The sequence below is a fragment of the Merops nubicus genome, unplaced genomic scaffold, assembly GCF_000691845.1.
Source record: "Merops nubicus isolate BGI_N331 unplaced genomic scaffold, ASM69184v1 scaffold807, whole genome shotgun sequence".
NCBI classification, from domain to species: Eukaryota; Metazoa; Chordata; class Aves; order Coraciiformes; family Meropidae; genus Merops; species Merops nubicus.
In genome coordinates, this window is record NW_008620739.1 from 1 (window position 1) to 116,289 (window position 116,289).

At 36.2% G+C, this 116,289-nt stretch overlaps 1 protein-coding gene across 1 annotated transcript; it reads right to left on the minus strand.

The window, feature by feature from the left end:
* Positions 1 to 18,055: 18,055 nt before the first annotated feature.
* On the minus strand, positions 18,056 to 110,207 carry ASCC3 (activating signal cointegrator 1 complex subunit 3). The gene is made up of 28 exons (XM_008944182.1): positions 110,112 to 110,207; positions 109,506 to 109,625; positions 105,099 to 105,263; positions 104,153 to 104,239; positions 101,748 to 101,924; positions 99,431 to 99,656; positions 96,087 to 96,241; positions 92,573 to 92,671; positions 91,928 to 92,096; positions 89,755 to 89,975; positions 88,252 to 88,337; positions 86,593 to 86,759; positions 86,309 to 86,454; positions 86,080 to 86,200; positions 83,971 to 84,113; positions 73,912 to 74,049; positions 73,688 to 73,808; positions 70,171 to 70,303; positions 67,811 to 67,936; positions 58,915 to 59,026; positions 58,494 to 58,628; positions 40,295 to 40,519; positions 27,017 to 27,168; positions 26,354 to 26,504; positions 20,414 to 20,620; positions 20,325 to 20,327; positions 18,308 to 18,483; positions 18,056 to 18,206 (listed from the first exon to the last, which is right to left on the minus strand). Exons 1-28 carry the CDS (start codon positions 110,205 to 110,207, stop codon positions 18,056 to 18,058), a joined length of 4,008 nt encoding a protein of 1,335 aa, XP_008942430.1.
* Between the last annotated feature and the right edge of the window lie 6,082 nt (positions 110,208 to 116,289).

The following is a 116,289-nucleotide window of genomic DNA, read 5'->3' on the forward strand; positions in this document are numbered from 1 at the left end:
GGAGCCGGGGCTGCCTCAGGCTTCCCCCAGCCCCTCGCTGTCGCCCCAATCTTCCTTCCCGAGGCCTGGCTTTAATTACCAGAGAAGCTGTTTCATTACTCGGAGGGGGGGTGGGGGGGAGAATCTGTCAGCAGAAGTGTGTTTAAATTTCAGCACCCCAAAGAATAATGCTTAAAATAGTGGGATCCGTTCCACAGTCTGTTCTTAGTATCAACCTGGTAGTTAAGAGGTCACAAGCCGACTTGTATCGCTGCTTTGTTTCAGCGGAGGAAAACAGCTTAAACCACTTTGAGGGCACACTTTGCTGCGAAGCAACACATCCCCTTTCAGATGAAATCCCCAGCGAGAGGAACCGCCTCCCTCTGCTGCTCTGAAACTCTGCCGTCGGCCTCCCACCACCTCAGAGAACAGGCTTGATTGGACCAAAAGGGAGAGATGCAGGGTGTGAGGCAGACTGACAGTTTCAAATCTGGTGCCCCTTGCACTTGGTGTGTATTGTAATCATCAGGATGCTGATAGTTCTGTTGTGAGGCAAGGTGGGAAGTGTTCCCTGCGTGGATTTTAACAGGAGTTTTACTTGTTTTGGTCTCTCACCTGTTTGCAGGTACGAGTCTGGCCACGGTTGTGAGTGTTGCGTGCTGAGGCGGGAGCAACCCCTCTGCTGCTTAACAGTTCCTGAATTATTTGGGTGCTTGGCAAGCCCGTGGATACTCTTCTCTGCATTCCCCACGTGGTGAATAGATGCCTTATTGAAACTGCAGTGCAAACTGATTTTTGAACTGTTTTCTTCAGAAGTGATAAGGAGGAGCTGATGTCTCTGAGGAAAACACTATGGGATCAATTGCTCACATTGGAAGGGGACCCAGGGAAACAGTACCAGACTTCTAACCCTGAATCTCGTTTTAACTGATTTCAGACTATGCTAAAGCTGTTGCTGAGGGGTGTGGGCGTTTCCCAAGGCTCGGCATGTGCCCGTGATTAATATTTTTTTTCTTTAAGTTTTGCCTGACTGTTGAAATGTTTTCTCTAAACCCTGAATTCTGACTGTTATTCACTGATGGTGGGACTCTCTTTACATAATGCAGTGGCTGGATGTTACCAGCTGAAGCTAGAGCTCATTAAAAGGACAGTTTCTCCACAGTGCCTCTCCTGAGGAGTGTCCACTACTTGCAGCTGGAGGGAGGAAGCTTCAGGGCTTGCTTGATCTGTGTAATTCCTGTCAGATGTAGCTGGAGATGAACAAGGAATTGCGATTGCTTTGGTCTGGCAATAGCTTGGTGATGTTAACAGACTTTTTTGAAATGTGCCAAAATCTCAGGACATACTGGAGTCTGGTTTTAATTTTGGCTTCGTCACCAAATGTTCCTCATGTATAGCTCAACCCAACCACTTGTTAGAGCAGCCATACTGGTGGGAGAGCAGAAGACTGGGTGTTAGGTCCCTGAGTGCATTAATAAGCCTTAATTGCCCTGACCAACCTCACCTGGCAGCTCCATCCACATCTTCTGCCCTCGGTGTTGCTGGAGCTGGGCTGTATGGATTCCAGCAGCACTGCAGCCATGCTTGTTTCTGGCTAGGGACCCTGTTGATCTGGACCCTGACCTTTGGACTGGCTTCCCAGCTTCACCGTGGACCTGCCTGCTGGTCTGGGCTCTGGCCTGAGTGCTGCTGCCATCCCTATGCCAGCCCCGCTCTTCTCGCTCAGGTGGTGTGGGGTTAACCCTGGCTAGCAAGGCCCCTCCCCTAATGGCCTGGCTGGTGGCTCTCTGTCCTGTCCCCACAGCCTAGCCCTCTGTTTACTGATGCTGGACTGCTTCTATTTGTTGTAGGGCTCCAATGACCCTTCTGCTTTCCCCCCAGGGCAAAGGGGAGAAGATGTTTGTCTATGTTCTTTTGCTTTTCCAAGGGCAGTGCCTGTCCCAGAAGCTGTTGTGCTCTGGGGATCTTATTAAGAGCTGCGTTAGGTGCCTTAGAAAATGCAGGACTGTTGCATGGTACAGAACTTTCTCTGATTTCCTGGCAGGAGCAAAGCTTTTGAGCTGGGGCATATGAAAAAAGGGTCAGAAGTTTGGTAAGATGGTGGACTCCCCTAAGCTTGGGTGTAGTTCAGCTGCTAAAGGGTGGAACAGATTGGGAAGGCTCAGGCTCCCTGCACCCGGAGCTTGCTTGCCGCTTCCCCACACAGGATGGTTATGTAGGAAGCTCTGACTGTCTTGGAGGGCTGGGGGACTCTGCAGGGGCACAAAAATCTATCTACCCAGATCAGTTTACAAGGCTAGGACCATACAATACAAGCTCTTGGAGGCTAGGGCTGTGTTTATCTCCATATAGTGTTGATCACAATAGGATCCTATTTCTGTTTAGGGCTTCCAGATGCAATGCTAGTCAATGTCTATAATAAACAATAATATTAATAATGAGTATTAACATGCCAAGCTGCAAATCACTGACATAGTTTTCTAATATTGCTGGTTACTTTCCAGTATTGTCCTCCAGTCTTACTGCAGTACATTGTATACAAAAGAATTGAAACCCAATAATCGACGTGTCAAGAGTTTGAAGGCATGATCGCATTTTTTTTCTCCTGAAATCCATCTATTGAAACTGACTTCACAACAAGTGGGTTCATGGGCCTAATAAACCCAGTGTGCACACCCAGTTCTGTATACCAGGATGTTAGTAATTAGGCTGGTAATGAGGCTGCTGTTGCATAGAACAGCTAGTATGAAAATGTTGAAAGTTAAGCATAATGGGAGAATAATGTAGTGAAAATGTAAACAGTAGACATCAGATATGACATTTATTTTCACTCATGGGAAGGCAGCTGAAAGGAAGAATTTAGCTATAATTTTTCTCTGCTTTACTGAACCTATAAAAAGTCCACAGTGATTTCGTTCTTCTGACCACAGTAATGTAGCTTTACATTTGAAAAGAAATATAGCTTTAAATTTAGATTTTAATTTCATGTCTGATTGCAGACATAGTAGAAACTTTACCCTAAAATAACATAATAACATTTCTTCTATAGCCAACTCCTTTTGTGCTACTGAAAGAAATAATAATGAGAAAGTATTCCAGCAGGAGGAGCTGGTTTAGAAGCAAATGGATTCCATGGCAACTCCTGACTCTACATGACACCTAATAACTAGCATTTATGTTGGAAATTGTCTGTGTTATCTTGTACCCCAGATCTCATCTTCTTATAGGGTTTTCCCCTCATTTTAAAGTGTAAAACCATAGGGTTAGTGGTGGTTTGCTGATTTGTTTGTTTTGTTTGTTTTTACATACAGATTCAAGAATTAGCATGAAGCTAAATGAGTTTGTCTGCCTCAAATGTATGCTTAGGCAAGCTGGTTTCAAATGAATGCAATTTCTTATTTTTTTTTTTTTTTTTTTTTTTTTTTTTTAGGTATTTTAGAAATAAAAGATTTGCTGAGAAATGTGTTGATCTGTCAATGGAAGAGTTGTATAGGATCAGACCACTGGAGCTGCTTGTTTTTTAACATCGTAAGATATCCATATTTGACAATTTGAAACATGACACAAGAAGATCCAACTGAACCAGGACAGTATCTTGGTTCTCACAGTGCTGAATGCACCAGGCAAATCTTGTCATGGGCAGCTGGAGAGTAACCCAGTCCTACGGATGTCCTGTCTGCAGTCAGTCAGCCAGTTTGACTGATTTATGAACTGAAGAATGTAGATTTATATCCTCCTGTGCCATGATCCTATCCAATGCATGTGTGGGGCCTGACAACTGTTGCTGTTTGAGTGTGGAATATTTGAACTTGCTATTTTATACCTAAATTGAAAGGAATCTGTTCTTAAACCGTCATGTGATAAGAGACTTTTGCCTGCAACAGTTTTAGTAGTACTGCATGACCAAGAGAGCATTAGCTGAAATGTAGGAGGTGAAGTTTTCTGTAGACATTGCATGGCCTGGTTGTTTTCTCAGCTAGCTGTTGTTTACCTGGTTGCCTGGGGGCCTCAGATGGTAGAAGAGCGTAGTCTAGGCTTGGGAAAAAATGCCTATTTCCTGTGGCCAAATGAAAGCTGACTCAGGTTTGTGTAGCTCTTCCCTCTTCAGCATGAGTTAAAGAATGAGGAAAGTGTGGCTGAAAAAAAATCCTGGTTTTGTGATTCTTTGGCTGGAGAAAAGTGCAATCAGAGATGGTGTTCTAAGGTGCAAGTGAAAATTGGCCAAAATGAGTAAGGTGGAAGTCTCTGGGGCAGTGTAATCTTATTGCTAGGTGTTACTGACAGCATATGTGTTCACATATTGATACCTCTTGAAGATGCCCAGCACCATTTAACTTTTCACCCAAGGGAAGGAATGCTTTTTCAGACTTTGGAACACAGTTTGAAGATAAAGGCATAGAAATGGAAAAGGCAATGGAAAATACAGAAAGTTCAGAGGAAGGTCATCTGGGTAGCAGTGCCTGCAAGAAAATACTTTTAAAACTTGTTTAGTTGTATGTGTTTATTTTTATCCAGGAGAGAAAAGAAGGTACATCACAGAAAGAAGAAAGAAAGGTATAAATAAAATAAAAGCAATGCTAGACAGACTGGGAGACTGAAATGGAGATGAGGGCTGAAGAGTGAGCATAATTATGGGAAAGGAAGAAGAATTAGGAAAAACAGAAAAATCAAACAAGGAATTACTCAATTTATCCTTTTTTTTCATGCATCTTACTACATTGCCATTTCTCATAGCCTGAAGTTTTGTGGTTTGGAGAAGAGGTGGCAGAAAAATGTTGCATTGGTGGTCTGAGCTGGATGGGGATTCTTATATGGAAAGATAGGTGGCAGATAAAAGAATGAAATAATGGTCATGGACAAAGTGGTTTGTTGTTGTCTTTTTTTTTTTTTTTTTTAAAAAAATTGTTTCATTCTCTATTTTAATTGGAGGAGAATGAAGAGGTATAATAAAGAAAAGGAGCAATGGAAGTTAATTTTAAAGGAGATTGTCTTCTCCAGTTACGCATAAACCTGATGTATAGACAGGGATCTGATTCCAATTAGTAGTCTCATTGCTCTTCCAAAAGATCAAAATGACACTTTTCTTCTGAACATTAGTTTTGGTGGGTTCTTGCCTTCCTTCAGTAGCAGTGGCAATGGTAACTGCTGTCTTCAATGGCTTGTTATGTTTGTGTTAATAAGCAATGTGGTCATGTTACTATAATACTTATGTGTAAGATTTTATCTATATACACAAATAACGTTGTACCTTGAACATATATATTCTTCCTTCCCTGAGAAATATTAACATAACTGACTATATTTTATTGCTATCACATGTTGTATTTCCAAATGTAAGGATATGGACCAGCTTTTAATGCAGATGACTTATTTGTAACATCAAGTTGGTGTGATGGAAGATGAGAGTTACAAGTGCAGGTGTCTAAAGTGTAAGGAAGAGCATGTACTGTTTATAAAATGAAGAATATGGAACTTTTAAAGGTTATAGATAGGAAAGGATTTTTAAGTAACAATAATCTCACCCCTAGATGCACTCAGAGTGGAATTCAGTGTGAGGTGCTGAAATTCCCCTATCTGGTGAATACAGAAACTCAGGTATCTTGAATGAGACTGGATAACTGCATATGAAGAAAGGCGTTGAGCACAAAGGTGGAACACTTTTGTACCTTATTGACTTATTTGGTACCATGCCAGGACTACAGGAGAGGTGCTTATCTGTTCAGGTTGGGCAACTTGGAACCTTCCCCTGAAAGTAGAGTCTTGCTGTCTTTCAGAATGAGATAGGATGTGTGCTTTCTTATTTAAAAATTAGCTGCATTCCACTATTCCATCTGCTCCCATACAAAATTCCCTCCTTCAGTTCTTTCTTCCCTTTTCTGACCTCATTTCCCCCTGTGGTGCCCTAGTCACCAGGTAAACGGCAGAGGCATGCTTTTGTGGAAGCTGCGCCATCATGCCAAATTAATTTGGTGTAATGAAAGCAGAGGAGACTCTATAGTCAATCCAAGCAGGGCTGTTGCCTCATAGCAGCCCTGTCTGCATGACTCAAAGCTCTGTACCTCCTTAGAGGTGGGATTCTTATTCTGTTTTTGTCATTAGGGATATTTTTTTCATCTAATTTCATCCTGTTAACAATTTTTCATGGTCATGAGTTCTCAGTCTGTTCCTGTAGAGTCAATGGTTCCTAAGAATTAAATAACTTTAGGACATTACCCACCCATCCAACTCAAGAAAATACAATTTATCCCTGAATTAGAAATGTTATAAAATCTGCAGCTGTTAATCTTCGAGTCCTAAATCTGAGTGAAGGCTTAGATAATACTAATGCTACTGCCTATTCACCAAATTCTTTGAAAGTAATAGTAGAAACTTAATTTGATCTGCTGATAATATATGTTGGGAATGCATTTCATCCTCCATTCTCTGAAGCAAAAGGGCAATGCATCAACAGAAAAGAAACTCTAGCGTATTTTTTTTTGTCCCTTAATGTTGGGATTTCTTTCCAGGTTCTGTTCATTTCCTTAGCAGCACCCATAATTCCCAAAAGATTTTTACTGGTTTGATTAAATTAATCCAACTGTTCCCCAAGACTTTCAGACAGATCAGTAGGTACTACATGTTTTTCAAATGAAGAAACAAAGTGTTTGGCATTCTTGTCAGTGCCCTTTCAGTGAGGTTTTCCCTTTTTCTGTTTCATGTTAACAAATAATAGAATATTCTAGCAATTAAACTTGAACATTGATTTAAAAAGAAAAAAGAACAACTACTTACTAAAGATTTTGGTCCTTTAAGGTCAGCATTCCCTGAGGACTCTGATCCTGGGAAGATTTTGGACAAAGTTCAGATTAGCTGAGGTGCATTTAAGTTTGAAATGGAATTTTAAGGTCCTGTTGCCAAAACAGTGAACAGAGCATCTCTCTGGGCCCACTCTCTTGCCAGTGAAGGAAGCTGAAGCATGACCTGGAAGGCTGATGTGTTCATCCCCTGCTGTGGGATGTGTGGGGCAGAGGAGTGGATGGAAACCTTCACATCCTCTAGTGCAGCTTGGGTGCCTCTGTTAATTTAGGAGTCACAGCGCAATACCCAGGAGCTAGCACCTGACTGAGCACCTCCTACAAACCAGACAGAAAATGAACTACGTGTCTAGGGTCAACCTTTCTCAGAATGTTCCTGGTCTCAGAGTATAGATGCAGATCTTTTGGTTTCAGCAACAAAAGGGAAGAGGTGTCATTGCACATTCTGTGTCTGTTTTCCTGGGAGGACTAGATCATATCTATGCGCCAAAGAGGATGCACAACAACCTTCTTTTCTGTACAAAAAAAGTTAAGCAAACAAACAAAACCCCCCATTTTCCTGACTTTTGTGTTGCAACAGTATGATTGTGCTTCGTTCAGTTTGCATAAACCAAATGTAATTTCTACTCTTAAGCACCTAAAGAGTTCGAATGTCACTGTGTTACGTCTTACGGGTTTATGAATGTACCTACTTCCAGAAGACTGGTATAATTTCTTTGCTATATAGGGCTGAAGTAAATGAATTCATTGATTAAGTCGATTCCTTTTAACATTATGACTATTTTCATTCATAATTTAGTTATTTTTTTTTAAAAAATGTTTTAGCAGTCTTTTACCCATTTATCATTTTTGAAAAAATACAACAGATTTGTATATTCATTTAGAATGACATGATCTGGATAGAACTTTGATTAATTCTAGATATGCTTAGAACAGGTAAAAGCAAAGAATTTCATTCAGCCAGGATGATAATTTTACTCTGAGTTGCTTTCTCTCAAAGGAAACACAGTCCTTATCCTAAGGAAGTCTTTGTTTCAACTGAAGGTCTTGTCTTGGGGTGCAAGCAAGAATATTTCATTCTCATTATTTCCCCCTAACTTTCATTCTCCCCTCTCCCTTACCAGCTTCTGTTGGTAGTAATTTTCCAGTGCAACTCACTGAAAAGCAGTGTTCTACAAACTGGATGTCTAAGTCAAGTCTTCAGGGTTACAGTGCTATTTCCTCTTGTCTTGTGCTTCCGGTGTCAAGGAGTTTTAGGAAACCCCAAAATATTGTTGAATAAGCTGTTATCAGTTCTCATAGGTATTGTAGGCTTATGGGATGAGAATGCAGTAATCAGATGATGAATATAACTGCAAGAAAAATATCCCACCTGTTCAGCAAATTTGGATTTGTTTTCTCCAAGCGTTAAGTTCATGGCCAGACTATTGATGAGACTGAGCAGGATGAGAACGCTATTCCAGGACTCCTTGGGTATATGAAGTGCTGGGGTTTAAACCCCCAGCCCTGAATGAGGTTTTGCATAAGGATGGTGTCCACAACCAGACAAGAAAGACCCTCCTGAGTGGTTTTCACCCAGGGTCTGGCTGGGATTGGGTGGGAACTGATTAGGAGATCACCACCAGCTGCTGTCACCTTCCACATTAACTTGAAGGTGGGGCAAGAAGCCACCTCTATAAGAGCTGACTCTGCTTGCGGTGGGGTTGGTTTGCTTATGTAGTGCATGTGCTGTGTGGGGATTCTGGTTATCAAAAGGGGGTCCCTGACTTTTCATGATAAATAGAGTTCCCAGAATGGTGGGATGAGATCATGAGTCCCTCTCTGGGAAACTACTACATAATTGGACTAATTGTCTGGCTGACTCCATCTCCCACGGCATGGTTCCTTGGCCAGCTTGCTCCCTCCTTCGCATCCTTCACAGTGAGTGAGTGCATTCTTCTTTCCAGTTGTCTGGCACTTTGGATCTCTGGTGTATGATGTGAGAGTGGAGGGAGAAATGTGGCCGCTGGTCTGCCTGTTAGTGATAATATCAGTCTATGTTGGGCAAGTGATCAGCAGAAGAGTATATTTTAGGCTGTGAAACCAAAACCTGGGGACCATCATCAGTGTTAGGTCAGAAATCCCCTACTACTGCTGTTTAGGTGCAAGATATTAATGTGGGACAAAAAAAAAGTTTTATGAAAGCTAACTATTTGTGAGTGACCATGTCTGTGTTTAGTTTGTCAGCAGGAGGCAAAAATTGTTAGCAACAGTTTCAGAAACTTCAGCTAGCTGTGAATTTTTCTGAGGTACTGGGTAGCATCACAGAAAGCAGAACTGGGACTACCTATAACTGCAAAGTCTTAGTCCTTTGTGAATGTGTTTTGCTCAGCCTTTTGGTGAGAAGTCTTTGTGATGTGGGAAGCGTTTGCCTTCTGATGTGCTCACTATTGTATGTGAGGTATGAAGACTCAGCTCTTTTGGGAAGAGCAGAGCATGTATTTTCCTAATATCTGTAAGGATGGTTTGCTGAAAGATGTTGTCAATGTCTATGTGTAGGAGTGTTAAGTAAAAGGCAGAACTTCTACTCGAGTAAACGACTGTCACACAGGTGGATATGGCCTACAACTATTTTACTTGGGTCGCTTCTGAGCCTTTCATTGCCAAAAAGAACTGAGAAATCTCCACATCCCTCTTTTCCCAGATTAGCTCATTCCTTCTTTGAACCAAGTCACTTAGAATTAAAATCTAAAATTAAACTGGCACTTGCCTTAATCATGCAGCTAAAGGTGCTGTGTATTTTGCACCTGTCTTATTTGCTTAGTATATTCTTGGAGTAACATTGCATTGTATTTTGAGTTCAGCACAGTAGAGCCTTATGTGGTTATTGGCAGATCTCAGCTTGCAGGAACCTAACTGTGGACCAGGACTTCTGCTGTGCTATGTGTCCTGTGAACAGGCAATGAAATTCCCCTAAAGGCCCTCTCCCAGATAGCTTAGTCCAAGAATAACGCAAGAGACTGTGTTGGGTTGGGGCAGGGCAGAGCCACGCCAAAGAAACAGCAAGATCCTGAAATTTGGGTAAACTTATATAGTCATGTAGTCTCTCTTGGTACAGAGCTGAACTATTTTATGTTGTATTTTTGAGAGAGGAAAAGAAGGACAAGTATTGCTTTAATGTGGGTGAATGAATGAAGGGGTCTTTTTATGGAGATGATAGAATCCTCTTGGTGTTTTTTTCAAGCTTCCTCTTTAGTTACTGCAGTTGTTTGAGAAAATAAGATAAGGCTTAATTGCAGATGTATTCACAGCTACAAAGATGACATTTTATCAGAACCTAATATTACTGTGCTACTACAACGAGTAATTAGTCATAGAATCATAGCATCCTTAATTAGTTGGATTTGCTGACAAATACACGATGGGAACTCACCATGTGTTATTGGTGTCTGAAACGATTTTATCCTGCTAGCTAAAACAAAGTACTGCTGTCAAGTACAGAAGCCAAATTTTCCCATGTTAGCACTACATGCTAGAAACTGAGTTATTTCTATTCCAAGGTGCAAATTTGTTAGTGTGTGAAGAATGCTGTTCATCACAATTATGTAGAGCTTTACAGTGTAGTTATGAAGTGATGGTGATATTTCTAGACTTCCTTTTCCACTGTCTAGCCCTACAACTATTTGTACATGTATCATGTTATCAAGCGTGTGATTTTTTTTAAAAAAATGCTCAGTTTGTTTCTGCTGTCATTAAAATTAGTGGAAATCTTATTACTGAGAAGGACGGATAATATTCAGCACAGAACACTTTTCAGTCTTTATTTCATTGGTTCTCTAGCACTTGAACATGTCTGTCTTTACTTTCCTCCCTTCACATGTTCTTATTTCTATTCTAAAATCCAGAATCAACCTCTCTCCCCATCCTCCTTAGTGGTCACTTATGATATTTTCAATGAGGTCTCCATCTTGTCAATGTGGAATGAAATGTCACCAATTCTGTGTATGGATCATCTGCAAAGAGAGATACAAGCCTTCTATTTTGGGTGCATGTTTTTTTTGAAAGTCTCGGTAGAACAAGACTAAGCTGGAGGAGGAAAGCAGCAGTAAAGCCTAACGCATAGACTTAGTGAAGGTTTTACATTCTCTACTTATGAAGAGAAATTTGAGCAGAGAAGGTGGTTGTGATTTTCTAGGGATAGAGATGGGGGCTTACTGACTTGGGAAAGTCCTGGATTCAAATCACGCTGATGTAGTATGGAGTTCATTAGAAGATCTGAGTACAAGACATATTGTAAACATATCTAATTGCAGGGTGGTATAATCACTGTGGAGAATCCTTTTCTACAGAGCTCGCTTCTTCTGTAGGAATATGCTGTATGAATTATTTACAGAGACTCATTTAGTCCAAGCAGTACAACTACTTTTCAGAGGAATTCCTTTAATATTGAAGTTCCCTTCACACACTTCAAGCAAGCAGCTTAACCTCTTACTTCTACCAGTGTGCCCTCAAGCCTGTGGCATAGTCTGGGGCTGTTGTGACCCAAGTGCAGGACCTGGTACTTGCCCTTGTTCAACCTCATACAGCTGGCCTCGGCCCATCAATCCAGCCTGTCCAGATCCCTCTGTAGAGCCTTCCTACCTTTGAGAAGATCAACACTCCTATCTAACTTGATGTCATCTGCGAATGTACTGAGAGTACACTTGATCTCCTTGTTCAGATCATGAATAATGATATTAAAGAGAACTGGCCCCAGTACTGAGCGCTGGGGGACACCGCTTGTGCTTGGGCGCTGACTGGATTTAAAGCCATTCACCATCACTCTCTGGGCATGGTCATCCAGTCAATTTTTTATTCAGTGAAGTGTACGCCCACCCAAGCCATGAGCAGCCAGTTTCTCCAGGAGAATGCTGTGGAGAACAGTGTCAAAGGCTTTATAAAGATGAGGTAAACAACATCCACAGCTGTTTCCTCGTCTACTAAGCAGGTCATCTTGTCACAGAAGATCAGGTTAGTCAAGCAAGACCTGCCTTTCATAAACCCATGCTGACTGAGGCTGACCACCTGGTTGTCCTGTACATGCTGCTTGGTGGCATTCAAGATGATTTACTCCATAACCTTCCCTGGCACTGAGATCAGACTGACCATCCTGTAGTTATGTGGATCCTCCTTCTGGCCCTTCTTGCAGATGGGGGTCACATTTTAAAGCCTGTAGTCAACTGGAAACTCCCCAGTTAGCCGGGACTGATGATAGATGATGGAAAGTGGCTTGGTGAGCACTTCTTCCAGCTCCTTGGGACCCTTGGGTGGATTCCATCTGGCCCCACAGACTTATGTGTCTAAGTGGTGTAGTAGGTCACTGACTGTTTCTGCTTGGATTATGGGGGCTTCATTTTGCTCCTTATCTCTGTCTTCCAGTCTGGGGGGCTGGGCACTCAGAGAGGCTGAAGCAGGATGATTCTTCCTTCTTGTAAAATAGCTTGGAAGACAGAATTTTGAACACTTATTGTTCTTCTGGCTTATGAAATACTATGGACTTCATTATGTAATTAAGCTTGAGTATGTAAGTGTCCACCCCATGATACTGGTATACCTGCAGAAGTGACACAGGACCTACAGAAGACTTGCTGTCTCCTGGAGTAAGAACTGAAATGTTTTTGGGTAGTTTAAAGTGCATTTCATGCACTTAAGCAATTAAATTGTTTACCTGTGACTAAATAAGTTTGGTTACCTGAATGTAGATATCAGTTACCATTTCAGACTCCTTGGGTTACCTGAGGCATCCACAGAGAGAGACAGAGTCAACAGCATCACGTTTCACATCTGAAAGCCCTTTGCAGATGGTGCATGTTCTTCTGGTTCTTAATGTAGGGGCGAGGTGAAGTATTTGATGTGCTGGGGTTTAAACCCCCAGCCCTGAATCAAGGTTGACATAAGGATGATGTCCACAACCAGGCAGGAAAGACCCTCCTGACTGGTTTTCACCCAGGGCCTGGCCAGCCTTGGGTGTGAACCAGTTGTGAGATCACCACCAGGTGCCCCTGCCTTCAGCATTAACATCAGGTGTCCTGCTTTGAAGTTAGGATAAAAACTGGCTCTGCCTGCTGTAGTTTAGGGTGAGCTTATTTATGTGGTGCATACACTCTCTAGGATTTCCATTTACTGGAAGGTTCCCCCCAACTGCCTGTTGTGGGCAGCACTCCCACAGTGGTGTCAGGACATCAGTATGCCTGGGAGCAGAGGGAGGAATACATCCATAATAATGGCACTGTTTTATGGTCATGGCTATACAACTGGAGTAGGGCTGGTTGCCTGGTTCCTCAGTTGATTTGCTTCTGTCTTCAATTTATCTTGTACTGTGAGTGAATATATCAAGCTTTTTATTCCTCCAGTGGGTGGTCACCCCATAACCTTCATACGTGATTTGGAATTGGAGGGAGGGATCTTGCTTGTGTGCTTTCTGTTGGGGATAATATTCCTATTGGGGTATGTGGTCAGCAAAAGAGGTATTGTGGGTTAAATGGCACTAGAGATCTGCATGTATGCAGCAAAGGCAAGGCCAGAGCTGTGCAATTTAGCTGGAAGAAAGGAGACTTAAAACAAACAAAAGTTTATACAAAAATCACTTACACAGATTTACCATTTCATATGAGGTGTAAAGCACACTTGGATGCATGGGTGGCTTCTGTTTACACTCATGGCTTGGCTTTCTGGTTACACAATTATATAGACTTTTTTTTTTCCTACTCTCAACATTAGTTCAGACTTTTATGGCGATCTTTAGGATGAGGAGAAAGTATATATGCTTTGCTTGTATTACCTTACTTTGTCCTGCTTTAGCACTTACTACATACACTGGACTGGAATAGTGTCCACATCACAGAGAGATGAGCTTAAAAAATAATTTCTGTGATTTGCTGCCTCTAATAGGGATACCTGTCTGTGAGCAGCTGTGATTGTAGGGCTCACAAGTTGTGGAAAGAGCTACGGGGAAGCCTACCTTCAACAGAAAGGGTGGAGGCAACACAAGAGGGTGATGATTTGCGAACCAGCTGCAGTAAATAAGTCTCCTCATAGAGACGTGAAGCCTGTTGGACAAGTTCATCAATCTCTCTTAAAAATCAAAGCCTCTTTTTCTTGAGTGAGTAAAGAACATAGAATTTGGATTCAGGCTGTGATGTACAATTGCAGATGCACATGAGATACCTTCTTTTTATAAGTACCCCCTCATAACCAGAAAACTGGAAATAGAGAATTTACCTTTGTTTAAATACAGCCTATTCAGTAAATGTTCAAGTCTTATACTAGGCTCTGGTATGGAGGTTGATGAGAGACTTCCTGAAGTTTCCTTCAGGATGAGCATCTAGAGATGGTCTCTAGAAGCAAACTAATAATGATGAGGAAGAATTCTAGGTCAGCAGCATAAACCCCTGAATTCACCTATGTGAAAATGGGGCCTTCAAAGATTTGATTTACAAGAGAGAAAGGTCTGCAGTAATGAAGATGGCTTCATGGTACCACTGGGATACATATGAGGACAGGCTGAGAGTTGGGGTGGTTCATCCTAGAGAACAGAAGGCTCCAGGGAGACCTTACTGTGGCCTTCCGGTGTCTGAAGGGGGCCTTAAAAGAAAGCTGGGGAGGGACTTCTTACAAGGGCTTATAGTGGTAGGATGAGGGGTAATGCCTTCAGACTGGGAAGAGGGTAGACTTAGATTAGAAATTTGGAAAAAGCTCTTTATTATGAGGGTAGGTGAGACACTGGAGCAGGTTGCCCGGAGAGGCTGTGGGTGCTCTATCAATGGATGTGTTCAAGACCAGGGTCAGATGTGGCCTTGTGCAACCTGGCTTAGTGGGAGGTGTCCCTGCCCATGGCAGGCTGGAACTAGATCTTTAAGGTCCCTTCTAGTCCGAGTACCGAATCATAGAATGGTTTGGACTGGAACTGAAATCTTATGTAAAGTTCTAAGAGCTCCTTAAGAAGAGACAGGGGATGGTTGTACATGCCCAAACCTCCTGCAGCTCCTGCTAATTGCTGTTGAGATGCCATTACCAAGATTAGGTGAGGGTAAGGTGGAAAGAACAGACTTAAATACCTCTTGCTGCACAAGATATCTGTGTGTGTTTTGTTGCTCTTTCCAAGTTTTGGAAGGAGCATCATACCTGAGCAGGCAGGCAACTAACCGCAGCTGCTCCTAGAAGGGGGCAGGGAGGAAAACAGCACCAAAACATGCTTGCAAACTCAAATGAAACCTTAACATTAAAAAGTTCTCTGTGCCGGTAATTTGCTCAGTTATCCATAATGCTGATAACTGCATCACCAAAGTATTATGATGATAATTACATCACTAATGTATTCAGTCCTCTTTTTTTAATTCTATTTGATTTTCATACTTTTGTTCTCAGTTACAGCTGTTCTCACTTTCCACCATTAGATAACACTGAATTGAAGATATTGATTGTTCCTTCTAAGCAGCTGTTTCAAATGCATCACAATTCCTTCTCTTGGATTTTTCAGATAAACACTGATTCTAATCAATTTGCTTAAATTCATTCTATGTTACTTCAGACTTTCTCTTAATGAACCCAATATTTTGTAAAGAAAAAAAAGTTTCAAATACGTTATTTGGAAATTTCACCAAACTATTTCTAAAAAACAATTAACGTGCTAGGAAATGAAGTACAGTATTTCCAAACTAAAGTACAGATGGTACAAATGACATTGCAGAAACTCTTTAAATGATTAATACAGAATACTAAAGCTATTGTCTGCTACTCTGCAGTTGGACTATTTGGTGATGTGCATTTACAAAGCAACAAGAGTGAGCGTCACTGTGTTGGTATGTTGTTTGACTGTGGCATAGCTCTTTCTCCTAATTAATTAAAATTGTTGAGGGACAATATATTACTGCAGCCAAGAATTCTCCCAAAGAAAGGACTTAAATTCTGTGAAAATTTACTGGCAGATTACAGAAAACAATTCTCTTAGAAATGCGTGTAGGACTAAGTAAATGTGTGTATAACCAAACTTTTGCCTACCAATTTGAGGAAAATCTGTTTCCTGTGTGACACAACACCATGTTACTGATACAGTCTAAGTGGCAAAGGCAGCACCTGTATCATCTAAGCAGGTTCTAAATATGGTGACAACTTTTTCTACGATAGTCACAATTCCTTAGGCAATAAGTTGATCTATAATAATGAAATATATTTTTTTCTAATATCAGGTGATTTGAAGATCTCTGAAAACACTAAAATGCAGAACTATTTAAAAAAACTTTGCTCACAATTTAGAGATTACATATGTGTATATATATATAAAAATAATGATGTTTAACTATTGACCCACTCAAATCAGGCAGCCTTCTCTTTGCTGCAATGTAGTGCTGCCAGCGGGTCAAGGGAGATGGTCAGCACTGGTGATGCCACACCTACAGTAGTGTGTTTGGTTTGGGGCTCCCCAGTAGAAGAGAAACATGGACATACTGGACAGAGTCTATCAAAGGGCCACCAAGAAGATTAAGGTTCTGGAGAATTTCTTCTTTGAGGAAAGGCTGAAAGAGCTGGGACTGTTCAGCCTGGAGCAGAAGGCTCAGGGTGAATCTTATTGATGGATACAAATACCTGAAAGGGAAGCATAAAGAGAACACCACCAGGCTCTTCTCAGTGGTGCCCAGTGACAGGACAAGAGGCAAATGGGCACAAACAGAACCACAGGAGGGAGGGTCCCTCTCAACAGCAGGAAACATCTTTATACTGTGAGGGTGACTGAGTCCTGGCACAGGTTGCCCAGGGAGCTGGTGAATTTTCCACCCTTGGGAGATATTCAAAAGCTGTACAGTCAGTCATGGTCCTGGGCAACGAGCTCTAGGTGTCCCTGCTTGAGGAGAGGGATTAGACCAGATGACTTCCAAAGGTGCCTTCCAAACTCAGCCTTTCTGTGATTTTATGTGGGTACAGCACTGCCAGTGTAATTTTTTTTTTTTTTTTTTTTTTTCAGGAAGCTTCCAGGACACAGCTCTGCTGTGTTCTTTTATCTGGTGAAACACAACAGAAACCATAGTAAAACGACTCCTCAGAGAGGCAATGTTTACCAGCTAAATGCAAAGCTGAACAAGTTGAAGTATTAATGTTCCGTTTGAGGTCTAATCTGAGTGAAGACAATGGTGGTTTTGCAGTACGCTGCCTCCAGGTACTCGCTCAGCATCTTGAATCCCCTTAAGGTTGAGAAGAGGACTGACGTCAGGGTGTGTAGATGTAGAAGAGTAGTCTTCTCCCTTTGGATTTGTCTTGCAGGTGGAAGTGTCTCCATGCTACTATCACTGAGCTGGGCATCTCTTAGACACTACCTACTGTCTGGCAGAACTTATCCTTGCTCACCAAGCTGTCATTTGTAAGTCCTGTTTTTGGAGACTCGATCTCCCTTATGTACAAAATGCAGTTGCCCACTTTAGCACTAAACCCTAGAACAGGAGACCTGATTTTATATGCCTTAGTCTTCTGAGATTTAGAGAAAAACACTAGATAAATGGTAAATATGTAGTATGTGCGTATGGGGTGTGCATATATGTATATACATGTATATATGTGTGTACACACACGTAGAGAGTAAAGATTAATTATGATCCATATAGACTGCATCATTGCCATACTGGAAATATTTTATACTATTTAGCATGCCTTTATAACCAGCTTTTACTGCATATATAATTTATATTAATTTGTGAAATTTTTCCTTTAAACGATCACCTTCAAAATCTGGTATGCATAAGAAGAGGATTTTGTTACTATTATCTTGTATTTTACACTGAAAAATCTAATGTGAAACATTGTTATGGACATGTTTTTATTAAACATGAAATCACACATCCATCAATACTTTCAGCAGGTCTTGAATCAAACTTTGTAATTTTCCCTATAAATTAAAAAAAAAAAAGACTATTTGAACTACATCAATATACAGGCTACAGAACACTTTTCAAAATGAAGACCATAGCCCTAAATTTGCACAAATTACAATATCTTTTAGTCTTTTATTTTGATGTGTCAAAATTTAATTAACAATAGGACTTCTGAAAGAAGAAAGATGAAACAAGAAAAGATAAATCCTCAAAAAGGAGTAAGGCCACTGTGGCTAACTCTGTGTTATACCAGAGTCAATACAGTAGTCACCTTCAGTTTCCTATTTGTCTTGAGGTTTGAAGTTGGTTCCACTAAGGCAAACGCATTTTTGGATGTTCAGAATGACCAGATGTCTTAGCTGCAAGAAGACCAGCTCTTGTGAATGGACTCTTCAGCTCCCCTTACTTCAGAGCCAGGTGACTCATGGCATCAGGTGCCTCTGCTGTGACATCATGTGCTGAAGCACTCGCTGGTATGACGTTCAGGTAAAGATCGTACTGCTGGTCCATGCCAAGGTAACTGTCGCTCATGAGATACAGTGTGTAGATACACCTAAAATGTAAAAAAGCAAAATCATGAGTTTGGAACTTGGGGCATGACTCATTGAAAAAGATAATTGTTAAAAGAACTTAATTTATAGAAATTTGTCATACTTTCCAGGAGTTTCTGGAGTGTAAAAAGCAACAGAAACAGTATTTCGATTTCTGACGTATCCAGTTCTTTTCAGGGCGATGAGTTCTTTTTTATCAACTTCTCCCAATATCAAAAACCATCCTTCATCTTTAACTTTGGGGAACCGAGGAGCCACAGCTTTACTGTCTTGCTTTCCCTGTTGGGGAAAAGAAATAGCTTAGTAAAACCAGCAATCACCTTTCCAAAATGCCATTCTTCCTTGAAGGAAGAACACCTCAAAACCATGTTGTCATGTATCATTACATAAGACTACAATTTAGCTAGACTGCAGTATTTTTTTAACCATTTCTTTCCAGATGAAGGTTTAAAAAAACCAAAATCACAGTCCACAGAGAAAAACCCAGAATATGAGATACTATTCCACTTATTTTGTAAGCTATTAAAACTCAAATGGAAATACTGTTCCTTCCTGTAATTTCATTTAATATATTCCAAATGCTATTCTCTGCAGAAGGGTTAATTGTAAACCTAGTGTCTTTAAAGCTAAACAATATTGTTCAAGATTAACATAAAGACAAAACCAGCACTTCAAATCTTTATTTTAAGCTGATATAGCAAAAGGAAAGATTATTTCAGTGATTCTTTAAGACATTGACTTTACTGGTGAAAGCTGAAGATATAACAACGCGCACTCAAATTGGCATTCGTGTTGTGTTCTGTAGATGGAAAGGTTTTACTGAAGATTTATACAGAAGAAAAAGCACCACCATAGCACTGAAGCTCAGAAATGGTTTGATCCAGCTGTTCCTTACAAGAGAGGGATCAAATCCTAGGAGAGGTTTATAAAGCAGTGGTCACTGCATGAAATGCTCCTGCTTCCTCATTTTCTCTGGCTTCTGGTTAGGAAAAGTCTGTCAGTAACTGGCACAGAATGGCTTACAGAGGAGATGTGAACCTTCTTCCTGCCTACAAATGTGACAGTCTTCCCTTGAAGCTATGGTGAACCTACTGAAATCATGACAAGAAGTCTTTTGGAAAAGAAGAACACTTCTCATATAGAATTCCTTAACTAATCTAAATTAGTTTCAGGATTTACAATGGAACATATGTATCTCCATTATTATTTTTATCAAAATGAAGTTGCCTTAAGAGTCTCAGAACTAGCACCTAAAACTGTTCTCTGCTTATAGCCTGAAATCTTCTTAGTATCCTAACAAAAATTCTAGTAATCATCATTCTTAGGTGTTTGAAATTTAGAGAAATTCATTAGCAAAATTATAATCATGGTGATCCATATGCCACTCATGGTATGAAATGACATAAAATGCATCTATAAGAGATAGCTGCAGTGCTGGATATGAATGTAGGAGATTAACTCTTTAACTCTTCCAGGATGTACAAATGGGTGCAGTGAATTCCTCCTGTTGTGGGCAGAGCAGCTGGAAACCTGTGCAGCTGCTGGTGTTTCTGGCTTGGCACATGAAGGCGGCTTGCTGAGGGCCCAGCAAGGGAACCATCCCAAGATGAAATGGGATGTGCTTTAACTGGGCAAAGGGGTGGGACTGAAAATTAGGTATGAAAAAAGAATTGTACATAGAAGTTGTTCAGATAAGTTTCACATGTGAAATATGAGGAAAATACCCTCAGTAAAGGCCTGAGGATGTGTTACAAGTAGAAGCATATTTATAGGTCTGGTATGCAGTTTGGAGGTACACAGGACTATGGTATGGAAGCCTATGAACTGTTTTGGGGAAGCAGAATATGCAAGGATACAAGCGGTAGGAGTTCAGGGCTGGCGAGTACTTAAATACTACCTTTGAATTTCTCATTCTACTGTCACTGCTTATAGTATCCAATCAAATGAACTTTGTGAATTTCTGGTTAGTAAAAAATGGGAATTTTTTTCAATGGTCAAGGATTTTACTGTAAGAGTTTATTAGTATCCTATTGCAACATGAAAAAGCATTTGCTTCATTATTAACATAGAAAAAAGCTTTGAAAATGTTTATAATTTACATAATAGTGAAACCATAAAACCTTCTGTTATGCTGTATAAAGCATTATTGATACTGCAAATGGATTATTGGAACTTGTGCACTTCAGAAGGAAATGATAAAATAATCTACCTGATACCCCATCTGGGATCTCTGCAGATTTATCTGGAGCACATACTCTTGATCAGCATGTAGCTTGATCCACCTTTTGTCATCTCGTGGGTCTGTTGTCAAGGAAGGAACAGGCACCTCGCTCTGTGCCTGAACGGAGTCATCCCAACTGCCCCTGATGCTCAGGCTGACGTTCAGGATTGGCAAACGGCACAAGAAATTCCAAGCCTGTAGAAAAAACAGATCCCTGCGGATTACAAGTCAATCTATACAATCATTGTCACTGTATCAATAACAATTCGATGTGCCGTCTACGTATTTATCCTGTATTAATAATATTTTATTATGCATTGGAATATCATGTATAATCGTATGACTCTCCGTCATAAGCATAAAATACTTTTCATTAACCTCTTACTCTACTTTATTCTAAGCAAATAAAACAAGCATGAAACTCCTCAAGCACATTACACATGCCTCACTAAGATTACTGATGTCTGAACACGAGAAAAATTCCTTACTGCTCCCGATTAAAGTATTTTTTCCCTATAAGCCACTTAAAAACTAGTATAATTAAGTTTTAAATTAAACTTCCTTAGCATAATCCATAAAGAACAAGTCATTGCGGTGCTAATTAGCAATGGGCAAACCTCAGAGAGTTCAGAGGATCAGTTCAGATAATTAACCAAAAGTTCAACTGCATATCCAAAGTTATCTCTGTGGTTGTTTTTTTTAGGTTTTCCTGCATCGATCTTCACAAACCTTCCTTCTTACAGTCCTCTTGAGGAATCTTAAGTCTCTGTGGTTTCTCATGAACTGCAACAGGCCCTCAGTGTTCTCTCATCCTGGTACAGAGAACCGTTGTTGGAGGCATACAATTTCTGTAGCTGAACACGATGCTCCCTTCAACCTTAAACAGGCATCCTGAAAGTGCAGCCCTACATACCTCCCATTTTGGTGTCTCAGACAAGGAAAAGCAGTTCTGAGAAGCTGTGACAAAAATGGAGGGGAGTAATGCAGGCTTTCATTTAGTAAAAAGAAAATCAGCATGTTCACTCAATGAAATCTGTTAGGAAGAAGAAATGGAAGAATGGGGTGTGGAATGGAGGCAGTCATTTGTGGCCTTACTGTGGTTGGAAAAGATAGATGAGGCTGGCACTGGAAGAAAAAATCCAAAAGACCAAGAACCACCCTTTGCCCTGCCCTCTTTCCCCAAAACAAAACAGGATTCAGCACTTCACCCCTTTTTTCCAATGACATATATGAAAAAACTAGAGGATACGAAGGAGAAGAAGAATATTGATTTTGGTAAAGAGCCAGCAGATGTCAAATTGGAAACTTGTGGGAATGAAGAGGGCAGCATTGGCGCCTGGGCAATATTGGCTTGGAAGAAAAATGTTTATATCCAGAAAAAGTCCTAAAGTATATTTTATTTTTCATGTATTGGTTTGCCCATCTTGTGTTTCAGCAAAATCTATTTTCATTCAGGCTGTGCTTGATGTGTCTATGATTACTTTTTCTTTGCTAGAGCCCTAGTAAAAGCACAATTTGCTTTTTGGAAGCGTTGTTGCTGTGATTCATACTGACAGTAATGGTATATGTTAATACATAATTAGAGATACAGCAGACCTAAGGCTTCACTGCCACAGAAAAGGTGGTGCCACCCTCCTCTTCAGCACCCTCCCCACCAGCTAACTGTCCCCGTCTCTATCCCCAGTATCTTGGCACTACCATGCTGCGATTGTATAGCTAGATGGATCAGCTTGCTAATCATTTTGGTGACAGCATGAACTTGATGAGCTTAAAGCTGACTGTGGAGGCATATTCTCTAATCGTGAGTACTCTGAATAAGCATGAACCTTCAGTGCCACTGCAAGAAGTGGTAAAGAAGTGGTCCGGCCTCCTCCCCTGCTGGCAGAGGCAATCACGTAGCCTCTTGGCTAGAGGCCATTTTGACTGTCAGGGAGAGGGTTGACATGATTCCTCCTCCCCTCGTCCCCAGATGCTGGTTCCCACCTCCTTGCCTGAACCAGCCACAGCGTTTGCACAACGAGCCAGGTCAGGAGAAGTGAAAATGGCATGGGGGGGATAGGGGGGTAAGGACTGCCTATTTTGGCTGCAGCGCAGACTTATGCTGGATTAAAATGGCTGCATTACCAGAGCCTGCCTGAACCAAAGGAGAAGAGTGACTTAGGCTAAGAACTAATCTTTCTGTCTCCTCTCTTCTGCATGCTGCGTGAGGAGCTGTGCCTGTTCCAGGGAGAAGGTGGGGAGGGCAGCTGCATGTGAGCACTCGGGAGCTGCAGCATAAAATCCGGGGACACCCAGGAATTGTACTGATGGTCTTAACAGTGCCTTACCCAAGAAAGACCAGGAAAATGATAAAAACATCGAACAGCTGGAATGCTAAGGGAAAGGATATCCCTTTTTGTCCCAGCTCTGAAAGGGAAAAAGAAAGGGCAGCACATTGAAGAAGGAGAAAAAGCATGACAGACATTCTTAATAAATTAGTTGTTGCCAGGACTTTGCTGCATTTAACACACAAGACACTAAAACGACTTCCAGCAGATCATACTAGATGAGACATCTTGAATAGTAACACCTTAAGCAAATGATTTTATGTTTAATGTAAAGATTTTGAAGGTGAAGCTTACGGTAGGAACTGTACAGACCTACTGTGTGAGACTGTGCACCAAAGCAGAGCACTTCTGCTGAGTCCAGGAGAAGCACCCTGATGTCCAGCAACCCCATGATCACCCCTTTGGTTGTAATTTAGGCATCGTTTACCCAGAACACTTTTATGTGTACTATCTCGGAGGACAAGACCTATTATGATTATGTTAGAACCAAGTTTAATTTCAGCAGAGATCATAACTTATTAATTCCTTCAGTGCCATTCCCCGTAGCTCTGCTGAAGTCTATGACTTGGTCTGGTTCATGCTGTACAACCCAAACATACTCTATTATTTATCAAAGGCTGTCACGTCCTTATTCAGCTTTGACAGTGCAAACAAACCAAAGTAACTCTGACTTTCTAATTAGATGAAAAAATAGTTGTAATGAGTTGTTTTCTAGGCCTTTGTGTATTTGAAAATTAAAGGCGAAGTTAGTCCTGCTTGATCACTGACACAGTATGGACAGCAGGCTGCCTTTTTATCATCCATGCAATGTGGAGAAAATGAAGAAATGCTTTTCTTACTGAGGAAAAAAAAAAAAAAAGTAGTAGTAGCAGCTGACAATGAAAAGGTAAGATTATAGGAACACAGATACTTCCAGAGCAAAATCAGCTAATACTACTACAGCAAGGACAATATTTTATTTCAGCCTTCAGATTTCTTTCTTCTCTTTCAATAGTATAAATATCAGCTTAGTATTTTGAAAGATGCCTAAATACCTAAGTGACTTAGAAACTGAAAAAGATTTGTTATGATTCAGAATGAATCATTGAAGCAAACAAGGAGCTTAGGCCAAAGATCAGGGTTACAGTCTAAATAGTTTTTCATTTTAGCCTGCCAGCTTTTAAAGCCCCACTGCCTTTCAGTACGGTTTAGGATTATAACTAACTTTTGGAAAATTAAACTTAGATTTCCACATCACTAATTTATTTATTGACAATGTTACTGTTTTTTTTCTGTATAGGATGACACAAGCACATATTATCTCCTTTTAGATACATTACCATGCCCAATGTGTGCATGTACAAATATACTATATATAAACTTACCCACTAAACCTATAGATTCAAATCATAATCATATGAGAAATTTTTCATGAACCTTTGATAACATCATTAGCATTTTTGCCAATAATCTGTCTCCCCAAGATTTAGCCTAATATTCCAAATCTACAAGCAGTTTCAAGATCTGCTATTTAAAAAATAATTACCTATCTGCTTAAAAGACATTATCTTCTTTCCAAATGTGAAAGTTTTACCTTTTCCAGTCTGTATCAAATTTATGTAAAGCTCAAGCTGGTTCTACCAATTTCATGCTAGTAGCAGTTTTAAGATATAGGTTCAATATATTGTGAGTGAGAAGTAGAAGATTTCTTAGCAAAAGAATGGGTTTGGCAGTTTAGTGGTTTATTTACCTCTTTATTTGACTTTGTTCAGGTCTGGTGCCATTACAGGCTTAAACTCTGGGCTCTTATTTTCTGTTTTTATAGAAAACATCTCATCAAGATGCATTCCTTATTGAAAATTTTTTCTCTTGGTTGGACCCTATCTAAGTGTGCATTGAAAGACTTTACGTATCAAGACACTCAACTGGCAGTATCAATATGAAATTTAACTCTGTGCAAGGTATTACAATAGGGTTTTTTACTTTTTTTCCCGAAAAACTGCCATAAAGAATATAAAATATTGGCATAAAGATTTCACATTTTCCATGACCTGCATAATACAGTCACGGCTTTGCTAGACCAAACTCAGCCATTCCCAACTTGCAGAAATGAATCTTTCTTTTTGTATGATGTTAAGATAGACGTTTTCCCCTCTTATATGCATCTTTATTTACAAACAGACATACAGAGACACAGAGTCATTCCAGCATGAATCTACACACCACATACACACCCGCTATTTTTGAAGAAACTGCTAAGACATTTCAATACCAGCCAAACATATTTATCTGAGGATTAATCTTCATCTATTGAATCAGACGAGAACACTGCCATGCATACAATTATTTAATTAGCAGCCAAATCCTCTGCCAGTCAGCAGCCGTTCCAGGCATACTGATGGGGCAGTAGATGCAAATCTCACAGTAGTACTGCTTTTTCTCATTACTACTGCAATTAGCACTTAAATTGATGCTTTAAACATACTAATTTCTGGAATAATTCAGGATTTGTATGTTACCTGGGATCGCCTCACTGCAGAGGCGACACCAGATTGCTACGCAAATTGAAGCACTTTTGAGCCAAATAACCATCATCATATCAGACAGAGACAATTTGCATTTGCTTTTAAAGATAACAGAATGGCAATTTATGCAAATAAATTAAGTAAGTTTACTTCTGAGTTCTCCCTGAACTAATTATAACAATGTTCTATTTTTTATCACTTCTAAAAGTTGGACTGGAATCAATGTGTATTATGTTAGAAATCTGTTCTTAAAGGAAGCCTTGTTTTGATGTCAATACATTTTCTTAATTCAAAATGTTGATGTTAATTTAGTTATAAATGCAGATGTCTGTTATAGACATTTAAGCACTTCTCTTATTGCTTGCATACCAGTAAAAGGCTTAACTGAAGCTGAACAATCAAATGCAGGACATATTGTTGTCCTTTAAAATATTCAAATTAAAAAATATTTCAAATATAGCTTTTGAAGTTTTCACCTTTCGTATATTTACTTGAAATCAATAAGGTTTAGCATGTGATGAATACTATGGAGTGTAGCTGTCCTTTGCTGGGAATGGCTCGAAAATCAAACTGAAAATAAGACTCTAACAGTCTCAATGTTTTGGAGTAGTAGCTTTTTTCTTTCCCCCTGTGAAGTGTGAGTTTCATCTGCTTTTTCTGTTTCAAAAAAAAAAAAACTGGATGCTGGGTCTTTTACTAAGGGTATGCTCAGAAAAAATGATGACAGACCACTTCAAAAACCAGCTATGATGACATTTGCAGTGCATGCGCTCCTAGTGCATAGCTGGCTATGAAAAGGTGGGTAACAGCAGATTGAACGACTTGGAAAAGCATTTTCAGGGCAAAGAGATGTGGTAATATCAGCTATAAACCAGACACTGGCACTGGACAGCAGTGAATAATTGAAAATAATACTAAGAAAACAGGCAGAAAAGAACGTTTGCAAAGCTAGTAGTACCTTGAAATTAGAGCAATGAACGTGTTGCACTTTATACAGAACATCACGTGATATTTGCTGCAGGGAAGAGAGCATTTCTCTTCCCAACTACTCCTCTTTTCCCATCACATTAATAATGACCAGAGATAGAAAGTATTACCTGTGAAATGTGTGCTGCTTGCAATTCACTGTCCACAATGGAAGCAAAAACATTCTCTTTTCCTTCGCAGGCAGCCATTAGTTCGGGAAGACACTCAATAGGTCCTTGGTAACCTCCATGCACACTCTTCCTTTTGCCCTGGCTCCACTTCCTGATAGAGACAACAAAACATATGCCCAGGGAAGGAAAGCAAACATTTGTTTTCTGTTGTTTTGGTGGTAAAGCTTGATACTGCTTTCTGTTATTAAAATGTGGTCATTTATTTTTGGGTAAAATGAATTACTGCACCATCTACGCATCTACAGAACCTAGCATTATCTATGATATTAAGATGGATACTAATGTATTTATATAATGGATTAAAATAAAGAGATAACTAATACACAGACCTAGATTTTTTAGGACTTGGAATACTTCCAGTGACCTCGTGTTAATTTATCTGGAATCATGGCTCTCAAAATTATCTGTGGGGGTTGACTGATCAATGAATATTGAAAACAGAAACAGAAAGTCCGTTTAGGAAAGCACCACTGTGAAGGAACGAGTTCTGCTTCTGGTGCATTAATGAACATTCTTGGGCGCAAAAATGACATTAAAACCACAATCAGGTGTCAGAATGGGAATGAAATTACAAACCTGCAAATGCTTAGAAGAATTACATACCGAAAAAGGTAAAGGTGGTGCAGCTCTATATTGGGCAAAGTCAGCAGGGAAGAATCATGTATCCATCTACCCTGAACTATCATCTGCACCAGGTTGGTTATACTCAGAGCAGTCACCAGCCAGCCGTGATGTGCTGCAACATCCAGCATTGCCTAATCAAAGGAGACATATAAAATATGAGAATGCAAGTATAGTTGTGTACCTGGTTCAAACAAGTAAGAGCATTTATTTGATGTTTAATGTACAGGAATTCCTAGGCCTTCCACATAGGAATTTACTTCAACTGCTATTGATGGCAGTAGGCATCTTTTGAATGAACCTTGAAAAAAGATGGATTAAATTCTGCATCATCATCAAGTCTTACCTTTGAAAAGGGAATTTACAGTGTGGTTTTTGGGATGGGAGCAAAAGGTAGGATCTTTTACTTACAAATAACCTCTCTTTTACATAATCCAACTCAGAATGAAAGGAATAAATCTCAGTTTTCCATCAAGGAAGAAGTTACAACTAACTGCAGTACTGATCTATATTCTGATAAGAGACCTTTGTCAGAATTGCGTAATTTAAAAAACCTTGAGCTATTTAAGAACGATAACAACATATTTACATTTGTTCAAAAGTTAATACTAATGTCACTTACCAGTAGCAGTTAATCCCATTTTAACCTAAGGACTTAAAAATCTCTTGAATTTGACTAGATGAATCCCCTAAAGTTTAACTTAACAAGCATTTTTGAGATTTTGTTCAGCACTGACACCTAACTTGAAATCTTCAGGAAAGATTACAAAATACTAAAAATAATAGATTATCTAGTTTGAGTAAGAGCAGTCAGAAATAACGTGGATTTCACCCTTTGCATTGTAAGCAGTTGACTGTCTTGAGAATGAGGGATGCTTGGCTGTCTCTCCTTTGGCATCCCTATGCTGAATCTGAAAAAGCTTTCCCAAAGTACATAAAAAACTCAAGCAACCAAAAAACCTCTACCCAACTGCACATCACACTTTAAAGGGTTAACAAACATCCTGTCTTCCATGTTTTGTGAGTTGCTGTTCCATTTCTACTTACTATGCTCTGGAAAAAACAAGTAAAAGGTAAACTATAAGCATAAAGATATACATCTGCAAATTTCATTATGGCTTGAGCATTCTGAGTGATCCCATTGACATGAAAAAATAGTTTTGTTTGCTTTTTTCATGACTGGACTTAAATTCTGTTTGGTTACTCTGAAGGGGAATCTAAGAGTTCTTCCAAAGAAGAAAGGACCAAACATGAGCTTTTGGTTTCAACATTTTTTTTTTTTTTCAATAGTAAATGCAGTTATTTGAATATATAGTTTACTTTTCACCCTGTCTAGAGTACATTAAAACAATTATCATTTACAGAACCATTTCAGCTAGTGAAGAAAATTATGCTATAATATGCTAGTTTCTTGCTTATTTTGTTGTTTAATACCATTATGATCACTATAACTTGTGGGTACTTATATTAGAACACTAATTCAGTAAAAAGGCATGTATTTAAAAGTACTTGGCCATGTAAGAAATGTGGAGTTTAATTAAAATACTAGAAAATGTTTTTAAAGAAAGCAAGAAAAGAGTCTGCTATATTGAACATTTTCAACACTTCATTAAATACAATCTTCTAGGAGGCTTGCAGTTTGATTTTAGGACTAGACTTCAGATGTTTCCATGAGTTTTGCTTTTAAAGACAAATGATATTGTTTGATAATTCCTTAGGCAGCAAATACCTGCATCATTTTAACTTATTTTCCAGCCACTAGTGTAATGAGGAGAAGCTGTCTATGTAAGTCTTTACATTTAATCAAATGTTTTACAGACAAACAAAAGGCAGCATTTACTTAAGGCAAACTAAACAGTGAAATCTTCTTTAAACAAAGGAGTTGTTTACACATGCAGAGCTATTTCAATTAAATTACACTGATTCTGGAGAAATACTGAGTTTAAAGACACAAGGGTAGTTTCAGTCCTGGCCAGCCACACGGTTTATTTTAGCAGTTTACAATGCAATTTCAACACGTTTTATTCCAGATCGGGGTGACAGAATCAGCGACACTTAGAAAAATATTTAAAGTGTTACCCTGTATTACACAAACGTCATCTCATTTCTCATGAATTGTGGATAAAGTGCCTTTTGGCTAATAAAGACCTATATTTAACATCTAACTGGAAGGAAGAGCCACAGCACCCTGAAACACTCTAATAACATTCCTAGTGACCCTGGAAATAGTACCTCACAGCACAACATTAATGGCTTTCTTTTCCTCTCTTTTCATTTGCCTTACCAAGGTGATTTGCAGGTATGATAATTTTTACTGAAAAGAAAACTACGTTAAAAATCAGAGCTAAAAGGAGCAGCTTTATGGCCTGTATATTTATGTCTTGGTTCACATGATTTTTAGTCAGATAAAGGGGGAATTGTTCTCAGCATGTATCAGAGTGACGTCCAACTTTCAAATTCACCGGGGCTCTTTACCTGCTTCCCCATTTTAAAATATATTGAGGCCTACACATACGGTACAGTTCATGTCTCTGAGACTGTTGCTGAGACAGGATGGTATCTCTCTCTTGTTCTCCAATACCTGATTCCTGCTCCTTCCTTTCTGCTAGTCTGACATAGCCTGAAATATCATGTGCCTCAATGATGAGACTGCTGTATGTATGGGAAGAATAATGGGTGCATAAATATCCTGTTTCTTCCATGAGCTGCAAGAATAAGACAGAAAGTTTTATTTTTAGTCAGTATGAAGCAATGGTATTTTGGTATTTTCATAAATTGCTTCTGAGGCTACTGACATAACACTGTTTTCATTGTTTTCTCTCTCTCTCTCTCTCTCTCTTTTTTTAATCTATTGCCCTACCCCCATCCTTTTTAACAGAGGTTTGAAAAGGGGAGAGGAAGAGAGAAGATGTAAGAGAAAGATAAATCTAAAACAAGCTATACACTGAAATTGACTGGAGGATCCTTTCACATAGAAAATCTCCTAGAAATTGATAGAGGCCTACAGATAGATATCCCGTAGGGAGTAAGGAAAGCCTGTGTGTGTGAGACTCTGTCTTCCACATTGTTATAATGAATCCACATGGCAAATCCTCTTTTCCTCCTTATTTTCTGCTTCTTCACCCATAGAATTTATTCACAGCATCTCTATCTGGATGTGAAATCCAAGACAGTGACATTGTGAAAAAGTCAGAACAATGGTAAAGTTGGCTCATTTCATCTGCTGCCTTGGAAACCTGCACATGTTTCATTTCCCGCTAAGTGTATAACACACCGATGCTTGAGACTTAAACAGTTACTGAAATTCCTACAAATACTCCAGGTAACAAATTGAGTCGTTCCTCTATCTCCAAATCAGCTATATAAAATGTAGCAATGAAATAAAATAATATAAAAGACAAAAGAAAAAAAAAAAGTACTTAATGTTTATATTATCTGATGAATAACATCTAGTCTCTCTAGTTTGTCCAGTTGCTACTTGTTTGGTTTGTTGTTATTTTAAAATACAAACCAGTATAATTTTCTAGAAATGTGTGGCTTCTTAACCCTGATTCTTATTTGGCAAAGACGTAAGTAATTTCTGAATATCTTATAGTTGATAAGATTGGAACAGATTAAGAATGTTATTATAAACCACGAAATGTCACAGATTGGTTATCTGCCTTTCTAGCCTCGGAATTTCACACCAACCCAGGATAATTTCATCACAGAGAAAAAAAATTAAGAGGACAGTGAATTCAAGAAAAGAAACAACAAAACTATAAAGATACATTTACTTACAGAAAAAAAACACAAATTTTTTTTTTTTTTGGTAAACCAAAGAGTTAAAAAAACAAAAGCCTTGAACCCATCACTTTTAAACCTAAAGTAGAAAAGATGGGGTAAATAGATGGAGTCAAGGGAACTACTGCTTTTTAAAATGGAAAATGTTTATCATCATCGTATTTAGACCTCTTCATGCACTTAGGAGAATAAAATCAGAGACCTATACTGAGATGGATTTTAATGAAAGAATCAGGCATTAGCTTTTAAGCCTCTCAAGTGTCATACTTGGACAACAACAAAGAAATAATATCAGTTAGTGACACATCCTTTAACACTTTATCTTGTCGTTATCAAAAATAGCTTGGCTTGTACCAACATGGGGAGCAATAACCTATATAAACCATGACAGGGGTAGGATGAAAATGCTGATGCTTAATAACTGATTGATGTAGGTGTACCTGTCAGGTATGGCAAAATTTTTCATTTTAACGCTATTCAGAATTGAATGTCAAACTGTTTGGATCAAAATCTTGCTATTTATTTATTTATTTCACGAGTGCATCAATACAAACCCCTCAACATCTATTATTTGGTTTCTATCATCTTATTTTCAGGAGCAGTGGTTGGTTACCCTTTAGTACTGAATTATTTAAACTGATCAAGTCATACCTTTCTGGTCTAACATGAAGCTGAGACTCAACAACCTGTCTCTTTTTACTCAAAATTACTACTGATGCTTGGAATTTAAATTATGGTTTATAATTCCCTGGCTTGAGGGGAAGGAAAGACAGAGGCAAGATGTGGGAGAGGTGAGTGTGTGGCACACTTGCTGATAGCAAAACATTGCTTTTCTCTGGTGTTTTTAAGCACTCTGAATATGTGCTCAAAATAACAGATACTAAATTGTTCCATAATCAACACAGAATCCTAGAATGGTTTGGGTTGAAAGGGACCTTAGAGATCATCTAGTTCCAACCTCCATGCTATGGGCAGGGACACCTCCCACTAGACCAGGTTCTTCAAAGCACCAACCAACTTGGTCTTGAACACATCCAGCGATGGAGCAACATATCTCATTCAACCCCCATGCATTTAGGAGACTTGTCTAGCAATCAAAATATCCTGTTTGCAAAATCTTTTATTTTAGAAACTTTTTGCAAAGCTTTAATGCTACTTTTGATATTATTTCACATCCTTCATTAGAAAGATAGATATTCTGGATCACTCTTGTATGACTGGGTAGTTGGCAGGGGAACAGAGACTGTACAATTAGCAGAATTTTTTATCTACACAAGTGACTTAGCTTTTTCCTTTGACAAGGGTTAGGGCTGGGCTGGCCACTGAAGAGGAAAGCTTGGCCCACGTGATCACTCATCTTTATACTGAATATGACATATTAAGGGATGTAAAACCTTGATGGTCAGTTTAGGGTCACCTGTCCCATCCACTTCTCCCTGTACTTTCTGCACCCTGTAATGAGGTACCCAAGATTTAGCAGTGACCTTGGTCTGCACACGATTCCTTGGTAGCAACTTTAAACATTAAGTGTTATCACTGCTAGAAGCAGACGTTGTCTGCAAAAAAATGCTGTCAACTTCAGAAAGTGCAGCTTGTTAGAAGAGGCTTAGCTGAAAAGTAAAATCACTGAACAGAATTAGTTCTGTTCTAACTCAGACCAGCACATCCTTTAAGATAAGTTATTGAAGCGTTAAAATGAAACAGCTTGCATCTATTAAGAGAGACTGCGTACTGCTTTGAATAATTTCTTCTTCTGTTTGGAGTCATCTGTCATATAACTCTAAATACACCAAGCATTTCTGCTTAAATACTGTAAATATAAATGCCAATATTTTGTGGCTAAATTATTTTTAAAGAAAGTGGCAATGAAGCTAAATGAACAATGATAACTGCTCTGGACACAGAGGCTAGCTCAGGAGACTAAGGTAAGGCAAGACGTCCCATTTCAGCTGAGAATTACATCTGCGATTACTCAGCCAAAAGTTGACTCCCTACAGTGGTGCCACTGGTGGTAATAACTTTATGGATGGGGGCTGGAACCTGCAGAGTACTCATGGTGAGTTATATGGCTCAAATTTACCCGCTCTTAAAAGATGAATTTTATTCTTTTGTATCAATGCTTCACAGACTATGGCTTATTTTGGGACACTGACGGTTGCTACACTAATGTATAAAGCCTTCTATGCAGAATGACATTTGCCTTAGGCTTGAAAGTTTGTGTAATGTAGATCCAACATATTCTCAGCCAAAAAAACATGTCTTGTTCTGCAGTGATGCTTTGAGGAAGGAAACAAGTATTTTAATGACATAAACTGTGTAAGACTAAGATACTTCAAACTGTTAGTGTACAGTAACATCAAAAAGCAGAGTTAAGGCTGTTTGGATTTTGTACCTATTTTTGTACCTAAATTCATTGTATATAGTATTCCAATATCAAATAATCAAAGTATTCTCACTCTTGTCTTTGCTGCATGCTAATATAAGTTCTGTTGTCTAGCATTAGACTTCAGTTAGAAATATGAGATTAAATCCATAGCACTATTAAAATCATTAGACTGGTCCCTAATTACAGCTGTTTTTAGGACTACGGAGTTTATATGTCAAATATTTTTAGATAATAATATGCAAAGCTGTACGCATTTTACACATTTTCCTCAAAACTATGAATTAAGAATAATAACGAATCTTATTTTGCACATGCTCCAAATGTAGGAAGCCTTCCAATATGTAATATTATGTTATGATCCACATGTGACTTGAGATCATACTGACACAAGTAAAATATTTTTCTAGATGTTAAAGCATGCCATGTACTATAAGTTTCATGTTTTTATATAAATCACGATTACGATGCTTCACTTATATACCCCAGAAACAACTGTCTTGAAAAGTTGGAATTTACTTGAAGAAGTCTTACAGAGGGTTTTAAGGTCACTACTTTTTGCATGTTATATATTGGTAAAACAGGTATCTACAGAACCTTTGCACTTCAGAGATCCAGTCCAAGATTAATTTTTAGAAGTGTATTAATTTGGGAAAGGGGAGGAGTTCTTTCATATCAATTAAATCAGACTTCTACAGCTGTCTGGTTTCAACCTACAGATCCCTCCTTGTAGTTTATCAGAGATACAGTGAATAAGATGTAATTAATCCTATTCAGGAGGGACTCCTTCCATACTGCCCTCTGCAACCCCCTTCCCTTCACTCTTTCTACAAGCATATTCAACTCCCTCTTCCATATGCTCTGCTACACCCTATGAGAGACTAATTCTTCATTCTCCCATCCTCATAAAGGTCTCACTGATGTATGCAAATTATGACCTTCCTAGCTGCTTTGTAAGATTCCTATCCCTGTTTTCATCCTTTAGCCTCCATAGTAACATTATTAGTATGATCAGAACCAGGGAAAGGACAAATCACTTACTGTCTACATTTAGTGGAGTGCAACCCTTGGGTTCTTAGTGACTTTTTTTTGAAAGTAATACAGAGATAAAAGCAGCTATGGAATGTGATACCAGTAATGTAAACTTGGCAGGGCATAACCCAACATGTCCAGAGCTTGTCGAGTCCCAATATCCAATTTATTTTCAAGTTATTATTACATTGATATTCTCTACTATGCTAGTGGACTCTAAATACAATAAAATGTTTTTGATAAAAATCTCTTGGCAAGAAATCAATTTCCTAACACAAACAATGTCTTACAGACATAATTTGTTCAAAATCTTACACAAATCTACCAAAGCCATGAAAAATATACAGCATCTTTCTCATAATAAACCTGCCCTCTTTTGAATTTAAAGTCAGTTTCGAAGTAGTAACGTAGTATTTTGTCAATAATTAAAAATTTTTGAGTGCATTCACAAGAATCCTTTTCAACTGCAACAGTTATTCCCAGTAACTTTCTCCTGAACTTTTAGCCCCATAAGGTTAGCATTCAGGAAGCTCAGCTGCTGTCTAACAAACTTAATTAATCAAAAAGTCATTTCCGAGCTGTAACTATGAGTAAAAGTGCTTCAAGTGTGCTAGCAAGCCTACAAGTTAATCAAAATGCTAATGCAATACAAATTAAAGTTGTGATTAACATTTCACAGTAGCTGCTTAAGTGAATTGATCACACAAATGGGTTAAGCATTACTCATTTCCTCCAGCCCCAACTGGGAAAACGTTTGTCATGGGTGGGGGAGGGATTATAAGGGGAGGGATATAAGCAGCACCAAATCACCATTAAACTGTCACCAAGATGCTGCCACACACCAGTTCACCAACTACCCGTAGCAAGCAAACCCCTGCCCCCGCCACCACTGCCACAGAGGTATCCATCCCCTCTACCACATACCTGCCTATAAAACACAAGCAGGCCGCAAGTCACTCCACCCCAGTGTGTCCAGGTGCTTTCAGTACAAAGCTATCCCTTGCTGTTCAGTATCTATAAATGAGCCTTACTGTACATCATATGCACTACAAGTTTCTTGATATTATTCTAATAGCTATCCAACCATGAAAGCAGAAAGTATTTAGGCAAAATTGCAAACATGGTGCTGTCACTGGACTATTAAGGAAGAATATGTGTAGTAGCTAAAGAGATACGGCCTCTGCTCTTCGCTTGTTTCTGAATAATCCTCTGCATTCTGAAGCTAATTTGATTCTCTTCCCTTCCTTCAGTAAAGCTGCTCATTTATTTATAGTTGCCAATGCACCCATTAAAGCAATTATCTCTTTTCCTGGGCACTTCTGGGCAAATCTTACACACACCACTGTACAACAGGCCGTCCCTGTAACTCCCACCACCTTACAGCAAGTCACCGGCACACCTGCACTAACAACAGACAACATACAAGCTCAAAATGCACTTAGGATCTTTAAGAACATCTCCATTTCCTCAAAGGCAGGAAAACAAATGATCCAAGGGATACGGACCCCCAGGTCAATAGTTTTAGTTGTTGTTATGAACTGAGGTAGTTTGCAGAGGATGGCAAGTCCAGAGATGAGGGACATTCTCATTCTTTTAGTCCAGGAACTGCAGTTCGGGCACCTCTGCTGTTTTCAGCTGTGCTGACATGGCTGATGGCTCCCACCATCAGCCAGAACAGTCTGCCACTTAACAGAGTAAGCATTTCACACTTAAGATAGCTCTTGAAAAGAGAGCTGAACTGGGCAGTATATTTGCGCGATATTTGTCGACTCAACATGTGTCACAAAGATGATTCTCATAAGCAGAACCGTAGCAAAAGCTGCAATTTAAATGACCAGAAACAACTTATTTAAACTATTTTAGAATGGGTAAAGTGGTTTTACACACATCATCGTCCAGCTAAGGGAATGCAGCCCTTAACCAAAAGAGTTTTTTTTTCTGTCAAAATTAGATTCTGCGGAGGAGTAACACGATGGGGAAAGGCACGCCACCAGTGACAGTGTTACAAAGTCCTCGTTTCAAGGATGTGCATGTCTACTGTGCAAACTAGTCTCTACTCTGCAGTTTGGAATCTGACTTTGTGTCCATCTTCCCCCTGTGCACAGCTACCCTACTGAGATGCATTTAACACATCCATAGGTAAACACTTCTCAAAGGTTAAGGCTGAGCTCCATGGCAGTTCTCCTCCTGGCAATACTAAAATATTTTATCAATGATTATACTACAAGTGGAGGCTTGTGGCCAATCCCAATGCAAAGCCAGCAACTGTCACATTATTTCTGAGCTCAGAGACTGCCCTACTGAATCTGAGACTGACAGTATTACTGCCTCAATTATCCATTTCAATTAATGCAAATATAGGTGATAGTCTTAGAACAGCAGAGTAAGAACTGATCGCTGAATACACAGTCACAAAAGACAAGGCTTGACAAAAGAAGTAAAAAAGAGATTAGATTTAGTCTGTTTCACATACTGTTAAATCAGAGATAGGAAAAAAGGCAGGGTATTGTCTTTATAATAATAATTACATTCTACAGAAATAGTAGACAAACCATTTCATTTGAATTTTTATTCTTTGAAGTTCTTCTGCAAGAAGTGGAGAAGTGTTTGATTTGAGCAGCTACTGGAGTGCTCAGCACCATCTTACTAACACCTCTATCTTCTCTCAGTAAAAATAATGAAGACAGAATGCTAGGCTTGAAGAGAATACACAGTCTGCTATAACTGTATTAAAGGTAACAGAGGCAAATAAAAATTAAATTACTTGGCCATTTATGTGGCTTGGCCAGCCATGGAGTAAGTCATGGCAGATTTTTTTAGCCATGGGAACTTTCTGTGCTTTATCTATGAGAGTCTGTCACTGATAACAAATGCGTTAGCCTTTGACTTGAGCTTTTCAGTGTAGCGCAGGGACACTCCTTCACCTAGTCAAAGCTTCAGTGGCCATTCATTACACAGCTGGATGTGGGAGCAGATAGGCATGCACCTTCCAGCAGGTTACATATCGCTACCCCCCATATTCCTGCAGTAAAAGGGAAAGAATTATGTACTTCATCCTAGGTTTACAGATACTACATATTTTCTTGCTATAATGAACTCCATCTATACCTAGTAAATGATAACCATAGGTGAATTGTAACAGAATATATTTCTTCCATTTTCTGTGTTAACAACTCATTTTCTGTGTTAACTCTACTGAGCCAGCACCATGACTCCTCAAATTCTGTTAAATGCATATGACTTTCACCTTTCATCATAAGTATGAACAGGATAACACAAACCCAAAACTTGTAAGACATCTCAAGAAAATTAATTTAAGAGGTGGTTGCATATTCTTTTTATTACAAGAGAGTGGAATCTTAGGTAAATGTAGCTGAGGGTTTTCAAGTATCTGATGCTGTTAGCATATTTTTCTGACTGACAATGAACACTCCTCGGCCTAAAGCCACTAGCGGTGAAAAAGGCCCAGAGGATGTTGGAGGAATGAGGAAGACACAACGGCTGGGATGAGAAAGCAACCATGGGAGACAAGGCTGATTCAGGTGAAACAGCACAGATGAGTGGAGAAGCTTAATAATCTGTGACAGAAAGAGGCTTGTGTATGTATTGTGGCTAGAGATGAGAAATCTGCTCTGCAGGGGATCTGGGATACGGAAGCCTGCTGCAGGTACCGAGATACAACTACTTGTAAAAGCTCTTTGAAAGATTTTGCTTTCCTGTACCAGAAAAGCAGTGCTGATATGGAAAGCCTGTCATTCACATACCCACCAGCAAAAATAACAGTTTATGTTCAGGTCACAATTTGAAGGTTAGCCATACAACCTTAACAGCTAAAGTACGTTGTAGGTAAATAACCAAAAGTTCAACATAACTCAAAACCCAATTCCCGTCCCACTGCCGAATTTTACATTTGGTTCACACATGCAGAGAACAGCACCCACCAAATATGTTTATCAGTGGATCTTTCTATGGTTCAGTTCCTTTTCTCACAACTAACATCTTTTTTTCCACCTCTGTTGACACAGAGTTCATCAGCAGGTCAGTGCTGAGGAAAAAGGTAACAACCAGTATTGAAAGTGTAACCCTGCCTATTGCTTAGATTCTGGGAACTTTAACCTCCGTTTGGAAAGCATGACTAATAAGATGGAACAAATATTTCCCAAGAGATGTAAACCATGCACCAACTTCAAAATACAAAAATGCCTGCATTTTTTTTCTTTTTTTTTTTTTTAAGAGAAACTTTTTTTTTTTAAAAAAATTAAGACGACTGTATGTGTGACATTAACATGTAGTAGTTAACTGAAGGCTGGAGCACCAAAGCGCAGTATGGAATAGTATTCTTCTGAGCTCTACTTCAGTTTAAATGAACTGTTAAATATTTTAGGGTTTTTTCTTCTGAGCAATTATTGCTTCTGAAATATCTATTCTGCAATAACAAGATTAAAAAATATATCTCTTAGCAAAGCAGGATAAATATTAAGCAAAATAATTATTTCAAAGAATCTTCAATTTATACTTTTTTCCAAATATGTAATTAGCCCCCAAAAGCTAATTCCACAAAGTCTAAATGAACTTTAAGTATGTGATCTCTTTGAAGCAAAGGAGAATTTTCTCACCTGAGCAAGTGATGTTGTTCTCTGTTAATGACTGAGTACTATGAATAATAACTGTTCATACACTGAAGCTTTTAGCACTATGGCTTTATTGATTTGAAATACCTGGAGCAGACCTGCACTTAAACACTGCTGGCTGCCAAGTGTAACACTGTGTAGCCATAACATCTGTGGTGTTATTTGCTTCTTATTTTCTTTTCTTAATTTTAGTTTTGTTTTGTTTGATTTTAGTACTACAAGCTTGCAGTTTTTGCTAGTGTAACGTTGAGACTCACCCAAATCACTGGACACAGACTTGTCCATGGTATTTTGTCTGTCTAGAGCATTGATTAATAATTTCTCATGGAGTAGCTTTACAAACTGGTAGGCTTGGCATACTGATGTTTGCAATAACCATATTGCCAACAGGCTTTAAACAAGATCAAAGCCTCGTTCTGATAGCTGACATGTAGATCACCGAGGATATCAAAATATGAGCAAACAAAAAACTGTAGGGAGAAAGAATTAGTGTCCCTGTTCTACAGATAGTGAACTGAGAAAGATAAAAAAAGCAGTTTGTTGAAGGCTACCTGATCTTCAAGAACCTGTGAATGAGTCGTTGTCCAGTTCTGCTGAAGAGAACATTACTGCTTTTTGTCAGAATCAGAGTGGTGGCTGTTCTCTGCATCAACTAGAGCTCACTCTTTCTGCCCGAACAATAACTGTGCTTTTCAGATATGGCAGCACTCTATTCCAAACTCAATCTGTTGCTTTAAAAATCTTTTGAGGCATGCAGCTGTGCATGTGATTGCTTGTTACCAGTACTCTCTGTGGTCAGTTTAGTTTCTGTGGGTTGTGACTGTAGTATAAATGTAAAAGTCACAAGCCTCTAGACTGAGTCTAAAACCTGTGTTTAAAAGCATGCTCTTTGATGCCATGATAATTGGGAAACAGAAGACGTATCTTTTCACAGGCTAGAGAAAAATATTGTATTGTATCTTGTCCAAAATCACATTTCAAAACCTGTTTTATTTGTGCTTGGCAGTGAATACAGCATTTTTGGGTGCTATAAACATCAAAGTACCCCAGGGAGACAGGTTCTTGGGGGTCAGCATAACAATCTGCAGGGAGCACACTCATGCAGGACTGACTTACATACAACATTCCACGATACAGAGATAGAAAGCTGCTACACATGAAAGAAGAGGTGAGTCCCATGGCGATAGATGCCTCCAACCAGAGTACCACGGTCTTTCTTTTACCACAAATTTGCTTACCACCATTTCTGTAAAGTGGACATCTTTATGGGCACCCAGTTTCTTCCTAAACAAAGTGGTATCACATAGTGTGGTACCAGTTCTCCACAAGACTGCAAGAAATCTTTAATTTCTTCTATATTCAAAATATTACAACACACTAACAATAAAGAGTAAAGTAACAACAGCTAAATATTGAAAGGCAGTACTATACCTGACATATTCTAATTGCTTGGTCCAGCACCGTCTTTGTATCAGTTGCATAATCTGGACAAGGCAGCATGGCATGACTGAAGTGGGCTTGCAGCAAGAGGTGTGTTTTTGTGTGTGAACTGTCAAATGAATGGGGATTGACTTCAATTGGAAGATGTTTTGCCAGTTCGCTGTTCATCTGATCTTCATTGTGTCTCACAGGCAGATCCGTGTACTCCTCAGCGTTCTTTAAAAAGCAAAAAATAAAAAATCTGACTGTTGTAATTAACTTCAGAAAAACAATTATTCCTTACTGAGACATTGAAAGTACTTGCATTTAATTTACTATAGTTAGATTTCATTGTTGAAATAGCACCATTTTAAACCATAATGTTTAGAAAGCTTACTTACCAAAATCAACGTGTGTGGGAAAAGAATAGCTAGTAAAGTATTCACCACTATTCACACAATTATAGGTTTAAATTTTTTTCCCTGCATAGCTGATTTTAACATTACAGAAGAAGAAAATAAAAGCAGTGAAATAAATACATTCATTGGATGGACTCAGTATTTGAGATGACCTACAGATATCCTACCCTGGTTGGCTCACAAAAACATTCTAAGGTTACCTATGAGGAAGGCAATATTCAAATTTTTAATTTTCAAGTTTTCTACTTTTCTCTTTTGTATTCAAAACACAATGAGGTTGGAAATAGCTCTGGCAAGGTTCTTTAAAAGTATATTTTCAATATTTTGAGAAGGCAGTGTGTAGTCAACAGATGATCAGTGATCAAAGCAAAGAGTAAAATGGTAAGTAGGTGCTGAAAACCATCCTCTGTGCTCCAGAGCGGGACTAATACCATTCATGCCAAAGAAAGCTGTCTAAGAACTTTCTCATTGTTGCAAAGAGAAGCTGCAGGTAATCTAAACATAGTTATGAGCAGCAACATCCTTGGGGCTGAGAAGAATAAGTATGACTGTTCTAGTAGCCAGAGCAGAGATGTTCACTCTCCTGGAAGGGAAATCTCTTTGGTGAAAGAAAGAAAATTCAACAGAAGCATGCTAAGAACTATAATTTAGATTGAAGAGTCAGTTCTGTGACTTAATTGGTAATTTTTTTTCCTCCACAAAATCCTCTTGTGCATGGACGTACTCTTTTTTGGAGTGACTGTGACCTTTCTAAAGTATAAAACTGCAAGTAAAATAGTTGTTTTATAATATGTGCTGTCTTTTCCATCTGTAATTTAAGAAAGTATATTTCTTTTGCCATAAAATAAAAAGTCATTTGGGTAGCCTGAAGGGCACTGTCTTCCAAACTATGGGCTTAGCAAACACCACTAAATTCAAGTGTTCAGGGTTTTATATTCCTCTTAAACTACAGATTCGACATTAGTCTTCAGTCTCCAGTCAAGCTTCCTGAAAATCCATATCAATGAAATATTCATAACAATAACCAATGCAGAGTGAGGTAAATAAAAATGGCAATTTTAGGACACCTAACAGAACTACCTAATACACTTGCAAAGTACTGTATCCACTCATTAATATCCTAACACATAGACCCTTTTTTGCCAATTCCTAAAAACAGTCACATAGCTGTTTTTCACCCCCTTGAAAACTGACAGCACAAAATTTTCTATTTTCTTTAATGGCACAATGAAACTACATCTAAACTGTGATTAAGTGTAAAAGGAAAGGTAACTATTAGACAGTTTAAGATTTGGAAAGAAAACCAGAATGTCATTTATTTATTTCATACCTTGACTACAGATTAAAGTGAAGACTGGATAAAGACAACTGCTGCTTAATCCTGGATGTCTTTCCTAGATCTCTTGTGAAAACTGTGGTCATTTATTCTCTGAACCTAAGGTCACAGTCTTTTTAAGCCCTATAGAAGTCTCCACGTTTGCTTCACTCTTTTTATTTAACTGGCTTCTCCTTCAAAGATATTTTAAAGAATATTTACCAAGGAGATTTTTTTACTTAGTTTTGCTTTGCAGTTTAAAATAGCAGACAGAAAAAGGATCAGACAAGTCACTCCAGACCTACTGCGTACTCCTGAAAATGTGTTTTCCCTAATTCTTCTCCAGTACATGTTTTATTTACCTCTAAAACAGTCCGCTTATTTTAAACAACTTGCCTACTTAATTTCCTGTTTGTGATCATTGACTGTAAGTAAGTGAGGTTCATTTTCTTATCTGCATCATGTAGGTAATTAAAGGAAATTGAGAATGGGTAGTGAAGCTTTTATACAACTGAGAATGAAGCTGAATGGAGGGCACGGAGGTCAGCAGAGTCCATTATATTTTTATGTGAGAGGCCAGTATGTCTGCCCTGTCCTTGTTTGCTTAGTGTAGGCTGGACAGACTACTAACTGCAAATCTGTTTCTCTGATTTGCCCAGCTGTCCTTGAATAAAGACATCTTCCATTGCAAAATGTTAAATGACAGTGATTGACAACTCTGTGATGAACTCTGCTTGTAACCCCCTGCTACTGTTTTCAGGTTGCACAAGAAAAGACAGAATAAAGAAACTTCCTTTGTAATCACCTCAAATGGGTCCTGCTGTTCACTCAATATTTTTTCATTTTAGTTTTCCTTTTCATTGTGAATCTCAATCTGTTCTGCAGAGGCTATAGCTTCAACTATTCCACATAATATATAACATATTAGACGTATATATTATTTTAGTGCATTGTATCTGAAAACTGTTCTTTCTTCCATGGGTGAGGAAACAGATCAAATTACATATCAATCATTAATCTTCTTTCTAAAGTCAAGAAACTTAATACAAACTTTATAATTAAACCATAAAGCACTGCTGTGCAGCAGTTTTCACTCTCCCTTTTTCTTGTGTTAAATCAGAACTATTGCAGCCCATGTGTGAATAATATGCTTGCCAGTGAGAAATGTCACATACAGACCTGCATAAACTTGATAGTTACATTTTACAAGGCCAAAGGGCTATTTTGATAATTGAATTCTGTTTTCTACATAACACCAACCACAGAATCATCTTAAGAGTTCTGTCTGCAACAACATGTTCCAGATATGTAGCTTATCATCACCCTTTACATAGAATTGTTCTAAAAGTAAACAACTTATCCCATTAAAAAAATATATCTTTTGCAGCTTTATGGTACTGTCAGGCATCTGAGGAGTCAGACTGAACTAAAATTTAAACAAGGTATCCAACATGGCGAGTACTATGCTCTGCAGTGACCAGAGGGTTAAAAAAAACCCACAGATTTTATTTCTACCCACAAAATGCATAAGTTTGGCTGAAATTACTGATTTATAGTGAGAGCTGAACTATAAACTTATACCACATGTAAACCTCTGAAATATTTTAAAATCTCAAGTACCTACATCTTGCCATCTGTCTACAAGAAAGAAGAGGATACTTGAGGAGCATAAACAGAAATGGGATCAAGGTGGGCAACTAAAATAAACTTGAATATTTTAAGTTAAGTTCAGTCATGGGAATGGTAAAACTTATAAAGTTAATGAGTTCTAGACTTTTAAGAGCAGTTGATTAATTTGTAACAATGAGTGTCTAAAACAAACCAAAAATAGTTTCTCACATTCCAGAGCTGAACCAGTAGTCTTCTCTTTAGCAATGTCGTTACTGAAACTACTTTAGCATTGATGGCCTGCCTGTACGTTCCTTTTCTTTATATAGGTACAGTGAACACAAGCACACCACATTTTCAACTTTAATAACTTGCATTATGTTTTGCTCTCTTTCAAGTTTCTGATGTAAAAAGAAACAAGGGCTAGGCATTTAAAAAAAAAAAAAAATCGACGACAAAATTAACAGTCGTTAAGCAAAAGTATTAAAAATCTTGCAATACACTAGTACTAAAAAGTAACTACCAGAATAATAAAAAAGGAGAAAAGACGAGGATCATTCTTAGCTAATATAATAATTGCATCCTCTTAACCTGAACCCTGGTTTACACTGTGTAAACTCCTGGTAGGCTGAAGGACCTACATTTTTTGCAGCATAAATGTAAATCATACATTTATGCTGCAAAAAAAATTAGCTGCAAGGAACAAATGTGGTTTTTTTGTGGTGTGTTTTTTTTTTTTTTCTCTCCTCCTTTTATTAACAGCAGTTCTGCAATTAACACTAATAATATATTGTAGTAAATTTTAGTTTTCTTTAGTGCTATCAGGTATGCCAATATGCAATCCACTTTTCTCTGTGAAAAGAGTGTATTTTGATCTTTACTGTACAGGCAAATAAAAGCTCAACAATAATATTATTACATAATTGGCTTTCATCTTTTGTTCCATTGCACAAAGTGCTACAGAGAATTTTAGTTAAACACCCTGACTTGTCACTTCCACATAGTACTACAGTGTATAGGAAGCAGCTGAACTTTAAAGTCTCCAGTCCACTATGACTTAAGTCTTCAAAGCAGTTCGTAACTGTCCTCTTTGGGGTGATACCTATGTTACCCTTAGCACAGGATAAAGAAAAACAGCATGGTTAAAACAGAGAAATAACAAGCACCAACATTCTGTGAGTAGCTAGGTAACTGGGTAATAACATCTTACAATCGATTCACAAATCCTAACTTTTCTTTGATGGTACTTGAACTTCTGTACTTCAAAACATTTGAAATGATTTCTGTTTTTACATATATACACACACATATATATATCTCCTTTCATGTCCTGACAGAAGTCTCATTTGACCCTGTTAACTGTATTATAAGGAAAAAAAAAATTACTTAAAAGTCCCCAGGCTAATCTTTTCTGCCCATGCTCTTCCCAAGAGCATGAGACCATATTATGTGACAGAGTAATGACACAAGTATCTATATTATGAAAATTATTTAAATTAATCAACATATTTATACTGTATTGTATCATCACATTTTCAAGTGTGAATTTGATTTACAAGGAAAGACATAAAATTTACACAGATGCATTCTGGCAGGCAGCTGGAACACAATCAAGCTTATACTTATATTCAGAAGACACATAAATGTGAGAAAAGTTGTGCTTTAAAAAAGCCATAAAAGGACAAAGGAAAAAAAGCCCAAACCGATCACATACTCAAAAGCTGTTTTTCAGTGCAAATCAAAAAGTAAAGTAGATTGAAAAATGGAATTGGAGAAGTCCTTGCCAGAATTATTGCTCTGAAAATTATATCTGTGTTAGTGATTCCATTATAAACTCCTATTTTAAAGAGTTTATTGGTAGCCTATAAATGTGTATGCTTTGGTCTCAGTTTTATGGGACATAATTCAAACTTCCAAAGTTTAAAATGTCTGAGTGTTTTTTTTTACTCTGAGATATAAAAGGTCTAGGACAATATCCCAGTTAAAGACAGGTATAAAGATATATTACTAGTTATGAGTGTGACGAACAAACATGCATGTTTTCAAGATTCATATAGACCAAAAAAAAAAAAAAAAAATTATTTCCACCAGCTTTTTGAAGCTGTTATAAAACAGGGTGATATTTAGATTGGAAGCCTTCTTTTTTGACAGCAGACATGTGCATGAGGAGCTTCCTCACCCTGTTTTGCACGTGTAAAAATACACTTCCTAGACAAGCTTTGCAGAAGTAACATTCCATATTTTTAGGGCAGCCTGGCAGGCTCTGCCAAGCAACAGAGCAGTCTAAAGTTTTTCAGAGATCCTGAAGCATGGCTGACACGAAGCAAAAGAAGAAAGCAGGAATAGTCAGGCAAGATTAGAATATATTTATTATATGATACCGTAATTCACCATGGACACCATTTCTAAAGAAACTCCTTGCCTTCATATACCATGTAACATGTCAGCTGTGTCTGTATGTGGCAGTGCCATCAAATGGCATCCAGCTTATTAGAGCCAACCCTGCAGGGCAGTTCCTTTCCCATGGGGAAATCCATTCCTTCCAAGGGTCTGTGGCTAGCAGGGTGGAAAGGCTTAAAGCCAGGCCCTGTGCCAGCCACGGGGCACGGAGGAGTTGTCCCTGGCTGCGGAAATGGGGCTCCCTCTCTGACACTGGTGCCGCCCACTGGGGACTCTGCCTGCCCTAACTCTCCACTCCAGCCTGGGTAACAGGAAGATGATCCTGCCACTTCTCCAGTACTCTGTTGGAATACTCTCCACTCTCTACTTTTGGAAACATGACAGGAGGAAAACAGGTATGCATAGGATGGGCAGCAACATCCAAGGGACAAGGGCTGCTCAGTATCTTTTTAAAACAAATACTAACTTTTAAATTATGCAACTAATGCATTTTTACAGATAAAAGGTATGTGTAAAAAAAACCCAACCAAACAAAAAAAAACCAAAAAAAAGAGAAAAAGAAGAAATATAGAATTCATATAACAGTTTACCCAATTAACTAGGTAGGAGCAAAATAGTGAGTCTAGGCTACCCTGGACTCTGTCTCTAAGTTTAAGACTTAACCACAGTGGGCATTGGAAATTTCCAGTTGAGCATGAAAAGTTGAAGAGATAAAGTTGTGACACTCATCAATATGCAATTATGTAAATGTATTATTTTTTTAAAAATAATGTATATTTCAGGATTTAAAATGGGCACATGTCAGTAATGGAGCCCAGAAACAGTTTATAGTAATATACAAGTTAAAAGTACTAATAATTCCTAAAAAGTTCTCACATTAGGGACCAGAGAAATCATATACAATTGTATTCTCAGACTTCTCACTTTAACCAGACAAGTGTTTGATTTTTGCTTTTAAATAGCTGCATACGATTTGTGACACCACAAATTTTACAGTTAGAGACATCATAAAAAGTACAAGCTAGGGCAATGAAACAGTTGAGTGATCACTTAAAAACACCCTGGAGGGTTTAGATTTCACAAGTTCACCTCTTACTTAAAACATCCAAACTACAAACTACTGATGACATTCCTGATGACCAGAGGTCAGGAGTCTGAAAGACCTTTGCCACTGCGCACAGAGCAATAGGAGGTCAGCAATATTAGCTACCAGTAGCAGAGAGTGACCTGGCAGATCTGGGGACTTCTGAAGTACTTCTAAAGTTAAATTACAGGCCTCTGCTTCAGTGTGGAGTTGCTAAAAAAATTGCAAGCATGCTAGCACATGCGAGAGGGAGGATTATGTAAAATAACCATAATATGACATGGGAAAAGAGTTCTCAGGACTTCTATACTAACTTGAAAGTCGATTTCTCTTCCTTTTCTAAAGTTTCCTAAGCATGTCAGAGAAGCTAGTTTTCACTGTACAGGATGATACAGTAATAAATAACACAATGATTGTAATCATTTTACCAAATAGTAAAAAATATAGAGCCATTCTGTTTCAGAATAATTTCCTTTCTAAATTGCATACTTTACTAAAACAAGGAAGGAATTCACAATTTTAAATCTTAACTCCTACAATCCGTATTTCATAAAGTTTATGATCACAATCATAATTCAATGCTACATTTTTGACCAGTCCTAATAAAAAACATTCTTACAATACATTAATTTCTCCCCAAAATGTGTAGATAATTCCATAGTATTAAGCCTGTGCAACTTTCATAGAGCTAGCTTTAGTTCACTCTCAGGTTTTTAAGTTAAATTAGTGATTATTAAGTAAACCTGTAACACTTGCACAGTTTAAGTAAAAATAAATGCAAAAGAAGACTAAAGTAGGACAAAAATAAGAGCAAACATCTGAAACCGGTATGGCATACACATTATTCACCTAGAATAAGTTACTTTGACCATAGAAAATAAATACAAATGGAATTGTATAAACTCCATTTTTAAAGTGAATTACAGTGATGTGAAAGAATTATTACATTTTACCACTGGCAATGGTATATTTGAGATTTTCATCTCTCCAAGATGCCTGACTTTTCCTAATACTTTTCATTAGAATGCTCTGAACCTGCACATTCTTAATGTATTGTCATCAACCCTTCTTTTTTCAACCGTAATACCTAGATGGGGCAGAAACACACAACTTTCTTCCCCTTTAATCTCAGGTCATATTTTAGGAAAGATTTAAAACAGACTGGTTTTGGCTGTACTGAAACTAATTGTATTGTGCTAACACAGAAAAGCTTTTCAGTGCATGAACTCAGCAATGTGCTAACACAAAGCTGGGGAAATCTCTCCAAGTATACATTCAAAAGTGTGATTGTCATGAGAAACCTACTTTGGTTCCACTTGGACGTTTGTCCACGTTTTGAAGCTGAGCTTGGCTGAATCAGCTGGCCCAACTACTGATTAAGATGATAGCAATAAAAACTGCAATAGCAAATCTTTGCAAACAGCTTTCCCTGGGAAAGCGATCAGTCATTTTCCATCTTTGGCTTTGCTCCTCCATTGGGATCTTCCAGTGCAGAGCCCAGACCCAGGGAAGAAGTTAACAGATCTCTGCATTAAGTTCATGCTGCTCTGCGCGGAGGCGGGAGGAAGCGCTACCAACTCCTTCTGTGAGATGGGGCCCATCCATGCTGTATATGCTAATGGCAAGCTGTACAAGCCCTGTGTTGAAAACCGGATTTCAGATCTGCTGACCTGTGGCAGCTCCCCTAGTGGGGAGCCACAAATGCACACTGCTGCATTTTTGTACTGGATTAAATTCCGGATCTAGACTACTATGTGACCAGACACAAAAGGGAATAAAAACTTCGCAGGCGTGAATACCTGTCATCATGTGGTGAAATGACTAGCAGCCTCTGTTCAAGAGAGGCTCAAGCCCAGAATAATAGAACAATATGAACTGGCAGGAATATATGGGAAACTTGGAAGGTGCCTACACGCACAATGTCTTCTCAGCAAGCCAATGCTACTGGTCTCAGTCTGAGCGCTTTTAAACGAAAATAGTTTAATATAATAATAAAAAAACACAACTCTAAGAGAAAGTGACAGCTGCTACAAGTAAATTTCAATAAGGATAGTTCCCTGCTGATAAAAACTGGCACATCTCCACTCATTTCAGTGTAACTATGTGGATTAACATTGCTTGAAAAATTGACCCAATGTTTTGAAGTACTCAAGAGCTACAAGGTAATACAGTGATGGAAGACGCAGGTAATTACAAGTGTAAGGAAGATGGGTAATCACTGAGGAAACAAAAAAGCCAAAAAAAGGAAAAATATTTGAAGTCTATTAAACAAATAGACAATCGGTTAATATTTTGGTGTGCTTGATTTGAGGAAGTTCTATCAACACTTCTGTCCCGAGTGAACAGAGGTCTGATGCATGGCAAAAATGCCCTTGTACCCCACTTGACTTTAACTGGACATCCCATTACTTGAATGGGACACAGCAGGCATTACTAGGGTAGATCTAACCCTTTTTGGATGGCAAGTGATAATTTCTCTTAGTGATGTTCACTGCACAAAAATTTGTGAGAATACTATAAAGTCAGTGTTCCTAGACAGACTTATACCATCTCTTTTCTACCTGTAAATAAAGGCTTTTATCTAAAGTACACTGTAAGAGATGTCTTAAAAAAAATTAAATGGAAAGATAACTGATGATTAAGAGAGCTGCAGATATTTTGCCTCTGGTGTAAAGTTTTAAGAACTTCTTTTAAAAGACAAAGAGAACAGAGATTTTCAGTACCAGATGTCTAGGAAGATCCCATTTGGATTTGAGCTACTTAAATTTGCAATCATGTATTTATAAATCTAACAGAGCTTCTGTTTCCCCTAGAATCTGAAAATTAACTAGCTTTGTAGCATCTTCCTTGATCTGCCACCCGTGCCCTGAGGATTAGAGACTCCACCTGAGCTTGTTTTACAAGCATAACAGAAAAAATTAATCTCTGCTGGCAGCGATCCCACTGGGATACTGATGAATAATGATATCCCTCTCTTGCTGCCCTCTCAGTCCACTAGAAAAGCCACTCTAACCCAGCAACGTGGAAACCGCTGAAACCATTCCAGCTGTGGATTAGCAGGCAGTCAAGCATCCATCTGTTCTGTGTGAATCAAGAGAAAGCACATACGCATTCTTATAGCTAAAAAAGTATTAAATATTACAATCTTGTATGACTGCATATAGTAAATATAAAGAAAATCATATACACAAGAAAAAATAAACTATTGTCTACATCTCGTTCGCTTGCTGCTTTAAGTAAATGATAAAACAATTGGAATTAATCTAATTAACCTACAGAATATTCTGCATTCAATGATTTAATATGTTTAAGATAAAATTTCTTAATATCGTATGTATCATTTGTACCCAAAAATAATTTGGCAAGTATACATACTAAATAAATGTCAGTGAACATAGTAGAATGCCTCCACCTTGACAGGACAAGAATTTAAAAGACCTATTGTGAAGCTGATTTTAACTGTTTTCTCACTCTCTAAGATAAGAGGAATAGACTTGAGATATTTTGTCTTTCTGAAAACTACTAGCTTGAATAACTTCTTGTAGCTGGCTAGTCTTTTCCACTGGAAGACAGAAAGGAAAGACAGTGGGAAGCTGGCATGTTGGCAACCTAATCAAACTGGTGGTCTGATTTGACTCTGCCATGGGAAATAGGACAATGACCTACTATAAATTAAGAAAAGCTGTATTTGAGCATCATCCCAGATAAAATTACTTAGACAAGTGCATAATACGACTGCTTTCAGATACAAGAATTCCAATATTTTGTCATATGCCTGGCCCATATTCATTAAGCTGCAGAAGCAAAGGAAATCTGCAACTGTTTGTTCTCTAAAAGCAAGCTTACTGTGCCATACCCTATTTACAAATATTTGTAGTAGCTTTTTGAAGCGCTAAGAAAAGTTTTGTCCTTTTGGCAGGAAGAACCCATCCGCAACGTCTTCTGACATTATAGGTAGCCTGAGCTACCGAAGTAACTGTGAAATAGAGCACCTTGTAATAATAGGCAAATAATGTGAGAGACTGATTTCTTAAAAGTTTGTCTATGATGATACCTAACATCAACATTTAAAATAAAATTCAACCTTCTGAATCTAGCCAGGTTTCATCAGGGAAAAAAAAAAAAGAAAAGAATGAGACAAAGAAAGAAAGAATCTAAATGTAAATAGGAAAATACAAGTGTCAGATACTTCATTAAGGACTGATCAGTAATCCTCTTATGTCTATTTTTTATTTTTATTTTTTTTTTTTAAACTAGTATGCTAAAGGAACAATTTATGCTGGATACCAATGTTGTATGATGTAATTATTTCAGCCAACCCAATCCTTATCCTGAAATTTCTGTTCCAATCAGAGAACAATAATCCAATCAAAAGTAAAGGCAATAAATAGGAACGAGTGAAGACAAAAGAACTGCAGGCTGCAGAGGGCCTAAATTTGCCTATTGTGCTTTAGCTATAAATTGAGAGGCACAAAGTAAGTAGAACTTGTACTGACTTGGTAAAGGCTCACTGAACTTCTAAGATTGACTTCTGGAGTACTTGGGGCATAAGAACTCACAGCCATTTATCAAAGCAGCATTGCAGATTACAAAATGTTCAGATTTACCTTAATAAAAATGCAGTTTCATTTTCAATATGAACACTTTGCAAAGTATTGGCTGCACGCACTAAGCATAGTTTGAAATCTCACATAATGATGATGTCTACAAGTCTAACTGCTAAGTAAAAGATATTTGTGTTTAAATAAATAAATCGATAAATGGTGTGAATTGCTTGCCGCTTTAAGCAGTCAGCTAAACCAAACTTCCTATCCCTGAACTTGCTCTTAGTTTATATACCAAGGACAAGAATTGATTTGCCCCAGATGGCAGCCAACGCTCACATTTGTAAGTAAAAGGTCAGGACAGTCCTCCTACCTACCCTGGCAGATGCAAGTGCCACAGCTTGCTGGCTCATCAAAAAAGTTTTCATTAATATACAAGAATGTTTTGCTTCTATAGCTGCATCTATAGCTTCCGTTAAAGGAATTTATTTCCTCATTTTTTTTTGACAGAAACAGTTACAAAAGCAGCTGTTTGAAATGGGGATATGGCCTGAGGCTATTGGCTTCCACTACCACAGCTATACACACATTCACAGGTTTTTCCCTTGGACACTACACTGCAATCAAAACAAATCAGAAAAAAAAATAATTAAAAAAAAAAAATTAAAGATACTGTATTATTTCCAAGATAACAGTTCTTGTCTTATGGCCTACCTCATGGGAAATATATGTCAGAAACCTTTAACTTCAACTTTAAAATAGGTTTTATTTTAATTTTCCTGTATCAGTTCAGTTTTTTAAACTGGCAGGTAATGACAGAAGTTGAGTGAAGACTGGAAGGAAAAAAAAAAGGAGATCTGTTAATTGGAGTTTGGAAAGTCGTGTGTACTGGAGATGGGAAGGTTTTATATTTTCTGCATTTGAATGTAATTCTTTCTTAGTGATGCCATAGAAATTAAATGTTCAGGTGGCTGTAGTGATGGGCATAGTTATCTTGATTTCTCAACTGATTGTGTTTTTTTAGAAAGGCAGACACCACATGATGTCTTCAAACTAAAAATCAAGCAATCATTTGGGAAAAGAAAAATATGAAATCATTGTGCTAGATGTTACCAAACAATTACTATAGTCAAGTATTACAGGAACATTCAAAACTGCTCCACCTACTGGGACTAGATAAAAATCAAGACATATTTAATGAGCATTCACATGTGCAAGTACTTTCTGCTAAGTAGAAGATATTTTGAATACACTGTATATAGATGATGAAATTTGGATGCTATTAAAATTCACTGTAGCATTTTGTTTTATTTTCATGAAACCAAATACAATTTTGAAATTTAAACTAGTTTATTAAACACACTGTGACACTATCTAGACATTCTAAGTGGGAACTGAAGCACAAATGTATTAAAATATTAAGAATATAAGCTGTATAAAAATATAAAGGTTAGCAGGTAAGATAATTGCTTTTCATTTGACATAATGAAGTATTTCTGTTATTGACATTGAAATGCCATCTTTAAAAAGAATAACTTAATGAATAAAGTCTTGCTGTACTTTTATACCTTGAAGGAAATCATAGTAGCACCTTTATTGTTTTCTAAATTAAATGTAAGTGTAAATTTAGACTAGAAAATGACTTCAGAAAAGAGACATGACTTTTTTTTTTTTTTTCTGAAAGGGCTCATAGAACAGAAAACCAGTTTTGTGTTACAAAACCAAAACAATGTTTCTGCTATGGCTTGCAGAGAAAATATTACACAAAATAGCTCATATTATCTTGTTATTGGACAATACTTTTGTAACATTAATTTCTCCTTTGTTGGCAACTAACTGGAGACCAATAGAAAAGATGGCTTATCACCAAGTCAAAAACATTTGTGACCCCTTCATGGGAGACTGAACCAACAGCTTTAAAATATAATCCTGCTATGGAAATAAAACTATTTTAGATTGAGAGTGTAGAAATTTGCAAAGACTCACATATTTTCCTGATTAGAATAGGATGTACCAATGATGATGAACAGAAAATAAAGCTATAGGTTAACTGAGGTACCTAGAATCTCATAGTATAAATACCTAACAGACAATGAAAGGCAGATAAGGCTTTAATAACTTTAGTCTTTTGTTATCTGTGTACCTGGGATGGAACGCACCTGTTTCATGAAGCTCCTTCTTCCACCTTCAAGATCTGCTATTTCAGTAATGCCTGATTTTCTCCTGAGTTCCAAAATATTTAGTCTAATACTAGCCAGTGTAACAAACCCATACCAATTATCAGACAGGAATACAGGGAAGAGATATGTGGATACCAAACTCAGAAGTCCATGTTTACATCACAGAAAGACGGATACAAATGTCCCAGTATAACACAAAAACCATGCTGTTCTGTCCCAAAACTCCCCAGTTAAGAAAGAAACCCATCCCTTATAACCAGTTTACATGAAAGACAGCAGTAGGCATGAGAAAACCAACCACTTATCTCTTGCAGGTAGAATTCAGAAACAGAAATAAGGGACAACAGGCAGATAAAACAAGAGCTGAAAGATGGCTTTTCTCTTGACTGTCCAGTGTGAACACATATGACAAAGTACTTGCTCTGTAAATAAGAATATTAACCAGATAATCAGATAAGTGTAGTAATAAATCACCAAAATTCATGAAGCTAGTGGATCATGATCATCACAGTCCTGATCAGTCATCATGAAAGATCTCCTTTCCTCAAGATATAAAAAACCTAAGTTTGATTTTAAAACAGATTTTTGGTGACTGCTTATTTAGTACAGAAAATGACAAAAATTACTCCAAAGTATCTCTCACTGGTTTTTACCCAGACCTCTGTTCTAGTATCTGGACCTAACTTTCAGAATAAAAGGATAGCCTTCAGGTACCTCAGGGAAATCCAGCCTGTCAGTAATAATTCATGAACACTTTCTCATCAATAATACTTAATGCAAGAAGCACCATAACTCAACAGTGATTAAGCCCATTTGGACTACTGCTGTCTGAAGCACAGTCAGGAAGGTTTTAAAGAAAGCTTTATGGAAAAGCAACAAACATTTTCTCTCAGAAAAATTATAAGCCAAATAGCACAAGTCAGTTAAAAAAGGAACTGAATCGGAACTTGGCTAACTGCAAAACCAAAACATATTAAACATCTTAAGTACAGATTTACTGAAAGGAGAAAGGAAAGCATGAGGGGATTGTACCCCACCTACTTGTATCACTTACTACTGTATACTTTCAACATGACTGTGGGGCTGCTCCCATGTGCCATGTTCCTGTTCATGTTATGGATACTTCAACCCCATAACCGTACTGAAAAAAAATCATTTGATCTTGCAAAATACTGGTAGATGATCAAATGAAAAGATACAATAAAACCAGAGAAAAAAACAGACATGGAGAAGATTAAGAATGGTCTTGACTATTAAGTGGAAACAAATCTTGCTGTCAAACAACTTTTTTGAGAGACCGATCACCACTAGAAACAGGATGACTCAAAAGTACTTCTTCAGGAAAGTTGCAGAGATTCATCAATAACTCATTGGTGAATGATCCTGAATTGTGAACACTCCCACCAGCATGGCAAAATATCAATTTGAAACTCAAAATCCCTTAAACTCAGAATTAAAACCCTGCATACAATCATAAATTTCTGAATTCTTGAATGCCATCTTAGTTTTTTGCTGGTTTTGTTTTAAACAGACTTCTGCTCCTTTTGCCATTTGGTAAAAACTTGTATACATCCCATTTCACAGCCACAACATCAGTCTTTTGTTTGTTAAAATTGTACACTTCTGCCTTCCTTATATACACCAGACAACTTACCAATGTCTAAACATTTGCAAGATTATCAACAATGCCAACAAAAAAAAAGACCCACATGTCACATCTAACAAAATCCTGCAACTGCATTTGAAAAATGTTTTGGATGTTTATTCTTAAATAACACAGTCCAAAATTCAAAATGTTAAAACTGAGTGATCAGCAGAATAATCACAATTATAATTATGTTTTGCAATGATAACAGGTCTTTTTGTACCATAGTTAGAGCTTTCAGTTCCAGCATCATTAAGAGATTCTTCAAATTACTTTTTAAATATACTTTTCCCTCAGGATTTTCACTTATAACTAATTAGACTACTTACCCCATGCCATGTAATTCCCCATGGCCAAAACTGCTAAATGCTTCAATAAGAAGGAGGAGGGGACCAGTGGAGCAAGGCAGATGTAATGTCATTGGTTAACAATAGAGGTGTGAAGCAACTGCCATAATTATAAAACTCATTAATTCACAGTGTTTAGGGAAAAAAAATCCTTGGCAATAACTCTGTTGCAATGGCAATTCTTTTCAACACTACATCAGATTGAAAAGAATTCTTTCAATTTACACCTTCAACAAGACAGAATAGTAATTCCACTAGTAATTATGAAAATCAACATCTGCATAAAAAGTAAGAAAAATAGTCAGCTATAATGGCATCTAACATTCATCCTTTTCATCTTTCAAATGGACATGTGGCACATTTTGACACCTAACCAATTTTATTTTTAGTCTCATTCCTCTTAAGACTGTAAATGGACAAATTCCAAAATATTTCCAGGAAAAAAAAAAAAAAAGAATTAAAGCAAGATCAATGAACTTTAAATTTTACAATTTCTACCAACAGTAGGGTTATAGGTTTTGGCTACAGCAGAAACATTTGCCATTTACCTTTGTGTTTCATGGATACAAAGTGCTTAAATAGATGAGGAGCCCTGACATAAGACAGCCAGCACTAAGTTTTGCTTCCACCATTCATCTTTCATATGCTCCTCACTAGGTTAGGCAGTGTCATGAAATGTCCTCCATCTCTGCTAATGCTATTCTCAAACTTTCCCTGTCCAAATTTCTCTGGAAAAAAAATCCAAACCCTGAAGTTTCTAGGTGGAGAAAATTTTCTCTAAAGAGATTTTAAAGAGATGACAGCTGGATTAAAGCTCTTGCCTTGAATACTCAACATTATCTAACTTCTGTTCACTAGTGGGTATTTCTTTTTTAAAATTTCAGTTATTTTACATACAGCATATATAGGAATTGTGCTCAATGACCATTTTGAATTCAGTTGAACATACTGAATTGCATTTCATATAATTTGCAATGTTTTCTGACAACAGAACAACAGATTTTGCAGGGTCAGTGATAGCAATTCCCCTATTTAGGCTGTCTAACACTTTCCATTATAAAAGATTACTGTGGCCTTTATTTCTGAGCTGTAACACTCTGAATGTTTGCAGCAGGCGATTTAAATTTATCAGAAAGAAAGTCTGTACTAGAGAAGTGGCTATCCTAGTGTCATAAAATGCTGATCAGGTTTTATGGAGATGCAAACTGTTGAATAGCACTATTTTTATTTTCCTTCTTCTATTTCTCCTCAGAGGAACTTTGGCTGTGTGTCAAAACAATAACGAATAGAAAAGTAACATACATAAATACTGTAAGGTGGGACTCTAGATACTGAAGTTAGGACTTGAAAATCAGAATTTTAAAGAATTTGGGCCACTTGTATAATGTATACAATGTAATAGAGACTATAATCATAAGTGGGCAGAAATAAGTTTTCCTGGATAATAGTCAGGCATTTCTTGTTTTCAAATATGTGTGCAGAAGTGGAGTTATACTATTTTGAAAAATAAGATTTTGTAGATATAACTACCTAAGTAGTTAAAAAGGAAAATGGAGTAAACCCTGATTATTTCATGATAAGAATGTAATAGTATTGCACTGCACTGTACAATGTACCCAGATTTGTACCCTAAAATCTTTTGCCTTGCATTGCACTTGTCTACTAAATAGTCACTAGATTAACTGTATGCTCTGGTGCTATGGCAGGTTACGACCTGAGGGATGTTGAGGTCGCTGGGAGAAGGAAAAGAAAGGAAAAGAAGGCATTTTAGGAAACAGGTCTTCCCCATGTCTCCCCTACTTCTTAAAGCTGCTAAATCTTCCAGATGTCCCTGTGCAAAGTGATTGCTCTGGTATAGGTTTAGGTTGTAGATATGCAGTTATTATTCTGGCATTTTAGTATCACACCTAACTTAGAAAAAAACAAATATCAAATTTATATAGACCCTGAACATGATAAAGGGACATAAGAAGAGAACCAGGTGTATACACAGATTTAATGTATTGATTAGATGAAACACTTGAAATATCAAAAATTATTCAGGTATATTACTCAAAATCACAAAAAAAAAAAGAAATTACAGATCAGGGAAGAAAGGTTTTTCTCAATTTCTCAATGTCAAGGATATTGAGGTGCTGCAGCAAGTCCAGAGGAGGGCAACAAGGCCGGTGAGAGGGCTGGAAAACATGCCTTATGGGGACTGGCTGAGGGAACTGTGGTTGTTTAGCCTAGGGAAGAGAAGGCTGAGAGGAGACCTTATTGCTCTCTACAACTACCTGAAAGGAGCTTGTAGTGAGGCTGGTGTTGGTCTCTTCTCCCAAGTTACTGATGATAGGATGAGGGGAAATGGCCTCAAGTTGCGCCAGGGAAGATTTCAATTAGATATTAGGAAGAATTTCTTCACTGAGAAAGTGTTAGGCTCTGAAATGGACTGCCAGGGAGGTAGTGGAGTCATCATCCCTGGAGGTGTTCAAAAAACGAGTGGATGTGGCACTTGAGGCTATGGTCTAGGGGTTAGGGAAGTGTTGGGAGGTAGATTTGACTTGATGATCCTGGAGGTCCTTTCCAACCATGTTGATTCTATGAATTTCAGGGTGTTTTTTCATACACTTGTGAGTGTCTTTAAAAGTCATGAGTCACATTTAAGTTAAGAAAATATCAGCACTTACTGTGAGAATTAACAGCAATTCTTCAATGTTGCTTTCAGGTTTCAGCTGATCTTTGAACATCCCAATAGTTGGATGCTTCAAATAGTAATAGGAAGCAATGCGGCCGTACGTCAAAGGTTCAACGCTGCGATTGTCCTGTTAGAAAAGGAATCAGATATACGTGGTGCCTAGGGGGCTCAAAACAAATGGTTAGTACAAAACTGTAAAATATTTTAAGACTATTTTATAAGAGAGAAAGGCAAAAATTAGTTAGCAACATAATTTATCTGCAAATCCAATCAAGCTCAGTTTTCAGTGTAAATCTGACAAACAGCTCTACAGACAAACTCTAACATCTCAGACCAGGAGCATACACCTTGCTGTTCCCAACTCTTAGGAGTATTTATCTTACTGACTCTCATAAGGCACAGATTAGTCTTACCTCCCCAACTTCAATGCAGTAGGAGCATTCCAAATCCAAGAGGGATTTCTCAACAAGGCTCGAGAGGTACTTATTCATAGTGTCATGGCTCACATCATCCAAGTTATAGTAACTAGATAAATTGAAAACAGATGCATTATATGAATACTTTTTACACTCCAAAGATTTTTAACAATAATGTCTTGTAGGAAAACTTACAAGGCTGCTATAACACACACACACACTTGGAACAGCCAATATCCACATTAAACAATTAAACACAGAACTTTTCCCTTATATAGCCTAAGAAGATATTCGTGATTCTTAAATGGTTTGTGGGAGTAACCAATATAATACAAGCATGTATATATGGAAAGATGGTAATTTATCTATTAATAGAAAGGGTGATACAAACAGAATTGGACTGGCTATATTTTGTTAGTGGGAAAATTTTCCTGATTGCCTCTTTTCCTGATCATATAAATATAAAACTACAGCTGCATTATAAGATTATTACACACACAAACTAACATAATTTCAGGGAGAGCTTTTACCTAGAAAACTCCAGATAAAAATGTATAAGAACTTGTGTCCTAGATTCAACAAAGGCAGCAATTCAGAAAGTAACATTTGAATTCAATGAGCATTAAAGAAAAGCTGAGCATGCTCAGAAAGTTTAAAAATTCTGAATTTAACCAGTGCAATTTAATCATGCAATTTCAAAGTGGAATTCAAAGAAACAGAAAATTTGATTATTTATTGAAATCTTGAAAAGCATTGTAAAAAAAGGTTATCGCTGCTCATTTAAATCTGTAAACTGCTCTTGCACAGACTACTGAGATTGCTGCAATGATGAAAGATGCTCCTTTGTTCCTACTAGCTGCTTTACTAAAATTTCCTACTGTTATGATGCACTCAGCGTCCCCACTGGAAACAATACCACATACTGCAGTGGAGAGTAAGTCCTTGGTTCTTTCAGTGTTATTTTGTGCAGGTGAACAACAGGCTGCACAACTGCACGGAGATTCATTTTAGCTGATTTCACCTAGCTACAGCTACACTCAAGACTTTTTAATTCTCTTTACTGTCAATGGAGAGAAACGTGTGCTTGCAGAACGCTATTCGTCTGAAGTATTTTATACATCTGCTTTGGGATGAGATGAAACATAGCCATTGAGTGAAAAAAAAAGAACCTGAGATAATCAGTTCAGTTGTTGATGCTGTATTTGGGTAGATGAAGCTCATTCTATGGTTTAATCTTTATTTTGTTTACTGAAATGCTGCTGTTAGCAAATTTCAACACATGAAACAGTGTATTTATATACTACAAGCATCCTTCCATGCCCACTTTATTAACAAAATCTGATTTGCATTATTATTTTCTTAAACAGTTTTTAACATTTAGCTTTTTGAATTGCAACAGGGTAACTGAGAAAAGCCTGCATGCTAAATAGCAGTACAGTAATTTCCAGATTTTTTCCCTTGTTATTACCGCCATGATATAGGATTAATTTTCTGATGCTTTGAATGTTCATTTATAATTGGGAAAAGCTGGAGTAAAACACTACTACCAAAAGAAAAAGATCTAAAAAGTCTGTCTGATAGCAGGAAACAGTCAGCTACATTAGACCAAATGGCAGGAGTACTCAACTCTGTGAGATTTTATAGGGGTTCATCTCAAGATGATCTCAAATATTTAAAACACAGCTATTATAGCAAAAGTACTTTAACACTGTTCTCAATGCAACTTAATTTTCATGAGCTGCCGTTTAAATTTATTGAAGCAATGCAGTAATGATAAAAAATGGTCAATATTTCTACCTGGACCTTTTTTCTGCCTGACATCAGTGAAGACATTTAGATTCTACTTATTAGCAGAAATTACTCTGTAACACTTTGTTTACCTTCTGAAAATAATTGAGCAAATTAACTATATAAGTTGTTTAAGGATGTGAAAAGATTTTCTATTTTATACATCTAACCCACTAATGATTCATTAGTATTTTTCTCTAAATTGAATATAGCACTACTGAAATGAGTATAATTAAGTCATTTTGTGGTCACGGTATTCAGATTTTTGCCATATCATTTCAGCACTGTTATTTGCAGTTCCATAACACTGATGATGAATACTGATAAAACAAAGGATAAGAGATGGGCAATAGTCTGAAATTCTTTCTTGAGGCTGTAACTTAAGACACTAATTCAAACCAATTTTAACTTGTGTTCTGCCTAATTTTCTCATAAAAAGCATTATAATCCCTTTTGAAAATTATGTGAATTTTAGATTTGCCTTTTTTTTTCTTTTCCTCCCCTTTTCTTTTCAGCCAGAGGAGTAAATATCTAGCTGGCTAGTGCAAACGAAACAATGTAAAGAAAAATCTTAAATGATTTGTAATCTTGAGTGAAGTGGTACCAGTGTGTTTTAACTACTACCTGTAAAGGGGTAAAGATAATTTTGAGCACAGCCACAGGAGCTTCATGGTCACTCAGCACATCTTCCCCTAATAAAAAGCAAAGCCATTCATCTAGAAATACTATGTTAAAATCGTTAGTGAAAACAGAGGTATCATGACATTAGACAGTATTTTGAACGCGCAGGCATAAATGCAAGTTGAATTTTGCACGTTGGTATGCTCCAAGTATAAAAACTGCATTGTATGTGAGTTCCTCCATGAAGCTATATTACCTAACTATTTAATTACAGATAAAGAATAAAAACAATGCAGTTTCATGCTCACTGCATTGAATCATTGAGTCATTATTTCCCCTTTGCTATAAACAGACAGCCTACCTTTTTATCAGCACACCATTTCATTTATTTCACAGTGAAGCCCAGTTTCACAATAATTGACTTGTCAGAAGCTCTAATTTATGAGGCTGGGCTCTGTAAGCCTTCTCCTATATTGGACTCAACCTGCACACAAGCAGGGTTGAATATTTACAATGCTGTTAACAGGTGCTGAGTTGTTTAATGATTCTAATAGCCAGAAGCGTACTGAGAAAGCCAGCGGGATCACAATTACAGGCTGTTTGAACACAACAATTACTCGTCCCCTGAGAGGTGTGAAAGTCAAAGGCAGTTTTATCCTAACAGCATCTAGCACATGGGCTAGACAGGCTAACTTCCATTAGTAGCCCATTGGGAAAAAGCAATAACAAACCCCTAGGTATCATAAAAATTTACAAAGTATGTAAAATTTAAATAATCAGAAACCGAAGGAACTTTTACTGTCTTTTAAATAATATTTAGAACCCCAAACCTTGTAGAGCTTAGCAAGAACAACAAACCGTGAAAACATGAACTTATTTCTCTAATCTAAGGAAGTGTGGAATTTCATCAGCTGGGAAAGAGAGACACGTGCAGGAACATAAAATGTAGATGAAGTTACACAAAACGTTTAGGATTTAATGTGAATGGTGGCAATCATTTCCTGTTTAGCTTATGTAAACCTGACCTGAGATCTCTATGGGAAATTTTTCATCAGCCTTGAAATGGTCCTGCTATAACTGTCAATGCTGTGAAGTCATTTGTTACTGCACCATGTCTTTATGTTCAGATTATACGGTAGTAATAGTGACACACATAATGAAAATCGGTTGTAGAGTCAGCCAAAAATATTAGAAGAAAAAACTTGTTGGCTGGAAGGCCTTTGGAAACAAATCCACAAAAAAGATCAGTCTACAGCATTCATTTGACCGCAAGAAAGTGTGCTCTCTGAGGTTTTACAGTCCTGAAAGCCGAAATTTGTTATGAACAAGTATTGGGGAAGCACAGACGGTATTTTTGTAAATCACTTTACTGTAGTCATCAATTGTGTTTACTTCCTTCGTCAGCTTGTGGCCTTCAGCAGCTGCCATCTTCAGATGGCACCATGGAAATGGTACTGAATAGATGGCAAAATTGATGTACCCACATAGCCAGAGAGCTATGAACCAGTGCACCAACTCAGTTCTGGATTTAAGACATCACTGACTAACTCTGGAGCCTGTGACTGGTTTGCTAAAATGCATTACAGCAAATTCTGCAGACAGTAATCTCTACCTGTATTTCACTTGTGTCGTTTTCCTTGCGTTCATATATTTGTTTATGCTAGGCATGAGAAATAGATACATTGCTATCTTTAATTAGTTTTCAGTATATTGTACTAAAAACAATTTTTTATTGCTATTTCAGATCAAAAAAGAGTCCTGTTTCTCTGACATCAGCAAGGTATTTGTGTCCATAGCAGTGCTTCTAATTAAAATTTTTGAATAAGTTTATCTCCTAAGACGCATTCATCAGATGAGAAACCAGAGGTAATACGCACAAGCAAATTTGCCTACATATTGATTGGGCATTTATTTTTTCTACAACATATTCCAACAGAAAATTTGTACAGGTAAATCATCTCCAAGAGTAGGAAGACAATTATGTGAATTTGCTTTCTGAATGGGGAGGCGCAAGGTGAGGAGGGGTCAAGGGAGAATGCTCTGCATTCCCACCTGAGACTGCAGCAGATTGGGGACCAGGAGGTGCCTCAAATACTTGGCAGCCTGGGCTCCCCCATCTGAGAGAATCAGAAAAACTTAATTTGTGTGAATCATACCATGAACTACATTCCTGTACTTTTCACATCACTGTGACCCTAATAATTTAAAAGAATGAACTCTTGTTACAGAATTCGTAATGATGCCTAGAGCTGTTATTAATGAAGTGTATATATATAGATGCACATAGACCTAAATGTGACTATAAAAGAAAGATTCCACCCTGAGAAATATCTGTTTACCAACACAAAATATAGATATTGGCAATTACTGCAGTGCAATATATGGGTACCTTCTTAGCTTCTGTCCTTAGAGCTCCTGACAAGCTTTTCAGTTTTATCTCTTAATTTCAGTTAATTTTAACTTCATTTAGTAATCTCCCCTTCTGATATAAGTCCAAACTGGCCCTGAAATTCTGAATAACTGTGATTTTTTCACTGCAATACATACTATACTATCCTGACTAGCTGATACTAGCTGTCACCTTAATACCACAAACTATATTGGAACAGTTTATAACAATAATTTTTATTCAGCCATTTTATTCACATGTTATTAGACATGGTCAGCTAATCATACTTAGAAAATGAAATTTAAAGTAAAAAATAAGTGTATGATGATAAGAGTATCAATCTGACATAATTTGATTATAATTTATGCTACATTAGTCTTTCACTCCAGAAAACTTTGTAAAACTGACAAAATGACACACCCCACCCCCAATAATTCTCAGAATGAATTAAAAAACTAATTTCTTCATATCTTCTCAAGGAATTTACACAGGAAACTAATTTTATAAGCGTGTACATACACAGTCTCGTATATATTTATAAATACATAAAAAACCTACATGCATTTTAACAGTGATGTGATATGTGCTCTCAGAATATCTAAAAATTAAGTTTCCAAATGAAAGCTGATTCTGCTTAACTTTACATATGTTGCAAATTTCTATTTCTCTCTTACCACACATGTATCTGGAAAATATCATAACCTGATTTACAGAAAACGTTTCCCATAGCCATTTCTGTTCTGTAGAAAGTTGCAGATTATAATCTTTTATAAGGGTAAAAGAATGAAACAGTCAAGGAGTTTCAGCCAAGAAAAGGAGATAGACAAGCCTCTCAAAATAGCCCCTTTCAAAGAACAAGGCCCTTCACTGATCTGTCTTGTATGATCTTGACTAAATAAAGAACATATCCACTAAAGTTGTATGCGGAAAGCAGAACACATTGTAGTGCTTGCCTGAAGTAGCACAGAAAATAACCTAACGTGCAAATTCAAAACCTCCTACATATAGGAATAACTTCTTTGAGGGAAGGAAAAAACAGGGAAGAAACTCTGTATATTGAGACTGATCTACTTTGTTAAATAGTCTGATGTGGAGACCACCCCTCTCATTTGCACATCATCTATGGAATAACATGCACATGACCAGTCAGTATGCCTCTGAACAAAACCAGAGCTCAGCTACTCCACTCCTTCAAATCAACAGGTCAATTACTCCTCTTAACTGGGCAGTTAAAAACCATTTCACAGGTTTCAAGACACAGGGGTTCATCGAACAAGAAAATTAAAATGATTTGATGAAAAGAAGTATTTCAACATAAAATGATTTTTCAACAATGCCATTAAAAATGCCATTATTACAAGTCTAACAAATTATGTCATGTGTGCCAGAAAAACTTCTGTAATGACTGCACATATAGAAGAAACCTGGACGCTTGGAGCAAAAGGATACTGTGATCTCTATCTCACAACAAAGGTAGATTAACATCACTTAAGTTGTACAGATTTTATCTATTCAGGAAAGCATTTTATGATACTGGATTGGAATAGAATGATCCTAGATTTGTTTATGCAGCTTTAATATATAAGTAGGTAAAACTGGCAATAAACGAGAATATAAATCTTCTGCATATTATCTAAGTCCATTATTTTGGGGATTTACAACATCACATGTAATGACTTTTATGACAATGAATCCCAAGGCAATTTAGCAAGCATGCATATGGGAATTACTTATTTGCCACTACGGTACAATCACCTGCTGGCTGGAAAATAGTTGTTTCACAGTGGAGAGAAAGTCAACAAAATTGCTTCAGGGCAGGACATGATAAAGAACACTGTATCAAGTGACTGAATTGACATTGTGTAACTACCTAAACCAAAATTCAGCCATCCTGTTCCTACTCTTTTGAAAAAAATAAACCCTAAAACCTTTGGATTATTAAGGGCCACAAATAGTTCTTGTTTGGCAATATCAATCATTTCATATGCTTATCTATGGCATAGGCAACTACATTACCATGGTGTAATTTATTAAAAATTATTTCAGATAACACTGACTTTTTTTTCATAAAACTTTTCAGTTTTCCTTTGATGCCTCCCTCTCTTTCAAACACTAACCATGCTGGAACTGCTTGGCTTATAGGAGGTCTGAAAATACCACAGGTCCAGGAAGTCTACTAACTGTCTAGTTTAATAACAGTTTAGTTAGTAACTTTGCATGAAACTTAATAGAATTTTTTATCATGTCAAAGAATAGAAAGCATGCACATCCTTGTATTTGTACTTGGCATCTCAAAGTGACCTTTTTGACACAGTCAACAATAACCTTCATTTTTCTCCCTGCATGACTGAGTGCAGATGGAATGCTGAGTACCTCTGTGTGGATGAGATGGGGTAAGGCAGCACAACTTGTGAACTATCCTAACCCGTACATGTGGCATTCCAGTGAAAGACTCCAAATTCATTAGAAACTTCAATATGCATTCCTACCCTGCCATTATGGACACGACTAGTCAAGATCTGTTCATCTTGTTTCTCACTACATAGGCTCTGCATCTCACTATGAAACAGAGTGGGCTTTATTCTTTTTTCTCTAACTTGCTTGCCACAACCCTCTCAGAATAGCAGAACTTTTGCTTAAAAGTTGATATTGTGATAACTTCAGATTTAGCTTTCCATGACACCGCACATTAAAAAAAAATGCTGAGAAGGACGGACCATCCGTCAACATGCCAACCTCAAACTCCAGTGGGAACCCTTCTTTTATCCTGGGAAGGGCTTATCTATTAAATCAAACTATTACATTTCTACATTCTACACTTACCTTTGGGCTGTATGTTGTATCTTAAAAAAATATCTACCCACCACAGATACCACATGATCAAAGCTTGCCAAAGGCAAATCTACAAAATCACTTTAGCACAGTAATTCAAGAGCAAGCCATTTTAAAATAGCATTACTTATTCTGCAGAGGCAGAGTTTCTAACATTAGTTGTAGTATGGATCATATGTAAATTCCAAAGTCATACAAATAAACACAGCTTTACCCACATCTAGCCTACACAAAACCAGAATTCAGCTGTTTGTCACTCTCAGGGCAGAAATACCTTTCACATAAATGTATTCATTTTGTTAGTTATGAAACGAGGGAACTGAATATGTTTTCTTTAGTTTATAGTTCTAACTCGGCATTTTTTTATTTCCCAAGATGATCGCATGCGAATTATGTTTTGTGGGAGATTCTCAGCATAAGACTAGTTGCAGAATTCAAAACTAATGGGAACCAAAAAAGAATTAAAGGAAATTATTTTATCACCTGCAGGCTCCCATCAGCGACTGCCCATAAAGAACACAGCTGAAAATCCAGCCAAATGTTATGGACATTAACGTGATTCCAGAAATACAACACTCTAGAGTGCATCAAGAAATATTTAGTGCTATAAATGCCTACTTCTTTATTAGCCACATTATTTTGATGGGTGAATGATCACATTATAGCTAACATATCAATTACGCCAAACAAAGTTGTGGCAAAGGCAGGCTACATTGCTGGAACAGCTCAGAATGATCTGCATACCAGCTGGAGCTAGGCAGGATGATAACAATCACTGAAAATATTGCACACATGGTTTCACCAGGATACCCTAATGAAAGTAAACTTTATCACAGGGAAACAGCTGATAGCTATTCTCTCATTTATTAGGAAAATCCAGGTTTTAATAGATTTTCTATAGAAAACTGGGCAGAACATATCAATGTGGTAGCTAAAGAAAAAGTAACACATGATAAATACAATACCTAAAGGAATGTCATAATCCGGAGTATTATTTTAGGGATGCTGATATAGCTCTCTCAGTAAGGCTATTTTATAGTTGCCACTGAATTGTAAAGTTATCTGCCAAGAAATGTATTTATATTTAGAGAAAAATTATTAAAAAACATGTGCTCACAAGTTTTATTCCATGTGTGGGCCAGTAACACTCCCACACTGGAGACTGTTAAGTATTTTAGGCTCCAGCAGCAGTGGGATCACCTTTGGATCAATTCTACTCTCAAGCTACTTTTACATTAAATTACATTTGTATTTTATACTCACGTTGGGTTCATTATGAGTCGACGGAAGAAGTAAGTCCAGGTGATATAATCCATTGCATCCTGCTTAGAAGTAATAGTGCCAGCAGCAATTTCGGCATTCAAGTGGTCAGCCAGCACTTCTAACAAGCTGAAGAACAGGAAACAAGAGGATTTAGCTGACTTTACAATCACAAAGACAGGTAATATATTTTGTAGAGTCGTGCATTAAAAGGTTTATTACTTTTAATCTGAAAATATTATATATTTATCTTCTGGTAAAAGAAGAGAGGGGAGTAAGGGGGAATGTAATTGCAAGGTCGGTCATCTTCTTTACATGGTAGTGGAATGAAGCTCAAATTATTTTTTGATTGGACCAAGAACGCACAAGTTTAAGTAATTCATGGAATGCATTCAGATGGAGCTACTCAGTGATAACTTCTGAATACTGTATGTTGACCATATGATCATGCTGGTTTAATCCAATAGAGAATCATATGGAAAGACAAACAGGAAATTAAACAGTGGCAATAGCTTAGCTAATACTTGACAAATACTTGAGGGCTAGTAAAAATACTATTAAAAACTGCTTCCCCCAGATTTTGCCTCATCTTCATTCAATGTAAAAAATAAACAAACAAAACCCAGCCACTTTTACCCAGAAAGATCTAAAATCAGAAACACATAAGAACAAAAGCAATTTAAAATGGTTCCTGTAAAGTACTGTTTAGTGCAATTAAAATGGGACAAAGGCCTCCATCAGGGTATCTAATGAGATCATGCCTGGCTACAGTTCAGTCAAGGAATGGCAAATATCCTTATGGATTATTCTAATTTTTCTTGTATCACATTTTTTAAAATCATTCTTTTTCTATTGTTCCTTCCCTATTGATAGAAGTAAAGAACAATCTCGATAAAAGTAAAGAACAATCTGGTATGAGTAGCTGTTTTACTGCTCTGTATCACTGATCACACACTTCTGAAGGTGAGAACTGCAGATGTTCTACCCAGATTGTCCAACAGAAACTGGACAGATGATTCAATAGCTATTTATTAATAAAATGTGTTTTCTCTTTTGCTTCTGTTGTGCTGTATTTCAGAGCTATGTTCAGTGAGAGCACAAGGCTTGTTACAAGTTGTGTACTTGAGACTTACAACTAATACATAGAGAATGGCTTTTAGAAAAAACTAATTAAAAAAAGATGAAGTTTAATTTTACAAATTGGAAATACTGCACACAAAGCTGATAAAACTGCTCTTCGGTAGAGCAGATGGTAGATCATTCTAAAACTAAAAACCATCCCCAAAACCCTCAAACAGTGTCTCTTTAAAGCTGTGAATCCTCTTCCTTCAAACACTTGATCATAAAAGAGACCAAGAAAACTCTAAGTTAATTGGTTCACAACCTACATAGGACTTAATGAGGTTGCTATTAACATATGAATCTTCATCTGAAAATCTATCAAATATTCTTTGTTTATAGGAAAAGATAGAATATATCAAACTACAAAGTAAATATGTATACACAAAGTGAGCTATTAGAAACACAGAATACTTACAGTGTTCCAAACAGGAACTAAGAGTGATTGTTTTGTTACACTTTCTTTATTTAGAAACACTACTTACTAATGACATATATATATATGACATTATATATTAGATATATATATATATAACACCATAACACTATATTAGTTGTCTGAGAGTTCCTCCATGAAACATGCATCTAAAGGAGACCGATATAACTACTTCTGCTTGTTGTTCAACAACTATATAAATAACTATATCAATATTATATCACAACCAAGGCACAAGTTACATTATGCTGGACAGCAGGCTTTGTATAAGCTAAATTCAGAGAGGCTGCAAAAAGGTGGTGTTTCTAATTTTCTGAGACAAATACTGAAATTTTGAATAGAAAGATGTGTTGAAAGTATGTTAGTAATAACTTACACCATGCAGAATTTGAAGAATATGGTATCCATAATGGTACAAGCACTCTAGGAAAAAATTCTAGAAACTCACCTATTTTTTTTCCTATTAAGAATTTGCCACAGAATTTCAGAGAGTGTTCTGAGAATCATGTATAGCTGTCCTACATGTTGGCCTTGAAGAACAGTTTGTGCTCTTATTCCAATGTCTGAGACAAATGCCTCTCTGGTTTGGAATGTTGTAATATTATTGGGGAATGGAATAAACAGCTCAACAGTGCTTCAAAACTCGTGGAAGAAAGGAATGGATAATATTTTTTTGAAGATTATTTTCCTCTAGGACCCCAATATTTAGAAAGATATTCAGTACAGGAATCTTGTTTCACTTTTTTTTATTCTTCATTTATAGCATTGTTTACAGTTTGATCAGCTTTTCTGATTGCCTTATCTTTACCTTGATTCCACTGGGAAAGGTTCATAAAGGAATTTTTTGTAGAAGTCTTTCTTAATATCATGGACTAGAATTACAGCTTTTCCTTGGTCATCAAACTGTGGCCTGCCAGCACGTCCCATCATCTGAAGTACATCTGCCAAAGAGACAATAGTGTATAAACTGAACATATTTATTTGAATGTGCAAGTAGATATATTTACATCTGTACAGTGTGCAGTACAGGATTTTTTTTTATTTCTTTGGCCTTGTATGCCCTATTGGTTTTAACACATCTAATTTTTTTTTTTTTAAATCTTGAATTTACAATGAACTTTTTTCTGGCAGAGACTATCTTCCTGCATACTTGAAGACCACCCATGGCAACAGAATCCACCCTTACATCTAACATAAATTTCCTCTACTCTCCTTCCATCCCACATCCATTCCTCATTTTATCATATGCAGTTAAACATAATGAATAAGACAAGTCCTGAAGCCTACAATGGCAACTGTCTATAGTTTCCTAATTTTCAAGTATTTGACTTCACAATAGTTCAAGTTCCTTGTATAAGCTTTTCTGCTATACAGGATTTCCTAGGTCTTGAATATTTTAGAGACAAAATGGCAAAAGCAAATTCTAATTATTGAGAGCTATGATCTTTACCACTCAAACTTATGGACAAGTTATATCAGTTATTAGCACTGGAGTAGAGGTGGTTTTGTATCCCATGTTGTCTCCACATCAGATCAGGATATACAAATATAAAAGCAGGTACAGTTAAAGCTTACCTCTACTACTCTGCCTACACATCACTTGCAAATACTAGCTAAAGAATTGTATAAACGCTGAAAATACTAATGTGCATATCATCTATTTGTTTGTGTTTTCCCATGACCTGAGAAGGGCATCTGCATAAGTTGTTTTGTGTCTTGTTCAACAGAGCCTTGATTCCTTAAAAGATGCCTCCAAATGCTGTTTAACTTTGAAGAAACAATAGAAAGCAATTCATAAGTAAATTTTACCTCTTTATTTTAAAAGATTTTGTTTTGTGTACTGTTTATGAGCTCTAGCATACCTGCACAACATATGGCCTGCAGTACCCTGGCATTATGAAAAGATTTGTTTGGCTTCAGAATCAATGGGCTTTTGGCTCAGTTGAGGAAGGAAAATTCAGAGCATGTAGAATGGGACCATGATAGGAGAAACAGCCCAATGACAATAAACAGTGTTTAGTAACACATTTTCACTTGTGTACCCACAAGCTGCCCAGACAACGTTTTTTATCAGTTTATTCTTTTTGTTAATTGAGGAGTGACATGAAAATGTAAACTGAAACCAGTTTGATAATGATGTTTCTGAATAGGTATGTGCACGGGAGGGTGATGAAACAACTTCTTGCTATTCTAATGTGGTGAATTAAATTGTGCATAATACCATATTGGAAAGGGATTTACCAAAAAGCGCCAGGAAATGATTTTTGCCAATATCCACTATGTAATTATCCAAAACCAATATTATTTTTTTACTGACTAGATGTTGCTTGGCTGCTTTTAATCACTGGACTAAACTCCTGAAACATTAAATATGATCCAACTGGCTGACTAAATGTCTGGTAAGTGAAAAAAAGGCCCTCCTCAAACTCTCCGACTTCACTCAAATAAATACTTTTACTTATTTTGAAACTACTTGAACACTCCATGATTCATTCTGCTCTCAGCTGCTTCCTTGAAGATAAATGCATCCTTGACACAGAAAGGTAACTTCAGCAGGGGGAAACCAAGTTATATCGTGACAGAACAGTGAATGAATAACTTGAGGGTGGCATTGAACACAGTATTTTGAAATTTTGGAAGTATTACAGAAAGAAATTAATTACATTTTCATTTTATTTCTGCTGCAAAACTGTGCTACCTATCCACAGAACTTCCGGATGCATAAATATTCTTTAGAAAGTTAAAAATAAAAATGCTCTAAGCAAACCACACCACATGTTTTTTCATAAAGTAAGGAATCTGCATTTTCTGTTACAGTGCAGACAACAAAATTTAAATGCTTCCATCACAGATGCTGGTGCTCCATTCCATCCCCTCCCCCACCCCAGTCTCATTTAAAATTCAAAAATTGAACAACCCCAATGTCCACGTCACCTGAATTCAAAAAGACAACAGAGTGAAAGTATAAGCATTCCATAAAGTCTTTGTATTTGTAAAACACGTCTAAACTAGCAGAGGAAGCCTTCAGTGCTGATTTCTTTTGAGCATAGTATTTTCTCTGATCTCTGTCAGTCCATCAGATTCAACATAAAATTTAAAACTTCAGTCGATTTCTTTCCTCATCATTTTTCTCCATTCAATAATAAACTCAGTTGTCACTATTCTTACAGTCAGGACGAGCGAGATACCACTTCCCTGCAGAGACTGCTTGTACTAGGTTTACATCACCCAAAGTCTGTCGCAAAATGCAAATGTGCATGGCTAAGCTCCCAAGTCATACCAGAATCTTTGAACAAGAGAGTTGGTTTGGAGATTGATCCCAAGCTTCTTGCAGAGAACTAACCACTAAATTAAGCTCTATGATGGGTTACTTGGAGAAGTAACCCCTGTAGTATTTTCATTTTGAGCTTTCTTTCATTAGTAAGCTTCTCTTACGTGAAAAGACAGTGTGTGGTTAAAAAGATACAAGCTCTCTATGTTACAAATCACATTTAGATTGTCCTTAGGTGTACATATCCCTGTGTAGTATAGGGCTATTTAATAATAAACTTTGTCTTGTGAAAATAGAAAATGAAAACAGAACAGGAAACCTGGAATAAATTTAGCTTGTCCTCATTCCTCAAGCTTAGCACTATCTAGATATTCTCCTGTTTGAACTCCGAAAGAAGTTCTTCCACAGTTCACTGCCTTACTTAAGGCTGTTGAAAACACTGCAGAACAGTTTATGAAAAGTGGAGTTCACTGGAGCCAGAAAGCAATAAAAGTCTGTATCAAACTAGAAGTTAAAATATTTAATATAGCTGCTTATTTCTGAAGTATCAATTACATCACTGAAGATACTAGACTAGTTAAGGTTTATAGTTTACTGTCAATTGACCACGTATACATTTTATGTTCTCCTACATGTGTGATTCAACTGCTGTGTTTCAAACCATGGCTAGTTTACTGTTAAAAATGGGTCTCTTTCTATTTAAAAAAGGTTTAAAAAAATTTGCATGCATGAAAATTTGCTTTTGTACAATTAACTAGGTAGATAAATATGACTTTATATTGTCCCTTTAATTGTTTCATGTCTATTTTGGATGATACAGATTAAAGGAATTTAGCACAAAAAAAGATTTGCAAACAGAAACACTTTCATTATTACATAAAATCTTAAGAGTTTTCTTACAGTTTGCATTAAACAAAGAAACCCTTTCCTAGGCACTCCTAGTCTCTGCCCAAATTAAGTATTTTCAGTAATCAGTTATTAAATAATTCAGATCATCTGCATACGCTTGACATACATTTCAGCATATAAGCATTTCCATAATTTATGTGAGTACCTGTAATGGGATAATCCACATAACGCCTTGTTTTTCCATCATAGTATTCTGTTCCTTTAACAATTACTAAATGAGCTGGAAAATTTACACCCCAAGCTAATGTGCTTGTGGCAATAAGAACCTAAAACAGAAAGTAAGATTAATGAGGTATATGTAAAAAAACAAGCCAACTTTTAAAATTCCATGTAAAACTCATGATGGCAGGACTCAAAGAGCAAATGTACCTGGATTTTGCAGTTCACAAATAATTCTTCCACAGTTTTCCTGTCTCTCTCATGCAGACCTGCATGGTGCATACCTATTCCAAAAGCAAGTGTCAGCTTCAGATTTGAATCTCTAACTGTCACTATAATGTCATTCATCTGTAACAGAAAGAATAGTTGCATGTTGTAAAGCAGATCACTCAGAAATTTTAAACTTTAAAGGTTGTTATGTTTTTGTTTTATAGCAAGGTTAATTTGCTCAACATTGTTTATACAATCAGGAAAACAGCCTTCACTCTCTGAACAGTCTGGTTTTAGTCTAAAAAAAAATCAAATACTATATTAATGATGGGAGGGAATACAAAATGTACATGACTTTATTGACACACTAAGTAGCACAGATAAGGAAATGAAAATGCTGAAAATATCTTGGCAGGTCTGGCAAATGCTGTGCGTTCTGCTCTGTGTTTGTTTAATGCAATCCCTAGTATCAAAGGGGTTAGAACTAGTGTAATAACATAGCAAATCCCTTCAACCACTAACATAACAGTAATGAAAAAGAAATTTGGCTCTCTCTAAAGAAAAGACAGACACAGTTTTTCAGTTTGATAATTCTTCAATTATTATTCACTAAAAAAGTTTCCTATTCACATGCTGAAATGCAAGTGAATTTGAAAGTGTTTTTTTTTTTTTTTTAGTATAAGTTTGTAATTTACAGACTCAAACTTTGTAGTGAAACCAATCTATATATAATGTGTCTTTATTTGAAACTTTTAGAACTCCAGACAAAAAGATATTTTTTATTATTACTACTATTTTTGTCAAATCTCATGTCAATGACTACTTGGAATCATTTAAACTACTGTTATTTTAGCTATATTTCTTGCCTATTTTTTCCAAGTAGTGAATTCCACAATAAGCTCATTTATTTTTGCAGATAACCTCTGTGAAAAGCTCCTCTATAATTCCTGTCTTGTTTAGTGATTTTACCCCTCAATATTTTTTTCAATTGTTTTATTTCCATGCCATTTATTATTTTATGTGATTTTAATATAATTATAGCCAGGAACATTCAAACGTCATCTCTTATTAGTGGTTTCCTGGTGCCACCAGCAGTGGCATGATGATATTGCATACTTATGGGCATCATCATTCATGGTTAACCTATGAGGTATAGCCAAAGTTAAGAGAAAAAGTAGTAGTACAGAACAAATTACTGAGGGTAACTGAAGAATTTGGACAGAGTATTCAGTCTTGGATTGAGTATCCCAAAGTAATCACATATGATACCTGTATGACTGCACTAATATTTTCATTTCCACTTACGACTCCGAGGCGTTGCACTTCCCATGTTCACAATTGTAAAATTCTCTAAATGTTTGCTGGGTTTTATAATTCTCAGACCTTTATGCTAATAAAATTGTTCACATATCTAAACCCTAGTAACATGTTTTCACTATTATCCAACAAAAATCATTAAAAGGTACAAAGAAGCCAGAGAATACTAATCTATATTCAGGATTAAAAAAAAAAAACAAAAACAAACAAACCAAAACCAAACAAACAAATAAACAAACAAAACCAAAAAAAGAATATATATTTTATAAATCAGTCGTGTCAGGAAGAGCAAACTACAAAGCATTTTAAAAAGTCTATTTGTTGAAGTATTATTGACCAACAGAAACAGAACCAGTGGAACTAACAGAGAATCCAATCAAAAAAAGTATATTGTTCAAGTTTTTGCTTGGTCCAATCTATTTGCTTTGCTATTGGAAGCTCCTAAACTTTATTTTCCCTCACAAGGCAGCTGCCTGGATGTTCCTGAGAGTTTCCTATAAGATGTGGCGGATTTGTTGTATAAACTTAGCTGGTATGTATAAAAGGATGCTTACAGACGAAGAGAGTGAAGGGGACTATAAAACACTGAAAGGAAAGGAAGTAGAAAGAAAAAAGCAATGAATTGAGAAGTGAAGAGGGGATGTCTAGGAAAGGGAAACAAGGAGAGGGGTAGATAAGTAGAAGGGCATAAAGAACTGAATGAAAGGAGGATATGTTCAAAGATAAAGTTTATCTATCTAGATAGAATCAGCAAATCTTTGATTTCTCTAGTCAACGCACAGACATGTGACTGCAGTGTAGAAAACGTGAATTATGACACATCTTAAAGATTTTTTCTTCCAAAACAAAAAAATAGCTTGATAAAATGAGAACCTGTATGTCATTTTCTGTATCATTATGATCATCATCATACATTACAAAACATATTTTTGAACCTATTAATGCTTTTTGTGCTATGGATTTATGAACTAGTACTAGCACTGCACAGGCTCCTTATACTTAGACACTTTGAGAAATAATAGTTATATGTATACAATAGCCAGGAAATTAACATGAAAAAATATGAAACAGCACTGTTAAAATATCAGAAAAATAAATGAAAAAAATAATGCATGTACATTTTACTCAATTTGTTTATTCAAAAATTGACGAAAGATCTTATATTGCTGAATTATTTTTTCTCCTTCCCACCAAGAACCATCACCTTGCGGCAGTTATATCTCTAATACGAGGGAACAAGCCAGTTCCAGTTACATTTATTTCATTATTCACACAAGCAGAATTTGTTATTGGGAAAATAATGAGTCTAAACTCCTTTTTCCTCTGGAAGAGTACAGGGATCAAATTAGTTGATTTGGATTAGGCTATAGCGATTAGACTGCTCTTTAGGCACATGCAGTTTTACAGTGTTAGTTATTTTCAGTACAGAACCTGAGCTAAGCCTTTTTGCCATGGAGTTGCCAGAATAAAACATCCTAAATTCACACTGCTGGGAATTTATTCAGAGATGTTCTTGCTTTTACAGTCAGTGGTGGTTATTTTTTTTTCCCTCTGACTTGTATTACAGCGGTGGCCTGTGGTGCTGTTAGTCATACCTGCAAAGCAGTGTAATTTACCACAGGAAAACTAAAGAACCCTTAGCAGGAGAGCTGGCACATGTACTACTATCCTGTCATTTTAGCAGCAGGGAATCCTAGTCATTTTTAGCTGACCCCTTGCTTTCACATAAATCAATGTAATAAACACAACTATTTTACCCATAGGCACAATCCAAGGCTTAAAATTCTCATGACAATTTATTTTAAAATATAACTCTGTTATGTCATTGTAGTGTAAGAATATTATCACTTTCTATTAAGAAATAATGGCCCAATTAATAGGTTCATTAACCAGAAACAGACACACCATTGTGACTACAACACAAATCCACTGTTTCTGCATTGTTGTAACTTCATTACTATTTATCTTTCTGAAAAAACTGCCATGTTAACTCATAAAAGGGCAAAGAAAATACACTTTAAGACCAGAAAAATTATATTATAAATAATATAAGGAAATATATATGGTACTGACATAAAAAAAAACCCCATACAACACCGATGCCAGAACCTTAATGCAAGGGGGGATTTTTCAGTGGACTCCAAGACAGGCAGGATTGGGCCCATTCGGAAAAAGGTTTTGCTATCCTTCACAGATTTTTTGATGAATAAACAGAAATATGTCTCGTGCTTTTCTACCTTTAGGTTGACTAGGAATCCACCTTTTAATAAAAAATGTTTGAAAACCAATTTTGGACTCTAGTAGCAATGCAAAATATTTATTATAAAAAATAAAATTTATTTCTACCTTTTATATTCTAATCTCTGAAAAAGCTAGATTTTTCTCAAACTAGTAAGTAGTCATTTTCTTTGTTCCTGCACATATGTAAACTGTTGAACCATTTACTTTAAGCTAATAGAACTTTTTTTATATTTTAAATTTATTATACTTAAAAAGCTTTTGTAGAAAGATAGGATTCCATTTAAGTAGATACATTACCCTGTGCCTGAAATACATTCCAGTCAGAGTATAATTCAGCAAGTTGATGACAATGCTGGCTCCAAAAGAAAGGAGGAGACCAGATTGGACAAGAATGAGCTAACAGATTGTGCAGCCCAATTCTGTCCCTTGGAGTGTGATATATTGTTTCAAGATGCTAAAAACCCATACTTTCTCAAAGCATATCTGTTGTGCTGGTTTTCCCATTTTCACAGAATCCTCATTATTAGTACTCTGTACTCTTTTCAAAGCACGTCAGACTCGGACCATATGCCACTGAATAATGCTTATCAATTGTCTAAAATGCCCAATAGAAGAAAGATGTGCCAAACAAAAGAATCGTGAAAGTTATGAAGTCTTTTACAAAAATAATTACATATTTCACATCTGCTACAGATGTTAAGTGAAATAAAAACATCTCCTTGTTATAACCAAATGTTAATTTTTTATGACACACTTTTGTGTCATAAAAACAACATCTTGTAGGAGGAAGTTGAACTTCTATAATGAGCGAAACAAGTAGAAATCATTCTTGGGTACCCTCCTGGATCTTTAAAGGCAGAAAGAAAAAAAAAAAAGTCATTTTATAAATTTATTTTTGATGAAAAGTTGACTAATCTGCATACTCCAGAACTCCCACACACAAACAAGGTGCCTAAAACACCTCAAATAAGATTGTTCAAGAAACATTTTAAAATGTGTTTTAAACAGTCAGGATATATTATTGAAACATACACATTTAACACTAAAAATCTCATCTAAAAGACAGCAATATACCTATTCATGACACAGACCAGATTCTTCTATTCCAGTTTTATAGCATGGCATTACCTCAGAACAATAACACAGAGATAATAGGTTCTTTGATTTAAAGGATAAAGAAGGAAAAGTCATCTTTTGTCTTTCCAGCAATTCTTGGGGTTTATTTTGTTTGCTTGTTTTTTTTTGTTTATTTTTTTTAACAGTGCAAACCAGAACTATATGGTAAAATTTAATTCACACTCATGCATGTGTATGCATATTTCCACATAGTGTATAAACACATTCACAAATCCTTAATTAGCTCACACATGTTTATATACTCACATCTCTAAAACTGCAAAATCACTATGGGCCTGAATTCATGCTTTTGGAGTCAATGAATGCCCTGCATTCAAGCACCCTTGAATTCAGTGGAAGCTGGCTATTGCCTTGTATGTATGCTATTGAATACTACAGTAGGTATGTTTGTGCTAAAGGATTTTAGTTATTTCTAGAGGTTTTATAAAGAACAGTCTTAACAAGATGCAGATGGGAAAATGATGCACAAAGCAGAATGCAAAAATCACTGTGGTTAAAGTTAAAACTGTGTACATGGGCACATTTCTTCTCCATCCTTGCACTGTAAATATATTAAAAAAAAAATCCAAGTATCTGGCAAGGGAATAAATTTCCTAAATAAAACAAAACAACCAACCCCAAATAAGAAAACACCCTGCATGTTTGCTGGTGAGAACTGAATTCTAACTTCAAACAATAAACAATAAATACCACTTTGTACTTTTGTTTTAGGTTAAAAACAAAAAGCAGTAAAAACATTAGAGGAAAATAAATAAACTGAAAACTTGATTCTAATAAATTATGTTGTAAAAAGATTGCAACATCTGCTGCCACCACAGATGGAGATGCAATTTCTGAAAGAGGACTTGTTCCTCTTTAGTCAGCTCCTAATGTAGAACAGTATAACTAATCTTACCCAAGCTTACCATCACAAACTGGTGGCACTGTCTGTTTCCAAAAGGATAATCTGAGCTATTGTCTCTTTTAACAAGATAAGTAATGGGCTACAAGCTTGAACATGACAGTCTCGGCTGACAGCTCCAATTTAGAATTTTAGCTAGAAAGTGTATATTTAAAAAATCATCTCATGATTATAGAAAAAAGCAGAGTAAGCATACGGTTTTCTTTTTTCATTGGCACATTGGCATCAATGAATAATAAAAAGAAAGGAAGAATTACTCAGTTCACAGTAGCAGCCTTCTCTTTCTCTTTGTGATGCACTGCCCATTCACGTTTCTCTCATGATGCACCTGTGCCTCCTGAGTATAACTGGGACGACCTTTACGGAGCAACGTCTACTGAAGAGCCTTGCAGCTACTGCAAATGGCAAAGGCAGCAGCTTCAGCTGCTTCCTCACTCTTTGGCAAAAAATAAACTCTGTTGGGACTGTAAACTCTAAGTGGGATAGAGAGCTCATTTTGGAATGTGTATGGACAATGCACTTTATAGAAAAAGCAAATAAAAACCTTTAAGGCTTTAAGACATGTAACTTTTTTGTTGTTGTTGTTGTTGTTGTTTGTTTGTTTGTTTGTTTGTTTGTTTTTAAGAGAATGGCCGCTCAAAAAACTCAAAAGTCAAAACTCTTTTGACCAGTTACTTTGGGCAAACTGTGACAGATCTCCTTAAATCCTGAAGGTCTGCATGTATTATGCATAGCAATCAGCAAACAAGGGGATGTACTTTGAAGTACCAGCTGCAAATCCCACTAAGCAGGACATTTCAACATCACTGGAGGCTTCCCTGCTCAGACTAAAGCAGATGTGAGGTATTTGAATGGAGATTTCTTCACAAAAAGCATGCACATAGCCTGCAACTTAGTTGGACAGAATCTAGCAAACAGATATAACTATTGTTGTGCAGTAACAGGTCCAGCAGAACTGGAAAAACTTATCAGTAATAGAAACAGGAACTTTCATCAAGGACTGTTTGGTCTTACAAAGATTCACTGCTCTTTCAACTTTCTGAATACTGTAGAAACATGGCTATGAGCAGGAAACTGAACATCAGATATAAAATACAAGGAAAGCATCCGGGAAGAAGCATCTCCAAAACCAAACGGGGCTGCTTGTAATATATATTTTCAGTACATGGATGTAGAACAAAATTCCTTCTCAACCATAATTCAGTTGCAGCTTTTAGAGTCCTGACTTCTTTGAAGGGAAGAACATCTGTAATTCCTTCATGGTCTAGCTACGTCTACTTTGGTGGCAACAGTTGAAGGGTTGTTTCGTATGCCACACATATACATATATGTATTCCAGAAGCTTCATACAAGTTCATGTCCCTTGAAATATAACTGATTGGAATATTGTCTGAATTTGATACTTGGAGCTAGGTGGCAGAAATGGACGTGGATTTGCCTGTTATCTGAAGAGGAGGAGTCTGGAGTTTTGTGAACAGAACCCTTCCTATGCTGCAAAAGGAGAGCCTGACTTGGCACTACCACTATAGGGAGAATCTCTACAGAGAATAGAAGTGAAGCTTAGATGATGGTACAGCGGATAAACAGGTAACAAAGACCCAGTATTGGTCTCCTCCCCACTCCAATCCCTCCCCCGACAAGGCCTGAATCTGTTACCATCACAGAAAAGCTGCCATGCAGAGTAAGGGAGAAAAATTGCTTTTAAAGGCTGTAAGAATCTGTGTCCATCAGATCTGTGCCTATCACTGTTCCAGATGTTATTTTGGATGGCATTGTTTATGGTGTTTTAAGAAGTCTTATGAAGTCTACCCACTGGAAAGCTGTCATTGACTAACATTTGGCCATCATGTAGCAAAAACAATTACACTATTAAGCAAAACTAACCAACGAGTTCTCAAAGAAATCTTACGTCAGCTAGACTGAATATCACACAAATAAAGCTGAACTATGAAAAATGGCACGGCCTGCTGCAGAGCTTGTAAACCTTGTATACATCTATTTATGAAAAACCTCTTATATCTATCTCAACATACTTTGCAATTAAAAATATTTTGAAAATAAGTCACTTGTCTGTAAGTTCCCCTAAAAGAACAACAGTTGGCAAAAAACAAATATGAAAAACTTGACAGGCAACAAAAAAATGTTGTTTAAAGGCAACAACAATTTATTACTTCTACCTGGGCCATTTTTATCCCATATGGAATTGAGAAACACTTGAAATACGTGGGTATTTGAGACACAGAATGCCTATCATAAAGGCATTTAAAATCACTAGTGCTACTTTTAAAACTTAAAAATGCTATAGCAATACAGAAATAATTTTGTCTGTTTCACCTAGTTCAAGCCTGACTTCAATGTAACTTGAAGTTAGAATTTTTAAATTTTAAAAAAATTATGGACAAAGAATTAATGAGTGCATACAGTATGTATGAAGCACTGCTACAGCTTTCTCCTTTGCTTTAATGCCAAATGAAACTCAAGCTAATCATGCTCATTTAAAACACAAAACCACAAACTGATCCCATAATTACCTAAAGAAATGTCCATTTGAAATGGTGAGTACTACAAACACATTTGTGTTCTGCATGATAGTGGTAAAATGTAACAACTTAGGACTTAATGCTCAGTCTTTTACATTTTCGTAATCAGAACTGAGTAACCTGGTAGGTATCTTATGCTCCAAACATTCAGCTTATTAATTAAAATACAAATCATATGCAAATGTTATTAAACTAATAAATGCAAAGACTGCTTGTCCTTGTTGGATCCTCTTTCAAAACCTTCAGAGGTTTATTCTGAAACATATATGAAATTCAAAGACTCCTAATAGAAAACACTTTTTCAGCCAGTGAAGAAGCTTCAGTTACTGTTCTTTTCAGGATAGCAGTGGCTCACAGGACATGAAGAAGCTATTCATGTTAATGCTAGTGATGCAGAGCAAGATGCATGTTGCATATTCTAATTGTAGGTGAGATTACTACAGTAAACTAGCACAAGGTACTGAAGTATTCTACAGTGCAGTAATAGTTTTGATATGAAATATTTGCTATGCTAAAAAAAAAAAAAAGAAATAGCAGCTATACAGTTAGAAAAGCTTCGAATTAAGACATGTTTTAGTACTAATAGTTTTTCAGCCAAGACATCCATTTTTTCTTTTAAAATCCATCCAAAATAGGAAGGATACAGATGTTAACACTATCTCAGAGAGATCACACACTATTTTTTTTGTGCAAAGAACAAACAAAATCAAATTACCTTATCTAGAAACCTATACTTTTTGGCATATATTTTTTTGTATATAATTATACAACTACTCAGAAAACCATATATATATTTATATTAATACAATATGAAATTTGGACATTGTATTTATAAGTAATTAATTTTGCTGTCTTGGCCCTATATTATCACAGAAATTCCTACGCAGGTCTGCAACCATTAGAAAAAGATAAATTCCCAAATCTAGGAAATCCAAGTATCAACCAAAAAAAATTTCTTGACGCAATAATATACTATAATCAAGACCATTAGTCCAGAAGTAAGTAAGTAATTCTGTATTCAGAGCAGGTGCCAAACTGAGTGCAGTATATGAAATCTAGTATACATTTTGCAGAATGCAGACAAAACAGAATTTTGTTTGGTTATTTGTTATTTGACCATCATTCACGTTTTGCAATAAATGACAGAAGGATTTTTTTGAGAAACAATACAAGAAAATGTACGTATAGGTTTATATTACTTGAAAAAGAATAAAAAATTAAATCATTACTCCAGCATTGCTTAACATCTGACTATGTAATCCTTATTCTTATAACAAAGATACTGGCAGGAGCTATTTTTTTTAAAAAATAGCATTGATTTACTTCATTGATATCCAACACTAAACCATTCTTAAATAGCTAGCTCTGCAATATATATGTCCATATTTATGTATGAATATAGATGGATAGACACATGTATATACACCTGTGTACATATATACACATATATGTATATATGCATATACATAACCCTCTACATATAGAGTTATTTTATGAGAACGATGATGATTTTGCTGAAGAGATTTGGTTTAAATTCTGGCTCAACATCTATATGTCACAGATTTCCAGCTGTAAACTTTGGAGAACACTAGTCCTCTTTCTTTTATTCTTTGTCTTATCTTTGTATCAAAGACTTGTACCATGTGATGTATGTTGTCTGGGGACAATAGAACTAGCATTAATAATAGATAAGCAGGAAAAACAAAGATAAAAGAGTTTGCGTTATAAAGTTCAGACCTTGCAAAGACGCTTATTCAGTCTTAATCCTGACACTAGTTTTAATACAAACTGAAATTTAGCATGTGCATAGCTGTTTCAAGATCTACCCTCAAATGAATCTTTTGTATTAGATGTATTTTCTTTTCAAAGGAACATCAATAAAAGAGAAGCAAAGCACAAATAATGCAAGTATAATGATTCTACCTCTCTTTCATCCATCTTCAGCCACTGTTTGGGATCATCCTCTGTGGCTAGGAAAGCTATCAGATCTAAAGCAGTAAGCCTTGTCTGACGTCTGGATGACACAAAAATAAGCACAGGCTTGGCTGGAGAATGACTCCGAATTGCTGTTGAGGGAAAACAGAACTTGAGAATTAGGCCCTTTAATGATAAAAAAAAAAAAAAAAAGGTGTCTCTCTTTGCAATACCTACACATCTCTGCAGATGATATGCAGGTATGCATAATTAGCCTCTATTCTGCCAGATAGATATAACAGAGGTGAGCATCTACCATCTCTGAATCAAAGGTCGTGTAACTACGCTTAGCTGAGTGAGTTCATTTGCCCTGCTACTTCAGTGATCCCTGTCAGCTAATCAGGAGAAGCAGTTAGGAAAAAAAAAAAAAACACTCCAAACCACCACAAACCTGGACAAGTTTTCTAGACTTCAAAAACTTGTGAATTTCTCTCTCTCAGCTTAATAAGTATCTTTTATGTTTTTTTCTACCCTGCTTGGCTATATTGTTTCAAAGCCAGAGTTCAGACTGCACAAACTCATGTCTGCCTGCAAAGGATCACTTCAGTCTACCAGAACGAGAAAAGGCAAAAAAAGGTAGAAAGTGACTTTTCAATAACTGTTGTGAAAGTGGGCATTATGGCACAAAAGAACTTTGTTTCTGTTGTTTACTAATTAGCCTGATACATTTAAACCAATTATATTTTAAGGCTTTGAAGAAAAGCATTTCCTTGCTCAGCCCATGTTTGAAAAGTTTCAGCTTGCAGTGAAATCTTTATGGTATCAGGAATAAGCTTTGCCATGGAAATGCTAAAATAACCTTGACTGGATCACATCAAACAAGTGGGGAAAAAAAGCCCTCAGTAAATCATACGTGTACAGATTTTTCTAACATCAACAAGCACTAGAAGTATAAACAGGTGTATGTACAATTTCAAATACTCTCTCTAAATTTCTTAGAAATCCATTTGTGTGTTTTCTCATGTAATTCTCATTCTAGCAATTGAATTTATGCACTGTTAGTTCTGAAAACTGTTTTGTACTACCCATCATCACATATTGTTCCCCAGTTCATGAATACTACCCAGTATGTGCTCCTGCACATACACACACTGTCTAGTTGTGAAATTATTGAAACAGGATAATTCACGTGTATTTATACTTTACAACTATATATGCCAATATATCTATATATTTTAAAAGCCCAGCATCTAATGGATTTTTGTTGCTTCAGGAACAGGTGTGGCAGAACAGCCCAAGACAGATTTATTGTTCATTAGTGTTTTTGTACAATGCTCTTGTGAAGGTGTAAATAATCTGAGCTGTCAAGATTGGTCTCTAGTCCACAATCAATACTTTGCTTCTGTCATAAGGCTAATTAAAGCAGCTAAAAAGTCACCTCACAAATGTCACCTCACAATCAACAGCAGTTCACGTTACAAAATTTATTTTGGAGGTTATTTTTAATTGATATAATAAATATTCCTTATGTAACCAAACCAAAACATGTTCAAATAAAATATGAGAGTTTTTCTAGAATCCATTCTGCTTGCCAGGTTTGTTAAGAATAAAAAATTGAAAACAGAAGTATATCTGGACGCTCTACAAATTTTGTATTTTATGGTTATTGCTTTGAAACTAGAATTATAGGAGGTTAGCCTGACTTGCAACTTCTGTTCACAATTTTTTTAATGCTTACATTCAGTGGTCCATATGAAAATACCTCAGCAGATTAATAATATGAGTGGTTTTATGGCTTTCTAAATTTCAAATATTTTTACACAAATGTTTCTTTATGGTGTCAAACGCTAAGAGAAAACACATTTTATTTCCCCTTCATTAGTACTGATTTTATTCTTCTGTTCTAAATACATTACATTCCTCTGTTATATGTTGCATTTGCAGCACACTTTATGTTTCAGACTTTGGGCCATTAACAGAGCAGATTCCTCCTATATATGCCAAGAGTACATACAGTAACACATGTTGTAAATGTGCTGCAAATGAACTGTGTAAAGTGCTCAAAGTCTTTTTTTCTTTTCCAGAAAGAAGGAAAAGGTCTAGGAGCTTGCTGCTTACCCTGAAATGCAGGTTTGTTCATGCTAGCCATGCGAGGACAGTAATGCTGGCCAGGGAAGCCCTGAATGTGCACCTCCAGAGGAACTGGCCGTACTGATGGTCGGAAGTTGAACAGACCCATCTACAAGAAAGCATGTTTTGCAAGTTCAACCTTGAATTATCTTATAAATTGCTATTTTGTTTTTCTGCAACACAAATACGTATCCATCTTCTGATATGTTTTTCATACCTGATTAATATTTAGCCAGTCTGCGAGATCTCTGGCATTTGCTAAAGCAGTGGACAAACCAACTACCCTCACAGGCTTCTCCGTGTGAGATGAGATGAAGTTTGTTCGAGACACAATGACTTCCAATACTGGCCCTCTCTCATCCCCTGGTAAATGAAAAGTCCATTGAAAAACAGAGAAAAAGAAAAGGTTTAGATGTCAAAAAGTTTATTCATGTCATAAGTATCAGAACACTTTGTCACATTTAGCAACGATTCTGATTATAAACAACTAAACATGCTCACCTAGCAGATGGATCTCATCTATGATAAGAATGGAAACCTTCTGAACGTAGCTTCTGTTCTGCCAGCTTCTGCTGACACCATCCCACTTCTCTGGTGTAGTAACAATCAAGTCAGCTTGGGCAATCGCTCTCATATCAGGAGTCACATCTCCTGTCAACTCTACAACCCTGTAGACAAGACAGACAGTGGCTTGGATTTACAAAGCTTTTAGAACAGCTTTATGTCCAAATATTAACTCCTAAACATTAACTCTGAAAAGAGGGAAGAAATAAAATTAAACAACATAATTCTGTTTCTGGTCAAATACTTCTGATGGGATTTTCAAATTTCTAAGTAAATAAACCTGTTTCTTTGTTTTCCTAGCAAATACCATAAAAATACCAAATACCATTCCTTAGCAAAATCATATAAATAGGAGAGGGCAAATATGAGTCCCAAGCCATGTACAGTTAATTTAAAAAAAATGAAGAGTATTAGTATGATACAATGTGAATCATAACATCCTGTCACAGCCAGGATAGTCATATCAACTTGCTGCCTGCTGTTCTGTATAGATCTCTGGTTTGAATAATAAGCTTAAATGGAAGTGTACCTGCATTTGCTGCTGAAATCCCATTAAAACTGGAAAAGAAATTATTCTCAGGTAATTTTTTGGGAAGATTATCAGAGTTTTTTTCAATTGTTTGCATCATTAGACTTTCAAGTTCTACAAACAGCATTTGAGATGATCCATCTTTTTAGACTTGAATATAATGGATTTTTGATATTTCTATGACATATTCTATACCAAGTTGAACATCTAATAAAAACTCCTCAAAGTGATGTGTATCTTCTGTTCAAAATTTCAGTCAGAAGTAATAGAGTAAATTTCAAGAAGGAAATATTGCTTGAAAATTTTTTAAAATGATGAACCAAATAATTTATCCTCACAGACCATTAATAGCAAAAAAAAAATTAAATTGCCAATAAATAAGTCACTGATATGATATTAGTGGGAATATCACTGGTTATTTCATGTACACAGAGTAGCACCCCTTTTTATTGAAACCTTTAGAGTGCTTTGAGCTTTAATTTACAAAAAAAAAAAAAAGGTAGGAAAGGTCCTAAATAATGCATCCTATGGACATAATTTTTAACTCAAGAAAGTATAATTTTGGAATGCATCAATATGATTGATATACCTTATATGTCATAAATTTATGTCTGAATTCCAACACCTGAGAAGATCAGCAAAAATTAATGTTACCCAGGAATAAAATGATATCTATCTTATGTAGGAAGGACTATATATGAATACTAGTACACAGTTCATTTAACTCCTATGACTTCCTTGTAGCTGAGGTTTCTAAAGACAGCTCATTTTGGATCGCAATTTCAAGTTCCAAAGATACTGTAGAGAGAAATCTGAGCTTTGTATTTGTTATACTGAGTGAAAATAGAATGATAATAGATGGGTATCCAAGTGTATCCCTTTTTCAGTTTTGATTTTGCTACCACCACAGTAACCACTGATAGCAGGTTTTATTTTTTAAGTACTAGAAATTTGAAGAACAGTATAGAATCAAAACCTATCCTGAAATATTCAAAAGTATTCTTTATTCATACTTGATGGGCTGTTCTTTTGCTTCTCATTCTCTGATTAGGTAAGGAGAAACATACTTTTTACCAAGCTTTTCTTCAATCCTAACTTTCCAGTCCTCAATTCTTTCACGAACGAGTGCTTTTAAAGGTGCAATATACACTGCCTGAAAAAGAAAAGTCACAAAACCAGAAGTTAAGTAAGAAACCCTTATTACAGTGTACCTACAAGGAAAAAAAATATTTAATATTTGTGAGATTTGAACATAATCACTATCTACAGAATTACTAGGGCCTGAGTTCCTTAAACCACCTACAACAGGATTATACTTAAAACAGACCTAACACTTGAAAATACTGCTTTATTTCCTGAACTATTAACAAGCAAGTAAATTAAGAAAGAGAAAAAATAATTTCTTGAAATGGAAGTATTTATCACACCATTTAATATCAAAACGTACTTATATAAATAACGCCATTTTTTGCCAGGACTATCAAATCTGCCAGCAAACATTCCAGAACAGAAATAATCAGAATTTCCAGCAAGCAATATCCTACCTGACTTCTAGTTATGCCTTTAACTTATTAGAACATTACCAGTTAAATTAAAAAGCTGATTATTTTAAGCAAAATTTTCCTTAAAGAAGCCTGCTGTGCAAGAGGAAATACTCTGACACATAGAAACAATATTTATTTACAGATTTATAGTTAAATATGTTGAAGCTTTTGAACATGAAGAAACTGCTACAAGAAGATTTCACGTACATTCTTTAAAATGTACACCCAGGTTTTCAGTTTTATTACAACCCAAAAGATATATTTCTTTGAAAAATGTCCATTTTGTAAGTCTAATAGATAAGCTGAAAATGAATGAGGAGCTTGTTTACCTCACTTGGACTAACAAATTACATGAAGATCTTGAAATTTCAAAGATGAATAAGGGATTTATGTACATGATTTCTATTAATTTCAAAGGTTATTCTTTGGTTAAACCTCACAGTCAGATACAAATATCTTTTCCAAAGACTTTAAAGCTAAAATGTGGTTAACTAAGACAAGATGGCCAAGTCAAGATACAAATATATATTCACTTTGAAAACAAAACCCCAAAAGCTAAGTTGTTCAGCTTTTAGGCAATTTAAGAAATAAAAGACAGGGGCAAGTTGGAACAGCAAATTGGCTTGTAGTAAGTAACAGCAGCTTATTTGTTTAAATATGAGACCGCGCTAGTTCTATTCACATGGAGGGGAAGTAATAGCTATTAAACACTATTTCTGCTAGTAGAAGGAAATTAAAGCAGGAAATGCAGAAAAAGTACAGAAAAGGAAATCCAGCATGCCTGTATGTCATGATTTCAGATTTAACTCTAGAGTACACTGATTAATATAGAAAAAAATTAATAATTAACATATTAAAATATATAAAGTTGAAACAAAAGCATAGTGTATATAATGCAGTACCATTGTGTATCCAGGCAGATAACTGGAGAAAGTAAAATTCAGTTTGCCATAGTCTTTTTCTAGAGGTTTGTACTGCTGAAAACATGCCTACACAAAATGATTCTAGTAAATCTATTTTACAAACCTTTGATGTGGGATATTTATTAAAAACTCTAAAGATGGCTAATTCAGCTGCAACAGTTTTTCCAGAACCTGTAGGCGCTCCAAGAAGCACATTACAGTCTGTGTGATAAAGTGTATGAAATATCTGGGTCTGGATAGGGTTGAAGTGGGTGAATTTGTACAGGACTTCATATTCCCGATGTCCCAAGGCTGTGATAGGTAGAGGCTGAAGATCTAGAAGCTCTAAAACCACAAAATAATCATAAGTGCACGACAAGAGATGCCACAACATAACAGAGTTTATAATGACGATAAAGATATTAACCAATATTTCAGCAGAGAACAACTTACATTGGGAATAGTTTTATTTAATCTCACAGGACACAGAGTCCACATTTTGGTCATTGACAGTTTTGATGAGGAATAATGAAAAGTTGATTTTATAGCACTGAAGTATTTCTGCAAGTACTGTTAGTATTCTGACAGTTGTGAACCAGCCATTTGCACAAATTAACTTTTTTTTTTCTTAAAGCTGTTTGCTTTTTACCCAGCTGTAGTAAGTTCTAAATTTGCTGTATTAGATTATATATATGTCCAGTTTATGATAACAGAATGCACAGTTGGAGGACAGCATAGTCTGTATATTTTAGATTCAAGGAAAATAACTATTTAAAGAAGAAAGGATTATTTGGAGTTTCTAAGTTGATGAAGTAATACAAATCAGATGAATACAACTAAATTTTGCATCTAATCCTTTAAACATGTAATTAAAGACACAATCTGAATAAATAAACAAACAGCCTTTCAATATATGATTCTCAATATATCTTGAGGGCATCTGCTATCCAAACAAATAGAGATTGTGGAATTTGGAAGATGATATATATAACCAGATTGGATTTGGAATCCTACCAAATTAAGGAGACTGCAGTGATTCTGCTATGCAGATGCTTGCTTTGAAGTTTGGTTTGGGTTTTTTTTTATTTTTTTTAATTTTTTTTAAATTTTTTTTTAAGTTTTTTTTTTTTTTTGTGGCTAGAGGTCTCGTTGCCTTTTCAGGGTGCTTCACATTAAGGTATGATATGGGAATCATAAAACCTACTGAGGCAAAGATGCCTAATATTCTTCACATGCTTTTCACTCATACCTTATGGCTGTTTTATCATTCCCACTGAAACTGTGATTTCTTGGTCTCTGTTGAGGAGAAAGAAGGTTTTTTTTGCCTAGCAGGGCCTCTACGTACTTCATTGTTGAGTGGGAACCAGATGGGAATTGAAATCAATTACCATAAATCCTAGAGGCTCCATAACTGGTGATGTGTAAATATCTTTCTGTTTCTTCTGAATAGTAGTCAGTGATCAGTCAATTAGATAAAAAGGTTACACATGCTTTTCCAGACAGCGTAGGTACAGTATAACAATAGCTAAACACTTCACAAACACATGTGAATTTACACATGCCAAAGGACAACACCGTATGAGAACCGAGTATTTCTGAAGGCACTCACTTCACAGACTGCTAGATGAGCCAAATGTAATTACAGCAGAAAGGTTTTACAATGACATCAGGCACAATGAATGCATAAAGCAATTTATGTATCCAGAAAAAAAAAGAAGCAAAACACAAACATATGCCTCTGTGCCAAGTGTTAAAAAAGGAGGGGGAGGGCAAGGCTGTGACTTGATCAGCAGTGCCGAGTTGAAATGTGATGTTCAGTACTGTAACAGTGTTTGTTATGATAAATTTATTTTAGTAAAAAGAGTAAAATGTTTCATATTTTCAAAATTTTAACTGTTTATTTTTAATTTGCTGAATGCCATTTAAAATACAACCATCTATTCTAAGACTATTTTAACCAGTCCAGAAGAAATGTAATGCTTACAAGTGCTAAGACTTACTGTAATATAGAGATGTGCTTGGTTTTATACAACAGTTTCAATTTAACTATGTTTTATAGAGAAGCTGGAGTAACTAAAAGGCTGGTATTAATGAGATGCTTTTTGTTCAGGAATTTAAAATTTTAGAGCACTTTAAAGTTAGTAAAGAAATGGTTTCCATAATACAAATATATCATAAAGTGAAATTCCATGTGCTTTTCCACGATGAAGCAGATGTTAAGAAATCTGCTGAACTATCATAAGAAAAATCAAAATAAGCAAGATGAATTAAAACAAAATTATCAAGTTTGTAGTTACCTGTGTGAGGTGGATGTCTCTCTGGAAGAATCAAATGTTGAAAATTTATGATACACACAGCCTCTGCTCCTAACCATCTATCGGAGACAGCTCGAATGTAATATTGAGATGGAAGAGGTTCAAAAATTGGGATTGTGAACACCAGCTGTTGAGGTTCTCTAGTAATGACCTAATGCAAATGTGTAGAGAATAATTACTGCACAGGCAAATCAGTAACTTGAAAAATCATAGTTTGCCTTATGTCCACGAGCACTACCAACACAAAGCAGTAAAGTATGTGTGCGACTCCACGTGCAAGATTTGCACATCTTTATAAAATATTTCATCATTGGGAATGGATTTTGTTTCCAGGGACTTCAAAAGGTAAAAATTAGGCTGGCTCTTCATCTTTTTCTTTAATAGACAAAATCATTACAGTCTTTCTTTTTTTCAGCTGGAAATAACTCTTCCACCAGAGAAGGAGGAGAACAAGGGACATCTGAGTGTTAAAAAGATCTTTGCAGAAGTCCAAGCTTATCATATACACCTAAAACTGAAAGCTGTGCTACTGATAAATCTGCTTGGGTCAAAATACTGTTTGACCTTACAAATCCACATCTCACTATAATTTTGTCTTCCTATGAGATTCTGAATAAAATTGATTACCTGTTTTTTTTGAATGATGAAGTACTCTGAATGATAAATGTGGTCATTGGTAGGGTCTTCTACCCAAATCCACCAAGGCTCTCCAACAGTGCCGTGTACCTTTACGAATAGAAAAGGCAGCTTTGTTATACCTGTAATGAGGTTCTCTAGATTTGCTGCATATGTTGGATTTATTTCTAAATGATGTAGGCTTATAAAGGAATATAGAAATATAGAAATCAGAGGTAAGACAAAACATTTCTAATTAAAACATTCTAGTTAAAGATTATATTTCAGTAAGAGTTTGCTTAAGGTGCATATAATATAAACGGAAATGATACAAATGCAGTTGAAACAAGTGCCTCAGCTATTGACAAATAGAAGGAACTCTCAGCATTTCCTCTAGGCTTCTAAAAAAGGACTCATCCTTGTTCCTCCTTGTACTTTTGTCTTCAGATTCTTTACAGAGGATTGTCTTTTGCTATTTACTGCTCGATTTTCAGTCACAAACACTCTGTCAGGAAAAACGGGACACTGAATTGTGACATTCCTCTCTCTGTTAGAAAGATACAGAAAGTGGATTCAGAAGGCTGTAGAACTAGTCATTGCTACAGGTGGAATGAGAAAAACATAAGCAGAACCATCTCTTGATGTTTCCCATGCCATCTGGCAACACTTTATTCCATCCTAGATTTTTGTCTGCTTTGTTATGTACCTTATTTTGCAAGCCCAGACACAAATCATAGCTAGGTGGGATGCTGAGTAAAGAATCTTTGTTTCTTTGTCAGAATAAATGACTTGTGTCAAGGAACAAGCATTTTACTTCAATATTGAAGAAAAGAAGAAAAACACATAATAAAGAAGTATGCAAGGCATACTATTAAATGAACATAGATTTATGATGAGGACTGTGATAATGTACAAAACCAGTATGAAATGAATAAAAAAAGTTGGACTTATTCACCAATTTTAGTTAATAGGAAAACCCACAAGGTGCAGAGCTGCTTCTAATGGCAATTTCAACACTATATGAATCTGGTATTGATTCACACAGCACACGTTATTTTCAGCATAATTGTGTATATGTTGGAAAGCAGTCTGCACTGGCTTTTGAAGACCAAAATGTACTAAGAATAGAACTGAGGTGCTTTTGTTTCTTTTTTAACATGGTTGCACAATAGGTAAGTAGATGGGCAGTGAAGGCACTAACTCATTTTCATTACATTTGAATTTCACTAGCTGCTTCACTGGGAACTGAAGCAGTGAAACTGAAAGGACACAGGTCACTGCAGGTGACATTTTGAAAAATTACAGTGAAACTGTTCATCAGGGTTTAGGAAAATTTAAGACAGGAAAGAAGAATTAAGGAAGGCGATAAGGTTCAAAGCTCAGAAATTTTATTATCAACTCTAACGGCACCTTAATTTTGGCGAGTCCCCTGACAAAGCTGCATGGAGAAATACCTGCAGTGTGGCAACAGCCAATGCAACATGCTCTCCAGTAACAGTTCTCAAGAGCTCTAGGGAGCTCTTAAGAACCGACACATCCCTGTATTTTGGGCAACCATTGCCCTAAACCTGTGATATATGATTCAGCTAACTAATACTAGTTGCATTATTCTGTATTTCTGCTGGACTCTTCCTGGCTGCAGTAAGGCTTACTTGCTCTGTCTGTTTATAGTCCTTTCCTTGTAACAATTCTAATAAGAATTTTCCATGGGGATATGGCTCTCAAGCTTTTACTGAATGTAAGGGTTACCAACACTGAAAACTGCAGCAATTGAAGATCAAGACGACAACATATCTTCTGACTATCAAAACATATCTTCCTTCTCTTATAAAGGCAAGTGCAAAATTTGTGATGAGATTGTTTTAGAATTAAGTATCCAGGAAAAGGAAGTCATAAACCCACAAAATGCTACCCAAGCAAGGTATTTCAGTTAAACATGGTACTTAGATTTTTCATTTTCTGAATTTGACTATTCCTATTCTTTAAATTGAAGTTTTGGAAAGCAGTTTTTGTACCAGCTACAGCTATGTCTGTAAGTTTCTATAGTCTTCTTCTGAATAGCTTGCTAAAATACTGTGTGCTGATAGGCAAGCAGTTTTCAAGTGTCAATGGTTGAATTTAAAACATTGTTATAGTTTTGTTGATCTAAACTTTAGATGTTCAGAATCCAACTAAGAGTATAGTTCTGTACAGATCCCTTTTCAATTTGTAAAAATACAGAAGAACCTAGATTTTGTAGAAAAAATCTAAAAATGGATTGAGAAATTACTTTGTATTAAGATACAGTTTAATATGAAGAACAGTTTGTTTTTTGTTTTTTTTTTTTTTTTTCATTAATAGATTACAGGTAAAGTGGATGAAAGATGGAATAATAAAACCATGTTTCAATCCTAAAAAGTAATGCTTGTTTGCCTTCTGAAATGTTGTGCATAAATAAGGTAGAAAAAATAATTCATGTTATAATTCATGTTGGCAATCTATTCAAACATTTCTGTAATAAATCCAGGTAGCAAACAAAATCTAACTTTCTATATTTTGATCATTAATCTCCCATTCATAAACGGACATGATGCAACTTCCAAAAGAAAAGAAAAAGCCCTTAATCAGGGAAAATAAATTCTAAAATATTCTAAATGTTTATGGAATAAACCCCTAATTTATTTGTGATTAAGGTAAATTCGTAATCTCAGGAATTTTAGAAGGATTTTTAAATAAAATAACAGATAGTTCATATCCACCTTTCAGAATAATTTGTCCTGAGTGTAAAACTCCTAAGTGTAAAAACAAAGAAAGAAAAAAATATGCTTGAGGTACCTTTGCCTTGTTTCTGTAGAAAGTTTCAGAAGTACCAGCAACAATACAATGCCCCCATGTGGACATTTGTATTGCATTTAGACTTATCAAATCTATTTCTAATGAACAGATTCTGAATCAGGGTATATTTAATACCAAGGTGTGGATATATCTAAATTTGCAACTACTACAACTGCTTCTATATAAATTTTCACCAAAAAATATAGATTAATATAATCCAAAACATATTGCATTTTTTCTGTTCAGACAAGTCCTAATAGAAAAGAAGGCACTGATGTTGTGAATGTACATCTGTAAAGCCATAAAGAGGAGCAAAACTTGGCATACATGAACTGTATTTCAAGGCTTTATTTTCTGCATTTGACATTCATTCATAGTTCAGAGAGCCATCCGTGTCTCTCTTTTTCTTGCTTCTCCTTTTTGACCACATAGATCAGCGTGTGACTACTACTAACATTCAGTATAAGCCCTTGCTTCAACATGTTATAAACAGCAAAATCCTGCAGCTATTCATGGAAATAAAAAGATAATCTCTGGGTGCCGCCACCTACAAAAGTCATAAAAAGTCATTCCATTCTTATTATCAAATTTGCTTTTTAGCTAAAATAAATACTTTTATCCTATCCAAACAACTGCGGACTTCCTGTGATCATCTCCCTTACTGCAGCAAAATTAATGCTTCCCATCCTTCCTCCACCTCCTTTTTTTTTACCTGATCGTTCCACGTGAAGTCGGGAGCGATGCTCAGCCGCACGCGGAGCACCGTGCGGGTAATTGGCTGGATCGTGGCTTCCATTATGATGGAGGGTATTTGATGGACACATTGTTTTACCTTTAGCCCAATCTTCACATGATGCAGCATATGACCTGCCAAGAAAACATCTGGTGTAACATATTTGCATTTCCAGGAAAAATAACACAACTCTGACTTCCAAATAGGCTTTTAGTGAGATGTATTATTGCTTGCTTGTTTTGCTCTTAGGGGAGTAAACGTCTGACTCTCCTGACCTGGCATGTCTGAATATTTTGTAATACTTAACTTGAATTAGCAATTTAGAGCCTGGAAAAATCAGTATTAACCCCCTTGTTGGCTATAACTAAAGGGTTAAAATAATTATTAAGAATTCACACTATTAGGAATCAAAATATATTATGTCAAGCTAGTTCCCTTCCCTTTCCTTTACTGACTTTTTGACCAGCTTCTTACCAAGCCACACAGTTCTTTTTTGAAGCATGAATACTGACCTTCCATTTAATGAAGGGCACACATTTGAACTCCTACAATTCCTGTGTAGTGATTCAAGGCAGGAAGAACCCTTTCCATAAAACTGAGTAAAGGTAGTTAGTAGCTTAAAAATGCATGCAACTAGTAAACATCTCACAGCAGCTCTGATCTTTCAGAATACACCAGAGTGTAACTGAGACAAAGGAAAAAAAACCCTAAATGTTACCATGTTTTTTTATTTCAGATCACAGTCATGGTAACTGAGGAAATAAAGTGAATATATTCATTATAAACATTTCCTACTTGTATTTTACAGCTGAAATCTCTGTTTCTTTCTCTTCATTTTAAATGTAAAGCAAAGTATAAAGCAGGGATTTCTTTTTGTCCTGAAAAATATTCCAACTTTTAGCTTATTTAGGGAAAGGAGGTCGATTTATCACATTTTCAGTGAAATTGATTATGTAATTATGCAGAACATATTTTAGACTGAATTGTAATGCTCATAAGCACTCACTGTTAAAAACTACCTTAGAAATGGCTACTGATATTTTCTGATATAGTTATGTGGCTCCCATGCACATTTTCACATTGAAAAAAGGAAGAAAAAAAAAAGCAGAGAAATCCAATTATTTGCATTATATGCCAAGTGAAAAGGTAATATAAACTTCTTCTTGCCATTGCATGAAAATCAGGAGCACAACATCTTGCAATTGCTGATTTTTTTTTTTTTTTTTTTTTATATTGATCCTGACTTTCCCTCTTTGGTTTTTCTTATTTAACAAACTGTCAGATTTTGTGTCATACAGGTGTTTGTCTCATACAAGTAATGAATGGTGATCTTGCTTAAGAAACAAATCCCTAATACAAAAGTTTCAACACATATTTACTCAGTTTAATTTGCAGTTGGCAAAGTAAGTGCACCTGCAGCAAGTGGATTATTAAAAACCAGAACAGTTATATTGGTACAACTTGGTGATATATGCAGTATAGCATGCTTGTACAGTGAATAACTTTTGCAAATACAGGTAAAACTTCAGAAATCATGTTAAATAAACATAGTTTCCAAATACTCAAAGATACATCTCAATAAGTTTATACAGGCAAGTACTTTTTCACGCCAAAAAAAAATTTCTGTAGCACAATGTGTGAGGCGAACTTCTCTGTTTATACAGAACAGCACAGAGGTTTTGTACACTTATCTGCTAGCAGAAAATAAGACTTGATTAGCACAAACTCCAGGGTTGAACTCTAAGTGCACGTAGATTGGTGTTGACCAACTCATGGTCACCAGAGTTCGGGCTCTGTGCACACAACATGCCCTTCATTTGCTGGCAAAGCAGGCATCCAGCTGATGCTTCCATGTCTCCCTAGGCCATGGACTGAATCAGCTCCTGCCTTTTTTATTCTATTCCCAACACCACAAGAACATGTGGAGAAGAAGAAACTCTGAGACTGAAACTAGTCAATTTACTTTCAATGTAAATTAATACAAACCCAAACTGGCCATTTTATAGGTATATATTGATAGATCTTCTGCTTGTCAATACTAGATCTACTGTGTTGAAGGAAGTAAAACTGTTTTTGCATTTTAATACAAAATTTCTTGCTTCTCCAAGGGCAAGTGTGGGGAGAAAGAAACATTTAAAAAAAATACTTAAGTATTAAAAAGACTGCACAAATAGATAAAAAATTAACAAATCTGAATAAAAAAGTGCTGTAATACTTCTGAATAGAAAAGCATGATAATGTTAGCACTTCAAATAAAATGTTCTATTTTTAATACATTTTAAATGGCTATATATTATAAAGTACAGGTAAAGTAAGCTTTAATAATTTTCTCTTGGTCCTTTGGTTTATGTAATAAAAATATAGCCTCTAATTCTGCAAAGTTTTACATACTCAACTTTTGCAAAACTAAACTAGGCATGTAACAAAGCTTTCTAAGTTGGGAATATAGATCTCTTGTCAAATCAGAGAAATATCAGGTCAGGGTTCAAAATTTCTAAAAATCAGTGACTGAATTTTATTTTTATTGTAAAATTAGACATCTTAAAAAATGGCAGTTGTTTCTCAATGGCTTGTTAGTAACAGGGGCAAAGAAGCACAAATAAGAAAAAATACATTAAGGAAAAAGAAATACATTACAAGCAAATTTTTTTTTTCCAACTTCAACCATCTAGTGAACAGTTTATGCACACATACTAGAAGTTGTCATTATGTCTATCAGTAGGCTTGTGGACTAATTCTTGGAAGTGTCAAATCCTTAAAAAAATTCCATTAAGGTTTGTCTGCAATGATACCAGTGACAATGAATTTTCCATGTTTAACAAAAATTAAGGCAGCATTTCAGAAGCAGACAATTTACTGGTAGTATATCAGGACATAATAAACTGTTTTTATTCTTTTTCATGTTAATAGTATCTAAATTTAAGAAAACAAAGGCTATTTTTTGCCAACTGGCAAAAATAAACAGATGCCTTTTATAGTAGTGTATTACATAATGTGAGCAAGAAGGGAAGCACAGGTCAACATAAATACTAATCTATGTAAACACATAACATGTATCTCAAATCCAGATGTGTTCTGAGGTAGGCAGGTCATGGGCTAGCTAGCCTTACACTCAAAGTTGTGCCATATTACAAGATGTACAGACTGAATCAACCTTCTTTATTGGCCAGACCATAATACCATATTAATGTGTCTACATGGCTTCCAGACCAGAGTGGGTATGTTCCTGTGAGTATGTTAATGGAACATACCCACAGGATTTAGTTCTTACTGGCCCATTGATCACTAATAGTTTAAGCAGATCAGCATTGCTGATTTCTCACCTATTTCATCTTTTCTCATGTCCTTCATCTTGTCTACAGTGAGATTCTTCTCTTCCAACTTTGTGAGGACTGATGGTGGTAGCACTGAGAACTGTCTCAAAGGGCTAACCCAGCCCCACAGCCGCTTGTCAATGACTTTGCTGAGGTTCAGTAGTCGATAGGTCATTGCAGGCCAACGTTTCCTAAGGGCAATCTCAAAAAGAGCTCGAACAATACGAGCTGCATTCTGGAGAGAGGGGGGAAAAAAGAGCAGAAATGGTATAATAGTCTCAAATGCTCTTTGTAAAATGAAAAGGATCCCATAAGCTCATCTTTGACAAACCATAACAATGGATTTTTCTTCTCGAACATTCTTGAAAATTATTTTTTCCATCACTGTCCAGTGGCAGAACTACCTCAAGATTGCCTACAGAAATTATGAAACCAAATGTGCAACTAATTAGAGTTATAGTGGCAGGTCTACCGTAGAATTTTGATCACCGTTAGGCTAACATTAGTGAGTTCTAGATTTATTGCATCTCAATCACTTCTGAAACAAATTCACTTACTGTAAGTAATATCTTCCTCCTTCTCCCTCATATAATATACACCTGCAAACTCAGTTTGTATGGAAATTCAAATTTTAATTTTTCACTTCAGTTGTGTTTCCATAATAGCATCCCATTTCACTTTGAATTTCACAACATTTCCACAGAATTTCACACAGAACACCAGTGACTTTTTTTTTTTTTAAACATGTTACTATCTTCTCAGACTATTGTATAACCATGCTGTATAAATCTGCTTTGGATGTAGAAAATTAATTATTAACATAAGTTAGAGTGAGGTCAGTCTTATCCTGAAAAAGTGAGTTATGATATTCCTTTCATAAACTTATCAAGCTGTATTATAAAGTTGTGGGATTTTTTTTTTTTTTTTTTTTTTTTTTTTTTTCCTATGCCTAGATTAGCAATTCTGTTCTTGATTCATTGAATAGAATACTCATTCTCTACTGACTTTACAATGACAACAGGAATAAAACCCAGATAATTATTTGGCCATGATAAGAAGCATATGTTAAAAAAGAAGCACATTTCTTTTATTTAGAAAGGATGAATGACTTGCTTAATAGTCACTATCAAATTTAAAAAAACCCACAATTTGTAGCACTGGTTCCACATGTACTGTTTATGGAGATCTGAGAAGGTCTTGCCGCCTCACTAAAATCAGTATAATTGAGAAAGACAAATAAAAGCAATTGCCTTGAAAGTAAAGATTAAAAGAAGCACACTGAAAATTAGCTTGCTGTGCAAGTACCACAATTTTTAAAATGTGCATAATGATTTCAGAATTTTCTTATTTATATCCAAACGTGACACAAAATGTAAATACTTTTGAAGAAGGTAATGTTAGACTGAAAATCTTGCTAAAGAATATGTATACTTTCGAATAGTTAACTCTCATCTTTAGCACCAACTAAATGCAATTTTACAATCAATTCTTTCCAAAAAAGTTTTGTAAGGAGGAAGACAAAAACGATTCAATGCAACATGTTTCTGTTAAAAAAAAGAGACACATAGGATGGGCTAAAAGATAAAAATTTATAATCACATTCATTATTGTTGCACATGTTGTCTGTGAACATTTTGTCATTTTGAGTTCTTCAAGATCCAGAATTCTAAACTTTCATGGAACACCCTTTTCTTTCTAAGACAGGCTCTAGTTGCATAAGTAAGAAGGTCTGTATCACAGACTTGTAATTCTCTTATTATTCTGTGTAAAAACTAAACATGCAATGTAACTACCAACCATTCAGGGGTCAAATCAAGTTGACAAATATACAGACTGATATGTAATTTGGCACAATTATGTCTAGCAATGAAACTGAAAAAGCACATCTTCTTTATGTAAACTAAGGTATGTGAATAAAACACAAATTATGTTCTCCAGAATGAAATATAAAAGTATAGAAAACATAAGAATAGATTACAATAGTTTTACAGATCTAGAAGAAAGAAAAGAAAGTTAAGTACAATATTTCTGTGGAATTAGAAATAGAAATACTACATAGAATAAGATTACAGGGGTAATACAAACAAAAAAGATATTCATAATTAATAAAAAGTGCAGCAGTCTCCCAAGGTAGGCTTTTACAGTCCTTTTCTACTTAAATATTATACCACACGCATATACACATAGAAGGCTCTTATTTTCAATCAATTTGCCCAGAAGTGTACAAAAAAGTTGCAGAACAAGGCTTACTTACGTAACTTTAAACATTTGTGAGAATGAAAACAGTAGAAGATGGCAACAGATATGTAAAAATTACTATTTTTACCTGTGCAACATAAGCAGAATCTGAAATAAGAGAGAAGCTATCCATCTCCCCTCTGCTAATATATGTTTGAAGGAGGATATTAATTTTTCCATAATTGTTTTCCACACCTCCTGGAGCAGGAAGTTCACAGAAATCATTCAGTAAGGTATCCAGCTCTTCTATTTCTTCTTCTCTTACCTAAAACACAATTATACATTATGAAGAGGCTGGAGCAATTTGATAAAAATTTTTTACACTGAAATCAGGTTTTCCTTACATTATTTTTAAATTGAGTCTCTTGTTTTAAGGAAAAAAAAAAAAAAAGAAGTAAAAAGCAACAAACCCATGTCTTCCACCATGTAGCTAATAAACCATAATTGAAACTATCTTAATAGTGACACAATTACATTTTATTATTCATCACTGTGTATTAAGTTTGCCATTGACATACAAAAATTTGATATGCCACAAAAATTGAATCTTCTGACCCTACCATCCTTCATTTGATGAGATTTCATTTTTTATTTGACCAGAGTAAAACCTCTGTCCATCTGGATTAGGGCAATCTTGAATTAACATTAAATGTACTCATTATAGTTACACAGTTTGCATGTGGCATAATACATTTTTAACTCAAAACTATGAAGTACTATGATTCATGATATTAAAGATTTCACTGTTAATAAGATTAAGTCTTAACATAGAGTAAAGAAATATTCATATCTATGGTTTGAATAATGCATAACATTTTGCATTCTGATGACCCTTACATGGCAAATCCAGCATAAATCTACATATTCTTTGATTTACTGATAGTCTGTTAGTGTAAAACTTATTTAAAGAGGGTAAATGTTTGGTCCCTGCAGGGAACCAGCTGAAAGTAATTTTCATTTGGACCTGACTACCTGACATACGAAAGATCCTAAGGCAATTGGGTTAACATCCCCAACTGTTCAACCAATGGTCCTACAGGAAAGGAAAAGATGAAGAACAGAACCATCATAGTGTCAGGGGACTTTTATGCTCTGCTTACAACAGCATTTTTGATTTATTTTAATTTTTCCCTGCTCTTAAATAGCACAGTACAGGTCAACTCCAGATCTGTATTTCAGCTAATGTACACTTCACTGCCTCAAAATACAGAATTTTTGAAGGCATCACGGTGACGTGATTCATATTAACAAAGTCATAATTTATATCACACAGAGGGGTAAACCCTGATTTATTCCTGTGAAAAGTCACTTTTAGCATTCAAAGTCACAAAGCAAACCAACCACAAAAACTGGAAATGATGGTGCACTGATGCCATACCGTACAAATCTGAGAAAGCAAACTACGAAAACCAGTCAAGAAATATCATTACTAACTTTATTAGAAATATAGAAACATATCACATCATATTTTCCATATACTTCCCTTTTAAATATTCAATTACGCTAAATTTAGACCTAGCAAAGCAATATTACAATGATAAAAAAACCTTCTAGGTTGGAAAATGTTCCATGCATATCACTGTGAAACCACACTGCTTATCTTCTATAATAGAAGAAATTACAGCAAAACAGAATTTCTCCATTAGATAAAGAGATGGTAATATTCAGACAATGTGTGCAAATATGTAAATACATAGACAGTTAGGGATTCACACTGCCAGATTTCAGAGCCAGGTGAATGAGAGCCAACTCTGATCCGAAGGTTGTATAATTGTAGTAAAAGGGCAATGAGCCTGAGCTAATAAACCCTGTGGAGTCTGGCTTGCACCTCTATGAGATGGAAGCACGGGCAAACAAGCTCCTGCTGGCTTGCAGTGTATTGTACTGTGTCCTACCCACACAGGAGGCAAGAAGGGAGGATGAAATTGAACTGAGTACAACAGTACAGTAAAATCATCCACCCTGCACAACAAAACTTATTACAATAACTTCCTAGATTTCAAATTTGAAAATAATTTAACAGACTTTATGAATCTGCTAATCAAATATTGCCCTGTGCATGACGTATATCACAGAATTAGCTGCAGTAAGTTCTGCCTCATTTCTGGTAAAGCAAACTGTTCAGGGAGACATCTAATAATGGTTTAAACTTCAAACAGGAAAAACTCTCTCATCCCTGGGTGCACCATTCTAATGGACACTTATCTTCACCTGTTAATAATTGAGGAGCTGAAAAGTTCTTAAAAGCATTTAAAAGGAATTCCCAAAGATCCAGAAACAGTTATTAAATGTGCACTGTAGTTCAAGCTGAACTACATATAAATCTGACTGAGAGCATATATAGTTCTTGGCAATTATGCCTACTTAGAAAACATTTTATAATGGTGCTTAATATTTAAAAAAACCTTGGGTCTGTAGACACTATTTATAGAATGAGTACTACAGAACTGCCTAGTTCTAAGATATTCCTTGTATGAAAGGATATAACTTTACCTTTATCTGTTCGAATTCTTCAGCTTTTGATACTATAGCAAGAATATCACCTTCTGTTTTATGAGCATCAAACAGTTCATTGAAAGTCTATTAAAAATAAAAAGAATTAACACTGAAAATAAAAAAAAAATATATAGTACAAAAGAAAGAAACATTTACCAGGATTTTAAAAGACATATCAGGTTAAAATCTAAGTTATTGTAAGACCAGAATTATGCAATTTATACAGGAATAATTTCCCAAATGCTTTCTCATAACTTTCAAAAAAGAAGTTCCTTGAAACTTGGTCACTACAAAATCGAGAAACGTGAAATCTACGGATATTTCAAAAAAGTCTAAGACATACTTGAGTAAATAAATATGTGAGACTCATTATGACTAATTATACATTGTGATAGTAAACAGTTAACAATTATTAATGTCACATCTTCAACTTTTCTTTGAGAAAAAGACTTACTTCCCAAAGAAGAAAGGTTTTAAGATAAATGTGTACATAAAATCATGCTTCCAATACTACAAAGTTTTGTACAAATGTATCTTCCTTACATATTCACAGCACAATCTGATTACAGTGCCAGAAGCTGTTTAAGGTTGGAAACCTGACAGGATTTTCATGCAGAAAACTCTTTCTGGTATCAGACTCCACATCTGAATATACTAATGGTTACACACACTGTTGATATGAAAATGTTTCTTATAATTAATCTATAAGAAGGCAGAGACAATAGAAATTTCAAACCTCAATTCACATCAAGTCTGATTTTTCAGTATTGCTTTATACTTTTCTGTCCTTTTCTTCTCTGTTTCCTCTCTCCCCATTTCAATGATATGATTTGAAAATATGTTGAACAAATCAGCTACATATTCAGTAATATCTTACAACTATTTTAGGTATAGGTTTAAAAAAAAGGAAAAAAAAGCCCAGAAATAGAACATCGTATTTTACCTCGATAGTATTGTATTTAATATAGTAGTGGCTAGCAGTTCTGCCTAAATCTGTTGAAGAAAAAAAGCCAGTTCGTTCTTCGAAGCGAATCATGCGGGCTTTGTCCAGTTTTCTGCCGACTTCAATTACCAACTGTTCCCTGTGCTTTTCTAGACTTGGATCCATCTAGAGACAAAACACATACATTTATTTGTATAAAAGGAAAACAGAAGTGTTAAATAAATAATTTTACTGAGATTATCCAGCCACACAAAGCCAGAAATCAAAGGAAGGTCCAGTTATTAAGACAAGATTATCCTGAGATCTCTCTATTAACAGTTACATTGACATTATTGACCAAAAATTGTCTGTAGAGGACAAAATAATCAGAATAATATCTTTTTTACCATGCTTCAAGACTACAAACATAATGAAGACTAATATTACTTATGAAACAGTTGCATGATTATGAAATAAATTTACATTGCAGTTTTTGAAAGAAGTTGTAATGCTAGCATATTCTTAGTGAAATTATCATTACTATGTCACTTCATAAAAATATGCTATCTTATGGTATTTTCTGTTTATGAAAATGGCTGAAGATATAAGCTGTCTAGGTATCTGACACGAAGATGGCTTTAATTTTGTCCAAAATAGAGTAAGTTTCAAATTGGACGGCTGAAACGTTTACTAGCAAAAAAACTCTAATGTAACCAAAAGCTTTGAGTATTTCAGTTGGGACATTCAATAATGATTGAGTTATAGATTAATTATACAACAATATATCTATTTACCATATATATATATATATATGTATATATATATACACACACATACATATATATATATCTATAAAAATGATATAATTACTGAGCTTTCTGTGCCAAATACGACTTCTATTCATACCAAAGTTCAGGAACTCGGACAAAATGTCCAAGTAATAATGTACATTACCTCATTAATTAATTCTATTAATTATTAATTAACTACAAGTAATCTAATCATGAACTTCCATCTGAGTGGGACTGCTGTGCAATTGTGTGTTACCCCAGTGTACACCTGGGGATACCCAGAATGACAGGGATGGGTGAAAAGGGACTCATAGTCATGCTAACCCTCTGGTGTTCATGCACCTGAGATACGGCTTTAACTACACAAGCAACCATTAGTCACCAAATTTTAAAAGACTGAAATTGTGCACAGGCAGCATTTTAATTTCATGTCTTGTATAGTTCAGATTTCCTATAGCCCTCTTGGTAAATCTGCACCAGAGATGCATGGACAAGACTGCAAAAAAGAGCAGGCTTTAAGACTGTCTATGCCTTGGTTTGCTCTGGTTTTCCCAGGGCCGGGATTCAGTTTCAGCTTTGTGCAGAAGTGCTTCATCTCATGTTCAGTGAAGCTGCAGACAAGCACAGCCATCTCCACAAAGCAGCTGCGAGACTAGTTCCTAATATTCCCTGTCTTTGCCAGTTATTCTGAAGCTGTTTCTCCTTAGTTATGGCTTGCCTTAGTTTCAAGTCAAAAGCTAAGATGGCAAAGGTCTAGAGTGCTTTTCTCAATAGTAAGTTATGCATTGAGGTCAGATTAAAGAGCAGAGGTGGTTAAAAAAAAAGGGATCAGGATGCCAGATGTTTAACGTTTCTTACAACTAAAGAGGAGGAATCACTTCCTTACTCCCTATAGCAGTCCAAATTACCTGCCAGTCTTTAGCCTTACATGTAAAAAAGCTAAAGCTGGAACAGCAGACTAACATTTTTTACTAATACAAAGGTTTTAACTTTAAAGGAAAGGTCACCAACTTGAAAAGGCTGTGAAACTATATTCCAATCTTAAGAATCCATAGTTAGCACCCTTCTTGTTGAACTTACATAATTAGAAAACCCACAGATTAAAAGATCCAGCCTGGAACAGCTTTAAGCCATACTCTTAAAAATGAGCCTTTGCATGTACGCAGCAAGAAACTGAGCAGGTCTGAAGTACACATATAGAAATTTAAGAATGCAAGATAAAGTACATTAATATTCACATTGTTTTCTCTAGCTAACTGAGCAAACTGTTGGGAACAAGCTCCTCTAACTCTTACAGATGTTCTAAACATAAACATATGGCTTATGGGGACAAAAAATTTGCTTAACTGTGGGAACACCAAAATGTGGAACCAAAAAAAGGAGAAAACAGACAACGGACTTAGCTTAGAAAAAAAACGCTGTTTTTTTCTAACGCCACCTTTTCTTTGGAAGCCTAAAAGGATGAGAAAATGCCTGTAATTCATACTACAGACTTCACTAACACGACACTCACGTTTGCTCCACTTTTTCCTTCTACTCTTTGTTTCTTCTAGCTGCTCATCATAAATTTTGGCCATTTTCTCAGCTCAGTAAAAGACTTTACTTGGCTCTTCTGGCAAAAACTTGAAAAATCACAAATCAGAACGGTGGGCCTGGAACAGCCTACTCCTTGGCACAGCCCAGAAACAGGCTAGGTGGGGAACAGTAATATCCTGGAAGCAAGACATGGGGTGCAGAATGTGTAGGTGCATGACAGGTGCATGCTTGCCCTGGTCTCCCCGTGCAGCACAACACAGTCCTCTCATGTTTTCAGGATGGACCTTTTGTGACCTACAGTAATTACTGGATGTGATGAGCGCCTGTGGAAAGGGAAAGCAGAAGGAGTTTGCATCTCCCAGCCCCGCCAAACAGCTGGGAAGTGTGACCCATGGTGCTTCTGCAGATATAGGGATTCTGAATGGGTAACACTGACTGTCAGCCAAAACACAGACAGAAATTGGCACACTGCAATATTACTAGAGAAACAATAAGATGCCAATTATAAAGATTGGATACCTATAACCAGAACAGAAGGAATAGAATGGTCTAAGTGAGAAAATCTGTGGTTATGCTTGCATCTGGCACTACACCATCTATATACTGTCTATAACACATTACTGTTGAAGTTTAAAACTGGTTTGTCTAGAAAATAAGGGTATTTGCATTGGTTTTGCTCCTACATGAAACACTACAAACTCATCTAATTTGTTACTGCTGCAGCACAAAAATAGGAATGTTTATTATTAGCACATCAAATCAGAAGGAGCAGAAAGGATGTTAGTGGCAGGAAAAGGCAAGTGCTGGCAATCTCCACCTTCCTAGCAGCTGAATAAAAATACAAAGCAAGCAAAGAAGGATCAACTATTGTCCATTATTTTTTAAAATTTATAAAAACCCAATTCTGTTAGTGTTTTATTACTTTTTTTTCCACCAGTTATTAAAACTGTGGCTGTATTTCTTTTAATCTAAATTATGTTAATAACATTGGTCAAAATACTTGATGAAAAAAGAAGGAAAAAAAAGGAAATTATAGGAATGGAACAACATTCTTCTCAGTAGCAAAGCAAATATTGCTTTCCATTTGTCTGTTACTCTGTGATTTGTGTTATATAGTGTTATATTAACATGTGGTAATGTACTATAAGCCTTTGAGATGACCCAAGGTCTAAAGGTGTCTGCAGAAGCTTACTTATACAAAAGCCAACCTACTTCCACTGCAGCTTCCACTATCAGCCACAAAAGCTACTAAAAAGAAAATATGTCCTTACATATATCTCTACATGCTACAATGACCAAAACAACTGCTGCATGCAATATTGTGACAAATTATGAAGTGACAAAACAGATTCAGGACATGTGAAATAAACTGCAGTTACCACACGCTAGTGAGAGTTTCACCTGCATTAGGCTCAATTACCTGTGCCCAAACTATGTTAACATTAAATGATTACAAGCAGCTGTAAAAAAAAAAAAAAGTAATGGCATTTAAATAACTTCTAAACTAAAAGACTTCCTAAAAATTAAGTGAAAAATTAAAATGAAAAAAACTCGAAAAAAAGCCTTATGTAACTGTGCTCCAATTTATGTCCCTGCATGGAACACTTCTAAATAAACAAATTAAAAACAAATAAAGAAAAAAATCTTGTAATTACCAAACCAAAAGAAGAAAACCCACCTATTTAAAAGTGTCATCTTATAACTTATAATATGCCGTGGGATGAAACATTTTAAAACAAAAGGTGATGGGGGCAAGGGGGAAAGAAAGCAACTGAGGAACGCTTTATTTTATCATTTTTATCTAGCCTACAAAACTGAAACACTGACAATAGGCTAAGTTATAGCAACTGTCTGATAAGAATGAATGTTGTCCTATGGAGGATAACTTGACTGTCTGAAACATATTTTTATGTGAACAGAAGGGGCCTCTTAATTTAGTGTTAGAAACACTGCTACAGAAAATATCTTCCTTTTCCTAAGCACTTTTAAAAGAATTGCTGATGTCAGGTTAAGTAGAAATAGCAAATATTTATCCTCACATCAGGGAAGAATTAGAGACCCAGAGCAGGTTACAGATTTTTTTTAAAAATGCATTTTGTACCTGATAAGCTTTGTGACTGATGCCATATACTAATGGATTTGCTCTCATCCGTACATAAAGATAAGTGTAACTTATCCACTTTACTGCTTCTTCCACATTAGTTACTGTTCCAAGAGCAATCTGGAAATAGGAAAAGAGACAAAATTAAATGTATATGTTACAGCTGAACATAAGTATTTGGCTGAAAACATATGGAATTCAGAGCATTAGCACTAGATTAAAGAAAGTGTCAGCGTGTTTTCAACTTATATTATTTTTAAATAATCACAGGATGATTATTTGAACCATTTACCCACCTGTATTTTATCAACATCTAATAATACGGTAAGTTCTGTGACATAATATTATAGATAGTGACTTACATGATCTCTCTTACACCGCTTAAATTTTTTACAATTACAAGATGATACTGAGCAAGCTTGTTCACAAAAAAAAAAAAAAAAAAAAAGAACAAAACGACAAAACAATAGAATTCTTTAGTAAATATGCTCATGGTAATTTAAAGAGTATCTTTGGAAAAAAAAAAATCTACATTTAAAGAGACTAACTTTTCATACCAAGTTAAAAGCACTTCCTGGTTCAAATCCTAAACCAAATGATACCAACAATCTTAAGGATTTTCTTCATCATACTCTCATACTTTGCAATCTCTTTATACACAGGTTTTACTCCTTTTGTATCTGGCAAGTCAAACGTGCACATACCTGCCAGATTTTTGTTATATTAAAACTTAAAAAAATTGAACAGGTAAGATGCACATAAAATACAGACTTATTTGCTTTTTGAAGCTAAATGAGGTATACCAAACCATTTTTTTTTACTAAGTAACAGTTTTTACTAAATCAATAGTTTTATCACCAAATCATTTCCAACAAACGTATTTTTACTTTATAACTTCAGCTCTATTTTGTGTTGATTACATTCATGAGAAGCATTTTACCGATTAATCCCAGTTAACCTGATTTTACCAGGAGAAGTTAATTTCCTGCATGCTCCATAAACAAACATTTTTGGGTTGTTGCTGCTGTTTAAAACAAGCAAAAGTCCCTCTTACTGAATTTTTGTGATCCATTACTTCATTGCCACATTTTTAAAGTTATTTTTGTTTTATTGGTGCTTGGATTTCATATAAACTTTCCACATGACTTGGCAAAAATTAAAAAACCCCAAAACTATACAACTGTAAGTAATTTCACATGCATGTTCAGATCTAAACATCTAGACCTTAACAATAACACAGATATGCTTATTTGAAATAACATAAATATCTAGTAGAAAAAACAATGCAAGCCAAATCAGCCTTGAGTTAAAATAACTTAAATCTGGCAAAATCTTGTTGATATCCATGAATAATAGCATGGAATAACCCCAAGCTTTGTTTCACACATTTTTCAAGTGATATTTTGTTCAACAGCATAAGGAGGTTGGGGGAAGCCCCATTGTGTTGTTTTTCAAAGTATATGGCTACATAATGCACTGAAGTAGTTATAAAAGCATTCAGTTCATCATGGACTACTACAGGGGAAAACATCTAATACAGTTATTATTACTCAATTGGCTACCCAGGTTAATTCCAGCATTTGGTTTCTTTACACGATTCAAAAATCAGTATGCAATTTGAAATAGTGTAACAATATAGTCAAATAGTAATGTTTTCCCCTAAACACAAACAACCATTTTCACAATCATGAGCCAAAAATTTTCATTATCAAGGACAGTGAAATGTGGCAATTAAAAGAAAAAAAGCCCCCCCCCTTTTTTTTTTTTTTTTTTTTTTGCATCGTTTGGTCAAATATCTGATTGCGATATTTATCAATTATTTTCATAAGTTAAAAGTAAAATTGAGGATAAAGAAGTGATTATGAAATACAGTTGTTTTTCAGATTTGGTACTGAAATATAATACTAAGCTTTTCTTCCTCGAATATTATACAGAGAGGGGGAAAAAAAAAAAAGGCAACTTCTAAATATTTGCTGCCATCTAGTGTTCAAGTAAAGTTCTTATGGATTGTTTGCAGATCTGTACCTTTGTTAAAATAGTATGACAGAAGTTATCTATCTTATTAATACAAATGCTTAAGAGTAATGTGGAGTAAATTACTTAGGAGACAACTTCTGTTAAGATCTAGGATATGTAGTATTCATAACACCAATAAATAGACAAGGTGATACTTTATTAAAATAAAATTTTTAAAAAGTTCTAAATTTTCCAGCATTACCTCAACCCTATAGGTATTTAGCTGCAGACAGAATAATCAATGAGTAGAAATATTTACTATGTTGATGTCTCATTGCACGAGTCGTCAAAAATGTTTTTCTTAAAAAAAATATTAAAATACAAATGATTGTGTTGCACTCACAAAATGAAAATGAAAACTTGAATATTGTACCGATCGAGCTCACCTTGTCATTTCTAAATGAAAAAAAATCATCAGAAATTTTCAACTAATTATTCAATGGCTGATGTCACTATCACTGAGTGATGTGCTTAGTAGTCTGCATTTTCATTAAATAATTTTTTTTTTACAAATGCTATCCCACAGACTTTATCAAGTTCAACAGTATTTCAGAGGAGGTGTTTTTGATTTTCAAAACAAGACTGAACAGATACAAGTAGCACAGCTTTTTGGGGGTAGTTTCTGAAAAATTAAGTTTTTCTCTCTGATATTTCTATAAAGATTAGAAAAGGGCATAAAATATTACTGATAATATAAACTGTATGTCTTGTATAATATCTAATATAATGTCATATACTTTTTTTTTTTTACACAAGAAAGTTTAATTGCTACTATATTTGCATAATTGAGTCAGATTACATGGATGAAAAATTTTTATATATGAAACAAATATTTGTTGTTAAGGTAAGAGGGCAAGTAATCTTCCTAACAACCTAATAACTAATCTTCTGTTCATTTTAGAAACCAGTGTATTTTGAATTATCATTTCAGCATCTGGACTGATTATGGTCTTATTCCAGTATGGCTTTTGAAATAATTTCTCAATGCTACTAGAACTGTCCCAAGGACTATTTATAAGTACAACTGAATTATATCAGAGTTGTGCTAATCTGTTAATTCCAAATAAATTGTCTGCCATCTGGACACAACAAAAGGAGATGAGGGGAGAAGGGATGAGGTTGTTGGTCTCCTGCAGGCTGGGTCAGGCCACTGGGACACCGAGGGAGAAACTTTTGGTTGCCCATAGCCTTCACTTTGCCCCATACTCAGATTCAGTGTTCAGTCACCCACCTCCTGATTGATTGTTTTGGAAGGGCTTTGAAAGAGCTCTCTTCTCAGAGCCACAATAGTCGCCCACTCTTTCAAGGCAAAAATAGATTAAGAGGTTTATCCAAACTAAACAAGTCACCTTTTTACACTCCTGCCTTCGCAACAAAATTGTAAATAAGGGCAAGGAAAGGCACATGCTCTCTGGGGAAGATACACCTACGGTCCAGTACTGCGAATCCTCTCAGTTTCTACGTTCTCAGGGGAGAGGAGTCATCCCAGCAACAAGCTGGGGTCCAGCTGTGGATGTCAGGGAGGGCTCTATCAGGTGGAAACAATTAGGGAAGGAATGGTGACCTGCATTGCATGAGCTATTGATGATAGTTCCCAGATAAGTTAAAGTTTATGGTCTAATTAAACCACATCCCCTGTATCTTATCTTTCTTCCTGTATGTACAGAAAATACAGCTGTAGGTATTTTCTGTTTGCCAGCTGGTCAACTGACCTAGGATCTGCTCCTCTCAACTAAACACCCTAACCAGCTATTTATTTTATTGCTTTTTTTGGCATATTCCATTATGCCCAGTGGCACACCTTCTGCAGGAAAGGAAAGGGGCACGTCCATACCTATGTTGATAGTTATTGATTATTTACTCATTATTCTGCTCATTTTTAGAAGAAAAGACACCAAAACCAAACTCAAACTCAACACAAATCTGCAGGAGAGCATTCTCAGTGGACTGAGGTGTCAACTCAATGAAGGCTGGATGAGGCTCTGGGCAGCCTGATCTAGTGGGAGGTGTCCCTGCTCATGGCAGAGGGGTTGGAACTGGGTGATCCTTGTGGTCCCTTCCAACCCTGACAGATTCTGATCTGTTTTGGCAGAGGACTTTGGAGCCCTGGTGGCTCGGTGGTTGGACTTGATGATCTTGGAGGTCCCTTCCAACCTAAATGATTCTATGATTCTATTTCAGTTCTTCCCACTCTGTAGCTTTCCTAAGAACAAATGCACTGGGACATCAAGGCCAGCCTCCTGTCTCCGAGATTAGACAGTAAACGCTAAAGGGCAGAAGGTGTCAAAGAGGAGCAAGCACTGTATCAATTTCTGCCAAATTCTTAAACTATTGCATTTTAAAGTCATTAAAGTCATTAAAGTTAAAGGCATTGCTTTTGCATTTAATATCTTTCAATGGATTTTTATTCCATCTTTATACAGTTTTTGAACTACTCTACCTCTTAGATACGATGATTCCCTACAGCAGAGTTCCACAGTCTAACAATCCAGCTGGCATCCATTTGTGTTTTCTGAATCTGCTACTGACTCATCTCAGTCAATATTTCCTGGTTCTTGTCCCATGAAAAATGCAATCTTTTGCAATGTCATTCATTGCTTCATAAAACTTTGCCATACAATCTCACATTTGCCTTTATTCTTGCCCGAAGAGTACAGGTGAACTGGAGTGTTCCTTGTGTTAGAAGCTGATCTATTCCATTGTCCATCCTCTCTGAAAAATTTCTGCTACTAGAAAATTAAATTTTGAAATGGGAATCAGAAATATTCTATTTCTTTTGCATCACTGCCCAAATTTTCTCTCCTGCACCACATAAGCCTACATACAAAATTCAAGGCTCTGGATTCCACTTAGTGATTGAGTGACTAGGATTACATATTGTATTAGCCTGAATATCTGAATCATTCACCTGTTTCTGCCAAGAGACCTGGTCTAGATAAAAGCAACTCCTATTCTCATGGAAACATGGGGTCTTCCCACATTTCCAACTGCTGGCTTCATTTTACTAGTTCTTCTTTCAGCTACTGATCTCTCCATAATAAATTAAGAATTTAAACAATTCAGCGGTGCTTCTGGCCTTTAATGGGTTTATCTTTACAACTCCAACATAAACATTTGGATTTCCTGAATGACTTGTAATAAAAACACACCCTGCTCCTAAAATATGCCATTTTATTATATATCCTTGTAGATTTCCTGGTGCTAACAACAGGCCAAGATGACAGTAGTCACCAGCATACTGTCTAGATTGCTGTAACAAATCAGTCAATAAGCTTATTTTGTCTCCATAGCATACAATATCTCCTTGTAACTGCTCATACTATTGGTTTCCTGTAATGTCAGGTGTTAATTTTTCCTGCATGTCATGACAGAAGGATAAGTAACATATCAGATGACCAAAAAAATGGTGGCTTCATGCTGTTGATACTCTACTACTTTTCAGCATTTTCCATTAATATTTCTACTAACAATCACTTATCACAAAGATTAGCAAAATTCTGACTGATTCTTCAGGTGTTGTAACTGTATTGCAGCTACAGAATATTCAGTAATTTAAAGTCATGAGTACACTGTTCTTTTCAGCTAACACATTACATATAATCTGAAAGAAACAGTTCTGTCTGAACTAGTTTGTCAGTCTTCTGCCCAAATCCCGTGGCAGAAGTGCTGCATTCCCCAAACCACAAATCCTGCAGAAGTGCTGCACTGAGAAGCAGTTTTTATTAGATGGAATATCACATACTTGCTATATATTGACTGGATACGTTTAAATGGCTACTTCCTATGAAATGGAATTATTGCTCTATTCCATTATTCTTTTCTTTTTTAGTTCTACTATTTTAACAGGGCAGGAGGTTTAACAACTTAATTTTACAATGTCATTGTAACCAAATTATTTTGGCAGTGTCTATTAGCAATATTTTTCAGAGAACTACTTGGATACTTGGTTATTTTTAAAAGTTGCTACATTTCTACTGATATTTCCTCTATTTCTGGAAAGAATTTTAGTAATCTGTACATATTTGAAAAGAAACTACTTAGCAGAAATAAGTATTTCTCTTTTTAGGTAAAAATCTAAATAAAGCTTCATGAGTAAGATTGCTTTTATTGTTGTCAGTCTTATCTAAAATTGCTACGACCCGTTGCTTTTCTTTTTTTGGACAATTTTTAGTCTTTCATAATTACTATAGACATTACTATTCTAAGCTCACAAAGCCCTTTCTCCCTTGAATATCTTGGGTTTTGATACTCTTTTTCCTGTTCATTAAGTATCCATTTGCACATACTCAGCTAGTGCTAGAGAATGGTATTTATCTTTCCAAGTCTTCTCTGATTCTTTTTTTTTTTTAATGGCTTTTAAGCTAGTAGAGTGCTTATTGTTAAGTGCAGGGGAAGAAAAAAATACTACTGCCTTTAAAAACTGCTGTCAAAATCACAGGCCTGGGAGAAATCAAAACTATTTTATATTCTACTAATCAACCAGTCTGTTCCACATTCAATGCTTTTGGTGCCAGCTGTACCAAAGTCAATGCTAGCTGCAGTTTGATACTTTAATTTACTATCTAGTACAGTAACACACAGAAACATACAAGCAGACACTTGCTACATTATAAATAATTTTTTAGGCTAGTCTAAGTATTTCCTGTGAGATAAATACCCAGGACTTAAAACTAGCAATTTGCAATCCATACAGTGGAAAAGAAGGAAAGGGAGAAGAATCCTAAAGTGTAACTATAACCAAATACATGTTTTCTTTGATATATATATA

What these genes read in the sequence shown, in the direction of transcription:
- ASCC3 (XM_008944182.1), bottom strand. Translation starts at nt 110,207, where the DNA reads ATGTGCACGTTTGACTTGCCAGATACAAAAGGAGTAAAACCTGTGTAT. An exon ending in CCTTTCCCAGTGGAATCAAG is followed by an intron (nt 67,937 to 70,170) that starts GTAAAGATAAGG and finishes CCTGTTCTTCAG; the next exon opens with CTTGTTAGAAGTGCTGGCTG. An exon ending in CGACTCATAATGAACCCAAC is followed by an intron (nt 59,027 to 67,810) that starts GTGAGTATAAAA and finishes CAATTTATCTAG; the next exon opens with TTACTATAACTTGGATGATG.